This window comes from Manacus candei, unplaced genomic scaffold (assembly GCF_025592945.1).
Source record: "Manacus candei isolate 608988 ecotype Guabito, Panama unplaced genomic scaffold, ASM2559294v1 h1tg000034l, whole genome shotgun sequence".
Lineage (NCBI taxonomy): Eukaryota > Metazoa > Chordata > Aves > Passeriformes > Pipridae > Manacus > Manacus candei.
The window spans coordinates 7,973,182-8,090,637 of NW_026138082.1; the positions used below are offsets into that span (position 1 = coordinate 7,973,182).

Consider the following 117,456-nt stretch of genomic DNA (forward strand, 5'->3'; position numbering starts at 1 on the left):
AGGATATTACTCATAGGAATTATGTCTTAAAGTCAATCTCAGCTAATGACTGAATTTTAATTTATCCACACTACACTGCAGTTGCCTCTGTATTTTATTAAAGCCTTATAATTAGGCAGTTTTATCATAGTGAGATATGAGTAGGATAAATCTTAGAATGATAGAATGGCCTGGTTTGGAATGGACCTTAAAGACCATTAGTTCCAAGCCCACCTTCCACTAGACCAGGTTGCCCAGGGCCCCATCCAACCTGGCCTTGAACACTTCCAGGGATGAGGCATCCATACCTGTTACAAGTGCCTCACCACCCTCACAGTAAAGGATTTCTTCCTTACATCTAACCTAAATCTCTCCTCTTTTAGTTTAAAAATGTTCCCCCTTGTCCTATCCCTATCTGCCTGTGTAAAAACTTGTATTCCCAGCAGATATATTCCTTTTCCCATCTTTAATTCTGGAGCTTGAACACCATCACAAACTAAAGTGACTGCAAACCACACCTCTTGAAGAGACTGTGTACCTGACAGATATCTTTGCAAGCATTTTTGCAAACACTCTCTTTGGTGCTGCATCTCTGTGTCATGATCAATTTCATCTATAATTTTTTTCAAAATACACTCTGGGTCAAATGGTTTTAATGACTCTATAATGACATAAGAAGCTGTTATGGTTTAGCCTGTTTCTGCAGGGGTGCATCAACTTGATGCACCACATCGGCTAAGATCCATGGCTACATATTTTTTAAAGAGGAAAAGAAAGTCACGTGAATGAGAAATTAAATTAAGAAAGATAAGTTGTGGTGTGCCAGTTCCATGTTTCTTTTCTTTTTTTTCTCTGCAAACAAGATGCTTTGTCTTTGTTATATGAGCACTAAAATGATCTAATAACAACAATGTAAAGCCTTAATAGAAAAACAAAAATCCAGTTGATAGTATAATGCAGAGTTGTATCTCATACTTTATTCTGAGCACTTTCAGATTTCAGGGTATTTTGTTTGTAGTAGGTTGATCTGAACTGTATATGTGTGTATATGAAGTATATATGCAGGTATATGAAGTGTATATTTATTAAAGAAAAAGAAATAATTGTAAAGGTCTTGAATATATTGTTGTCATTTTCCTCTATTGTGGTTATTTAGAAACTAATTGAAAGCTTCATATTTCATATTCAAATTTTATGAATTTTTGGTTTATCCATCAAAACCTAAAAAAATAGTACCATTAAGATCAGCATTTCAACTGCTGCTTCATCGGTGCTAACCTTTATTTGGTGGTTCCAGGAATAGGATACGGTTAAGATCAGTCTGATTCTCTATTCATTGCTCATGAGGAAGAAATTACATGTCTGTTAAAAAAAAGTATGTATTTCCAGAGATTGAAATGAAAAATAATGCTATCAAATAATATGATTGTTTTGTTTAGCATTACTACTACTGGAAATAAAATTTAAACAATGATATTTCATTACTATTTTTTCATTAATATTTTTTTCTGTGAATTTGATAAGAGGCAAGGTGTCAGGGGAGGTTTAGGTTGGATATTAGAAAAAGGTTCTTCGCCCAGAGGGTGGTTGGGCACTGGAACAGGCTCCCCAGGGAGCAGCATCAAGCCTGACAGAGTTCAAGAAGCATTTGGATGATACTCTCAGGCACATGATGTGACTCTTGGGCATGGTCCTGCGCAGGGCTAAGAGTTGGACTTGATAATCCTTGTGGGTCCCTTCCAACTCAGCATATTCTATGGTTCTGTGATTCTGTTAAATTTTTCACAAAAGACAAAAGTTGGAAAGTTATATATCTGAATAGAAGTGAATGATTGTGTAACAAAAAAAATCTCTGTTTTGACCACTGTGACATATTTTTTCTACATAGGCACCTTCTTAATTGCTAATCTCCACGGTTTTCAACAGTTAACTGATGGATGATGGGAAGAAGATTTCTTGACAGTCTGGTAATCTATCCAGAGGGGAACAGATGCTGTTGGTCAGGGTTCAGGTACTGCAAGGGCTTTTGACTAGCCAACCATTTGTTTGTCTAGAAGGCCAAGGGCTATTTCCCCCCACTACCCATGAGAATGAAAACAGCACTGCCAAGATGCAGGAAGGCAATGAGAAAAAACACTTTTTTGCTACTGACCCAGAGCTTTCAGCTTTGTGAAAACTTATTATTTATATGGCGCTCCATAGACACTTAAGAGATTTATGTAAACACTGTCGGTACTATTGAAATTATTAGCACAGCTCTCAGTTTCACTATTCATTCCTGTATCCTTCACCATTACAGTGCTATTGTAGGCTGCACCAAAGCTGTGGTAGCATGATAGGTAGTTAATTCCAAAGACAAGCCTCCCACACTCCTGCACGTCCTCCTGACCATGCCACTACACCAATGGCAGTTACACTGACATTATTCTTTTGGCTGGAAGTCGTGTATGAACTCCTGCCTGTACAGAAACACTGGTGCCTGGCAGCAAGGGCTTGCTCTGTTCACCATCAGGGAGCAAAAAGCATTCCTCTCCCTACATACCTACTTTTATGGTACTACATGTATAAACTGTCTGTATAGCCCTTGTGTAGGTCCCTATTGCTTCCCAGTTCCCTCAGGACAAAGGCAGGTCTGGTACTCTTTCCCCCATCCTCCAGCCCAAAGCCTAGTCTCATCTGGTAGGAACTGAAGGTGCAGGAGTCACATGTGAACTGCAGGATGCTCCAGCCAGCTCCATATCAGGGCCAGGCAAGCTGAGCACGTCACAAGGTGCTGGCACATGTCAACACAGATGCAAGCTTTGAGGCCTCTGTCTTTTCCATGAAGAAAGCTGACATTAGTGAAAGGGGTCCAAGATGGGAGGTGGGGTGAGACAAGCAGTCATACACACATACACAGGCACGTACACATGTACATACTGGGATCACACTGTTTTCAGGGAAAAGCAGCCTGGTAACATACAAATGGATAGTGGTTATAACTCGAATATTGTAGGGATCTCAAAGGAAGCAGAGAGCTGTATTGACATCTATCTTTTTATAGCTGTAATGATGAATGTACCCTTGTGCAGCAATGGCTTATATACTGTGTACAACAACACAACATCTGGGAGATGAAGGACTAGATAAGATACCATTGATATTTTTTCAACATGTCGATTGGAAAATTTGTACTTCTTTGGAAACTATACCTTGCAGTGTTGGTCTTAGAAATGCATCTGCATATACCACTGAGATTATGTGTAAAACAGGAAGCTACTGCAGCTTAATCTGTGTAAACTAAAGTTATGTAAAATGTACAGAAGATGTAAATAAGTGTCCTTGTGTCTAAAGTAAGGCATACTACAAAAAAGACATTAAAGAAGCACATTAACACGACTATCATTTACTGGGTCTCTCCCTCCCATGAAAAAAACAAAATCTGGAATGAAATATGATTATTCTGCAGATACCCCTTCAATGTCACATAGTCTGTTCTGTCCTACTCTGGTTATTCTCTCCTGAGAACAGAAATGTTTTCCTGAAGAAAGGGACATCTCTGTGCAGAGCTAATATCACTTCTCCCTTATTTGGCATCAAAAGAAAAGTCAATAAGCATGAGATGATGCTAAGGAACACAGTAAAGAAGAAGTTAAGAGGTAGGAGATTAGGAAATATCTTTGAGGGGGAAACGAGCCTTTCTTGTGTTGCATATCTGCATGATCTTCATCCGAGAGATCACTTCCAAGAAGTGAAAGTTCACAACAGTACTGTAAATGTGAAATCTGTTAGCTCTCTAAAACTTACTGCTGGGTGAAAAGAGACACTATTCAGGGTTACTAGACTTACATGCTGACATACCACTCAGTTATTTTTCTTTCAATGCCTTGATAAAAATCAAGTGCAGTTCATCGAAGTAAAATGTCTTCCATATATATATGAGCACAAGGAAGCCACACAAACACTCTCATGTACAAACACAAAAATATATATGTATTTTAATTTTCATTTGGTCATATTTTATTTAACAGGATGTCATTCTTCCTCAATAACCAATGATGATTTAAAGTAGTAGTACTCTCCAAAGCAGCCTATTGATCACAGAGAACTGATGATATTTAAATACACAATATAAAGAGTGACATGTTTCACAAAGTTGCTTTATCTTCAGATTTTAGGTTGGAACACAACAGACCAAAAGTAACCATTTCACTAGGTCCAAGAATAAAATTCAAACTGACAACAATTTGTGAAAAGAGAGTAGTTATTGAAACTTTACAGAGAAAGAAAATGATTAATAAACTTGTCCTGGCTTTACAAATCTCAGACCCCCTGAGTCCTAACAATACTAAACTGAGAAACAAACAAACGAATTTTATCCTGAGGATACAAGCACTGTTTGCAAACTACTCCTGTTATTTAGTTTTGAATTTTGATTTGGTGCTATAGTATTTTCCATAAGGCTCCAGAGCAGATTGTTGCATGCAAAACAGACAAACAACCCCAAAAAATTATTCAGTCATTACTTTTATGCAAGTACTACAGATCACAAGAGCCTTAAGGCACAGATTGCCAATTTAGCAATTTTAAATGTCGCCATGACTATCTATTAATCATTATTCTCATAACAGAGTTGTATTAATAGATTATGTGAATGCTTTTGCACTTGCATGAGTGTAGAATCAACAGTTAGCATGATTTGTGCACAGTCTTCATTGGGATAGGTATACTTCTATAATCTGCTATTGCTTAAATTTTGGGGCAGTAGGATCTACCTGAAGAGTGACAACTAACAGTCTGGGGAAGGTAACATCTTACATCACAAGAGCTATCTCAGAGGACTGTCTATCTACACCTGTGCAGATCCCTAGCCAGACTCTTTATATTCCTCTGTGATGAAATCGGCCTTCGCTCTCATTTTCCATTTCATGCTGTTACCAGAGATTTGTACAAGGGAAATATTTAAAATACTGGTCCTCAAGATCTAGTCTGCAGATTATAAATGTGTTGGGGTTTTTCTTATAGTTTTCTTCAGTTATTCATAGAATAAAGTACATACAGCAGACAGCATGTTGTTGAGGGTAGGAGAAGGGACGAAGAGCTGGAAATGTTTTGTAGAACACATTTCACACAACAGTCCACAGGGTGAAAGAGCTAGAGAATCAAATGATTTAGAAGAGCCATTATTCTCAAGTTGAACACTAGTTAACTGCAAACAATTTTTTAAATAATGTCAGGTATTCTATATGTGCCCCTCTGAATATATTTGTAGTTTTAGAATCACATTTTCTACTATTTAATTCCTTCTGCTATTGATGCATCAAAGATGCACATAAACATCAGGGAAAATCATATTTAAGGAAGAGTGATTATACACTAAATCCGAACCAAACCCAAAACCCTTTAAGTTATCATAATCTTAGGTATTATTTGTAACAATCACCAATTTAATATTCTTAGGCATTAAGTGTAATGCTTAAAGTTGTCAGTTTCCTTTAAATCATCTCCACTCTGAGTGACTAATGGTTACAATTAACATCACCAGCAGCACTGTTTAAAGACACAGGACACAGATCACCAGCTATAGCTTGAAGGCTGCATAATTAGCACGAGACACCAAGGTTTGTGGGGGAGATTCCCACACCACTTACAGCTTTCCACACAGAGTAGGCGCTGATACTGATGTCAAGGCAAGACAGGCTTTAACTCAAGCAAGTGCTGAATTCTCCCACAAAATCTTCTCTGCAGCAGGGACTTGCAGAATATATCCCTCCCTTCTGTTCCTATGGACAGGTTGATGAACACTAGCTTTCCAGCTTCTGCATGCTACATGATACCCATATCCTGGCAGTCACTGTGGAATCGGCAGCAGCAGAGGCAGTTCAGGTCTACCATATGCATCAGGTTTAAAAATATCGAAACTGGGCTTGTGTGGGAGAGAAATATGTTCTCTCTCCTTTCTGCTGACAGATGTGTCATGGGATTTCTAAGTCCTCTCATATTACTGAGCAGGTGAAGGCCTCCCTTACCATTAAAATGGTCAATCAGTTCACTCCCAATTCCACAATCTTATTTTCTCCATAGGCCTGCCACCTTTCCTTACAGCCACAGGGTTCCTTTCCTTCTCTCCCTCCACGATTTCTTCAGCCAAGCAGGGTACAGCATTTCATATATTCCTGAGGCCCATCTCCAAGTGAGGCTCTGGTGGTGTGCACTGATTCATTAAACCATGTTCATAAGCTCAGCTATAGCACCTGCCATTTCACACAGTAACTCAAAAATTTTTTAAAGATTCAAGGAACTCCATCATAGTCACACATGGTGGACTATGTGAGAAACTGAAACTCTGCTCATAATGTAGAGGCTGGACACACAATAGGCTACTGATTCATTTCTTGGAAGTGTTAATACAAGTTCTATCACACTATCTTTCCCATTCATACACCTTTTCACTGCTGGCTTGCTTCTTTTTTTTTTTTATTTTAATTATTGTGTTTTATCATCCTCTATTGTCTCTTCCCTTGCTTTTTTCTCCCCTTAAATCTTTATTAACCAAGGAATCTGATTTGAGATACCTGCCTTTAGGCACTGCTGTGTGTTGATGATGTGACAGACTCTTTAAGGAATCACAGTAGCATTTCCATATCAAATACAAATCCTAATTAACCCCTGCCATTTGTCTGCTTCAAATTGTCAGATATGTCAATTCTCTGGAAGTGAATTCTCTGCTAACACCAAAAGGAAGTTTTGTCACATCTACAATAGAGAAGATTCCCTGTAAATGACTGATGTTAACTGATGCAGAAAGAACAGTCCTGGTTGACCACCGACCCTTGTAGACAAAATACTTTGGCCATGTTTTAACAAAACGTGTACCATAAGGAATTATCAGCATCTTTCCTTGGAGAGATCTTCATTTTGCCTATGTACAATGCTCCCACTCCTTTTGGATTCCACAGTGATACCACCAATTCAGATTTTGAACTCACTGCAGAAACTTCTCTGTTTTCTCTCTTTTTAAATTTACATAATGCAAGAGCTAACACACATCAATCAGAGCAGTTTACACATGCACAAAACACTGAAGAAGGAGTGACAAAGTACTGGGAGCTCGTGACCCATGTTTGAACTTCACCACTGCCCAGCATTGCACAAGTTGTTATTTCTTAACAGCAAAATCACTTTGCAAATTGTGCAATCCAACAGGGCCAGTTTGTGCCAACAGACCCACATGAAGGAAACAAATTAAGATCCCAAAACCTGATAGGAAAAAAATTCCCACACAACTGAAAGCTGAAATGCAGACTGAAAGGAATGTCCAAGTCAATCTACTAAATACAGACCCTTGACACAGGATCATTCAAAGTTACAAGGCAATAGAGGATGTGGGAGTCCTATCTACCTGGCTTGTACTTTCATTTGTGGTCACTTGAGCATGCCTCTAAATAAAATGCTGATGTTCCCTGTATAGTCAATTAGAAACAAGTATCCTGTTTCATCCCTGGCCAAGTTCAGAATTCTTTACCGAGGAGCCACGATTTCCTTTGGGTAGTCTTCAGACAAAATTACTTTCCCCCCCAACAATTAAAAAGAGAAGAAAGGCATTTAATGTGGGGGACATGCTCCCTTTTTGCCATTTCCTCAGCAAAATGTTAATTCAGATTTAACTCCACAGGAAAGAAGATCATCATCCCCAGTTTGCAAAGGTCTCATGGTAAAGCGTTCTAAATGATCTAGGCATGAATGAATCAACAACCAGACATTCTTACACAAAATTGGGACACATTATTTCCTCTCCTGCAGTTAAAACCAGACTGAGTTTGAAGTGTCATTGAAGTGTCATCTTTGCCATAGAGAAAAACAATGGGAACGTCTTCCACTGAGAAAAGTCTCTAACTTGCTGTGTTTCTGTTTTGCTACCTGAGAAAGTGGGATAACTATTATTTTCTCAATTTCTTAGTGTGCTTTGAAGTTTGTGGACAAAAGTAGTATTCTCAGCACCATGCTTGTAAGCTACTTGCAAAATACCTTCCTTTAGAAGAACCTCATACAGACAGTCATTTGATTGTTCTTTCAGTACAGTTCCTTTGAGTCCTTTGCTCTTGTCTTTCACAATGATATTTATCTTCCAAATTTGTCCTGGTACCCAATGCTGTTGATAGCTCAGCAGAACTTTCTCCATAAGCAATTAAAAATTATCAAAACCAATATCAACATCCCCCCAAAATCACATTTTAATATTCTAAACAAAATTCTGAAGCCTGATTGATTTTTTCCTCTCTTGTATCCTCTTTCAAACATAACTTTATCAAAAAATTTGACAAATACATACATCAATAATAACAGAAACAATATAATAACAGGGATATGATCAAAGCTTATTGCAAAGTGTTTTCCAAGTAATTCTAAATGGTAGTTCTTATGATGTTTGACAAACTTTAATTTCCAAAACAGAACAGGAAAATAATAAAAGGCATGAATACTGTCAGGTTTCAATTTTGTCAGGTGATGTGCGTAGGCTTTGCTGTGGCTGTGATTAAATAATACAAAGAGCATTCCGTGAAAGGTACTGAGCTAAAACAATTCTTTGAGAGTGACATTTAAGTGAATCTACTCCTCCACAGATCAATGACCTCTTGAGGTCCCTTTTATGCCTATTTTCTTTAATTCTGTGTTCAATTTACATATGTCTCTACAAATATCTTTTGTGACTAGGCATAGCATGTTTGTAGAGTGCAAAACATCTTTTTAAATACGCTATACAGTAAATTTACATTTCTGTAAAGACACCTCAAACTATTTTACAATGAATAGCTATTGGGACTCTGTGTAGTTGTTGGAGCTTAGTGGGTCTGATTACCTGTCTCTATAAAGCCAAGAGACTACTGACATCTCTTTACAAGAGGAAAGCTTTGGGCATGGAAGTTTCCATAACTTTTCCATATATTTTTTAACATTTGTTTCTTGGAAAAGACATCATGTAAGGTGATACTTTTAGATCTTATCAAAGGCCCAAAACTATCAATTTTTACACTTTTTTTTCTCCCTTCCTTTTTTTTTTTGGCATAGTTACTTGGACAAGTGTACCCAGTTTTTCCACTAAGTTCCTCATATTGCAGGATATTTTTTTATATGCATATCAGCATGCATAATTACAAAAAGGTTTTATTCTACCCAATACACAACAAAGGTAAGAAATTAAGAGGAATACTCCCAAGCATTTGAATTCTATTTTTAGCACTTCAATTCTGCTATAAAAATTAGACAGCAACTTCTATGATAACAAAGATTGGAAAAAGTTTTCAGTCCAAATTTAATCTAATAAAAATTGACCTACCTATAAAGATTTTCTACAAGAAAATCTACCCTTTATGTACCCTGATGTGTAAAAGAGAAATGCCTTCAAAGAATACTGACAACGGGTAAAGTATATTTATTTTTCTTACCCATTTTCATATTCTTATCCAAAGTCACAACTGCAATTACCACTGTCAGAATTTGCTTCAGTGAAATAAAAGCTGCAGCCAAGAAGACCTGTAGCCCAACTCTTTAACAGAGAGAACCTCACTGAAAAAGGGATTTTGTTCATGGTGAAAGATAAGGTCCCAGTTACACAAAATTATAATATATCCTACTTGTATTTTCTGGAAAGAATGTAATAATGCTCATTAACTTAAAGTTGAAATCAGGCATGAGAAAATATTATATAAATTACATTTAAGTGCATAAATAAAGGATTCACAAAGAAAACAAATTTACAAGCTTCAAAACAAATTTTAAGCTCCATACAGTGGAGAAGATTTGCAATTTCTGACCAAACAGCTGCTGTACTCTGAAACCAGCATTCTGCTGTCTCACACCAAAGTCTAGCCCATGTTTCTAAAAGGATTCATGAAGATATTGATCACCACTGAGTCACAGTTTGCATACATGTGGAATACTGACTAAATCCTGAAGCCCTTAAAAGGATAAAACTCCTACTGATGTTATAGTTTTATCTGATAAGGATTTAAAAATCAGATCAATGACAATATGCTATTCTACTAACCAGAAGTGTGGGCATATACAACATACATTCAAATATGGCACTTTTGCAAATCCTGGACACACATCTCACTTATCCAGCATGATGTTAAAAGGAATGAGAAAAACAGGACTGAACAAAATAGTATATAAGAATTGATCATTTTTTCAAGTCTCTCAAGCCATAGAAGTAGTATTACAACACTTTCTACTACTGACAACTTGTAGGACAGACTGATAAGACGTTCAGGTTTCATATCTTTTCTCTTTGCATTTCATAACACGTATCATGAAAATAGAATTAGGAGAGCAGAAAGCAGAAAGGCAATAACCTGTTCAGACAAGTTCCTGCAATGTGATGGCATGTTAGGGCATACAATATTTATCAGCGTTGCTAACGAACTGCAAAGTAGGAAAGCTTTATCTGTGTGTTGTCTGGGCTAATCAAGGGTGATGCTGGAAGAATCAGGGCTGTCTCAGCCCTGAGAAATGCAAAGCTGCCACCACAGGAGTTACAGCTAAACTCTAGATGACACCCTGTCAAGATTTCACTCTGTTCTTAACTCATCTCAGCCTACTAAATCTCACAGTTTTAATCATCCTGGGCAAGGAGAGGTGACCTACAACCAGTGACTTTGAAACTTCAGTGATCACTGAAGTAATGGAAGAAATTCTTTAAACTCCGGTGCTTGGGAGGTAGGGTTGCTGTGAGCTACCACCTCCACTGTCACTGTTTCCTTGCACTGCCTGAACATGCTCTTATAATACCTCTAACTATTCAGATGTCTTGCTGGGCACCCTGTGTGTCTTCCCACTCTGACTGCAAAGTCCTAATAAGAAACTACATTCTTGCCTCAGCTTACCATGGGCTACATACACATTAACCAGTACACAAAGATGACACAGTCCATACATTTCAGCTGATTTACCCAATCCCTAGTGAAACCTGTTGCCCTTTTGAGGTAAAATGTATTTCTCTATTATGGCACATGTTCAATATATACAGTTACACTACAACAAAAACAAAGGTGTCCTAAACACATAGGCTGAGATGTTTGACTACAACTTATTCATATTAATCCTTGCTTGGAGTGGGATGCTGTTGTTCTATGGTAAGTTTTACTATATTAATAATGACATTGTCTCAATATACAATCTATAATATATCTAAGTACATTGAATAGGTATTTCTTGTATAAACCTTCAATGAAATATACTTATCTAACAATGTCACCTTGTATGCTTGTCAGAGATTGGTAAAAATATATATATGTATCCAGTCTCCCTGTACACAGGATTCAGTGATTAACTTTTAACCTCTGCTACCAGGCTTTACTTTCAGATACTGGTTATCACACTGTATTTAGAGGACTAATGTCTCATTCCAAGGCAGAACAGAGTTCTAGAAAAATTGTTGACATGCACCCAAAATGCAAGAGAAGTAACTCCAATGTGTCCCATATTACAACACCCAGATTACGGCAACAAACCAGGTTACTTGCGAAAATGAAAAGTTAAGGAAGAAACCTCAGAAATCCATACAGCTAAACAACAAAGCTGTCAAAGCGTTGGTTCCAGTTCATCTGTTATCTTTTTCATAATGTTACATGGTTTTTGCTGTATCACAATCCTAAATCACAACATTATTTGGGAAACCAATTCCTAGAATTAGGAAACATTCAACAGAATCTCCCAAGTTCTTATATTCCCTCTTTATCTTTGCACAGTTACACGAGCATGGCAGAAAAAGAAAACAGTAGTCAATGTGCTCATTGGCTTCCTATTAGAAGGACAACATTTAATTGGTTTTGATATTTTTCTTTGTCCAGTATGAATTTCTGTGTGTGTGTGTGTGTGTGTGTGTGTGTGTGTGTGTAAGAGAGAACACATGTTTTCTTCTCTTTTTTTATGGTGCACTTCACTGACATATTTAATAGTCACTCATTTCCATAGCACTTGTTTGCCATAACTTACGAAGTCAAATTTGAGGATTATATTGTATTTACAAACAAGTTGGCACTTACAGAATAAATTATTGTTTCCTCTTTTTTTTTTCCTTTCATTTTATTTTCTTTTTTTCTCCTCTTCCGTTTCACCCAAGGGCATCCAGAATTCAGGCAGAATAGTAAAACCTGCTGCCATTATGCTACATTAACATAAGTAAATAGGATTCCAGCTGTTACACTTCCAATGGTTTGCTTGTTGCTGAGAGGCAGTGCCTTCCACCTCAGTTCACGCCCCGATGCTCAAAAACTGTTAGTCAAGTGAAAGCAAAGGCTGCATGTTTTCTTCCTCATTCTTATCCATGCGTTTCAGCACCCCAGGATCCACAACTGACTGAGACCTGCAGAGGGACAACATGTTTATTTGACATTTCTAGATCACGACAAATGAGGGTAAACCTCAGCTTTCTTTTGTTTATTCTAATGTCTGTCAGGGTTTAAAAATAATGGTATAGCATTACCCAAGCATCTAATCACTGCAAATGGTCAGGAAATACGCTCATGGAGGGATAACATGACCTTAAAGGGCTCCGTGCTGATTTGTGAATATAGGAGCAAAAGGTGCAATAAAGCGGATCTTGTCTTCTTCAGTGAAATTGTGAAGCAGGGTGCATCCTCAGCACAGAAGAGCAAACTAAGCTATTCTTTGTACTGACTTAAGTACTGACCCTCTCTCCAGAAGGTTATATGGCACCGGACTGGTAAAGAAGCCACCCAGCTGGGTAATGGCACACTGCAGCTAGTGGGATGTGTTAGCTGGAAGCACAAGTTGCTCCTTTTCTGAACAGCACTTAAATTCAACAGTGCAAGATACTAAGTCATCTCTAGGAAATACTGCCATGGCTAGCAGTATTTCTGGAACAGTGGACAAATTTGTCAAACTCACCCACTCAACTAAACAGGGCAGGGAAGGATGATAAGGGCAAATTCAGTGATGATTGTAAAATTTCTCCAGGTTCTCTGATCCAGCATAGAAGCATAACTGGTACCCTGCAACAGTCATATGTGACAGACAAAGAGGAAAACCCAGCCTCCAGCAAAGTCAAAATGCTCCATTAAAAACTAAGTCTGAAGTGTTAAGATGGGGTTCTCACATCAGCTATGTCTCAGTTTGTCAAAAATCAGAATCACTTCCGGGGTACAGTAAAAGCAACTCTTGTCAAATGTTTCCTTCAGTGAGATGAATCTCATGCAGGAAATGCCCATTTCTCTTCCTTTCTGTAAAGAAGATTTGAGATGGCTAAAGAGTGTGTATACATCTCTACAATGCAGGCATCTATTTTTGATCAGTGGAAGCACACTGTGCCTGCAGCATTGCTAAAAATTTGCCCATTTGGAGAGCTACAGTGCAAAGAAAAACCTTTATAAATTCTAAACTCTCCTAAGATAAACATACGGAGTCAATCCTCCACTCTTATAAACTGGCACCATCAATGAAACCAATGAATGAGGCTGATAGCAGGAGACAATCTGACTTTCTAAAAAAACCTGAAGAAAACTTACAAAAACACAAGAAAAAACATCTAAAGCCTAGGTGAAAAGTTTAAAAACAAGGATAGTTTCTAATAATATTTATCACATTCTCCTACTAATGCCAAAATCAAGAAAATTAGTTTTAAAATATGACAGTCTCTCTTGTGATAAGGGTAATTTAAAAAATTTTAATTAAAACTGTACAATAACACTCATCCTGAACACTAGTCACTTCCTCAGGCAGAAAACGAAACCACTGAATTTAAAATGCTTTTTTTAAAATCTTCACAATGTGCCAATGCGAAGCTGATTGAAAATTTGCTGGTGGGAAGTTGCACTCATGGAAAATCCAGTTCATCATGATAAAAATTGCTGTGGAAGCATATTAATTTCAAAGGATTGCCAACTGAATATAAGTAATAAAACTGAGCCTTTTCCTCAACTGCCAATGACTGAGCAGCCAGGGTTTCCACTTGTCATCCGGGGAACTGAAGGGGAACAGGAATGGCTGCAAACCTGGTCTCAAATTCCCAGTAAGGGAGCTTTGGCCATAAATTTCCAGGGACTCCAAAATCCCCAATGCCAAGGCAGGTGTGAAAATTGAACTACACAAATCCTGATCTATGGTTTGTAAGTGCCTAAATGCCTTGAAGGAGATATAGTTTTCATTCGGTTTTAAATAGAAACTTACTGAAGTTTCATTCCATTCAGTAGCAATTCACAAATGAATGTATGTAAAAGGAAAAAACATTTGTGTAAGTCTATAGTACCCCTATTCTATCTATAGCTCCCAAATAACTTTAAAAACATTACTGAATAAATTCTAGGAAAACACAGCAGGGCAGAGTTATACTACAAAGATCCATTGCAGAGGTGAGGAACCAAACCACAGATACTCTGCAAAGTTTATCAACAGAGACATTTTCCTTGTAGGGTTAGGTGAGAAGAGGATGCAGTTTCCAGCTGGGTGCATCAGCCATGACAGCCACAGGTAAGCACAGCCACATGCTAAACCTGACTGCTGAAACAGCTGTAATGGTGCCACTTGATATCAGCATGTTCTCCCCAGAGGTCTGTTCTACAGATGGGATTCATTCCTCATCTCCACCACCCTCCTGTTACCAAACAAGTTATATTTTTTAAGAAAGGAGTCTATGCAGCAGTGGGGGAAGATGTTGGAAAATCCTTTTAACTTTAGTAAACAATGTTTGATCTCTACATCTGTGACTAATAGTCTTATGCCAGCTACTGCTTCCTTATTTACCCACATCATTGATTAATATATACTAGCAGATGTCTTAGTTTTGAGAACAAGGATGGTGTGTTAGAGCAAAGAATGATAAGAGAAGTACATTATGACCTGTCCACATATTTGAGATACTCTTAAGGAGAAAAGATTCACCAGAAGATCTGAAACCATAGCCAAGTAAGTCCACAGAAATAATTAGCATATATGCATTTATTCAGGAAATGTAATGAATATGCAATAAAAATGTGACTAATATATATTAGTTGCATGAATATACCCATGTCTGTTAGGTTGCTACAGATGCATGCTTTGAGGAGCAATCCCCGTGCACCCAGCACTGTTTATAAAGTAATATCAGCTTTCTAATCTAGAAAATTGGTTGGAGAGCTTTTTTCCTGGTTTTCAGTGACACTCCCCACAATCAACTTTCCTTTCAAGGTGAGGTCATCCAATTCACCAAAACTTCAAGCAGATCTGGAGTAATGTTAGTGGGGTAAAAAATATATTATGGGGTAAAAATGAGTAAGAAGGAAATGAATTCTCAGTACAATTTTGGTTTAAGAAGAACATTGTTTCAGAGTAGTAAACTAATTTTAAAATGGCAAACCAAATTAAACAAGGTGATTGTTGGAGATCTGCCAGACACTTATGAAATTTGCTCTAAGTTCAGCACTTTTCACTGACTTACTGTCATGGTTTTTATATGTTAAAAATCTTATTCTGCACTAACATACCATAGTGACTGTGGTTTCAAACTGAGAGAGACAACACATCAGGTGCTGAACTCAAGTTAAGTTTAATTGTTAATGAAATTATCTATTTTATCTTAATTTTTCTATTAGTATTTTACACAATCTGTGCATTTAATACACCAAAGTTCTGGGACTTTCTGTCCATCTTACTACTTGGCACTAGCGCAGTAAGTCTACTTAGTATTTTTTATATGCAACGCCAGGGAATGAGGATTCCAGCAGGTGCTGGAGGCATGCTAACTGAGAAAGAATGCAAAGAAGGTGAAGAAACTTCAGCTTAATATTATGTAGATACAGATTTCAACATTCTTATTTTTCTGCAGTAGGTAACCTACTGTGTCAGCTCATCCAGACTGAAAGAATGTCAGTTTGAAGGTTACACTGAAGTGTAATTCTGTATGAAAGGCTTTTCAAGCACAAGTTAAATGAGAATAAAAATTATTTCAGAAAGAATGAAGAATCTGGTCAACTCACTGATTTTCTGTTTAGTAATGTGCTTGCCCAGAATAATCTGAAAAACTCTGCTCCAAAGGGTCTTCTCCAAAGGAACTTGTGACAGGCCTTCTCATTTTTTTTTTTGTTGCACCCTTGGATGAAGTTATTTACTCTTGTGACTTCATTTTAAAACAGTAAAACTTCTGCATTTCAGTTCTTTAATTCCACCCTTCTGTCAAAGACAGTTTCTCTATTGTCTCATAATTCTTGTATTACAAGCAAATCATATCTAAGTGTATTAGTCACCTTTCCCCTTCCCCTGGCTCTTTTCCTCTGTCCCATTTTCTCCATTAATTATGTTAATTACATCTTTGTCATACAGCTTCAGAACCTTTCTTAACTTCTCCTTATCCTAGCTCATTCCTACCTCCCATTTTCAATGCACCGTGGGTTTTTTCCACACAAAATCCTTAAACTTCACTGATTTTTTTCCTTTTTTTTATTCCTATGGTAATCTCATGTTATCTTCTCTCTGTTTCCACAAAAATATCCCCCTTTAAAATCACACTGTTCTTCCCAGTCTATGTAACATTTTCCATGTAAAATCATCTTCCTGGCTGAGGAATTTCAAAATTATCCTGTTTGATCTGCTTCCAGAATTTCTTTCCCTTTTGCATCACATGCCATCTCCCAAAACTGGGTTCCCAGTGTAGCATATTCTGACTTAATTTTAATGACTTTCTATATTGTTTTCTGCCCTGTTTGCTCTCTTCTGATCCATTGCTGGGCCTACTCCTTATGAGTTGCACTCTGACTTTTGCTTCCCTGCTCAACCTTTTCTATCACAATTGTAATATCACCTTTTCTCTTCTACTGCTCTGGCAAGGTTGGATCAGGTTCACCCCTCTAAAGTGAATAACCTCACTGCTTCCATAGTTACTGGAGAGGTAACTAACCTCTTCCTATACTTTATCTTGAATGGTAAAATGCAGCAAGCAATTATACTGTACTTTCTCAAAGAGAAGAATACCAGAATGCCAGAATGTTTACCAGACTTGAGTATAACAATTGGCACTGATTTTTGTCCTAGTTCTCCTTAGTACATTTTCTCATGTTGTGTGCAGTCACTGTGATTGACAGTTAAGATGCTGTAAATGTCCTGGCACCTACAGGTTGGTGGATACAAGGCACTGGGCTATGAGATGGAGGAAGATAAGAGCTATTTTCACCTCCCACATGGATAATTGGCCCCAATTTACCCTCCTCACCAAGGCTCACTTCAGCTAGCACTGTTTCTCTAATAAGTACTGTAGGCTGGGACAGGGGGTTGAGCTTATTCTAAACTCAGTACTGCATATACGACCTATATGGCACCACAAAATAATCAGCTGCACTGAGTTCACAACTCACATGGGTAATAGTCAAGGCCATGGTCTCTAATCAACACTGATCTTCTTAAAAAAGGGAAAAAAAAGAACAGACCTGGTATATAATAGCCTGAGGGAACAACATGCAGCTTCATAAAAGAGGAAGGCAAATGTTAACCTTATAGCAAAACTAGAAGACCACAGTACCTTTAACTCACCTTTTCATGGATTTAGGAGAGAGGTCCTTTTCTGTATCCTTTGCAGGAGTGTTGTAGGAGTCTGCATTGCATTCACTGTCATCATCGTATTCATGGTCAAGCAGTGTTCTTGCCCATGTCCCCATGTCATAGGGGGGCAACATTCCTCCAAACTCTGAAGGCAGGATCTCAGGGTGTATTAGCTGATGCAGGCTGTTGAGGTTATTACCATGTAGGAATATCTGTATGTATACATGCAGGTAAAAAACAAAGGGGTATCACAAAAAATCATCCAAGCCCAAATGACATCATCATTATTAGAGGATACTGTACGGTTTCAATATGCTGGTTGTGTTGGGCCAACAGAGGGGGGGAGGAAGGCACATATCATCTCTGCCTTAAGCATGGCCATACCATGTTCATAAATCTTCAAAGTGATTAAAGCATAAATGACTTAAAACGTTTGCAGGGCAAGGGACTTAAGGAGGGTAGCTAGATGGATAGATTAGACAGACAGACTGCCTATCTCTTGTAATTTGCTCTCCCTAATTCTGTGAATTAATTCAAGTGAATAATTAAGAACATAAATAATTAATAAAAACAATATTCACCATATACATCAAGGAATACATATTGACTTTCAGCATCCAGCCATGAGTTCTATAAATATGATAAAGCATGCAGTGTAATGATAACACTACTGGAAAGATTTTCTTCCTTAATCTAGTCATACTAGTAACTGTCATTTATACTTGACAATACATGAAGTAATAACAGTAAAATAATTCCTGTGACAACAATGAGGGAATAGTTGATGGACTATTTGATATTTTCCATCAATGTTTTGGTAGACTGATATTCAGATGTACTTTACATTTGTATATCTGTATATCAATATGAAATATATGTATATGAATACTTATGTTTATTGTTACTCCTCAGAGATCTGGAATGTGTGACCTACGAGCTCTAGCAACAGAGTATTTCTGGATTTGAGCAGCCTTCTGCCACAGACACTAGAAACCTGCAGACTTTCCACTGGAAAGAAATGCCTGCTTTTGGGTATGGCTACACAGACAGCTCACAGCAACTATTTCTGGACTAATGCGTAAGTCAGACCAAGATTCACCCTTTGGGACTAAGAGCAAGTGCCATGGCACAGTTCACATCCATATGGCTGAATTCCTTTCATGTCCAGAATAAGCTCACCTCATTTGTTCTGCTCACTGGTCCATGCCATCCCCAAATTTTTCCTGGACAATGCCTAAGAAAGTCCCAGCTGGCACTCATCAGTGCCCTGCCAAAAAGTGATCATACAAATGAACAGCAGGAAAGGCAGTGCTGGACCCTTTTTAAATGACTAACAGAAGCAGCCAAGAAGGGAAAGTAGGATGTTGCTTCCTAACAGCTGTCCCCTGCCTCTTGGTCCCCCCTGGGCAGGCAGGGATGTGCACACGACATCAACTGCTACCAATTCACATTTCACTTCACCTTGCAAGGACTTCTCTGGACAGCTATATCCTTAGCACAATTTATCAAGAGTTAAATTCAAAAGGTAGAAAGTCAAAGACCAAATATATGTTTTTCTTGTATTGCTTAGTGCAGCCCATCTTCCAGTCAGCTGTGGACACAGGAAAATTAATATGACCATGCAAACCGAGTAATTTTCTCCCATCTCAGAAAGGAATTTAATCTTTCTGTGAAAGTACATATATGAATGGTGAAAGTAATTTATTTTATGGTGTCTTTTCAGCTGAATGCTTCATCTCTTAGCAATTGTTTTTATACATGCCTAGTACAGCATTTATCTGAATATAGCTATCAGTTGCAAATCTACCAGATGTTAAGAAAATACCATATAATTCAAGATAAAGACAACAGATAAATAATGAGCCTGATTTAAAAAATCTAAAGACAATTCTCTTGGGTTTGGGGTTTTTTTCACAATCATTTGTTCTGGATCTAATAATATTTTTTTTTAAAGCTGATTTTAAATTTTATGTGCTGGTCATAACTTTCACATTTTGACACTAAATTTTGAACTGTAAATCAATATCTAATCATCTGACTACTTTTTATAGGTATTCAGTATTGACAAAAAACAGTTGTAAAAAATCAGCGTTTCTGAAGATATATGCCATTGATTCAGGTGTCTAAATAAAAATATAGATGCTAACTGATAAGTACCCATGTCCAACTGCCTTGTCACTTAATATTAATGTTGTAACACACCCAAAAAGCTGCACTTTACTCCCTAGTTATGCATACATAGCACTTGAGTTAAAAAGGCCTCAAACATATCTGGCACTACAGTGTTCTTTGCTGAAGCTGTAGTCAACAGAGTGCAACTGAATCCTTCAAAATGGGGTTTCATTTGCATATTTATAACAGATATTACATAAAAGGCTTTGTGATCTATAGTTCAAAACCTGTGAATACCAGAGGCCTCTCAAGCATAATCTGTTAACAAGAAACAGCTAAACACTAAGGATGATTGTGGCCTTGTAGATTGTGTTTGAGGACAGAAAATACAGAGCTGCTTAGAGAGCTGATTCCATAAAAAAACCCAAAAATATCATATTCTTTGTAGTGGCTTTGTACATGATGTTGATTGTGTTTTTCTGAATGACAAATTTCCTGTTACAGAAATAATATCATATGCTATCACCACCAACTCTAACTTAATTGCACTGATGCAAATGCTGCAAATTCAGCAACGTCTCAGAGACTGCTCATGCTTATGCACAGACGCATGCACACAAATTTCCTTTTATTGCTTTCATCCAAATTAGTATTTGCAAGCTACTATATACCAGCTGGGTATTTTAGCTCATGCGAATGTCAAGGAAATCACACAAGGAAAGGATTCTCTAGCCACTATCTCTGTTTTTAAAAGAAAGACACAAATAATTTTAACAGAAATTAAATATAATGGAATTGAATACAATCTTAATAGAATCTCTAATGTTGGCAATAATTTTATATAACACCCGGGAGAAAGCATGTGCTTGCATTTTAAAATATGTTTAAGTGCACTGTGTGACTGTGTCCTTAAAGGACAATGCTGTATAAGTTTCTAAAACAGCTGAAGGTACTCTTTACAACACAGAACAGCAAGCTGATATCTCCTGTATATCTACATTGTTAGAGTATGATGTGTCTGCTGATGACAACTGCCAGGAAATGGACAATTAAACAGAGGAATACCCTTTTTCGTGTCTTCTCCTTTAGAAAAGGTCGTATAACTGTGTAGAGGGCATGGATATACCACGGCTGATTGACGAAATGTATTCCTCCAAATCGAGCTGGAAAGCTGTCCTGTAAATCACAAAACAAATACATACAAGTCAGCTGACTCTTAACATATGTTGCACATGCATCGATGTCAAGTATCTTTCTGTTTTTTTCCAAATGCTTTCATTTTAATAATAAAACTTTAACAAGAAGAAGGATTATTCAAAATTGTATCCTCTAAACTGAGTTCCAGCCTTCCAGCCAAGAAGCAAAACACCCTGGACAGAGTAGTGAGGAAGTGTGCTGAGATAGTTATGGTATTCAAATAAAGGCATAGCATTTCTAACCTCCAGAAATGCTTTAAACATTTATGATTTGCCCAAAATCCATCTATGCAATATATTTTTCTCTTTTCCACTTCTATGGGTTTTATTCATTTTAAATAGTAACAATCTCAACTCTTCTATGTCATTGAAAAGCACTAAAAATGTCCCCTGTTTCCACCTTAAAAGAAAGCGTAAATCAAAGCTACTATCCAAAATGTCTCCAATATTATTCATATTTCATAAAACTGAGATTGCATTAAACATTATGCATAAACCATTATGCAATATCCATGACAGTAATTCTTGTCACATAGTCAGGGGCCTTCTGGGAACTTAAATGTAAGGATAGCATATCTGTATTGAAGCAATGATTTTTCTTTTTTCTTGCAGAAAATCACAAGTAGCAGATAACTCCCTGATATGCATTTTCAATTTCTAAGTCAAGAGAATATGCCAGAGAAGGTTTGGCAGTTTAAGGAGGGCAACCACTCTGTCCTGGAATACTACTGCCAAATTCATTGCGTGTCCTCATTTTGTCTTTGCCTGCTTGATCATATGCACAAACAATGCAATAAACTGCTGCCGTCTCCTATGTTGCCTGGAGCTACACCACTGAAGAAGGAGAAAAGAAGTGTAAACAGGAGAAGCTGATGCATGTCTCCCTTTCATGGGCTATGTCAGAACCTTCTCAGTGAGGAACCTTCTCTTAGGTATACTGACTTACTAAATTAATGGCTTTCATTTGAACCCTAATTCAACAGATGGCCCACTATAGGCAGCCATGGTAGTCAGATCAAAAACAGGTTCCTCACAGCAGCAGCAACTCCCATTTGACAATACAGGTATAAAAAAAGGACATGCTTCCCAGCCACACCTCTTCCTGCTCCTCCTCTTGTGTGGATGCAGTAAAGGCAGCTTCAGGTCAGTGGGATCAGAGGCTCAAAAGGAGGCAATCAAACAGTCAGACAAGGCCCTTTGTGCCAATAGACCTATTTTGCCTTCTCTGGAGACAAGAGAGTAGGCCATACAGAAGCCTCCAGCAGCCAAGATACAAACCGCAAAGCACCATTTGAAGCATACCGTTTTAGGATCATAACAGCACACACCAACAATATGGCCAAGAAAAATATTACCACCTAAAGAGCCAATCAAGAACTGTCAGATAAAGAAGGCAGAACCTGCAGAAAGGAAATCGTAGGGGTCAGTAACTAATCGATCCCAATTTAGAGGTAGAAACAGGAATATTTATTGAACATGCGTCTCACAATTTAAGGGTCTTGGGGGTAGGACATGTTAATGAGGAGGATGGGTTATGCTAACTAGGGGATGGATTATGCTGACTAGAGGATTACACAATTTTCTGCTACAGTTACACAAGTGGTTAACATTTTCCCTTAGCTAGGACCACATGGGGGAAAGAGAACAAAGGGGTTTCTACATGGTCTGACAACACCATCACAAAGTCTTTCCATATCTTGCTGAAGAGACAGGACAATCAAACATAGCTAAATATTAACAAGTCTTGTAATGAAGCTCCTCAGAGTAAGGAGTTTCTCCCAGCTCCTGCTGTCCACAGCCTGCTACATAATCATTTTCACATACTGTCAGGGACACCTAACCCAGAGGCTCTTTACATCAGGATGCCACTTGCCTTCAAATTGCAATAACTTGCTGGATTTTCCATCAAGGAGGTAATGTCTTGACAATAATTTACAGGGAGGATAACAACTATAACACACACCACTCACATCTGGCTGGCCATAACACAACAGTCAATGCAATCAACAGTCTATGTTGTGGTTTTTCTCCAGAAATGTTTGATTAACAACAGCCTTGAAATAAAACAATCTTATTGAAAGACTGCTGTAGAAGCCTCATTTTGCTAAATGCCCAATTCCTGTCAGCACTGACTAAATGTCAAACAGGATGGTTGATAATTGGACACGTAATTCATCCTGTTCAGTATTGTAAATCCCCAAATACCATTTTGAGAACACAACCTATGATGTACAATACGTAGTAAATTATGTCCCTATCACAGTGATCCAACAAATCCATTAAGAAGGATAAATCACTAGATGACACCTTAACCTTTAGTTACAGGAGATACAATTCACCTACAGAAGGTTGTGTTTATTTGGATTACCATGGCTGCTGCTCCAGCAAGGAAGTCTGTTGCTCCGTGCTGTGTACCATGCACAAAAGAGCACACACTAGAGGTACAGAAGTCTCAGCAGAGCTGAGAGTCACAAAGAAACTGCAGATAATTTGTGAATAAGAAGATCTCAGTAGGCAGACATGTACATACACAGATTCAGAGCAGAATGCCAAAGGTATTTGTATTGTAATGTGGGCTCAGAATGCTCTGCATCTTTATAAAGATATAAAATTTCCAGCAGACAAAAGGACTATCTTTAGAAAGGACCACTTTGACACTTCTACTTTTTTTTTCCTGCATCTTGGAAACCATTTACATGGGGGATCATGAATATATGTGGAATGATTCTCAAACAGAAGATGTCACTTGATTTTAAAAGCCAGTTTGAGTGTTTTTCAGAAATTCTTAAGGCATTTTCTGGAACTAAAGAAGTTGGGTATTTATCAGCTCCCGTGACTGAATTGAGGTGCCCAGATTCAGGAGCACTTCCTAAGGTGTAATTAGGAACCCCCAAAATTTGTGCCAAAAAAAAGAAAGGGTGATTTCGTCAGAATGATCCTCCATTGTACACTGTGCCAGGACTAGAATGCAAAGCTGCTGAAAGTAGATCTAAAGGTCAATCTCAAAAGCACCTGATGAGAAAATAAAAAAGCAGAGTAAGCAACTACATCTGCTGGAGAAACAGGTGTCAGAAGGTTTTCTGTTTCTCCTCAGATGCATCTGACTTCCACATGGGGATTTGCCAGACAGATGGCCATCCTACACCAACAGCAGGTAGGAATTTCTTTCAGATCATTGATTCTTGTGGGGTTTTATGTAGATTAGGTTACAAGCATGGTGGCAGTCACAACTGCCTCTGCAGACATACTGTATTTCAACAGAAGAGCCTGTAACCCATGAATCACATGAATTCTAAATAAAAGGAATCCCTTGCCAGAAAACAGTAAGAAATGGAGATCAGCCATGAAGTAAGCTGTGCTTCTGACTAGAAAAGTAATAAATCTGATGGATTATTACCAATCCACTAAAAAGAACTAATTATATATACACAGTGAGTGGATTTTTCTTAGTGTTCACTGTAATCTCTGTTTAAGCAGCAGAACACAACTTTCCTGGGTCTCTGATGAGCACAGTTTGGGACATGGCCATGCCATAGACACAGGCAAGCAAGTAGCTCCTATTAGGGACCACAGCTCTTGGGATATGAGGCTTACAAGTGACAATTAATAGCTGCCAAGAAAGAGGCAGACCTCCCCACTACTGTCCGCGTGACTGGGTGACTACCAGTGCATGGCCACCACTGGAGAATGATTCCAAGGAAACTGCCTCACCAGGTTTCCATCTCTTATGATATGATTCTACAGACTCACAGCACAGCCAAACCATTTATACAACCTGCTTCCTCTCCAAGGATCCAGCTGCTGTTGCTTGCTACCAGCCTTGGCACGTACTAATAAGCCAGGTTCCTACTTGCCGGGCACCACATTGCATCCTGTGCTAGGCTTGGCCATCACCTGAGCCAGCTCTCAGGGTTTCACAGAAGGTCCCATACTCCACTGTGGCCAGCAGAAACTCTTACAGCACATGTAGTAACAGCAAAACCAGTATATGACATTTTCAACAGTACCTAAGAGATGAAAGTGCCAAATTCCTACCAAAACCCACTGTAGGTCTTCTTAGTGGTCTCAGAACTATTATCATAGGGATAATAAACATGACCCACCTTTTTCATCTTTACCAAATGCAAAAAATTAAATTACTTCTTAAAGCCCGCAGCACTCTACTCCTTGGGTATCATGTCTACATTTAAATTTCTGAAGTCTACTTTTAATGAAGTAGCCCTCCTAGCTGAAGTCAGTATTGTAGTCAAATTTGTTTGCACAGCTCTTAGAAGTTAGTCTCAGAAACTGCTGGGACCACTGAAGGTGCCTTGGGAGCCCAGGCACATCAGAGCCTTACAAGAATGCTGCATATCTCCTCCAAACAGACCATCTGGAACCACCTTGCCACTTACTAACACTGCAAGAGTGCCTGGGCATATATGCTCTGGGGTTATTTTTGAGGCTGGTTGACAGCCTAGAGACATCTTTCAAAGGACAGTCTGAACAAATATAATGAACACACACACTTTACTTAAGGCTACACTTGAGTGCTGTGACAAATTCAGGCCCCAGCACCTGTAGATGACAAGGGGTTACAAAGTCAAAACTGCAGAAACTGTATCCTTGTAACAAAAAATGCAAGTACAAATATCTTAAATGTGACTTAAGAATTATTCCTTAAGATACTACATTACTTCTCCTTCATCTATTCCAAAAAGTCAAGCACTTCATGGAGAAAAAAAAAAAAAGTCATTATGATGAAATAAAATAGTATCTTTATAATAGAAAGATCCATTAGAAAGAAACTGAAACATTATGTCTGCTGCAAAATGCAGCATGACTAAACTTAGTTTTTAGCACGTTAATACGGAAAAGCACGGAAAGAAAAGGCACTGATTAGAAGGAGTATTTCACTTCCTTAGTATTCCAAGAGTACTAAGAGGAATCAAGAGTCACTGCTGTCCACATCAGGAAAGGACACCTGTCTTGCTCCCAAGCTGTAACTTTCACTGAACATATGAAAGAACAAGTCATTCCTAATACTAAACTTCCTGTCAGCATCCGTCCACGACATGCATAATTGCAATGTCTTAAAACAAAATAACTTGTGTGTCAAGACTGATCACCTGTGCCCAAGACATCACTGGGACCCTATCCAGTGGTGAGGATAGGATTATTAAGAGACTGGAAAGTGAATCTGTGGAGTTTAAAAGAATTTGGATTGTTTTGTTTATGAAAACAAACTCTGGAAGACAGATGCTATCTATAAACACACTAGGGAGAATAAACAACAGGTGAGGAAAGACCTTTCAAAATAAAGGACAATGTTGACACCCACACAGCTGACAGAAAACTCACCATGAACACAGCTAGACTGGAAAGTGGTAGACAGCTTTGAATCATCTAACATTCAACAAGCCTGGCTGGGGACCTTAACTCATTTTGAGCCAATTAGTAAATTATGAGGTATCTAAGCTTCAGGTTGTCTAACAACAGAAAACTTTTCCTCTGTCCGTCTCTGCTAAGGCTCTTTAAGGTTCAGATCCAAAGAGAAATCTAAGGTTTCGATGGTGGTGAAATTCTGCTTGATCCCTGGAACAGCTGCACTAGTGATTTCCATCTACAAGACTATGATGTTGTTCTCTCCTAGTCTGAGCTTTTCATTTTTATTAGACAATGTTGAACCATTTCTAAGACAAACATAAAGTGCCCAAGTAAATTTTTGTTACTGTGTTCAACCAAAAGTGCACTACCTAAAGGCAAATTAACATCATTCACTGACATTCCTACAAAATAAGATGTAATTATCTAGAACTGGATGTTGTCATTTTACTAAGAAGCTTTCAGTGAAGCAATTTGACTTTTGGCAGTCCTCTTCATTTCTGTTAGTCATTTTCTCTTACAGCTCATATAGAAATGTTAAATTAAATGGGATGAGAAGAAGGATGATATCCATCCAGTGATGATACTGCTCTTTTTACTAAAGTATCTGTTTTAATTTCAAACAATCTTCCATCTTTCATTTCAATACACTACTCATAAAAATCATATATTGTTTAAATTAATTAGGTGGGATTTAAAAGCCATCTGACCATATGTGTCTGCATATTTATATATAAATATAATAAAATTTAAAATCTATGGAGATTTTGTGCTTCCACTATTTGATTAAAGGGTTGATATCTCTCTCAATTTTTTAATTAGATGGGCTTGATAAAAAAATATTTTGCATAAAACCTCTCATTTTAATTTGAAATTATTTTATCACTTTGCAAATTAACTTCAATAGGTTTTGATCTGATTTTTTTTTAAGTTCTAATCAGAAATTGTGAAATTATTTTAGCAATTTTTGCTCATTTTGAAAGGGACTTGGAGTTTTGGGCATTGGTCCTTGGCTCATTTGTTTAGTTTGAACATTGAAAAATGAAGGCTTTAATTTTGAAGAGGAAATGAAAAATGCTGTTTTCCAAGGACAATTCTGTTTTCAACTATCAACACTGTCTCTTTCTAATTCTAAGTAACACTTCACTTGGAGTGTGAAGTATTAAAAAAGGGGAAAAAACCCAAAACTATGCACAGCTTGATGCTATTTTCCAAATCAGCAAAGCCATAAAAACAGTAAGAAAGATGGTAGAAGTAGATTCATCTATACTGTTTTCTATCCTGTGATGAAAATCATTCTTTACAATAGGCAACTATCAGAAGGTGATTTCTTCTACAGAAATGCCCATAGGGAAAAAAAAAAAAAAGGAGTCTGTTTTCCAGGCAGTTTTTGAATGTTTTATTAGATTAAGATTACAGACAAATTGAAAAAAAACCACTATACTGCTAACTGCTGTGCATAAATACTTTCTTAAACTGGTGGAATAAAAATAATGTGGAAAATTACTGTTCATAAAGGATTACATACTCAAATTCCTCAAGGCAGAAGTCTTTGGCCAGGGACTGTATAGCAGGAGCTGAAACGCCACACTAGCCTCTCAGCTTATACCACCCTCATCCTGAAGTCACCCTCTTTTAGTCAGTGAGACTGTCCTGATGCCCAAACAGCCCTTGGTCTCTGTCGCAACTGCTGACCACAGGATTACTGTCATAATGCTTTTCATCACACAGAAAGCCCCCCATGGGCCTGAGGTCGTTTCAAAGAGGAACATCAGTAGTTATCAGATACCACCCCTCCTCCTTGTGCCTGACCATTTGCAAACATGAGTAGGCTAAACAGCATCTTATCTAGAATTGCCTTAGGGGAGCTACAGTTATTTGTTCTGTTTTATTCAACCTAAATGTGATCTCTTGTGTTACCTCACATTTTCTCCATAGCAGAAGGAAGAAAGGGAAACTCTAGGATAGTGTAAAGACAAGGACTGAAGGAAACAGTGAACAAGCCAGAAACCACAGAAATAAGATAAAAGTGAGGAGCAGTAGAGATTAAATTAAAAAGTAATTCAGGGAGAGATATCAAGAAATTACTATGATGTACAAGGGAAAAACATAAACATCTTGTTCCTTCTCTAGTCCCTCTTCAAAATTTGCACAAGAGGGCAAAGAAAGAGAACTATAAAGTATTCCTACATGGAGGGCTCAGGTTTTACAGTCACATGTCTAGACAGATTTTGCAGATCTAAACTCAAATAGGGTAAATAAATATCAAATCTTATGCCTTGCATGTAATTTGAGTATATCATCCCAAGTGACAATGTCCCAGAAGAACCAGAGCCAGCCTAAGGATCTTCAGTTCAGGATTGGCTTCTGTCAAAATTTGCAAGAAGCTGTATCTGAACCTGTCACAACAATGGGGTGCACAGGTCTGCAGATGGACAGGGTGAACAGAGATACTGCACAGAGGCAAAAATGCACATTTTCAGATAACATTGCATAGCTTTGCATTGCCAACAAGTTACTGACTTAAAAGATACCAATTCTTCTACCAGAATATTCACTTTTTTCCCCTGGAAATGGAGAAATTCTAAACTGTTCCCTACAATTTTATTTTCCAAGGCTCCTCCAAAAATGCAGACAGGATGCATCAAAATTGGACTACCCTTTTATAAATTTCAATTTACAATAATACAATAAACTGAAAACTAGTGTTTCAAGAGTTATTTCATGAGCCATATGTTTCCTCATACTAGGAGGAATCAATCTCCATCACTGCAGTAGGCACTAAGAGCAGTAATCATTTTAGCCATCCAATTTTAATCTGTCACTCCATGCAAATGAGAGTCCTGAGAATTGAACTGAACCGTAAAATTGGAGGATAGTGATTTAAGAAAAATCAGCTGAGGATAGTCACTGAGATCCAGAATGCGGCATAATTAAGTTTTAAATTACTGGGAAAACTGAATAACTGACTTGAGATCCATTAATAAGTATTATATTTTATTAAAAGCAGAGGTATCATGAACTATGCAGCATACATAGTTTCAAGAGGTCAGTTCCCCACAGTACAAAACTATTTCCAGTTCCAAAAAGCATTCAAATGTCTTTATCATAGTACAGAATGAAGCCTTTCAGCTTCAAGAAAGCCTCAGTCTGAACTGCTCAGCTACACTTTATCTTTACAAAGGTGCTTGAAAAGATATGGTTTCCTACATACTAACTCCACTTCAGCTTCCCTTTCTGCACTCCTGAACCACTGTTAGTGGTACACAGACATAAAATGCACCTGGGAGTCTGGGGAATTTCAATATCGTTTGAGGGAGAACTGTCATTCAAGTTAGTACTCTAGAGGACCATAAATCACTGTTGTTCAAGTCTAACTTCAGACATTAACCCCTTGTCTTTGTAAAGCCATACAAACATAGTTGTCTCTGTGTTAGCTGCTACAGAGGAAATTCTATTAGTAAAAACAGACATTCACAGCAACTGGACAAATAAATAGTTACATGGTTTATCATGAATATCTAGGACAAGGTTAATATGATTACTGTGCTATCAGGATACGCCAGTAACAAAGAAATGTGATGGCAGGCTCTCTCCTAAAATCACACTTTTGAAACTCCTGAAAATTCATATCCAAGGAGTTCGAAGCTCAAAATCAGAAATGCAGATCTCTTCTTGCTAAGGTAAAAGTGGAAAACCCAAGTGAATCTCTTCTCAGTAAGACAAATTAATAGTAGCCTCAGTTCACATTACATGCATACCCACAGAGGAAAGAACTGAACTCTGAAACTGTCCAGAATGCTGAGTCCAGTGCTGGGCTCCCCAGGACAAAACAGACAGCAACATGCTGGAGAGAGTCCAGCAAAAGGCCACAAAGATGACTAAGGAATTGGAGCATCTCTCATATGGGCAGAGACTGAGAGAGCTGGGAATGTCCAGCATGGAGGAGAGAAAACTCAAGGGAATCTCAGCAATGTATATAAACACCTGAAGGGCAGGTGTAAGAAGCTGGAGCCAGGTTCTTTTCAGTGGTGCTCAGTGATAGGACCAAAGGCCAGGGGAACAAACTCAAACATAGAAGGTCCTTCTCGACATAAGGAAACCACGTAAGACCACATAGTTCTGAAAAAGTCAGACACTGATGAAAAATATAAAATCACTGAGGTTAAATGGGGTCTTTTTAGCTGGTATTTTCCAAATAACCTCACTTCCCAAAGTTGTGCTATTTTTGAAGCTCATCACCAGCCAAAGTAACCAGGGTGATGATAGACTTCTCTAGGTAAATAAAAAACTGATTTGCAGATAGATGTTAATATTTACCCTATGTAATGTACTCAAGCTTCTTGGCTTGCCTGAGGTCACTCGTCTTCTCATCACAAGTGGCTTACAAAAATGTGCATGGCTTACTCCACCTAAACAAAGGTTTGCCTTTCCTGAAAACCCTGACACTTCATGCATCACACTCTCTGAACCAAGATTTACAAAACTTAGCCATTGCCAAGTTGTCTGCACGGCAATGAACAGGTCCAGTTTACAAAGGCTGGGAATGAGCTGCTCCCCCATTTCTGGCTCAACACACACCCGTGAGCCCAGATTTTCAGTGATATCAGACAATACAGGTATCTCACAGATCAGGAAAACTCAGCAACATTCATATTAACTTCACTCATTAACGAAACCTCTAGGAAAGAAGAACGAAGTTCAATTTCCATTTTCAAACTGACAGTTTACTGCTATGCTCTTATCCCTACCAACCTTATAAAGGGCAGTTGCATCTGAAAGTACGTCTTTTTCCAAATAGAGTATTATTAACAAAAGATACTGCTTTTGCATATGTACCATCTTCAGATGTTTGCAACTAGAGTTTGTAAAATGTTTATTGCTCTACTCTTAAAACATTATTCAAATTGTAGCATCTTAAGTCCAATGCAATATACTAAAACAATGTAACCTGTTTTTTTACAGACAGCATAAGTATGTGCTCAAAAAGATCCTTCTTCCCTCTCCTTCCATTCTACTTTGCTGATTTGGCCACATTCTGATTTGCAGCCCTCTTCTACAGCATGGGTTAAATTTTCTGCTTTCCTATATTATTGTCGCTGCAGTGCTAGTGGTTGGCACTAACCAGAGAATTAAATCTCCAGTAGAGGAATGATGACATATGGTATGTGTGAATGGACTTAATGGAAGGCAGAGACACCCTGTTGGCTGCCTCTTACTTCCCATCCATTAGCACCATACAATGCATTGTGCCATGCCGTCCAGCACATTCTCACAACTGTGAAACTGTCATCCACCTGTCATTCATGCTACAGCTGTAAACACCTCTGCCCTGACCACCATGTGTACCTCAAAAGGAGCCTGAAAATACGAAACTCCTCACTTCAGTGAGAATATTACACATTATTAGCATTAAACATTAACATTAAACCTTAAACCCTTCTACTTCTGCTTAACTGAACAGTCAAGAGTCATTCCTCAGTAACTAAGAAAAGCGACATATGACGAGCTGAAGCAAAATCAGTGCCTATGTTAATGTAAGCAGACATGGCTTTTTACAGCCTGTCCATTCACAAAGGGATGCTGTTGTTGAGGGTATCTGGAGGCAATGTCTCAAAGCTCTTGCACCTGTAGAAATAGTTTAAGCAACCAAAATCTTCTGTTAAGTACTAACAGATGCTGGGTCACAGAAAGAGACAAATACAGACCCAAAATATACATTTGCTAGACATAGGATATTTTCAATTGCCCACGAACAGAACTGCATCAAAATCTAAAAGGAACATGTCAAATAGAGTGTATGTGTGTCTGTGTCTAAAAATCATTATGCCTCTAACATCAAATTCATCTCTTAAATAATTTATTAACATGGATAATTTGTTAGTTTCCAGTAGCTTATTTACTTTAAATTAAAACAGATTTAAAAGCTCAGACTATCAGCATAGGACAAAAAAAAAAAAAGGAAGGCATTTTCTATCTAGGAACCAGAATCAGTTCTTTGTGCCCTACTGGTAGATCAATTATGTATTAGAGCTGCTGCTGCTTGACTTTTAATCCGCATTAGTTCACAGACCTTGAGCAAATTTGATGTTACCATATTAAAAAGGGAAAGCACTAGAATTAGCTATACATAAACAAAAAAGGAAAACAGATCAAGCAAGGGACCAATTAGTGTGTCAGATGCTGGCAATGGAGAGAGGGGCTGCCTACTGCCAGCACACAGGGAAATAAGAAATACACAGATAATTCATTTAAATTCCTTTAAATGTAATAAATCCCACCTGGAATAACCATGATATCATTTTTAACATGTTTCTTTGTTACCCTAATTTTTGGCAAATCAGGCAAAGAAATCTGCTGATGTGTATATATGTGTCAAATGCAGTACTCTATATCTAGAATACCTGTTCTCATTCTGAATAAACAACACTTCAAGCCCCATTCTAGATATCAGAAACCAGCTGTATGCTTAGCCATTCAAAGATCCTGGCTGTGTATTTACTGAAATAAATCATTTAAAGCAGTACTCCAGTCAGCTTTGCTGATTTTGGAGTCCGGCTGATAAATCTTGACACATAGCCGAAACATTAAAAAGTCTTCCATTTTCTGAACCCAAATTCCTGCATCATCATATCCACTACAGTCTTTCAGCACTAAAATTAAAAGCATCATGAATATTTAAGTGTTCTGTGACAAGAATGCAACAGCTAAATCTGCCAGTATACAAAATGCAAAGGCTACACCTTAGAATTTAAGTTCACTGGATGGAGGAGAAGAAGGTACCTTCTGGAGGAGGAGGGGGGAAATTATCTCAAAATGCTTGCTAGCTATTGCTGCTGACCTAGAAGCTGTAGTTTGAGTGCTCTAAGGTTTCATTTCCTTACAAAGACAATGTTATTTGGCTGAAATATTTTTTTCCTACAGTGCACACTAGTCTTTCCTGGAGATAGGAACAGATACAGCCTAGAGGTAAATGGGGACATAAAGTGTCTGAATGCTCCACTCAATACTTGCAGCTTTGCCAAAGTGAAACATTTCAGTTTTGACTCATTTGATACTTTTCTATGGAAATAAAAAAAAAAAAATCTAAAAAGTAGACATTTTACATAAATATTTTAATTTAGTCTTTATGGAAAATCTGTGATTCTTCCTAGAAAGGCTGTTGGGTCAAAAGGTTATAATGTTTCTGTTTAAATTTTTAAAAGAACTACAGTGGCCTTGTTTTTGCGCATAGGAATGCAGCATCTTGAGCCTATACTAATGGATTCCATTCTGTTATTTGCTGTGATCACACAAAATGCAAGCTTATACCAGGATCAGAAATTGAATTTCATGCAGATCTGATATGAAGAGTTATGTAATGAAATAAATATCAGACAAGCACTATCTTGTGTGTCCAAAGACACCCTCAGCATTCAAACAGATTGCTTTGTTATTTTGAGCTGCCACAGTGTTGCATACTTCATCGCCCAATCCTGTGACTGTGACAGACCTCACCCACAAAACGAGGCCATGCAGGTTTAACCTTCTGGTGGACACAACAGAGCTGTCCAGTGGTTGTTGGCACTTCAGTAAATGGTTCCTCTCCTCTGGCTCAACTCTGCCCATCAGTTCCAGCACAACTGAACAGTTGGTGTGCTCACTGAAGCTGCCAGCTTTCAGCAGAAAAAATCAACTAAGAGTCCTGACCACTTCTGTTGTATAAAGTCCCATGGTGCCACTGTAGAAGTAGATGCATTAACCTCAATGTCTTAGTCAAACAACAACTTGAAGAATCTCATTCTGCCTATCTAAATTCTGTATATACTTTCAGCTGACATAAGCATTTTTACAGCAGCATTCAACTGCCTCAAAGCGTCATCAAGAACTGAAAAACACGACCACTTATCTGCTGCCAGATGTGATTGTGTCAATACTACGAATGTTTAACACTGAGAAGATAAGTAAGAGTTAATAGCAAGTAGGTCTGATGAGCTCAACTAACTCCGTGACATTCCAGTCCTGCAACACCAGCCCGCAAGGGTGAGTGCAAAGATCTCCAAAGCAATGTTCTTCACATACAGCTCACTCATTGGGACTCACTGTGGACTTGCACTACGTTATCGTATCAGTTATACTCCATCATCTCTGACTACAGAGACAGGCCTTTCCCTAGTAAAACATACCATCAAAAACACCAAGATACACGAAATAATATTCTACAAAATCCCAAGCAGCATCTATACTGCACAATTAGAAACCCAGAAATCAGCACCCAGAAACATCTATGGAGGAGAAACTCAATTATCTATACCGTGAAACTGCCAGAGTAAGTCATAGCCAGCTATCCCTCTCCCAAACCATTAGGAAGGCAAACACAAATCAAGCATTGTTTCCAAGATGCTCTCTGGACGTAGCAATCTGTTTAGGTTAACAAAAATATTAATAGTCAGGACATAGCCACTACAGCAGGAGGGAGCAGCCCTGGGCATGTCTATTTTTTTAGTAAATAGTTACACTCTCTTAGACAGTTCTCCACTGGCAGTTTCCCATTATAAAACAGCAAGAAACTCAGGAAAACATGAAGTAATTTTAAATTATTATGCCTCATACAAAAGAAATATATTCACTTTCAAATGTAGGCTTTACACAGAATAAACCTTTTAAATACCATTAATTAAACAGAGTGGCTACTCAAGCACTATGAGGTCTGTTGCATAAATACATATTAAGGAGTCCTGAGAGTTGTTTTCATCCACTGCAGTGTCTTCTACAGAGTAGCCTTTTTTACAAAAATTAGTGTCATGCAAATGCTTCTGTTCATATCCTATCTGTTGAAACTTCTGTTGTCCATATTCCGTACAGTTTGAAATGGTGATTAGAAATGGCTGCAAGATATAAATAATTCTCCAAGTAAAATATGTGTAATTATTACTTTCTTAGCCATCAGGTCTTCAGCATCGCAGTTCCTTTTCAATGGCACTGAGCAATGTACCATCATTTGTTTTTAAGGTAACTGTTATGTAATTGAGTAAGTTCTGCCATATTCCCATACCTATTACTCAGCAGGTAACTCGAGGGTTTAAACCTTAAAAGACTGGGATCAATAACAACCTTGGTACATGGGAAAAGTGAGGGAGAAGAGCCCAGATCTGAATATCACTCACAAGTGACGGACACCAGTGCTCACTGACCAGCAGACTGGGTGAGAGCACGCAGGGGTTTTGGAGAACCTCAGCTACAGTAACTCAACTCACTGCCCCTGAGGAATTGGACTCTGCATCAGATGAGAATCAAGCCCACTCTGAGTACTACAACTCCAAAGTAAATAATAATCCACATACGGGGTTGTAAATGTTGATGATAATAGCTATTTCTGATGGTTTTTCAGAGTAACGCATCTGGGCTATGAGATATTCCATTTTCAAACAATGTACCTGTCTGGAAACAGTTCTCTACTACTGTCTACTGAATGCTCTTCTGTAAAAGAGGCTTCATAAGAATATAATAAAAATAACTTATTCTCTATCATCAGCAGCGTAAACAGCACTGTCTCAATGGGAATAGGAGCTAGGCTAACAGAGAAGCTGAATTCATAGTAAATAAATAATGTGATCAAGACCTTTGCATGGTTTTGCATTTCACAGAAAAAAAAATCAATTTCCAAGTATTTTATACCTTTGGAATAAAGCTCTTCCTCTTTGTGTTGGGTTTTTTTGACAATAAAGTAAATACAGATGTAGATGAGTTCACACAAAAATAAATTATCTTTTCTACAACACTGTCGTTAAACAAGTTCACAGATTAATACAACCCAGCATCAGTGCAAAAACCTTGCAATGTGCATTCCATTAGAGAATGAAGTTTACAAAATAGAAGCACTGTTACATGATTAGCAGGCTGTATATAGTTTTATACAGTGCACACAAGACACGGTTCTTCCCTGATCCATATCTATCATACTACTGCCATGTGTTTTTCAGCACATGCACAAAGCAATAACAAGTACAGATACTATTTAGTATCAGAGCATGTGCACAACTACATGCATTATCTACCACTGCTGCAGATGAAAAGTATTCCCAGTGAGGACTATACTGCACTGCCCTGGACATGGCTCCCAGCCAGGTAGAGATGATATTTTCTCTTCAAATGAGAGATCTGAAATAATGCCTGAAGCAAGAATCAAACCAGAAGTCAAAATTTTGAAATTCAAGCAAGTAACTCTCTGTCCAACCTAGCAGACCTAGCTTTGTTTAAATCCACATCAAATTGACACCAACTCTGATGATCTCCATGGGCAGGCGACCGCTGCCAGCTCTCCAAAGCTGCAGGGCTCTGGAAGCGCAGGAGGCTGCACTAGAGCTTGCAAGAGCCTGCAGATGGGCATAAGGGAAGAGAAAATATAAAGACACAGAAAGACACCAGCCTCATGGATGGGAAAATTTGGACCTCCTGCACTGGAGCACCCTGTGTACCTCAAGAGGAAATGTGGTTTGGATCAGTTTTGATGAAAGTCACCTGCACACTCACTGCAGGCAACCTCTGAACATTTTCTGCAAGGATAGAGGGCGGTGTTCATCACCTTAAATGTCTTAACTAGAAATCTGATTGTTAAACCTAATTAAAGATGTTTAAAAGCTGGGTTTGACTCACTGTTATGTAACATTAAGGGAAATTAGATCTATTTTAGGACTCTGAAAATGAGGGCAAAACAAATGGCACACACAAACATGAACCACTACTGCCAAGTCCAACTCCACAGTCTGGACCTCTCCCACCATCAACACACTCGCTTGTTACCTGGGAAACAACATGGAAATTTGACTTCCAGCACAAACTCCTCTAATTCTATTCCTGATGACATTTTCTTGCAGTGACAGATCCTATTTTCACCCTTCCTGCTCCTTTTCTTTAGCATATAAATGCATTACAGTACATTTCACTCTAAAATAACTTGCTGTTCATCCCACCTCTATTTTACAGTTAATACTGAAGAAACAGAATGCCCTCAGTTGCTGCATTAACCATCTTCTCTGCCTTCTCTAGTCTCGCTGTTCCATGCAAACTGTCCTCTCCAGGTTCCAATGCTATGGGTCACCTTTCACCATCCCACAGACTTCAGCTCTTACTCCTTGCTCACTTCACACTGAACATCAACCCTCAAGAATTCCCTTTTCATATGTGCATTTCAGTGTCATTCCTGAGGCGAAATGCACATAACTTCAACTTGTGTCATCCACTGCCAAGCTTCATCCGACATTACTACTTGTCTGAAAGCTCACTAACAGCACTAAAAAATATACTCAGTTTTTATTTTCTCGAGTGTTGCAGTGATCCTCGCAAAGCACTCAGCTAATAAACTCACAGCCTTGGGTTTATCTGTAAAGTCCTGTTCTCCTCTAACGCCATGGCTTCCACTGTAAGATCAACACTTACCATGTCTTTCCACATACTATGTTGTGGGGAACCCAACCCCTTTATTTTTAATAGCCTACTGCCATGCTTTGTGTTGCCTAAAAGTTATTTTATCTAAGGGTTTAGGGTTTTTTAATCAATATGGGTTTGATGAGCTCAGGGCTGTGAATTTCAGTCCATATTGAGAGGATGAAACCCAAGAGAGAAAGGACAGGAGCATGTTGTCCACCAAATAAAAGCAGAGAGAAGGAAACCAGGTTGACACTATTTGGGTGACCAGAATTGTGCTCTATGTGAATCCTGACTGAATTCCTTCTAAGTTTTTATTGTGTGTTGAAAAGAAAATCAAAGTTCTGAACAAGGAGGGGTGAGAAGCAAGCAGCACCTGGCCCAAAACAGTGCACTAATAGCAAAAACATTCATTTTGAAACCATCTACTTTGCAGCAAAACGTGTCTCCTGCAATGCAATATGTGAATCAAAGCAGATTATGCCTGGGGTTCACTGCAGAACATGGAACAAAACAAGTTATCCTACACCAACCTTCCCATCAGACCATGACTGATGTAAGTTCAGGAATGCCAAATAAAAGTGCTGAACAGCATGCCAGGGCTCCACTCACTCCATCCGGCCTTACCTCAGGAAGAGGGACAGATGGTGCCAGTGACTCAGAAGAACGCCAAAAGGCTTTCATCTCACAGCAATAACCTATGTCCCAGCCTTGTGACAGTCTGTCATCCACACAAATGGTATTTTTCAAGGGCATAAGTGTGAACTTGGTGCTAGCAGGAAAACATGACAGGGTGCTTTCACAGACAACTTCTCTTTTTGTGACCTGAGCAAAGATAATTCTATTCTGCAGTTTCACCAGTGTGCTCCTCTGTGTGAGAAGGCAGGGCTTTGGGAAATAATGCTTGGCAACATAAATTACAGCTTAGTGTACTTCTTCTGGCTAACTTAAAATTGTCAAAAACCTTTCCAAGAATAAAAAGCCTCAGGGAAAGCATAAGAGATTTGGGAGTAAGACTTCATAACTTTAAAGGAAATCAATCCCAACCTTAAAATCTGTTAAAAAAACCCCAACAAATCAGATCCCCCAGATTCTGCTTTTCTGTTTTTTCAATTAATGCAAAACAGAACAAAGCAGTTGTGATTCTGTTCTCTACTGCCTGTTTAATTTTTTTTTCCATTTCCAAAGTGTAAAATTCTGATTTCCCATTTCTACTCTAGGGAAAAAAATATTAAATTGCAATTGTACTTCTTTTCCCCAAAACAATCATTGAGTGAACAAACACAGAGAAGCATTGGCTCCCCATATAGCAGCCAGGACTGATTTAGGACAAAGAAAGAGGGGAAAGAGCTTTGCATTGGTAGACCAAGACCCGGGCAGAAACAAACTGCTGAGAAGGTGTGTGCCAACAACCGCTACTATGATGATTCTTAGAGATACAGCGATATCATGACGTAAGCACGTTAAGCTTCTTGGGGAAGAAGCATTTTCTCTTATTAGACAAAATAGCACAGAATGAGACAGTTACATATTGACCCAAAATGCTATTTTGAGGAGTTGTTCAACAATGAAAGTTTTATATTCTACCTGTATGTCCCTTAATAGTGACACAGATACTTCTACTTCTCCAATCTCAGCCCAGTACACTAAACATTTGAGAGCTTGTCAGTCAGTTTCTATTTGCCCTCCCAACCCCGAGTTGTTTCTCAGAAGACCCACCCTGCTTCACATGGGCCCCAAAGTACTCTACCCTCTGTCCCATTCTTTTTGTCCCCATGTGTCAGCCTGAGTGTGAGTTTAAACATCAACTCTGTGCTGGTAGCTTACATGGAGTTTTCTTCAGTGCCCTCCTGTACAACAACTTAAAATTGCAGCCTGTTGCTCTGAAAAATGTCCAGCTAAAGCCCAGTGCAGCTAGAAGAAGAGATGCTAAACTTGCTATCCTTACCTCCATCCTCAAACCCTATGGATGACAGAGCTGAGTCATTCATCATATTCAGGCCCTAGTGTCAGATTCAATTTCAGCTGCTCTTAAGCCCAACACATCTCATCTCTGTTTACATTCTGCAAATTCTTTTTTCATGGTGTTGCTTAGACAATACAAGTGGCTGAGAATGTGCTCACCAATGCAGCAAATTATCTTTTTTTTTTTTTTTTCAAAAAACACAGATGCATGCCTTTTCTATTTTTCAGGGAAGACATCAGTGCGGCAGATGCACGTTTTTTCATCTAAGTCCTCATGTCTGCTTTCCTAGCCTGTGATTTAATGAAAGATTAAAGACTAGCTTATGAAAGTTCACCACGGCAACTGCTGATGTCACTGGGAACTGGATTCCCAGTTGGGGCTTAAAGAAAGATGAAGACCATATTGATAATTGACAATATTTCTGACATTATTCATCTAGCTAATTAAGCCACAACTCCATGCCACTACATATGCTCAAAACTGAATGAACAAAAAATGTAGCACCATTAATATGCTTAGCTATTGGTGTTACATAAATTTAGCCCACAGAAACTAACAGTTCATATTTACTCCTTTTCCATTCAGCAGCATCTACTTCATGATGCCATGCCTTTAATTATCCTACTGAAAAAAAAGTACATACATTCTTCCCCAGAAAGTGAACCTAAGTGCTGCATTTCACATGCTGTAAAATGAAGCAAGATTTTTATTCAATTGCAAGCACATTTAAGCACTGAAGGAAAGGAGACACACATTATCACCTTGGACAGCTTTGTCTGTAACCCTTGGCGTGTTTGCCATCCTTTTGAGAAGAGGCAAGTAAAACTTTTGTGTATGTACAAACACAAGAACAAAAAGCATATTCAAAATCACCAAAGTGTACACTTCATGTACGTCTGTTCTCCTTTCAGCTTTTTCTGAGGTAAATTACTGCTAAAATGCCTTTATGGTAGTTTGTTGCAACCCAAAAACAGTGTACTGGTGGGTAGTCAACCCATAGCACAGAGACACCTCCATTAAAGAGAATATCTGCCACAAAACCATAACACTCAGGGATAGAAAATGAGGGGTTGTTCAGGACTTTAGCAGATTTCATGAGGAAAAAATGCAATTAGAGGAAGAAGTAAAGGTCCATTACACAGCTTTAAGAAACACTTGCAATGAGTACGCATAGTTATGCTTTATGTACCTACTAAGATTACAAGTATCTGGATGACAGGAATGAGAATGGAGGTAGACAGACCATCTTCTCCCTGTATTTAAGTGAAAGCCGTGAGACCTGGAACTGTGCCTGAGTCCTGGACACACAGTCAACGGGCTCTGCAGTTCTGGTACAGAGCGTGGCTGCCATCCTCAGGGAGGGGCATCAGAGATCATTACAGAAAAAGGGTAAGGTCGTCAAAGGGAAGCTCCTAAAAGAAGATGTTTACAGTCACCATATGAAAGGAAAACAATTCATCAATAAGATCTAATGGGACAGAATAACAACAGGATGAAGAAGAAAAAATATAGTAAGGCTTTCCTTGCATTTTGGAATGCTGCTTAGTTTGATTTCATTCCTACAACTTAAAGTAAGAACACACATGGTCCAAGATGTAACCATGGATCTTCAAATGGCTTCATTTGTAACTGGCTTTCATGCAGCTCTCTTTAAAGGCTTATGTGCTTCTTTCATTTGATACTGCATTGATTTTCTCTGGTTTCCTCCTATTGTGGCTACCCTCATCAATTAGTGTGCTATAAATAGAGCAGTCAGATTCCTTTCACTGGTCTCATTAAATTGTACTCCTGCTGAATTTCTGTGGAGAACAGAACTGGATCATACTGATAGAAATAGTATGAAGATGTCCTCAGGTTTTCCTGGGAAAATCAATTGCTCAATATTCCTAACAAAATGCTTTGAAAAGCATGACTCAATGGATCTCAATTAATGCCCAAAACATATGTAAAACCTTGCTTGCAATTCTGCATCTCTAAAACCCCAAAAGATAAAGGGTGAGAAAATATGTGGTTAAGAGGCTCAGTCAGCTCCTCACTAATACATAAGCCCTCATCAATCATAACTATTCTACTGCATCCCCTGAAAAGGAATCATTGCAGGAGGTATGCAGCTAACCCACATAGTTCTTCTGGAAAGCGAAGTAAGGATTCAAGAACACAGTCCCAAGGCATACCTGGTGCCTGTCAAAGACACCATGTAATGGTAGTGTGCTCACTGACTAAAACTAGAGGGTAATGATAAAATCTGGTGCTATCATAGAGGTTAATTATTGTAGACATGTGACAGCTATGATATTAAAAATGTTAATCTTTATTTTCTAATGGTATGCCAGTATAGCTTTTAAAAAATTTGTTTTAGAGATGATATTTTACTCAATTACATTGATAACAGCCATAAAACAGGAAATGGAATTATCTACTTTGAAACATTTCAAAATCCAATGCAAAGGGCAACTTTTAGGTCCTTCTTCTGCCTTTTCATAACTATGTTGTCTTCTTTTAACATGCTTTGTGTCCTCTTTTCTCCTCTGTTAAGCAGTATCCTTCAAAATCTTTTCTGTCTTCCTCCCAAAATGAAGCTACATTTTCACCACAGGTTCTTCTGCAGGTTGAAAATCCCTGCTGCAAAAGCTGAGTTTATAACTACTGCACTTGAATTACTGAACATATCCAGTGTTACTAAATGGACTCACTGGCGTCTGGAGAATAATCTATAGGGATCTTGTGTGAAGATCTGAAAGATTCATTGCAGACTTCATAGGACTGGCTGTACCTTGCAAAGACCTTCTGAAAAGACTGCTGGAGGACTACCAGTACTTGATGATTTGCCCTGTATTCTTTACTTTGCATGGTGGTTTTCAGCCAGAAGATGCAGTGCTCTAAATTATACTTTCAGTCAAATAGATTAGCTTGAGATTTGGGTTAGCTTGAGATGTGGGTATGTCCCAACAAAATCAGAAGCTTTTACAGGTAATAAGGTACGTTCAGTGCAATATCAGGTAAGAATTAATGAAAACTGCAGTTTAAACATATCTTTATGGATGCCCTCTCCTGAATCACAGCAGAACCACTTTCTCCTTCCAGAAAATGTTTACAATGGTGGAAGTGGTAAAGGGTTGAAAACCAGTTCTTCTCAGAAAGAAAGCCCTACCCCAAAAGATTCTTATAGCTATACCAGATCGTTAAGAACCAACTAAAAAGAGCGAGAAAATAACAAACACATTTGAAAACTCAATCTTTAATCACTGGTTAAAGATTGCATTTTCCAATGGCACTGTGTGTTATTGGAGTTAGTCCTATAAAATAAGGGAGCTGAATACATATTTTATAGCTGAAGCCTAATCCGTGAGGGACAACATAAAAGGTAACCCACAAAAACAAGCAAGCACCTCAGCATAGCCAGAACTGTTCTGGGGGAGATGCTAACATGAGACTTACTCAGTGTCAGGTGCTGGAGTGATATTAATTTCTTTTGATTGAATGCAAACCCAATTTTTCACAAATAGGACAATATGTTTAGCCACCTCAGATTTCAGTCCATATTCGTGTTTGGATATTCATTATGTGTAAACAAAACATTAGTGCTCAATCCTTTTTATTACAGAAGACACTGGAAAAGATTGCAAGCACTATTTTCATATTCCACATAATAAGAAGAGATGTTTTTTAAGAACTCATTCTGATCTTTGCAAAATAGGAAGGTAATGACTGCAGAAATGCTTTTTGAGAGGTACTCTGGTTTTTTTTAATATGTTATCCACATTGAACTACGATGTTTTAGAAAGAGTTCATAATTAATTTTTTCTTAAGAAATATAATTTTCTTTATTTGTTATAAATCTGAACTTCCAGTTCCTGAACTACTTTAAATCACCAGCCATGCAGCACTTATTTAAACAGTTATGCCTACTAAAACACATAAGAAAAAAAAAAGATGACACTGTATTGTTTTGGGAAATGAGCACAGAAGGCTTAGCTGGTATCACAGGCACTATGTGCACGGGCAGTATGTGCTGAAGACACCAATATAAAGTCAACTGTGCACAGCCTAATAAGATCACAGAGGATTTAATAGCATCATGGAAAACAAAGGCTAGACTGGTTTCAGAAAATCATTCGAAAAATGATCCAGCGTATCCTTATGAGGGAAACATGAAAGATGTATATACAAAATGGATTGACAACATAGGTAATTTGGACACTATTAAAAAAACCTAAATTTAGGCTCTCCAAATAAAGAGGATCCCACCAATTTTCACATCTCACCATTGCCAGTGCCAAACACAAGAAGAACATCTCTAGGTCCTGATTTCAAATCACTGCTGTTGCAGAAAGTACTCCATCAAACAATTCCTTTCTATGGGTTACTGAGAGTCACACACCAATTCCTGCTTTGGACCCAACAGCACACGGTGAAATAGCAAAGGGTTTTATAGGAGTTGACATTTTGAAATAGAAAAATTAGGATTAATGCCAAGAAATCTGAAGAGCAAGAAGTTGTAGAAAGGTTTCCGAAAAATGTGCCAGGCCTGCTTTCAAGCTTTTAAATTAAACTGTGCAAAGCTCTAGAAAATATAATGCACAGGATAATCTTGCATTAGCAGGAAGGTGAACTACGATCTTAAAACATGTCTTCTGTCTCAAGCATTACAATTTACAACAAATTAGCTTTATTTCTGAGTGACCTTACAAGGAAGACTAGTATTTATTCCCTTCACGACCTTAAAATACTGAAGGAATATTTAGATCTTGGTTGAGAAAAATCACTTCCAAAAAAAAAATAGATATTTTGAAGCTGAGGAATGGTCATAACCTTATAATTGTTGAACTGTGGTCTACCAGAGACAACAGGAAGTCAATCACAGTGAGTTAATTGAGTTTGTGCTACAAGTCCGTCTTTTCTCATGTTGGTACCACCTTAGTATCATTTTAGTTCTTCAGCTTAATCAGAGCAATTTAGTCACTATCTTTATTTAATACAGACAGATTCAGTTTCCTGATAAAAAGAAATAAAACAGAAAAGTGGTTAGCATTTGGCAAAAGCTCAAGAAAGTAGCAGTCTGCACACACAAGAAGAATCTTCTCTGTCTTCTTTCTCTTAAGATGCAATAATTTCATTTGGATGTTTTTCACTGTTGACAGAACCGATGGAAAATGTCAACTATGAGCATTTTCATTGTTTTCTACACTAAGTATGTCTACTTTGTTGAGTAGAAGAAAACTTCAGATACAAAAAAATTCTTATTTTTCCAGATCATGCCATGTAATTTCACTACATCCTTGGAAGCTCCCAATTTCTCCTACCTGGCCCCATGAGCACTGAGTTATGTACGGCAACTAGACCAGCTCCAGTCCGAGGAACTAAAAGGACAGTTTCCTTAACAGTCTCGTGGCTATAAGACTTACTCGGTATGTGAATAGATCAGGCTGCACTCTCCAATGCTGCTTTCCTGAATGATACAAAGAGTAATGGGACCACTGGTTAAAAAGAGATTTGAAGCTGATTAGACACCAGATGTGGAGAGCACTTGGCCAGTGAGACCAAAAAAGGCTGAGGTCTCCTAAGGAGCCTAAGATGAACTCAACATGCCATGCAGTCATCTACGGTGATTGAGGTTTCGGAGGATGCCATCAGAACAGTGAGACAAAAAAAATCACATCGGTGAAGACTAGTACAAAGTAAGGCAAGGTTAGTAGGAGTGGAATGAGGAACCGGGGAAGCAGTAGAACAGTGGCAAATGCTGCTCAGAGCAAAAATGGGAGAAGGAACCAGCAGAAGAGCCTGTGCCAGTTAGATCAAAGTGCCTGATCAAAAGCCAAGCTCCCCACAACTAATTACGCCTTGCTTACAGCAAATATCTGTAAAACACTGGCAAAGTGCCCTCTGTCTTTCTTGTGTGGGTTCACACAGAGGATGACAACCTACTGCAGGCAGATACTCCGCTAGCTCCAGTGGCAGTGTTCAGAGGGTGGATATTTAACTCCATTAAGCTTCCTTGCAGTTTGCACTAAGCAGAATTTCTGAGGATAAAAGAAGAGTTTGGTTTACTGCTTTTTATCATTTGTTTGAGAGGCAGCAGCCTACATGGCATTATCTACATTCAAAGAGCATGTAATGAGAAGCTCCTAATTTAGCCATGCTAAAATTCAGACTCCTGGCTTGGGGGCTCAGGATGAAGCCTTCTAAAGCCTTGAATCCTCCTGATCAAAAATTAATGGCAGCTGGACTCTAAATGTATAAAAAGTGACTGAAAATCAGACCATGACCTGTCACAGTGGGCACACCAAGTCAGAAGACATTTTTAATAGTAATCTTTTAGTGGAATAGCTCTCAGCTGAGGGAAAAAAAAAGGAAAAAGAAAAAAAAAGGATGGTACCCTCTTGTCTTAAAAATGTGTTTGTGAGAATAAATATATTAACATTCCAAAGGCATTCAACTTTTTTTTTTTATAAGCATCATAAAAGAATCTAGCAAGGAAACTGATTCTTCTGTCTTCAGGTAACAGGTTAATAGCTGGGACCACAGTGACTAACGGTTATGTCTATACAAACATGCCTGTTTGTAGCTGAATTTGAGCTATGGTCATCAAGTTCTTTCTTACCTGGCAGGTTAAGCCAATCCAGACAGCAGGTGAGAAGTTAGAAATATCACCTCCGGTTCAGCCTGTTTCTACAGTAAATTGATGGTAAACCTTTTTGATGGCCATTTTACAAGTAGAGAAGACCAAATGTAAGCAAGCTCTTGCAAACTAACAAGTTCCTAGGAAAAATATCCCATTCTGCTGCTGTTGCTACAGAACACGAGTTGCACTGGTATGAAATTGCGCTGTTTACAAGCACATCCTTCGGTTCTCTGGGAGGTCTGGGCTCAGCGGACTCTAGCATTTACAAACAACTTAATCCTTTAATGAAAAAAAATGAATGAAAGCAGCTACATGATTTACTAGACCTCCTGAAAGCAGAAGATACTCCCATCAAAGGCTTGAGTCTGCTACTTTTTAATATTCTCCCAAGCACTGTGTGAAATGTCAGGACTCTGTTCTCAAAAACTGGTGGAAAACTCAAGCACTGAATGAGTGGGCTTTATGGTTTAAAGTTTGGATGCAAAAACATCCAAAGTTCTGTTCTGTGACTTGCTGCTCAATGATGCTCATTGCTAGTACTAACTGTTCCTTAAGCTCATTATTAACAATCATGCACAGCACAGAGCATGTGAACATGAAATTATATGAAGTCAAAATACCATTTTCAGAAGTATCCTTAGTTTTAGACATTCCTGTCTTAGGATCTTGACACTGCAACCTGCTGGTTGCATAGATGTTGTCCAGAACTAGGAGGTGAAATTTAAGCACTCTCTGCGCTTGTTTAACTAACCCTGATGTTCAGGCAAGATTCCCAGTAAGATACCGATGGAGTTCACGCTTAGAGAAAAAGGGAGTAGGACGTCCCGTCACTTTCATCACCAGACTGTGCATGGTCTGGTGTTTGGTACTTCCACCTTACCCTGCTGCAGCAAATCTGGTTGGGGATACTCACACTAATGGTTGTGTAAAAGATGTTTTCGACAGTAATAGTAGCTGCAAGCATGCTGTCTTCATTTACTGTCTGGTTTCCTTTCATGTTTGCAGTAGTGAGTTTGTTTTAGCCTATGAAGCCTTCCTCTGTTACAAAACAAAAAGACACAGTCAAAGACCTGCCTTGTCCCCCACAATACTATCGCTGTTTCTTCCTGTAAACACCCTCACCCCAGAAGAAAAAGTCTTCTGTCTTCTGCAACAATGCTGACTATCCACATATGTTCAGCTGCCAGTTTAAATGTGTATCATCTCTTTTTCACCAGCTTTTTAACTAGAGGAAAAGCATTCACATTCAGCTACCAATAGCTACACACTTTTGCAAAGCATTTCGAGGTACAGCCTGCCCAAGTGACAACCTGAAAAAAAAAAATCTGTCATGCCTGCAACTACTATTATGCACTAATAGAAATCAAGTCTTTAAGAAGCAGTTAGTGGTCCAGGTTTTAAAATACTAAATATTAGAGAATCAGTTGAAGTGCCTCATGAATACTCACAATGTCTCATTTTGCAAAACTCACTTATAATTACCCCAAAGCTGTCTGTCAGAGTTAATAATAGCCCCAACTTTCAATATCATTTCAAATTGAATTTTCTGTCTTTGAAACTGTTTTTACCTGCTTTCTGAAAACAACACTTGTCCTGATACTTGGGTGGGCGGGGGTGGCAGGGAGAAGCCCAGATAAGGCTTATATAAAAAAAAATATTATCAGAAAGAAAATAATCATAGCCACAACCTCCTCCCTCCTTCTGCCCAAGTGTTCTCACCTTGGTGATTTGGCAGAAGGGGCCATGGGAGTGCCAGGAGCAGTAAAATGAAGGTTTTAAAAAGGGAGAAGGGGTGAAATATACTCTTGATTTAATTATGTCACACTAAAAGTCCTCCCAGCCCTTAACAGAGGCCAAAAATAAGAGCCTAGAGTAGCTACAACTTGGATAGCATATGCGATTATTTCCACTCAGCATTCACCTCATTTCCAGCTATGTGCAGCCCAAGGAATTCTGAACTTTGATGCTGTTTTTACATATTTAGTAATCCTCAGTTCATTTCTCTTTCACAAACTTAAGCATTTTCTCTAAACACGACTAAACTTTAAGCACCCAGAATTTCCCAATGCATAGAGTACCACAAATTACCCAGCTATTGTACAAAGAATTACCATGTCTTAGAAAGAGACAATCCTCTTCCTAGTATGTCCTGATGATGCCAATTTCTTAAAATGGAGATAACAAATAACATCTACAGTCCACCCATGATCTTGTTTGTGTCCTGATCTCACCTCATTAGGGACCCTGCTTTAACCAGGAAGTAGGATTTGTTGATCTCCTGAGGTCTTCTCCAACCTGAATTATCCTGTGACTCTATGGTTTGCTTTATAGATTCCTGTACTTTCCCTCTACAGTTTTTCTTTTTCCACCTAGATGAATCCCAGCCAACTTATTTGTTCCTCATACAGAAACCAGCCCACACTTTTTGGGGGGTTTTTGTCCTTCTTCATTTCTACAATAGTCTTTCTGAGACATAAAAATAGAAGCCACCCCAACATTCAAGATGGAAGCGATGGCATAGATTTTTGTAGTGACTTCACTGTGTTCCCTGCTCTCTATTCAATTCTTTACAATTCTTTGCATTTCATCTGCTTTTTTGAACAACATCCTGTATTGAGATGATATTTTTATACAGCTATTTATCAGACCATAACATCAAGTTGTCAATTTTGTGTGGTAAGAGCTCAGAGTTCATCACTGTCTATGTAAAGTTAGGACTGGTTTTCTTCTGAGCTCTCAAGAGTTCACTTTCTGTGGGAAATGTAGCTGAGGCACAGAGACTGCAACCTCTTGCTGGTTAAAGAGGCAAAATTTTGTTAAGTTTTTGAAAGGCACATATTCAGGGCACTTGGGTATTGAAACACACAGTGCTGTAACACTCCCTGCTTTCAGAACCCATTTGCTGAGCAAAATGAGCTTCTTCACGAGCCCGACATTAGTGCTTGGCTACAGAAACCAATGAATGGGGAGAAGTGGGCACCTAAAGACTGGAATTCACAAACATCCACACACTGAGCATGCTGGGGAGAGCCAACACAAAGTGCTAAAGTCAAGGCATGGGTTTCAGTCTCAGCTCTCAAAAACTTTTCCTTCTGCTCAGGGTTCACAGCTCTAAGCAATTAGATACTCCTAGGCACCTAATGTAGACAGATCCTTCTCAGAAAATAGAGAGTATTACACATTGCACTTGTTTCTTATTCTTCACTAGGGAAGGTGTAGGAGTTCTAAGTGCAAATCCTCCTTCTCGCTGATGAGAAGTAACATAAATGCTGTAGCCACAAGCATCTGCAGGGAAGAGTATTGTTCCTTTTCTCCCAAAGCACACAGCCAGTGTATGAGCTAGGACTGGAGCATCAAGAGTCCCAGCCAAGTGCCTCAACCTCCACATCAAGTTTTTTCTCCTTGGCTAGCAAAACCATTTCATCTAAAAATCAGCACTGACCTACACTGAACCAATTATTTGGTACAACACTGTTGCGATGGATATGCTGTAAATTCACATCAGATTACAGATAATCATTGTCCTTTAACATAAAAAATTCCATGGCCAAACATCTCTTTTTCCTGAAGACAACTATGTAATGTCTTTGGTACATAATATATTGAGTATTCTCCTCACCATGGAAGCTAAACAAATATAATGCAAATTTAGTAGATTTCATTCAGGAGGCAAACAGATTTGATTAACATCAAATTCAGCCGTCACTAATCCCACTTTCACTGTCCCTTTTTACCCAAGCAACACAAATATTTAAATTCTCCAAATGGTAAAGTTCAGCATCTTGAGCCCTGTTAAATCTTATAAGCCAAAGTAAATTTTATTTCTCTGATTAAACAAAGAGTATTTATGAAGGTCATAAATAAATAGTGTGTGTGAGTTGTTCTTATACTTTTTCATACTGCCTGATTTTACTTTGACATCATTCAGAATGATGTTTTCTGCTACGCATTTTTCTCCAAAATAAAAGAAAAGGCAGTCCCTGTTGAAGGTAAAGGAATATAACATTTGAGGGAAGGAAACTTGCAAGAATGTGCAAACAGACCCATACCTTGCCCAGGGTCTCTCTGTACCACCTTTCCACCATGCTTTCCTCTTAATTCCTTCCTGATCACAGGTTTTTTTGAAGTGCGGTTCTCCCTTCAAGATGCTCAGTACAATTGTCTTTAGGCCTTCCCATTGATTCTAATATATCTTTACACAGAAAAATGTGTAAGAGAAAAGAAAAGAAAAAGGAAAGGGAAAGGAAAGAAGGGGGAGGGGAAGGGAAGGGGGGAGGGGAGGGTCAGAGAGGAGAGGAACCTAAATATAAACAATCCCTCAAGTAGTATAACTACTGGGAAGGGATCACTAGAGAGTCAATCAATTTTGATACCCTAAGAACGGTAGCCCTCATTCCTCCAGTGGTTCTCCACAGAAAATTGATCACTGCATTATGAGAGCCCAACTAATCGATTTCTTCAAAATACTTGTTGCAAAAGGCCCTGTAAAAGTACTTTTACTTTGTAACAGTACATGTCCTAATCTATGACAGGTAACAATACTTGTCATAGATTAGGATAGATTCCTCGAGTATTAGAACAGTTTAATTCTCATTTACATCTCTGGAGTCAACAGAACTGAAGACAGTGGGCACAAACTGTTGCTGTGGGTGCTGGCCACCATCAGACTTGGGATACTTGAACATACAGAGCTGGGGGCATGGGTAAACTAAGTAAGCCAATGGACTCCTCCCCAGTTCAGTCATGAACCAATCAACAGTAAGAGAATGCAGAGCCCACCTGAAGTTTGGTAGGTCATCCGTCATATTTTCACATGCAGTTATCCACTGCAACTCTCTACAAAATAACCATCTCCGAGTAATGCCCAAGAAGAAACACCATCATTTGAAAACAAAGACTCCTAAAGCATTTATTCATGTTCTATACCAGAAAACAATGACTAACTTTGAAAAAAAAAGCACAAAAAAGAAAACAATTTTGAAAGCAATAAAAGGAAATGCAGCAGTACTAGAACACAGATCTCACTGCTGCCTTCTAATGTAGTTAGACATTAGAATCATACTCTTGCATAAGAAAACACAACAAAATGAAAATTGACATCTCTGTCTCATGACTGCCACTGCCCTTCTGGTGCAACAGCAGGCTGAATACTGGTTAAGCCATTTCATCAGTTAGATCAAAACTCTATACTACTGCTATGCAAGCTTCTTCAAAAAGAAAAGTTCAAAAATAAGGCTGTTATTTTGCTTTGTGAGTAATAAAAACGTATAAATGATAGAAAAATCATAGAAAAGGAATATTTGTCCTTGTAGAAGTGAGGCACACTGCCACGGGAGCGAATTACAGGTATTTTTAACACAGCAACTCAAGCTTGCGCAGAAAACTACCACCTTGACAATGTTAGTTTTTCATTTTAATAAGCATAAAATATCTTAGGAGATAGACGAGAGTTATGTAGTATCCTTTCCACCAATGTGCCTGCGCTATATAAAGTGCATTTGCAAAGAGCTGAAAGAAATTTAAATCACTGTATACTCAGTCCCAGAAGCTGCTTCTCAGATTAATTTTGACCCAGAAAAAGAGTCGAGCACATGCCGAACTTTGAGTAAATAAATAGTCCCAGCTAACTGTCTGATCACAGGGCTCCACACTTTTCTTGACAAATTATGTAGCGCCTGTCTCCAAAGGAACCAATGAAATAAATACAACCTGGTGTGGCAGCAGCAACCCATATTTCATTAGCGCTGTGCTAATGAATAACTGATTACTTCTAACTTGCTGCTGCAGAAGGTACTGTCTGAATTTACAGGAAGCCAGTCACTTCGGAATAAAGACCAAAAAGTTTCCTCTTATTTATAGGAAAGAGGGAGCCTACACATCAGGAGTTACTGCAGTTAGCTGACTGAGTTCATTCTTTACCTTGTGTCACAGTAGCTTGCCTGTTCACCCATACCTTAAGGTGTTAATAGCCTTGCTATTCAGTTCTTGGATTTTCGGGTTTTTTAGCCACCTAGATTTGTAATGAACTGCAAAATGAAGGAGAATTATGAAAAGAAAAGAATAATGTTACCTGAAGGCCCTCTATGGCTAATCTAAGCATGCTTGGTGTGAGTTTGGAGGCCTGCTTGAAGGTGAAGTTGCTCCAGTCTATAATCAAAACAAATCCATTCACTTGAAGCTCGGGGTCTTCTATCATGGCTTCTAAAGAAAGAAGTATGGCGCGCAAAATATCCACCAGCGTGTACCTGAGAATGTGAAGGGGAGATTCTGTTAGGAAAGGAGCAACAACCACAGAGGTGGAGAAGTTCTGAGCATTCTCCCCTTGTCAAAAGTTTAAATCAAAGGAGAGCAAATGTATCCTCAGAAGTCATTGGTACATAAAGCTCAGAAAGCCTCAAAAGCTTAATTAGTTGAGCTCATCTTCTGGAGCAGGATTATGTAGATCTAGACCATCAGCCAGCCAGAACAAACTACAAGAATATAACACATCAAAAGCAAATTTGAACTTTTCTGTAGTCTCCTAAGCTGTTTTAGTATATTTACATTTTATTACACCTGTACAAGCATTTCTATGCAAATTGTATTTTTGTAAAATCATAATGATACCAAAACCTGATTCTAATACCAGAAGCCTAGACCCCAAAGATTCCTCCTATATCTTTCCAAGTGAATAACAGCTACTACAAAATCATCAGCTAAAAAAGGGATTTCCACATGTTCCCCTTATCCCTCTCTCTGTGTAATGTTTTATCTTAAATCCACAACTACAGAAGGCTAATTTTTCAAGGATCTTGAAAGCAGAAAGTAACACACTAGGGTTTTGAGGTGTTTCTGGGTAAGGGCAACAGCAACCTTTTAAGAGTCACTTAACTGCTTCCAGAGTACTAAGTACTTCGTATACCCAAATTTTGTGGTTACAGAAGAAAGTTTGGAACATGGTATTCGTCAGTTCCAGCATTGTCTGTATTAAACTTGGGTTTAAAAGATGCCCCCTACAGTATGTTTTACATATATAAACTTTTACATACATAAACTTTTTTTAGATCAATGACTTTATAAAAGAAGATATAACTATATATTGCTAAGCCCTGCTGAGTGTAATCTTTCTTTTTGGAAGCTAAGCCACCTAACAGAGTCGTTGAATAGCTTAAATATATGCAAGTAATGTCATCTTTAGACTGCCATATAACAGAGTTATTAATCAACTGGTAGTTTAGCTTATTGGATTTTTTTTAAAATAAGGCGAAACAATAGAATTATCTGGGCTTTTTAATGATATATTAAAGTTGTAGTTTAACTTTTGATTTTTTTTTCCTGGGCTAACTATGTTTTATACGTAAGTATTTTTTTAATTAACATTTTTTACAAGGGCATGTAGTAATAAAACAAGGGAGAATGGCTTTAAGCGGAAAAAAGTATGTTTAGACCAGATATTAGAAAGAAATTCTTTACTGTGAAAGTGGTGAGACCCTGGAACAGTTGCCCAGAGAAGCTGTGGATGCCCCACTCCCGGCAGTGTTCGAGGCCAGGTTGGATGGGACTTTGAGCAACCTGGTCTAGTGAAAGGTGCCCCTACCCATTGCATGGGGGTTGGAACTTGATAATCTTTAAGGTCCTTCCAACCCAAACCATTCTATAATTCTCAGATTTTATAAACAGTTACTGAAACAGACATAAATTTTCCGGTCCCAACACAGTATCAAATGAGGCATAAGAAATTTAAACCAGAAAAATATCAGATAAACAAATATTCCAGAAACAAAAGAGTGAAATCTTCAGCATTTGTGAAGATATTTTTAAACAAGGCTCTTTAAATGTCTCTCATGATGGCATCAAACAGAGTTTTCAAAATTGTGAGTCCCCAGAGAATTCTTTATTATACTGCATATGTAGCAAAGAGCATGTGTGCCTACTTAGAAATTACATTAAATTATACTGAATTCTGCTTGTTTTAATACAATTAGTACGCTGTTCTGCTGTGGGCATAGCTGTACTTTGAAAGTATCTGCAAAAAGGAAATAATACAAATGAAATTAATTTGTTGTAGATGACTCCTCACATCTTTCCATCTTTGTTTTTTTTAGCCAACTAAAACTCAGTGAACTTCCCAACTATGCATTCACAGGAAAGGAACTAAAAAAGGACTCTCCCAATGTCAGAACACAAGAAAGTGTGTTTTCCCCAGAAATCATTAACAGTAGCACTGTTTTAAAAAATTCTCCTCTTCATTTTGGAGACCCTTATTTTGTTTTGAATTTGGTTTAATTAACTGGGATAAAATTTTTCATAATCTCTCCTTCACACTATTCTGAGATTTAACTTTTTTCTAATGCTTTACTTTTCTGAGATCTAAGGTTTAGAGGAAGTTTGGCATTCTCCCTCTTTTTTGTTCAGTTTTTTTTCAACTAAGAGAAGAAACAGCACAAAAAAATTATCTGTAATTTCCCAATAGAAATCATCAAAACACTAAAATTCTCTATTTCCTTCTGGCAGGGGGAAAAAAAAAGAAGGAAAAAGTAAAAAAATAAAGACCATTTCTGCAAATGAAATTTTATTCAAGGAGAAAAAAGGACATGCCTTACAACCAATTTCAAAGAAATCTTTAAAACTTTCGATCTTTAACCCTGTTAGTGCAATTTGATCATCAAGGAACTGCTGGGTCAGTTTTTGCAGCAGGCACAGTGCTACACACCTAGGGAGCTCAGCCTGCCCCGGGCAAACCTGCACAAGGGCACAGGGGCTGGCGTGGGAGGGCCAACAATTCAGGCATGGCATTGCTGATGCTCCCCTTCTCCCCAGGCAGAGCAGCTCCCCCCCAGCCCAACTGCTGGGGAAAATGCCACCACCACTGCAAAGGCCTCTGAATAAGCCAACAACCCCCCCCCAGTTACACAGTGCGAAGAGCAACCTGAAATAATTCTTATGGACTCTTTCCCAAACTAGTTTGCACATGTACAAAGGGACATGTAGGGAGTGTTTGGCAACATGAAAAACTACAGATAGTTGTAGTGGCACTAAAAGCCCTTAGCTTGCCTAGTGCATCTGCAGACCAGTCTACCTATCCAGTACAACACTGGTGAACGGACAGTGGAGGGCACCTAATCAACGTGGGTACTAAAAATTCCCTCTGTGACATGCACTTTGTACAACTGCCAGCATCAGGATTAAAACACACAGCCTGAAGGAAGGAGGTTTACAGAGTCATGTTTGGAGTTGGAGCTGGATTCCGTGTGGCAAACTGCCTTTAAACTCCTGGCTACTTCCACGAGGCGGTGTAAGTCTCAGAAATATATATTTTTTTTAATGCTTCACAAAATTAGAAAGAGTTACATCATGTAAGAGGCCTTCCTAGAGGAAATGTTGAACTGAGAAGGAAATTACAGTGAATGAAACACCGAGAGAGCAGCTAATGCCTCAATCCAAGGAAGATCTCCAATGAGAACTCATACAAGAAACAGACATTAGAAATGTTCAAATCCTAAAATTTGCCTCAACCCTACTTGACATTTATGTTGCCTCATTCAAAAGATCTCGTTCTCCAGAAGAGCTCTGCAAAGCAGAAGGCTGCTACAAGAGCCCTACATTCAGTCCAGGAAGAAGGGTCCCAAGGTCCTCATGTGTGTCTCTAATGTTTTCCCTAAGGAGTTCAAGAAGACATCACATACCTTGGATTAATGGCTTCCTAGTGGCACAAGGCTGCTAGAAATCTGGTGCATCAGACATAATGATTCTTTGTTTATGAAACAAATCAGGTCTCTAAGACTGGTCATAAAATGCTTTTCTTATGTGTACATAGTATACATGTAAACAAAAACACACCTAATTATGTCTTGAATTAATTCAAGACAGTGGAAAAACTGTCAGGCATCAATGGGACCAGGATTTCAGCCACCACAGAGAGTAAATAACAGTCACAGGGCTGGGTCTCCACAAATCTATGGCACATTCACCATCACTGTAACTCCTATTGCAGGTTTGTTTAGTGTAAAAAATACAGTTCACAACGAGGACAATATTTGTGTTTAGTCACTGAAAACTGACATTAGTTCTGAAGAAAACAGGTCTAGCTAAAAGCAAGTAAGAACGCTTCCTGCCAGAGGGAGGTATCTAAAGTACTCTTTAAGTCTAAAAAGCCACATCAGGAGTATACAGGGACATGTCACTAACAATCTAGCTCCCCACCTTAAATACCCTTCAGGGCAAGCAGTTGAAGATTGGAGCTATTCTTCATTCTATAATGGATATCTTGTACTGGTTTCAATACCTTACGTAAGTACAGTACAGAACACCAGAAAGACAGACAAAGCCATTAGTGGGTATTTAAAGCAGGTTTTACTGTGGACATATGCTGAGACAAGCCAGAAATGTAAAGCTGGTGCGATAGATGAAATCTTAATGGTGCAAATGGCAAGCAGAGTATTGAAAATATCAGCTGAACATCCCAAGCAAACAAAACATGATTGAAGAAACTGCATGGAAGCTTTCACACAGCACAGAGTTATCTGCACACAGACACATCTTTAATGCACTCCATTCCCACATCGTCCAGCATTTCACTTCACTGCTACTACTGTTCATGTCAGCACTAGAATGCATAGGCTCTGCCTTAAAATACACTCCACCTTTGGCTGGACTTTTGGGAAATTAAAATTCTACGTAGAGAGATACTGGGAAAATTACTTCGGATTGTGTTGCCGAAACTTTTATTCCACACTGAAATTACATTCAGATATAGAAATGTGATGAAAACAGGATAAGCTAGTGAGTGTGAAATAAATTTGGTCCAAGACAGCTTTGACTGCCTTTCTACTTCGAAGGAAAAAAAAAGAAAAAAAAAATCAACCTATTAGCCTTAAATATGAAGAAACTATAGTGCACAGTCTGAGGGGAATATGGTATTGTTTTATTCTTACCAATCCATGTTAAATAACAGCAAGGGAACAGTTAGCCACTCATTTTACCCTGGCCTCAGTTTTACAACCACTGCTCCAGTGCTGTCAGGTATGTAGGGTGTGCTGGGCCTGATCGGCTGCAGTACATGCTCTGTACTAGCCTGAAGTTAGACAGTGAAGAAATGAATCCTTATTTATTTATGGCTAAATCTATTTGCATTCACTTGTTTAAACAGACTTTTATGGGACATTTTGTAGTTAGCAAGGTATTACTAATTCCTAGGATAATCAGGAACTCACAGTTAATTTAAATATATTTAATGCTGTCTATTTATAAAACCATGCTTAATTTGATGGGGAACTTAGACATATTTTTTAGCCCAATTATTAATGTGAATAAAACATGCTGGAAATATGTTATCACATATATAATGCACTCTTAATGTTCCTTTTTTATGTGAGTCCCAGTTCGAGTTCAAGTGAAGTAGGGAGTGGTGTACAAGACACAGTCTGCTACTTCTTGAAATTTTTCATTCAGGTTGACTTTAAAGCAATGGAACCTGGGAAGGCTGACCAGTTAATAGTGATACTGACAATGATTCTTTCAAATGCTTTGGGATGGCTACCATTTCTACCAAAACAGCGACAGAGCTTCCTAAGGAAATGCCTCACTGGGGTCTTTATTTGTCAAGAACAGAAGAGCTCAAACAATTAACTGAGCATCCCATTTTCTCATAATTCCCAAAATAACTTAAAAATGGTGGTGGTAATTTACCCTTTACAGAAAAGAAAAGTTATTTGAGAATTTTTTGTGGGACATGAACAAAGTGCTTCCAAGGATTTCCGGGGGAAACAGTCTGGCAGACGCTGCTATCAACTCTTGATAGTACTTCACTATGATCTTTCACCTTTACCTTCCAGTTATATGATCTATGCATCCTCTTCCATGCATTCTCTGTGGTCTCCACCAGGCCAACATAAAGAGACAGGCAGAATGCAGGGTACAGATGTCTCATGTCAAATTCAGCTGTGTCAGCTCTTTTCAATACTTTACATTCTTGATGATGAGTGGCATCAACCATATCATCTGTTTAACCAGATTCTGGTTCCAGTCAGTTCACTTTTGCACTGAATAACAGATAATCTGATTTAGCAGAGACGCCTACTGTCTCTTGCTGTTTGTCGTCTTCTCCATGATAGAAAGAAATTTTTAAGTTATTTTGGGAATTAAAACTGAATAACATGAATCTGCTTCTCAGGATGCAAACTTAACTAGTAGAAATGGATAGTAAGTCTTCTTCAGTTAAATTTGAGTCATGTGTCTCTTGAAGGTCCCAAACAAATAAAGAATACACAATCTGTATTTTAAGCTCATCATCATTTGGAAAAGAAGTTTCTGTCAAATGAGCTCTTGTGCCACTGTGACTTAAAAGAGAAAGCTGGTCAAGTCTCTGAGCCATCATCTCATTTCTAACCTACTGCTCTGGCTTAATATTTTTAGCATTTCATCAAAACAAGAGCCCTCAAAATACACAAAGGAATATCTAAAAATGATGCCTCACATCTCCTGGGTTTGTCAGTCTGGATCCACATTGAATGCTGAAAAGAGATGGGGGATTGAAAGTTCTCTTACAGCTATTCTGCTTAAATAGGGGCAGCATGCCCTGGAAGCCCTTATTTTAAAAACAAAAAGCATCACCAGTGTTACAAAAATGCATAGAGAAATAGAATTTTTTTCAAATATTTTACCACATTAGCTTTTAGATTCAGATTTAATACCATTCACTATGCCTTATGTCAGCCAAGTGTCTAACAGTCACAGCCACAGATGAAGATTCAGCTGATCTAAATTTTACATTAGCATTGATCAAAAAGATCCCCAGCCAAAACACCTACAGCCTAAATACAAGTGAAAATAGGCAGATACAGATACCTGAGGGAAAACTAGGAAACAATAAGACAGCATCAGTCAGCAGGAGCAACTGTAGAAAAAATGACAGTGCTTGCACTAGTTAGTAATTATCATTTTAAAGATATAAGTTCCAAACAAAAACTGACTGTGGTAAACAGCTATTTTGTTACTGTTAATATGTTACTATTGTTAGCATTGCTATTTATTTTGTCACACTGCCTCTGTCAGAGCTTGAAAAATACCTTGCCAATTCACCTGCGGTCTACTGTGAGCTGAGGAGCAGACTGGCCTTCTAATAGCTACAGAACTTAAATTTTCATTTAACAGGAGAAAAAGAAAAGCTTCTAGCACTTCTGCACATAAAAACATAGTTTTAAAAGCAAACCAGTGGACTCCGTCTTTGCCCTGCTGTAAATCATCTGATGCAAGAGCAGAGCCCATGGTAATGGGTGCAGAGGATTTCCATATTCACTGAGGATGGTGTGAGCTGACTGGGTCACTGTGACACTCAGGAACTAGGTATCATTGCACTCTTCTAATGCACTTTCTAGGAAAAATACTGAGATAATTCATGCCGGAAAGATTACAAATACATAGCATCGAAGTAGACTGCTTTTCCTGGGGAATGGGTGCACAGGTGCCATGAAACATACAGAAGACCATGCATGACAACAGATCCCTTGTAGCTGAAGGCTGAAGTTAATTGAACCATTAACTCAAAAAAACTTCACCAGCTGGACGCATTAAGAAAAGGGGAGTCTTCAAATGCATGTAGACACCTACAAGCCAAATGTAGTTATGAATGAACAACCTGGAAGCTAATAGGGAAAGCTGATCCCTCCCAGAGTGTCACCCATCTTCATTTTCCCCATAGTACAGACAGGGTGGAGAGTTAGGCTGGGTCCTGCTGCAAAGCTGCTGGGCTACTCAGTTCATTATCTTTCACCTTCCTTTTTTTGTGTTTTTTTTTTGTTTGTTTGTTTTAAATACATGTCAGATTTGGTTGTTCAGATGGTAGGACATCTGGTACAGTTTTCAGGCCCTGCTTTAATTTAATGATTTAACATCTAGTACACAGGCTTGTTTTACCACAGGAATTTTTTGCCTCCCACGCTTTTCTTTCTAATTGGAACTATATAAACCATAGGCTGCCGGTGCTATATAAATCATCCATCGTACGTCTGCTATTCATTTAAATAACAAATTGGAACTTTTTAATAATAAGCTGCACACATGATAAATGTGCTGTGATCTATTAATTTAGTTTATGAAGCATACAAAGAGGGCCTAACAAGACAGGTTTCAATAAGTAATCCTCCCATTGTTCCTGTAAGAAGAACACTGGGTTATGTACTGCAAGATCTCAAGTCAGTTAAGGCATAAGCATGAGACATACTGCATATCAGCCCTGGTATAAGTTCCATACACAGTGCTCCCCCAGTTCAGCCACTGAACATCACATAATGGAAGACACTAAATTAATTAGAAAAGAAAATGACCTAGCTCCATTCCCAGATGTGTCACTGACTTGTCATGTGCCTTGAAGCAAGCCACTCCCCGCAGCTGGCCTTCAGCTCTCCCTGCTTTGTCTGAGTGGTCTATCTGAAAACAAATCCCTTATTCTGGAGGAGAGGCGTGCCATGGGCATGCAGTGCTGAAAAGCAATAGGCACCCAATTGCAAACATGGCCATTACATACTCTGGTGTGCCCCAGCCACTTCACTGTCATAGCATAAAGAATATTAATTGTACCACTAAGACTTCATGAAAAAATCACAATAAATGTATTGTTCTGTCAGCTGATCTCATGTACCTTAAATATCAGCACATTCAACATCATTCTTTTCAAATGACAATTATTATTTCAAATGCCACTTAATCTCTGCACTTGAATTCTTGGTGTTCTTTTGACTAGGATCAAGTCAAGTGACGATATGACAAGTGCCACATAAAGCTTTAGGATTTTTTTTCATTAACAAGAAACAACACTACCTTTAAGAAGGGAACTTCTTCATCACAGATATATAACTTCATAAAAGTCCTAACCATCTGTTTCTTTACTAATTCTTCCTTCAAGGATTTTTAAGAGTTTGTGGAGTTGTTTTTAATATTAAGAGTTGACCTGATCCTTATGCGGGAAACGAAGACTGCTCAGCAAGTCCTTAGCCTCATCACCACTGCTCCTCACTCAGCTTTTTTGCTCCATCTGCTAGAAAACCAAAGCAGAAAAAAAAACGCAGGCCTCAGCTCTGCATATGTTCATCCACCTTTTCTAGTTGTTAGCCTAGCTGTGGGCAGTTTTGATTTGTGCCAAACAGCTTTCTCCTAGTCCCTAGACTTGATTCATGGATGAGCAAGGGCTAGGAAACTTCCCCCATATGCAGTGTGGATGTGACTGCCACATTTGGAGAGGAGGAAAGCCAAGGTGAGCCAGCAGCCCTCCGGGCAGAGACCCGTCCCTAACTGTAAAACCAACTGGCGCAGGGAGCTGTGGGAATGCTCCCTGCAATGGCTATCCACGCAGCCTGCAAGAGGACAGCTAAAGAAACACCTAAAGGGCAAGCTTAGGCATGCCTATCCCCCAAATTTTGTTCTTTCTATCCACTCTTCTAGCTGCTTGTGTCCTCCCCACGTTTCAAAGTAGCTGAGCTTAGGATACCATCACTGTGTTGACCATACAAAAGATGGCAACTAGCAAGATTTTAATTTTTTTCATGAAGAAACGCTTCAGATTCTAAAGTTGCCCTCAGGTTGGGAGCTGAGAGAAACAATGCAGTGCTCACAGGAACAGGTTTTAGAGAGCTCACTCTTAATGGATTCCTTCATTTACATGTACTGAAATCAAGCAGGTTTTGTGAATATAATTTTAGACCGCAGAAGAAACTGAGCATGATACCCAATTAGGTATTTAGAATAAACAAATAGTGTCACATAGTATCAAGCTGACAGCTTAAAAGGGCCTTGATGGGAATCAGCTCTTGGGTCAGCCTACTAAGTCATCTTCAGGCTACAGCAGTCCCAAAAAGGATCAGAAAGTGTTCTAGGGACTCCACTAGTCACTTTGAATTTGCTACCAAAGCTTTGTGGGCTTGGATCTTATTATGCAGGGAATGGACACTTGGAGCAGCATGAGTGGGAAATGAAGTAGTTACAGCAACTTCCATCCTGGCATTTCCAGGAGGCTTAGGAAGAGCTTTCTTTAGCTGAGGGTAAGGACTTGGAGCCTCAGCTTCCTGCACAGGCAAACTTTTCAGCTCATGATGGATACTCCTGTTTTACACACAGCCAGCATCGCCCACTTTCTCCTATGGCTCCTAAGCAACTCTGTGAGTGATGAAACAGAAAGACCAACCCAGAGAGTGCAATTAGCCTTTGTCTGGAGGATAAGCACATCGTCTACAATGCCAGCTCACTTCAACTAAAGGGAGGCAGAAGGATGTAAACCTCCTATCAGACAGCTGAGAAGAGCATCCAAGCAGTTTCTACTTCCCTCCCAAAATTTACACCCCAAAGGATGACCTGGTTGAAAAGGCCCTAAGCCACAAGACACATTTCTCCTTTCTTCTCTCTCTCTGCCTTCCAGGCTGCTCCCCATCCCAATGTGGGCAGCACCGGGTGTATCCCTGCTGCCCAATCTCTCTCCCTCTGCTCTGGCACGGCTTTCCCATGCATTTCCCGGCGGAAGATGGGGTTAAGGCAGGCGGGTGGCTCTGCTTTTACCTGCTCTGGTCCCAGTTGGCTGCAAAAAGGACGAGGATCTTCCTGCCGTAGTGGTCCAGGTTGGCCAGCCCACCGGGGAAACCATCCTTCAGTGCCTGCTTGATGCCCGGGTCTGTGGCCTTGAAGCTCTTGAACATGTCCAGGTTCTGCTGGCGATATTCAAAGTACTGGGCCAGGAGCCGAAACGCCTCGAAGTGCTGAAACTTCCTGGCCCGCAGGAACCGCAGGATGAAGGCATCGTCGGTGCGCAGAAAGCCGATGTCCGGCCGGGTGATGACCATGTCCCGCACCTCCTGGATGTCCTGGTGCAGGGTGTCGGGGTTCTCGTTCAGCTCCAGCCGGGCTTTCTCCAGAGTCTCCGGGGAGAGACCTGCCTGCAAATGAGTCATGGCGCTGCCCTCCTCCTCCTCCCTGGCTGTGCTGCCTGCGCTCCTCAGCCTCCCGGGCGCTTGCCCCCCGGAGGCGAGGTGCCCCGGCACGGCCGGCCGCCGCTCGCCCGCCCCGCCGGGCCTCGCCCCGTCTCTCCCCGGCCCCGCCGCCGCTGCCAGTCCGACCGCTGAGCTGCGAGCGGCTCCCAGGCAGCCGGGTCCCGGGGGGACCTGGCACCGACACTGCCCCCGGGCTGCTGGCGGAGGCGCGTTATCTCTCTGACATAGCGCCCTCCCCGCCGCGGGGTCCGACGCGCCGCATCATCCCCGCAGCCGGTCCGCGGAGGCGGCGAAACCCGCCGAGGACGGGGCTGCGGGCTGCCGGCTGCTGCTCACCGCCCGCCCCCGCCGGTGCCGGTGCGGATCGCAGGCGGGGCTGCGGCGACGGCGGCGAGGAGCCCGGCCGCTAGGCAGGGCGAGCGGCGCCCGGGGACGCTCCCCTGACCCGGGGCTCGCAGGGGGGATGCCCTCCCCGGAGCAGCACCATTTACGTAAGGTCGGCGCTCACCCCGCTTCAGAAGCGTCTCCCTGGATTTGAGGGAGGGCTAAGAAAAAAAAAAAAAACCCCCCACACACAAAAAAAAAAAACAAAAAAAAAACTACCACCACCACAAAACTGGAAAAAGCCAGCGAGGAGGAGGAAAGCCGATCCGCAGGTACTTCGCCGGTAGCGGTGCCGAAGCGCCTCCCGCTCGCCGGCGCGGAGCCCGGAGAAACAAACAGAACCTCGGCCTGGAGGATGCTCGTCCCCCCACTCCCTTCCGCGCCCTCCTCCGCTCCACGCCCCGGCTCCCAGACGGCACCAGCAGGCACAGGGCTGCCTGCTGCGCGGCCCCGCCTTGTGCGCGCTCACGCACAGGCGCGCACCCGCCGCGGCGCGCAGAGACACCTGCCCCGCGGCCGCGCCCCGGCCCTGTGCCGCAGAGGAGCCGGGGAGGGAAAGGGAGGGGGCCGCTGCGCTTCGCTCGGCCCCGCGCAGCGCAGCGCCCCAGGGGTGGGGGGAGTCCGCGGCCGAGGAGGGGTCCCTGCGCCGCTGGCGCCGAGGGTGCGCGGAGGGAGATGGTGGGTGCCTGGCGCGGGGCGGTGGCCGGGAGACTGTGGGGTCAGTGGGGCCACGCGTGAGCCCCCCAGAGCATCCCGTGGGAGTCAGACCAGGCGTCCTTATAGATCTCGGTGTCGTGACAGTAGCGAGGTGGTGTTCGTCAAGCGGTGGCTTTCAGAGCAATCCCCTTTTTTGACTGAATTTCCTAACATGAAACGTTGTGAGCTTAAAAACCTGGGAATAAAAGAAAGAAGCCCTTTTTTTGTGGCCTTATGTGGGAGGCAGCATGTCTTAAGTTGCATTATATTGCAAAGGGCAAAAATATTTTGCTTTTGTGTATTGAATATGCCAGTGAGGAAAGATGTCTTTTTTCATGCAGGAAAGTTTGATGCTGCAGTCTGCTTTCAGGAAAAGTTTCCACTGAAGAGCATTTGACCTTTGTGGAACTGGACCTTCCCAAGGCAAATACACCTGTGAAAATCAAGCTTACACAAAAGATATGGTAAACATGGGAAAGCCTGTAACATGTACCTCCTGCTCCTTCCTATGAGAAGCACAGCTCTTTGGTACTGCTCCTTTCCCAAGATGACATAGCCAGAGCACACAGGCTGAATTATTGAAAAGGCACTGTGATAACTGAGCCATACAGGGAGTATATATGGGGAATACACCAGCATGAAGTATAGTATGGGTTCTCAGACAAATAACGGTACTTGTAGAAACAATTAAACCATACCCTCCATTTTCTGCAGGCCATCACCAGAGGAAACAGATGACCTTGACAGCAGGAGGCAGCCTTCTGCAATGAGCAACTTCTGAGCGCAAGTCTATGCAGTGAGCAGTACTTAGGTGGCAAAATCGTCCTTTTTCTGAGGGCTAAAGAGAGTTTTGGGGGGTTTACTGGGTTTTATAGAGTTTTGCAGCTCCTCATTGGATCCTGTCTTAGTGCCAGTTAAGGGTCAAGTTTTACGTATTTCTTCATAGGTGCCTGATCTCAAAATATCTGCAGTGTGGGTGGCTGGAATGACGAAGAGAAACCCCAGCCCTTCTGGAGCTGGGAGCAGACTTCCAGTGGCCTAGCTTAAGGCAGAAACTGTAGGAAAGACCAGTCTAATGGTGCCCAGTCATCATGTCCCAGCTCTATTCCATCTGAATTTCACAATGTGGTTTGAGATGTCTCTCAAGAGAGAAAGATATGCTGTCTACCTAAAGACTGAATCATTCTCTAGAAATGCTTATTTCTCTTTGTCTGATAAAATACCTTTAAATTAGTGCCCTTATATAGACATGATTCATCTGGCTTGATACCTTTTTTTAGAGCAGTTATTGCTCTAGAAATAGTTTGCGCTTTAGTATTGTTATTTTCTATTATTCTGAAATCTTCATTTTCTTTTGCTCTTGCTATCTTCCTCCACATTACTTCTATGTTCCTCAGCAGAGATCCTTTGAGAATAGCTGTTTCCACCACCCCTATGGAACAAATTTTCCTGCCATCGTTTTCCACTTCTGATGCAACTGCTCTGCCTTTTCCATTGCAACTAAGCTAATAAAAGAGTAGGTCATGTGACAACTCCCTTAAATTCACCCGGTGCAAAGCGAGCCGCAGGCATTCAGTGTCTTGCAAAATCAAGTCCATAATACATCCTGTCTATGACCTCTAGTAACAAAAGCCTTAATTTGCTTTATTTTTCTTTTGCAAATGGAAACATAACACATATATTAGATTTTCTCATTTATTCCAGCGTAGATGCACTGAACAGAGAAAAGAAGCAAGCTGGCCAAAAAAAATTATTAACAATTTTGACAGAAAAGGCTATTTCTAGAGATTCTTAATATTTTAAAAAATTAAGAAAATACATGGAAATTATCTGAAAAATTTCATTTTTGTTCTATTTTTTGGTTTTCCCCATTTTTGACCATATTTAAGCCATTCTTCTTATCCTTTTTCAAATGAAAAAAAAGCACAGAAAAACACAGGGAAAAATATGGAGGAAGAGGATAAAAAAGTCTGGAAGCTAAATATACTAATTAACTTCATCAAAAACATTCCAGTTCTATAAACTTCCATTTTAAACAAGGTTCAGTCTCCATAAAAATGGATTTAATAATTGAACTATTTCTGACCAGTACTTTGACACATTAAAATGAGATTCACCAAATGTGAACAGCATTTGAAGAAAATAATTTCAGCAATGAATTCTTGAAAGATAGATCAAAACACCCTCATGGAGGGCAGTGTGGAGGTGGATGGAGATGGTTTGCACAGCTCTTTCCTGAACTGAGTAGATTTAGAAGGTGGACACTATGAAAAGTGCACATGGCAAGGCAGCCTGAAGGCAGAGTAGGTGAAAAAACAAGATATTGGTCTTGTTCTACCTGAGTCACAGATAGGTCTTATTATGACAATAATAATATTTCTTTCAATATTTTTATATCTTGCATGTAGACACATGAAGAATTTGGTTTAAATATAAATAACTTAGTAGGAGCAATAAAAAACTCTTTCTGTCATCTATAAGCAGATTTATCAAGCCATCTAAATAGTATAATGAAGAAATATATGCTTTCCGATATGTTACCCCACCTAAGTCATGAGGGGAAAAATGGAACCACTAATGCAGTTAGATGCAACATATTGATGGCACAGTGTAATTTATTTATTGTGCACATGCACTTTTCCCTCTATAAAACAGTAGGGGTGTCTGACTAAATCCATTATGTAAATCTCAGCATCTTTTCACTTGCACTTAGAAACTATTATTTTTCTTTGATGCTTTTATAGTCATTTTTGCCTGAACTTGATACAATTAAAATCCAAGTGCCCTACAATTCTATAAGCACTACATTTAGGCAGCTGATTTGAAATAAAAATAAAGCACAAATAAGGCACAACGGTGTTTCTGTAAGTGTTTGGTATCAGAGATCTTAATTCACATTCAAAATTAAATTGTTTGTAATCAGCAATAGACCAGTGTATTCAGGAATAAAAATAGAATACAGAAATACAATAGAAATACAGAATACAAAATAAAAATAAAAAATACTGTTGGTGGATAAGAAAATAACTGTGTTGGTGCCTCACTTTCTCTGAAGAGGTTTAAGACTCTAGACAGCTCTTGCTATTGTCTTTGACTTAGTTACATTGTCCTCAGCATCCTGCTCTGGCTATTCCCTCAGGGCAGTTGTGCATAGAGGATCAAATTTCCAAGACAGTTTGTCTTACGTAGCTGTGATATAGCTAAAGAGCTGAGAAATAGATTTGAAAGTACATGTAACTAGGAACATATATCCTTTCCTCTTCAGCAGCGTTTTTGTTGGTACATATAGCTAAGTGTGTCCTTGAAGCTTTTGAAAAGTGCTAAATACACCTTCATCAAAAGCACCTTAACAACTAAATCAGAACCAGCTAAATTTAAAGTCTAGGTCCCAATTTCAGAATCAATTTAGAAACTTCATTCAAACATTTTAAGAGCATAAACACAACTATAGGTGGTCAGAACAAGCATCTTTGTCGGTTCTTAGTATGCCTCTAGAGTGGCTTAATGTGGAAGCCTAAGGAACAGTATCAGCTAGTGTTAGGCTCCTTGACTCCTGAAATATTTTCTTCAGTGTAAGTTAATCTTTCAAATAATTAATTAATCACAGTGCCGTGACTTAACAAGTTCCCATATGATCATTGAAACTTAGTAACTGATCATAGAATCATAGAGTGGCTTGAGTCAGAAGAGATCTTAAAGATCATCTGGTTCCAACTTCCCTGCCATGGACAGGAATGCCACCCACTAGATTAGGTTGGTCAGGGCCCCATTACTATTACTTTTGAACACTTCCACGGATGGGCCATCCACAACTTCTCTGGTCAATCTGTTCCAGTGTCTCATCATCTTCACAAGAGAGAATTTCTTCATAATATGTAATCTAAACCTACCCTCTTTCAGTGTAAAGCCATTACCCATTGTTCAATCACTTGTAAAAAGTGATCCTTAATCCTTGTATAAAGTCCCTCTCCAGCTCTCTTGTAGACCCCTTTAGGTACTGGAAAGCTGCTATAAGGTCTCCACAGAACTTTAATGATCTCATACATGATCTTGTCTCACTGAAGGCGACTAATAAAACTTCATGGTTTAAATCTCAGTGGAAGCCACATGAGGTTGAGGATTAGCCTCAGATCTCATTCTGTAACTAGGTGAGTTACAAGAATGCAGTCCTATGCCTGAGAATGATGGGGATCTTTACTTAAGCATATTTGTAGAAAATGTCAGGATGCTTGACCTAGAAAGTCCCATTATATCTGAAACAAAGGAACTTCTACAACTGAGCTCTGCTGGAAATCTGTCTGCAACTTCAGATGCCAACTAGCTGAAAAACCAGCTTCTGATAGCAAACTAGGCATCTGTCTTTTATTCATCTCAGAGGTCTCTAACAACATAAGGATAAATAGCTTTACAGCAGACAAGGCATAGCATTGCTCTAATCAGAGAAATATTTCAGTATGAGAAGCCTACTCACAGAATCATAAAAAAAAATAAAACTGGAAGGTATTTTAAGAGATTGCCTAGTTTATCTATCCCGCATCCTGATGGATGTTTGTCTGGATGGTATTTAAAACCTCCAGCAGCAGATACTCTGCAGCTTCTCTAGACAGTCTGTCCCAGAGCTTCACTATCTATTGAGTGCATTTTTCCCAAAGTTTAGCCTATCTATCACTTGCTGCAATTTAACCCTTTTTTTTTAATCTTATCTACTGTAGACTGACAGAATAATTTATTTCTTTATTTGGAGAATGGTATAAAATCTAAGGTAAAATCTCCGTTCTCCTTTTTTTAGCTGCACAGCCTCTGTTCTGGCATTTAAAACACTAAGATGTACAGTGTGAAGGGATGGGTGTTAGCAGAGCATTAACGTCATGGGAACAGCATTTTGATGGCTTATTTATATGAGGTCCTTACATGCAATTCTTACTGTTGGAGCAGATAGTCTTCCAGAGGTGAAATTATAAGTAGAAATAATTAATCTATGATTTAGAAAATCCAGCATCTCACAAATAGATGATACATAAAAGTAGAAGTTCCACCTGGCATTATTGCCAACACAAATATCTTAACAGCTGTATCAATTTGGAAAAAAAAATAAACCCAAACTTCGGTAACTGCAGGTTGCGTATCAAGCAAGTTCAAACATTAATTTAATGTGGTAAAAAAGGTATCTGGAAATGTAATGAACTTCATTGTTATATTAATATTACATTAACTGAGAGCAAAGCAGTCAGACGTTTCACTGCTATAGAAATTTGCATGTCAGAGATATGTAGATAATAAAAGATAATTCATAACTGAGCCAATAGTCTCAGTAAGCTTAGTCAAATGATGAGTTAGGACACTAAACATTCCATAGTTTCAGTACATAATTAATACAGAATGCTGAAGAATACTAAGTTTGGACTAAATGTTCATTTTATTAAAAATGGATGAATGCAGTCATGGAACAAAATTATTCATTAAATCATTTTTTAATGCAGGTATGAGAATGACATATAAATCTGAAAAGCTCTCAGTGATGAGCTGTGCCTTGGATTCCTTTAAGTGAATATCCAGACTTGCATACCAAAGTAGAGGGTGATCAGTTTTGTCCTTGAACACATACAAGCACATGCATCAGATGGATGAAAACCCCATTTGGATGCAATGTAGAATGACAAATCTTAGCTCTTTCATGGTACTGGCATTACCCATGCCAGAATAACTGCAAACTTAATGGCATTGGAAACCAGGGAACGTTTGGTTTGGCTGCACAAAGTAAGGGTGCTTGTGATTTCCCTAAGCCTTGTTTAGTTTACAGCTCAGGAATCTGAGTACCTTCCAAGCTACTATCAGCTATTTCCTTCAGATCCTGATGGAAGAGATACTGCAGGATGGACTCAGTGCTGTGAAGGTATTAGAAAATTCCTTTGCCAAATCTGGGGATGTGTTTTCATCTTTTTAAGTGTGGTTATGGGAAACCTCAGTATCTCCAGTATCACCAATCTCTTGGTGGATTTTGCTTTAAAAATAAGTTGCATCTTTCATCTGACTGGAAAGACTATATTGCTTTTTTTCATAAAGAAGAGTCTTCTGTTGAAAATCCAGCCTTTGAAAAGTTTTCAGTGACTTATTACTCTCCTTAACTTATCTGTGTATCTTTCTAACTATTTGTCATGTTTAGAGCTCATTTTGTACCAAGCAAGAAAGCATTTCCTTTTTGAACTATTACATCCCGTCTTCAAGCTCTCATTTCCTGATATTTCTTCGTAATTTTTTTTTAATACTTTGTCCACATGGTCAGGTAACTCCATATTTCTTCACTGGAAGTCTGTTTTACTTGCTGTGTGACAAGGATACCTGCTGGCACACACATCACACAATTTTGTGGTGCTTTGTACCACATCATATTTCTTGATAAGACATACTGGAATTTTCTCCTCTTTAACATACCGTCTCCTGAAGGATACTTTTCCCATGATACGTGATTTCATAAACAGTTTCATAGGTAATTTTTGGTACAGTATTATTCTTAGTGTTCTCTGAGCAAGCTTCATTCAAGTCATACCTACTATGATAATGATAAATATGACTCTGCCCATTGCAAGTTGGATGCAATGTCTGATATTAATCCTATAGTATCACCACACCATTTCTGGCAGTGTTTGATCCCCACATCTAGACGCAATAACAAATCTGTCATTGGTGACTTGGTTACCACCACTGATCATATTACTTGATACAACCTGCAGGTGAACTCTTAGGAACATTCATGTCACCTTTCACACACAGCAGCCTTAAACCACCTGCTTTCTGTAGAAATCGATCATTTTCATCTGCCATAACTATACAATATGGATTGAAACATTCATTCTGATCTTGAAGGTCATAATTTATACCCTTTTGAATGACTGAGTTTGTGAATTTTGCTTGATTCTGTCAGTTACTTTGAAATATCAGAAACCACTTGAAAGCAAAGCAATTGAATAAAGCTGAAGTCAGCCTGTTCTCCTGTGGCAGCATTTTCAGCTTGTTCAGCAAAATGTACTTGCACTCCATCACAGCACAAATACTTCAGTGGCAATATAATGTAACTACCATGGGTTCTGTTTAGTGTTATAATTTCATTAGGATTTTTCAGTTTTTTCCTTTCTTTGAAAACTTGGCACATCATCCATATATTTTGTGATTTTCTATTTTCTTTTTGGAAAATAATATGAAGCTTGAAGAAGCTTGCTGCCTGTTAAATTTGTCTCTGCCTTTTTTTTTTTTTTTAGTTAAAGAAATCAGGCTGTCTGAGAGCTTCATCTATTTACTAAGTCAAAAACAAATTGCACCCAAAAGCTATTGAGTAGCAAAATTGCCTTATGCTGTAACTTGTTTCAAAATAAATGGAGCCATTGAAAGTCATTAAACCGGAATGGGCAGAAAGGTGGCCTTATTTTTCTAAACTTACACATATGGAGAGCTTGTTGTCATGGTATTTTACAGACATTAATGGTATCAGGCAACAGAAATTCAGTTTTCTTTGAAAACAGTGATGGAAACAGCTCAATGCTAAAAAATGTAGACACATTTGGGTTTGGAAATGAAGTTCATTCTGCCACTGTTGCAGGTGATTTGATTTAAGTACCTTAAAAATGTCACTTAGGATTCAATTCAGTTGCAAAACCACAAGCATTTAAAGTCTTTTGAGATGCCTTCCATAATGGCACCAGAGCTGCTGTTCTGGAAGGCATGGCTCACCTGTAGCTCTTATGTTCCACTTGCCAGCCCTATGCAGGTGTCACCTGTATCTCAGGGAATCTCACTTGGTTCTGGACACCTGCCTTTTGAAAAGCAAATAAAGCCCTATTAAATAGCAACAGTGTAGGATGACATATTTACTTGCAGTTCAGCTTGAACATTTAGCTCTTTTGGCTCTTAGTTTGTGGAGGTACCATGGAATGGTAGGAGATGGAAAGGACACCTGCACCTGATCTGTTAACTAGAGAGGCAAGCAACTACTTTTCATTTTGCCTGTCTTACGTCCCTTTATCACTGAGAAACTCGAAGAAGAAAAAGTGCAAAATAAGATGGCTGTTGAACACTTTTTGTAAACTCCTGGGATCTTTCCAGGCACTGTTTGATTCACACAAGAGGCTGAACAACCATAGAAGAATCAGTTTGCACAGGTAACCTTTTTTCTCTTCAGCTGCACAGAAGATGGAAGCTGAGGCACACACTGATGCACACAGACATGTGTGCAGCAACAAAGGGAACCCTTTTTGTTGAACTTAGACAACTCAGTGAGAAACCCCAACATCTTCTACAGTTGTTCTTGATGACTGAGAGCCCACTGGGCAAAAAGCTGTTCTTCAAACAGCTGAGATTATCAGAGGCCTGAGCATGTTCTGGACTAAAGAGAAGAAATTGTGAGCTCATTTCTCTGTCACCAGGTTGGAATTGTAGGAAGATAAATGGAATCAAGAGGTAACACCATGTTGTGGCCAGGGCTCAGCAGGGTTTGCTCTCACCAAGCCTTTTTACACTAGCAATAGTGGAGGCAAGGTACCTTGCTATCTTCTCTTTCACTTTCACCAAGTGTACCTAAGAACCTAAAAAGAACCTGCACCCTAACCCAGTAGGTCCTGTAAATAAAAATAAAATATGATCTGCATTTTACCAGTCTCTTGTATAGCCAAAAACTGACCTCAAACCCTTTTCCACCTCTGTAAGTTCTTTTAAACACAGGAATTCTTTTCTTACCTTTAGCTCTCAGCTTGTTTTAGTGAATTATCTTAGTGAGGTGCTAGCAACAAACCTAGAATTTAGGTACTTGTTTTCACACATCAGTGCAAGGAAAATGTCATGCAGACATGAAGTTTTGATCCACAAAGTCAGAGGGACTTTTCATACTGCCCTTGAGAAGCTGGGGAATTCACTCAATTCTCAAACTTGTGTAGGAATACTTGCAACACGAGTAGTCACCTAAGACTAACACAGCAGTCCTCCCAATCTTAAAAATATATGGTTCGATAAAGCATAATTTTCATGAAAAAGTTAATGGCCTTACTGTTAATAGTGAAATAAAAAGAATCAATTGCATACCACAGTGCTGACTAAGAAACCTACTGCCAAGGAATTGGTAAAATTCAGACAAGGGCAGAACCTGAATTATCAGATTATATAATGTGTTCCCAAAGTCTGAAAAAATTGTCAGAAGTTTATCAAAAATGCAGCTGAATGAACAGGAAATGCTACTGATGAAGCAGTGTGTGTATGTCTACAGGTTCTTTGCCTTTCAAGGCATTTTATTTATTGGACAAAAGGCATTTGATATTCCAGCACCATAGAAGTGTTAAGTAAATCTTTGAAAATATCAAGTCAAAATACCATCAGGTTTTAAATTATCAGGAGTACATGTAATAAATCCAGGATATCGCTATGCCTGTTGTAAAAAACTTTCCAAAGTGAGTTCTGAAAGGACATTTGGCATTAGCAGCTCCTCTGACTTCCATCATACGGTTTCATAGTCTGTGGCATAGAGGTAAATTTCAGTTTAGCAGAAAAGGTATCAGCTTCTTAACTGCCACAAATGTTAATGAGAATCTTTTGGCTAAACCTCTTCCCGCAAATTGGAAAGTTTACATTTAAAGGTCAGAGGCTTTCCATGGCATTTGAAGACAATGAAATTTATTCCCAGGGCACTATTTATTTTACCACAGAAAATCAAGTTGTTGAGACTCAAAAGGCCTCCCAGTTGCAATTATAATGATTTATAAAGAACAGAAAACTACACTGGCTGTTAAAATAGCAAAAATCCAGCCAGATTCTCCTGCACTCTACTCTGGAAATAACCACAAAGTAAACTGACACTGTATAAAAAGTGAGTGATTCAGAAGTATTTCTAAGCTTCCAAGTTTGGGTGAGGTAAACATGTGGATGGACATGCTTCAAGAAGCAAGTCTTGAATGCATAGGAGCAGGCTGTCCCAGAGTACCAAAAGGCAAGCTGGCAGGGAAGACATCCAGCCTAACTGAACAGGGAGATTTTAAAGGAAATTAGGGGGAAAAGGAGAGCTTACCAACTATGGAAAAAAGAGCTGGCTACTCATGAAGAGTTTAAGAATATAGTTAGGTCATGTAGAAAGAAAATTAGAGAGACAAAGGCACACTTTGAGCTCAATCTAGCCACTTCTGTTAGGGATAACAAGAAGTGCTTCTACAAATACATCAATAGCAAAAGGAGAGGTAAGGAAAACCTCCATTCTTTGCTGGACATGGGGGGGAACATAATCACCAAAGATGAGGAAAAGCCTGATATTTAACACCTTCTTTGCCTCAGTTTTCAACAGTAAGACAGGTTGTCCTCAGGACAACTGGCTTCTGGAACTGGCGGACAGAGACAGGAAGCTGAATAGCCCCCCTGTAATCCAGGAGGAAACAGTGACTTGCTGAGCCACTTGGATCCTCACAAGTCTATGGGACCAGATGGGATCCATCCTAGGGTGATGAGGGAGCTGGTGGAAGAGCTCGCCAAGCCTCTCTCCATCATTTACCAACAGTCCTGGCTCACTGGGGAGGTCCCAGATGATTGGAAGTTGGCAAATGTCACACCGATCCACAAAAATGGCTGCAAGGAGGACCTGGGAAACTACAGGCATGGCAAGTGACCTCAGTGCCTGGCAAGGTTATGGAGCAGATCATCCTCAGGCCCAGAGAGTGGTGGTGAACGATGCTGCATCCAGTTGGTGTTTGGTCACTAGTGGTGTCCCCCAGGGATCAGTGTTGGGCCCAATTCTGTTTAATATCTTTATTGATGATCTAGATGAGGGGATTGAGTATACCATTAGCAAACGTGCTAATGTTGTGATGACACCAAGTTGGGAAGGAGTGTTGATCTGCTGGAAGGCAGGAGGGCTCTGCAGAGGGACCTGGACAAGCTGGAGAGATGGTCTGATTCCAACGGGATGAGGTTCAACAAGGCCAAGTGCCGGGTCTTGCACTTTGGCCACAACAACCCCCTGCAGCGCTACAGGCTGGGCACAGAGTGGCTGGAGAGCAGCCAGGCAGAAAGGGATGTGGGAATTTGGATTGACAGGAAGCTGAACATGAGCCAACAGTGTGCCTAGGTGGCCAAGAAGACCAGTGGCATCCTGGCCTGTATCAGGAACAGTGTGGCCACCAGGACCAGGGAAGTGATTCTTCCCCTGTACTCAGCACTGGTGAGGCCACACCTGGAGTGCTGTGTCCAGCTCTGGGCCCCTCAGTTCAGGAAGGACATTGAGGTCCTGGAGCAGGTCCAGAGAAGAGCAGCAAGGGTGGTGAAGGGACTTGAGCACAAGTCCTATGAAGAGCAGCTGAGGGAGCTGGGGCTGTTCAGCCTGGAGAAGAGGAGGCTCAGGGGAGACCTCATCACTCTCTACAACTATCTGAAAGGAGGTTGTAGCCAGGTGGGGGTTGGTCTCTTCTCCCAGGCAACCAGCAGTAAGACAAGAGAGCATGGTCTTAAACTGTGCCAGGGGAAGTTTAGGTTGGATATTAGGGAGAAATTTTTTACGGAGAGAGTAATCAGACATTGAAATGGGCTGCCCAAGGAGGTGGTGGATTCACTGTCCCTGGAGGGTTTTAAGATGAGACTGGATGTGGCACTTAGTGCCATGGTCTAGTAACCACAGCAGTGTTGGATCAAGGATTGGACTTAATGATCTCGGAGGGCTTTTCCAACCTGATGGATTCAATGTGGTTTTGAACAAGTTTCTACCTGCCAAGTTTGTTTCTAGCATGAAGCAACGGCAAAACCAGCAAAAAAAGTCTAGAACCTCATGCACACTCTAATGGTGTGACACACCTATAAGCCAAATAATAAAGCTAATGTGGGCACCAAGTGGGTTTGAGATTTTTGGATACAGTTTTATGAAAAAGACTGTTTTGTCCTCCAAAACAGCAAGGCAGACTGTTGTAGAGAAAAGGGTGACACACAAGTCTCTCTGCTCTCAGGAGCTGAATGTGTCCAATAATTTGAAACTCTATGGCCATCTACCTGGTTCTAAAGGACTTTTGACAATTGGCTTTAGAAGAGTTGTGAAAGGTATGTAATAGTTTCCTCTTCAGAGAAACAATTATTTTATGACAGGCAGCTCTCATTTGATGTCAATCAATTCACAACAACCCTCCTAAGATGAGCTGTCTGGTCCAAAAGGATTGGGACAAGAAATGCAATAGCATCTTTTCTATGACTTTCTCACAACATTATCTCACAGAGTCTGTCCAGGCAGATTTAATGTTGTTTTCTTCAGACAGCTGAAGGATTGATTCTGTCTTTCACAATTGTTATGAAAAAGAGTTACAAAAATATAATTCTTTTAAAGGCACCCTGCCAACATCTGTATTATATGGCCACATGCTGTATTATTTTAAAATGGTAACAGTTCCTGAAGAAGCAAGAAAGAAAAGTAGATAATTGGATTTTCTTCTTCTTATTAGGAACGTACCACTCAAGATCAGGCGCTGAATGGAAGAGATACCACTGCTTAGTAAGTCATGGTAATTCAACAGCTGACCTAAAAGGCCATTTGACTGTGAACAACAGGTATTTGTTAAGGATTTATCACTACTCCTGATTATAGTACCAAAGCCTTGCTTAGAAAGCTTAAGAGGTGCAAACACTTCCCTCTGTTATCTGGATTTACATTCATGTAACAACACTAACCTTAGAGGAATTATCCATGATTTATTGTAGCAAGAGATAAGAATCAAGGCAAAGATTTCTTCTTTAAATTAGATATTTGTCCCATCTATCATGGCGCTATTTCAAACTGAATGTAAGAAAACCTGATATGTTCTGTTTGGATATAAATACAGATTAAAGACAAACAAACACCAGTTCTTGTTGAAAACTGGCACAAGGGAAGATGAACTGCATAAACTGAAGGTCTAAGGTTATAAATGGTGGACAGTGCTGAAAATTATTCCTTCATTAGTGAGACAAATCACGAGTGTAAGAAATCTTGTTCTATCCAGTAGCATTCTTAGACAGATCCTTTTGTTAAAATTTGGATACTGAAACAAATTGCCTTGATAAAAAGCAGAGTGCATTCTCAAATAACTTTGTACTAATGATGGAGATGAAGAACTTCAAAAAGAAATTTTTTTTTATTCTTTTAATTTGCATTCTGTTGATTTAAAATCAGGCAAATTTTAAATTTATTTGTAATAGTTTCCCTTGTGCCTTTTATTGAAGAGTGTTGATTTTGAAATGTGCTGCCTTCTTGTTTCATATTTTCTCTTATTCTTTCCTATCATTTTATCCCATACTTCTTTCTTTTCTGTGTCCCTAATTCTCACCCATTCATCCCTTTTCTATTTTGCCCCTTAGACTGGTGGCTTGCACTGGAAAAGAAGGAATGAAGTGAAAGGAAATGAAAAGAATGAGAAAGGGAAAATTGAAAAGAAAGCAAAAGATAATGCATGCATGCAATGAGTCAATATTATAGTGCAAGTTAAGCTAGGGAAAAAATATCTTCTTAAAAAGAATACCTATTCTCCTGGAAAGATTAGTCAGCTGTATTTTCAAAAGTCCCTTAACTCCAGTTTCTTTGCTCTGTATATCACTATAATAAGTACCATAACTGTGAACTCCAAAAGGCAGTAAATGCTGAGTTAGGAAAACAGAGCAGACCTGTCATTCACTGCTGCTGGCTAGGCTACAGGCCCCATTCCCTTCTTGGCAGCACATCCCACACTGAACCCACTACAACATGTAAGAGGACTGCCAGCTTTTGACAATTGTCATGACTGTGATGGCTCTACTGACATCAGCAGCCGCAAGGAAGTCTCCCAGAGTTCCTGATCATCATCCTGAGTGGTTTGCACCATTTGCATTCAGAGTTCACAAAAACCTAGTGCTCCAAACCTCTCCTTTCTAAAGTAATCAGTTACTCAGTGAGATCCCATAACAAAATTTTTGCATGGAATCTGATTCCCTGCACTCTTTCCTCCCTTGTGCAGTTCCCTGTACAAATGTTATTAGGGACTAAATATTAAACTACTGAATAACATTAGGCTGAATAAATAGCATTATTCCCACTAAAAATGTGCCTGCTCTTGGGTACTTAGAAAAGCTCCCATTTAAGAATGCTGTGGCCACTCAAGCCAGCTGCTTCTGACTTCCATGGTATGTTAGCTTTTTTTAACCAGTAAGGACTATGATTTCCCCAATTTTACTCTGAATTTATATCTTCAGTACTGTGAGTTATTTATATGACAAGTTTGTTCAAGTGAATTTGATTTGCCATTGAAGTGTTGAAAATAAATTTCCAGATGCATGGAAAGTTAAACTTGACCTTTCAAACCTGTGGAACATCTTACTTTATACTACAACTCCTTGCCATGTAAGCTTCAGCTACTGATGATGTGTAAGCAGAGATAACATCAACTATTTTAACACAACACTCACAGAAACATCGTAGTTTCTTTATTGACATCTACCATTATTTCAGTTGTTTTTTTCTCTATGACATATCTGCATAGGCAGCTGACATATCCACATCAACGTTAGTGATAAATGGCAGTGAAGGTAAGTAGCCATGATAGGAACATCAGATGGAGTGGACACAAATGCAGAATGTCAGCTTTCCTGTTCAGAAGTGAACAGTTCCTGTTTTAAAATAAAAAATATTCAGAATGACAAAAATTCAAAGGGATATTAACTAAATGCCTGGATTTGATTTAGTTTTATCACAGTGGTTTATCTTTGCATAGTTACCCTTTTTCACAGTGTGCTTATTTATATTTCCTTTGAGCATTACAATTGGACTTAATTGGAATTAATGATCAGGGTTAGTGATGACAGTGAACATTGTGTTCAGAAGAATAACATAAAGCCCTTGGATGAGTAACAATAGAAATTACATCATCAGTAACTACAAAAAAAGCTTCTTTTATTGCTTTATAAGAGCATATATATGAGCTCTTATACTTCTACTGAGCTTGTGTTACTAATGCAAAACTTCAGAATGTCCCTTGTTGCCTCTGTTTTTATGTGCTAGTGGAATGAGGGTTTTTATATCGATCCTTTAAAAACACGCCTCAGAGGTTGTTTTATACAGAACTCTCATGATGGAAACCAGTCAATCTTCAGCCCACTGAAGTCAGTATAAAGAGACCGATTTCAGTGGACACTGCATTGTATCCTAAACACACATATCGCTCCAGCATAGCTACGAAAACACTTGGAAAACAATTAAACCTATCAAGGCTTAAGGACCTAACAGGCCACTTTCCTGCAATTTCTGTTTTCAGTTTTTATGTAGTAGTGGGAGGTCATGGGATAGACTTGACACTTGGGACTTTCTTCTCCTTCTCCGTGTCTTTGCAGAATTATGCCTGACACCCTCAGGCTGTGGCTGAGGTGTCTGCAGAGAGCAAAGCAGAAGAAATGCACACAGGGAAAATGAAAGGTGATTCCGGCAGACAACAGACTCCTGTTAGGCTGTCAAAAGAATTTGTGCTTTAGGTATTTTTGCCACCATTCTTGTCAGCTTCAGGTTGGCATCTTGGGAGTTTACAGAAGTCCTTGTCAGAATAATACAAGCAGAATTATAGAAAGAGAAATGAAGGAGACAACGTGAAAAGAGAGACTTGCGTTTAATTGTGAAACTGCAGTTTTCCATTTCAATGTTTTCTCTGCTAGCTGGTCTTAAGCTGACACTTGACTCTTGTAGGTGTCCTTTAGCACAGCTAGATTACAGAAGTAGATGGAAAACTGAGGGAGGAGAATTTTTTGGGCACAATGACGAGCTGAGCTCTTCCTCTGTGCAGAAAAATTAACTTTCCTTGGAAAATCCTCTCCAAAAGGATATAGGCTAGTTAGGAGGGGGGTTTTTTAGTACTTCTATACTTCTAGATTATCTATCTGGCTCACGTTCCATAATATGCTTGAAATCTTTCTCTCTTAGAATTGGTACAGGTAATTACTTTACAAGTCCCAGTAGGCAAACTGTGTAGGTTATCTCAAGCTCCAGAACATTCGGCAGGAAGCAACTGTTACATCCTTTATTTGATGTGATTCTTGGGATTTTCTCAGCATGCACTGTGTTAAAGGCAGTACCTCTTGCAAGGGCCAGGGGCTGACAGAGTCCATAATCAAGATTCTTAACTCTGTACTTAAGGTAAATGGGAGACAGTAAGCTCTCATGTAACCAGAGGAGGATGAATGCAGAGTGTAGAAGTGACTGTAGCAATGCTTCCCCATGTTCTTCCAGAGTTTTTGCCTCAAAGTAGTCAATGAAGCTTTAAATTTGGTTTACTTCAACCTTTTGCAGATTATATTTGGAACACATTCTATGATTTTGATCAATCTAGGACATATTTATCCATTTGTGCTTGTAATACCTGAGGGTTTGTACCATGATATTTTACATTTTATATGCTCAAAGTGACTCAAGGATACCACACTAGACTGCAATGCAGTTCAAGAACATTGAGAAAATAACTTGTATGAAAGGACATACAAGTGGGTTTTTTTATCAGGACACATTATCATTTCATCTGGAATCAAAACCTTCTGGTGGCAGAGTCTTGAGGTCTGCTCTTGCTTACTTCTTGCCAATATGGGTCAGTTTGCCAACATCGGGATACTGGTGTCTCTGAAATACCACTGTAGGGCAAGAAGAAGGAAATATATTGACATTTTACCAGAAATGAATTAGTAAACAATGTCTCTGTCTACATTCCCATTTCCAATGCCTGTGACTTGGTAGGAAAAGAGGTGTACACAGGCCATTAGCTGTCTCTTCCTCCAGAAAGGGTAGGAAATGTTACATCACATTACGAGGTTACACATATTATGCAGCTAACTTTATATTAAAACACTTGTCATTTCTAGGAAACAAAAACTTCTGTTTGGGAGAGTTTTACTGTATTTGCCAGAACAGGAGTCTGGCAGACATAAGAGGGCAGCTACCAAGGTGCCTTATCATCTGTAAAAAGAAATGGAGCACTGTATTTCACTTATGCATTATGGAAATAAATGGTAATAGAGTCAGGAAAGTTAAAGTGCAATGAGTAAGTGTATAAAACAGATATGACAAAGATAATATTGAAAGTTTTTTCAAGAGGGGTTGAGTTTTGTCTTTTCAGTCAACAGCATAGTACAGTAGTATAGCCAACAGAAGGATGTGAAGGGCAAAAAGAAGGGCTTCTACAGGTATATCATTAGCAAAAGTAAGAGTAGGGAAAATATGGGCCCACTGTTGAATGATGCAGGAAATAGGGTGTTAAAGGATATGAAAAAGATGGAGATTTCCAAGACATTCTTTGCCTTGATCTTTACAAGGAAGACCTTCAGGATCCCAGGTTCATGAGAGCAGTGGGAAACTCTAGAGCAAGGCAGAATTGCACTTGATGGAAGAGGATTGAGTTAGGGAACATTTAAACAAACTGAACATGCACAAATCCATGAGCACTGAGGGAGCTGGCAGTTGTCACCAAGAAGCCACTCTGAAACTCATAGCAACTGGGAGAGGCTTCCTGAGAACTGGAAGAAAGCAAATGTCACTTCTGTCTTCAAGTAGAGCAAGAAGGAGGATTAGGGGAACTAAAGGCTTTCAGCATCTCCGCAACCCCTGGGAAGGTGCTGGAGCAACTAATCCTTTTTAAAATGTATTGAGGACAAGAAGGTGACTGGGCATAGTCAACCTGTATTTATGAAGGGGCCCTGAACAATGTGGTCTGGCTGGCCCTGTTCTGAGACAAGAGGCTAGGGCAGATGATATCCAGAGGTCCCTTCCAATCTCAGTTATTCTGTGATTCTGTGATCTTTGCCCTAGGATAATATTAATTCCCATGAATTCTCCTTCCTAAAGAGAATCATAACATTTACTGTTCCAGTCTTGTCTTGAAAATTGAAGAGATAATCCTCAGGGGTTATTTTACCTGAGTAAAATTTAGTTAAATTTTTCAAAGAAAGTGTATGTCATAGCTCTGTCAAAAGAGATATACTCAAATAAATATATTGTCCTAACAACTTCAATACAGAACCTCCACAAAACTAAATATAAACAGGGAAGAAAATCAAACAATAATCAGCAGTTCCACAGAATTCAAGGAAATAAAGATATCCTCTAAGCCAGTCAAAAATCTCACTATGTTAGGAAATCTCAGAAGATCATCAAATGTTATTAAGAGTGACACAGCTTGCTGAAATCTGCAGGTCATGTTCTCTCAGGCACGATTTTTATTCTTCTTCATGTGATTCTAGGAGGGAAGTGTAATTTCTACCTATGATTATTCTCACATTGCCCAGAGACACTATTTTAGTGAGCACAATATTGGAGACATTCTTTACATACTACTGAGAGAGCAAACTTTCATTAACTCAATCTTATTTCCCTCTAGGTTGCCCTTGGTCTGCATCCATCTCTCCACACAGTGAGATTTAATATTCCAACTTTTGCAACAATGTCTAGAATTACATGGTGATGACTCCACGCTCTTAAAGTTACCTAGCTCATTCCATTCTATCTTGTCCTACTCCTCTGAACTGATATTTGTCTCTAGAGGAAATGAAACTTGAACATTACTTTCCTGAAGGCAAGTGGGGTTTTTATACATTTTTAAACTGATCACAACAGGTTTTTTATTACTTAAACATTCCAAGAATGTAATCACTCTTGCCCTCTGAGAGTCATAGCTACTGTTTCAAAGAGAAATAAAATATTTGCAGAGGCACCACTGCTGACCCTTTTCTCCCCAGTCTTCCTGCTATTAAGTAAAAGGTACTCCAGGCACTTCAAAGTTAGTGGAACATGGATTCTTGGATAAGTTGGATGCTTATAAAAAGTCACATCTGAGAGAGCTCACAAGACTGGAGAGCAATAGCGTGTAGTGGTTATGGCCCTCAGCCTGGACCTTCAGAAGTCCAGGACTACACAGATTTCTATGGAGCATAGATGCTTCCAGTTCAGGTGTAGCTTCTACCTCACCACTTCCCTTTTCAAATCTGTACCATGGCTATGGCACTACTGAAGTCATCAGAGGTGCTCTTGGAAGTATCAATCACTGGATTAAGCTACGGATCTATAAAATATTTTATCAATTGTATGATGTGATATGATAGGGTTGAGCATCAACTTTAAACCCTTTACCACACTGCTGTCAAGACATCCAGAGACACAGGTGGCCCGGGACCCCACTCCTTAGTGGATCAACCATAGTGCCTGGCTGTGGGCTCTCAGGACAGACACTTCCCCTGTGGCCTCTGAGAGCTGGGAACCCCAGCCAAATGCCCGTACCATCTTGTTGGAGTCCAGCCATAGCTTATTCACTCCCCAAATATCCTCTCCGTGGCAGACTGCCTGCTTACACCTGGACTCTTTAGAAGGCATAAAACCCACAAAAGTTTAATCAGGCCTTGCAGAATCTCCTTCGGTCTTTAATTTTTATTGCTTCTTTATTAATTTACCTTACCAGTTGCTGGTTATCATTCCCAACCATGACCCCATCCATCTAACAGCTATATAGCACACTTTCTTCTCTCCCACTTCCGAATCCAGCTATGCATCACTCGCCTCTTTACCTGACTGTGTCTGCCAGCACATGAGAGTGGAAAGTAAATTTGATTTCACAAGGTTGCCTCCCACATTGGGCTGCCTGCAACAAAACACTGTGTCTTATTGTAGTTCATGGCAAAAGCCACTCTGAGTACAACACAGTCAGCCTAAGGGGGGATCACACCTATTTAAAAAAGAAACAGATGGGCTTTGTTGAGGGGAAAAAAAATGGGAACACTGTTGCTGTAATGCTTTGTATTCTTTGTATTGCTTGCAAAATGCCTGAAGGCTTCCAGAGATCTTGCAATTATTAGAGTAGATGACAGGATATATTTATGTGTTGCTTAGAAAAAGCAATGTTTTCTTTACTTTTATAAATAAATCTTCTGTATCTTTTGACACCTGCAAGTATAATTTGCTTGGTTCCACACATCACAATATTTCTTCCTTCCTGTTAAGCCTTTATCTGCATGAAAACACACTACATAATACAGCTAAGAAGATTTTTAAAAAGTTAACTATCAATATTATTATTTTATTTCCTATCATTTTAATTGAACGAAGTGCAAGAGTGGTTTTTAAATATTGTATAAGCAATAATACAGCCAAAATCATAGAATCATTTAGGTTGGAAAATACCTCTAAGATATTCAAATCCAACCATTAATGGAGCCCTGCCAAGGGCTTTAGGGACTAAACCATGTCCCTAAGCACTACATCTATGCAACTTTTAAATACCTCCAGCGCTGGTGACTCAACCACTTCCCTGGGTAGCTTGTTCCAATGCTTGACAACCCTTTCTGTGAAGAAATTTTTCCTAATATCCAACTAAACCCTCCCTAGCAGAACTTGAGGCTATTTCCTCTCATCCCACTGTTTGTTACTGGAGTTCTGTGGCTGGCCCTCACCTTGCTACAACCTCCTTTCAGGTAGCTGTAGAGAGTGAATGATACGAGAAGTTGTATATGTATGTGGTACAAGAAGTTGTTATGCATGCATAACTAGACAATAGCAAAATATGTACTGCTGTTTAGATGAATAGCATGGGGTTGGATTTACCTAATTTTAGCCAATCAGAAATTAAACATCTTGCCTAGAATAGCAATCTAATCACTGGGAAAAAAAGAGAGGCAGCTCCGGCCAACTTACCTACTGCATCCTGAGACAGATGGCTAAGGTATGGAGGATAGATCACCTTCTGGAGAACATTCTCTCTCACTGCCTTTCCTCCTGATAAGGAGACTAGACAATGATCTTAGGTGAGATGTTGATCTTTTAGATTAGCTAGCATTAGGTGAAATTAATCTTTCCTACACAAAGTCTCATCCTTCCTGGGGTTTTCACATTATTCCGTGTGACAGTCATTGTGCATGTAAATACAATATGAAGGCCAAATGTTAACAGGTTTTTACGTGGGATTCCTCCCAGATATTGACTGGGATTTCCATCAGAGTCAGTGGAAAAGAGGCCACTGACTCTGAAACTACACTCATTGTAGTTCTATTCATTACTCAGATGCCCTAAGAGCAGCCGCCTCAGATTCTGAACCCCACCACTGTGTATCCATCCCAGTTCACTTTGTGTCCTTGGTCTTCCATGACTACCAAAACTTTTCACTCCAAGTTATGAACATTGCACACTTTTTCAACAGCAGTCAGACAAAAATATTCAAAATCCAAATCCTTACTAATTCTTTTAGATATTGTGAACACTAATGATTTTTGTTTGTAGCAAGTGCTTCTTTGAAAAGAAGTTTCATAAAAAATTGTTGTGTACTTATATACGGACAAGTAAGTTCCCTTTACTTGAGAAAAACTGCATCTCTGTATTTTGGAAAAAGGGAGCTGAATGAGCTGCTTTTATGGCAGAAAAACTAATTATTGTTCTCTGAGCCAAAGTGAATCTGTCCAGCCTTGCTTGGGTTAAAGCTTGACACTGAAAACAGTGCTCAGTCTTTAAGTGCTTGTCTTTAAGCATGAGAAAGAAGGTCCTGGAAAGAACAAACCCCTTTTATTAGAGACGTGCTTTTTGTCCTAGATAGTGCTTGTTAGTCCTGTAAGTTATTAAATGAGACCCTGCGAGCTTGAGGGTGTTTTGGCTCAGCCAGCCTGTAGGTCAGTATGCTGACAGGATGTTCTCCTTTGAATTCCCCAGATTTCACTGAAAGCTTAACACACCCAACAACTTGGCCTTAAAAGCAAACACCCGAGGTGCTACCCCTGGGCTCTTTCAGTCTAATCCAATACATTCACCAGCACTTGTTTGTACTGCAATTTTGTGTTTCATTCATAAAGAAAGAGAGTCACTTTGCTCTGATTCTAATTTTTGTTTGCAATCGTCAGTCAGGCTGAAGTTTTGAGCTCCACAGAGATATTCAACATTTCCATGCAAAGGTCAATGTAAAAAGCTGGACCCTCAAACTGGCAGTGGCCTAAATATTTTTGTAGGCTTTGGACAAGACTGAAAAAGAACAATGAAGGTGCTTTGCACACAGATCTGGAAAAAATAATTTTAAAAATTCTAATGTATTCTAAATACCTCAAAATTGTATTATTCCAAGGAAGAGCGCAGCATAAGATACTTATCAGTAAATTTAAAATACAGGTTAATGGAGGCTATAACTGTGGGGTTAGTACAAGCAGGTTTTTATATGATCGGTGCAAATGAGAGATGACAAATAGGTTGCACTTTTAAATGAGCAGCTGTAAAGATGAGTAATGTAAAGTTGATGCACAAGAAAAGTAGTACTGTGCATGATTTTGTTTAGAGCAAAAATTAAATACATAAAATACTGTGATAATACAGTGGAGAATTGATTCCTTCGACCTCATTTATTGGCTGATATTCTGTCATGCAGAAAAGAATTTGCAAGAACACTAAACAAACCCAGAAAAGTTAAAAAGTTAAGCAATTCTTGGATATGGCATACACAAATCTATCCCAATATCACTTGTATTTCAACATTTCTTGTAGTTTCAGTAACATGAAAAACATTAAGTAGAAGGCAGCTTCACTATTCTTCCTTCTGAAGCATTGTATATAAGTACAAGTGATTTTAAAATAGAAGTTACAAATTAATATTTATGGTGGGGTTTTTTCTTGGTCATGAAGTCCACAAATCCTAAAAATGAGAGACGCCTCAAACAACATACTGCAAAAGGAAACCATTTGCATTCAGTATTTGAACTGTCTTTTTTCACAATGTTGTGTATGAACCAGGAGAGCTCAGAATTGCTCCTACAGAGCAAAACAGAAAAATAGCTCATGCATCTTTTCTTTAATCTAAAAAAGGTTACAAGGTTACACGTTCATCAGTGTCTTAATTCAGCATTCCAAATCAAAATCATAATACTAAAGACATCCAGGTCTGTAGAGATAAACTTCCTTCTAAAATAAAGAATAAATTTGGAAATGGTGTTACCCTTCTCTTTTTACTCGCCAGGTTAGTTAGTGGAATAAAGCACAGAAATTAAGAGCATATCAAATTACAGTGGCTCTCTCTGAATCCAATGACATATTATGAAAAAATATGGCTTCCATCTGTAATTTGATTACAGGAAAACAGAGACTTAGAGAAAGCAGTTTGTTATAAGTGGCCAGTGATACACTGCAATTAAACATTTGGTAGGTTGATTTGTTTTAGGTTATAAATGTCTGTTTTACACTGGGGGGGAGTGTCATTAAAAATAGATGCAAAAATGTTTAGATAAAATCCATATTCATAACGTATTTCAAGGTGCACTTCTATTAATTTTTACAAAAAATTACCCGGAGTAACATTTTGAAAATGTTACATGAAATGTCCACCATAGTACTATCGATGTAAGTGCATTATTTTGACTGTGTGAGTGTTTATAGTCATCATGATTTTGTTGAAAATCATAATTTATCATTAGGATTTCATTTGAAATGAGCTTTTCATGAACAATTTTACACACTATTACACTAGGCAGTGTTTTGTATTCACTTAGGGAAATGTTTTTCACCCAGATATGGCTTTTCAGCTCACAATGATAACAATGGGAGAGATTATTTTACATACATAAGTATCAAAATACAGGTATTTGAGTTTTTTTCTGGAAAGCCTCTGGAAGATTATAAAGTGAAATGAGTACTGTGACATATTCAAGTTGCATTCTCTTGTTGCATTTCCTAAGGAACAGTGAGTGCTTGACATTTTCTTATCTTTATTGTGTCTCAGCCATCAAGCTTCAGTTAAATTATAGTTTGAGATGTTAGCATTAATATGTTAATTGCTTGAACATCAGTTTTTACATATAGTATGACAGCTACTGAATAGCACAAACTGTGTATGTATACTAATGCACTTTTTCTTAGATTCCTGTATTCTTCTAATCTTGTGAATATCTTTGAACAGAAACTATTTTTAGCAAGAACATGTTCTTTTACAGGTTCTGCTTGTTTAAGAAGGTACTGATGTAAATGGAACTTGGAGTCCTTTCAGCTTCAAAAAGGTTTTAGCAGAGAGATATTAGAAATCATACAATACTTATTAGGTTAAAGTTATATTTATTACAAAATAAAGGTTTGTGCACTTATTGACAAATCTCTTTTCAAACTCAGGCAACTTGTACATGGGTGTAATTGAACTTTGCTTTTATATCTGTGCTGAATAGCTTCTAACCCTATCAATGCCCTGTGTATCCTACACAGTCTAAAATAACCCATGGGTATTTTGCCAAAAGCATTGCTGCAGTGAACTGACTTGCCTTTTCTCTGTTGTCATCTTCCTCTGTGTAAATTTACTCCTTTTCTCCCTCTTTTCCACCCATACAAATCCTCCATTCTTCATCTTTCTCACATTACAACTGCTCCTGAATCCAGCAAGCTGTTGCACTGAGAGAAGGAACATTGAAAATAAGAATTCTTGCCTGTCCAGTAATCCCATGGCTCTGGCTTTTGGATCAATGCAAGAATTACCCTTTTGAAACCCACCATCTCCATGTAAGCTTAACTTTGGAGGAGGAAAGAAAACATCTTTTTTGTTGTATTTGGTGACAGAGAAGTAAAAGAGTTATCTCTCCCTGCTGCACATCTACAAATATTAGACTGGGAGAGAAAATAACCCATTTTCAACATCCAGCGCTTCAAAGTAAGACACCTGGGACAAAACAACATGCTGACACAAATACAATATGATTTATTACCACCATGTAGGAAAGAGATGCTGGGTCACAGTATAGGACTGTGGATGTCATCCCTGCTCAGCAGCAGTCAAAAAATTGACAAACAAAAGGACCATAATTTATGACAACCTCATATCTTGAGTACTGGGTGCACCCCAGATTTATTATATAATATCATGAAAATACGTAGTTGATTTGAAAAGGGGTATCCTAAAAAAAGGCAGCAAAGGTAATGGGAAATGTGGAATAGCTATTTAGGGGAAGAATTTAAGAGAAGAGACCACATAGACCATGATCACACAGCCTAGAAAAGAGGCAGGTGAAATAAAGCCAAAACTGAGAAAATCGCTCCTGATGTCAAAATTAATAATGGGCTTAAAAGTAGATAAATAACGGAGGGAGGGTTAACTTGTAGTTGTTAAATGTAACAGTCTTAATAAAACCTCAAGAAAACCCTATGCCACAAACTGCTGGGAACCAGGCAAAGATGAAGGGAAGGAACACTGCACATTTGCTCAGCTCCAGAGCATCTGTTTCATGGAATTGCAGGAGGCAGGATTTGCAGCTGAATGGAGCTTTGATGTAAAGGAGCAGGGCAAATATTGCACTCTTGTGAAAACCCATAACTGACTAAGTGCTTCTGCTGAGACTTGTTTAAATTCAAAACAGTATGTAAAGCAGCCACCTGCTTCCCTTTTCACCATAATGGTTCTGGTGACAATTGGAAGACTCAAAATGAGCCAGATTATATTTTATGCCTTTCCCAGAGGCCCTTCCTTCTCAGTGCAATAGTACTCTTCAGCCTATTATGATGTTCCCATCTGTCTTAGGCGTCGTGCAGCCAAGCTATTTGTATTTAGCTCCTTAACCTTTCCTCGTGAATCAATTTCTCTAACTCGGTAATCAACACTGTCTGACAGAGAATGAAAGTAAATCTTGGATTAGAAATAGGGCTTCAGACAGCAACTCCTGCAACAAGAGATGCAGAAATTCTCTACATCCCTTGTACTACTTTTGTTTGGATAAACTTGAATACTTACGGGGGGAAACAATGAAGCAAAAAGGATTGACCATGTTTGAAAAAAAATTGGGCACTGGATAGGAAAGACCATTGAAAAGTCTAAGAGCAAAAGGCAGGATTATGATGCGTTTTATTCTTTCATGGTGGACTATGAAAAAGCATCCATCCATCTATCCATCCATCCATCTTTCTGTTCTGGTTCCTAGCATCCTGTTACCAACTTTGATTTGGACTTTGATCTAACCAAAAGTATAGTTGGGATGTTCAGTTTAATGGACATGTACAGTCTAGTCAGTCATAAGGGTTATCCCGTACAGTCTCTTGTTTATCACTATGCTGCCAAAAATGAGTGGCCAAAGACATGCAAATGAACTAGCAAGTATCTGTCACTGCCCAGTAGTGTGACTAGTCATTTTTGAAGAATTAATGAAGCTCAGTTGTTCTGACTTTCCCAAGCTTTACCTTTCCGTATTCTTGTTCTTAGTAATTCTGTGCTTGAGGGCTGCTTTTATAAAACTTAAGCAAAAAAACCTCACCCTATTAAGTTCCAAACTGAGCTAAGGAAATGGCATAAAATTGCTCAGAAGAAATTCCTTGTGTTTGAAGCAAGACCTCCTCATGTTTGCCTTTCCATGGACTCTTTGCCTAGGTTATGTTCATAGTTCTAAACAGTTAATATAAGAAGACTCAGGGTTAGACCTTATGAAAGGAGAAGTGATAGTCTGTCACAGATGGCACCTGCTCATCTTCTCAAGCTGAAACACTCACAAGAAGCAAGAGGCATGTATCCAAGCTGTCTGTTCAGGATTTCTTGTGTGTAGACCAGGGAGGAAGAAATAAGAGTTACTGTGAGTCCTCACAGTGTCCTTTGGCTTCCTCTTGCATGGCAGTAACTGGTTGGTGTTCGTACATGCCTTTCAAGGCTCCCTCCACAAGCCTAACAATTATTACTGTGGGGTCTTTCATCACATTACTTATTCTCCATAAATCTTAGACGAGGTTGCCAGGCACTGCCTTTGGTTGCTTCTTCTGTGGACCTCTTTGGCTACCATCTGCCTTTTGGTTTGGAAGACGGAAGCATGTGCAATGTGACTTACAGCCTGAGCGTAAAACTTGTTCACTGAACAAGTTCAGCTGAAAATTGTTACACAAACATCTTGTCAGAATGAGGACTAAAGAGCACAAACTTATGAGTGGGGTCTTCTCAGCTTCTATAAATTGATCATCACATTACTAGGACTGTGAGACTCTAGAGAACAACTCACAAGGTATCAAGCTATGTTCATTACCCCCAAATGGAACAGGAATGTAAAAAACTTCATGCTGTGTTTTACTGTCTCTCAGATGCCCTCACTGAGAAACTGATGACATTTAATATACATATATGAAATAAAAAAATTTGACCCAATAGGAATCCATCCTTAATTATGGACTCTCTCACCTCCCTCAGAATAGAAATAAGGATTTGATCCCACCTCATACAGATTTCTTATCCTTTTGGAATAAGCAAAATTTCTAGCATTCTGAAATGAAAGAAAATTTTATTCTTAAATCTTTTATTCTCCAAGAAAATCAAAAGGGTGTCTTGAATGACCAAGATATAAAAAGCATTTCAGTGACGGAATTGACTGGGTTTGGGGATGTGAAAACTAGCTTTTCTTCACAACATGCTATGCTGAAGAGAAAGCTGGTATCTGCACATAAATCAATGTGGCTAACACTACTGGTCTGTACTGCCTCCCTCTCTTTTAACAGCATGATCACTGTCATAATCTTGGCAATTTTACCTGGATATTACTGGCATAATTAGCTCTTCTCTAATGCACAGAATGAATTTGAAAATTAGTATATATTAGTAGGAACCATACTGTGGACTGGGGTGATTTAGTTTATTGCAGCATTCCTGAGATGTGTTTTCTGGTCATTTCATGTGACATAAACTGCTCAATAGCTGAAACTCTGTTTATTTCAATATTAGGAAATTTCCCCATTATTAATGACTATGTCTGATAAGAAGAAAAGGTGATTATATGAAGGCCAGAAAGGAAAGAAAACAATAATTTCTTGATGATAAAAACAAAATTTAAATAGTAATAAACGTTGATGAAATTTTGTGCATAACAAAGGAGGAGAAAATGTGTTTTATAGAACAATACACCAGGAGGTTGGAGGGAATTTTAATAAATATGGCTTTATAGAGTAAAAGTTTAGTAATTCAACGTGTGACAAATTACAGCTTTTAAAATCTCTCAATATGCTGCCTCACTTGCATTATTTGAACTTTCATTTGCCACTGAGCAAACAATAATGTACTAATGGAGACATAAGTCTTTTTTTCAGAATTATTTCAAGACACATGGATTAGAAAAATCATTAAATATTTGATGACAGTTGCAATATCTGCCTGATTTAGAAGCAGATCTATTCCCTGGAAAATATAGAGAGAATGATAAAAACAAGATCAATAAAACTGTTTATAGTTATCGTGTGAAGGAAATAAAATGACGGTAAACTAGATTCAATGGATTCATAGATGAAACTGCAGATGTAATATAATTTGTTTGTTTCCCTCACATTTTTTTTCCATTGAAAGAACAAAATCAAACCAAATTAATTAAAAATATTCTAAAGTAAAAATTTTACTCCACTAAAGTCTAAGGACGTTTTATCACTACCTTCAGCTGGGATAGATCATCATCATAGTTCTTGCTACAATTGGATCTTTATCTTTGCGGGTGCAAAAAAATTGTTGACATAATACAATTTACCTACAGATCTCTCAACAGTTTTCAGTCATTTAGCCCACGTTCAGAATAGAAGGTGCTGTATCATTCTTCACCTGTTTTGCAGTGGCATAGCTGCAGACAATGAAAGTTGCACTATGGGTAGGATGACATATCTGTTGTTGTTTCATCTCATTCTGCTGACATAGCTATATGAGATTAAAATTATTTTAGGCAGAGAAGCATGTGTTTCAAATCTGTTAACATTAGGCCTTACACTTTATTTATTCCAGTTGTACTTAGGGTAAAACCTGAGGAAGGAAAGCGGTGTGCCACAGAGCAAATCACAGCTGGGAAGGAATCAGAATTTGTTTTCCTCCTCTATGGTAAACCCAGACTTCACAGCTCTTTCAAACATCACTGCCCCAAGATACCATTTTCAGAGTGCTGCTGGTTCATTGTTTTGGGTTGGGGCTTTTTTTGCATAAAGAAACATGCTTGTAGTACATGGCTTGAAATGTTTTCTTCCTCTCTGTTTCCATTTCTCTTTATTTAACTGACCCTTCTTCAACATGATATCTGAGCATCTTCTTATGAATAACCCAAGCCACAAAATAAATTTGTTTCCTACCTCTCAAAAATAGCAAGAGTCTCTTCTTTCTTGAGCATACAGGCACTTTAATTTCTTTTTCAAGTTTAGGGCAATTTCATTTGGCTGCTTTGGTTCTCAGATAATTCATAATTGATTTGGAAAAAAGTCAAATTCAGCTTGGATCTAATCCATATCACAAGAAGCAAAATCACAGCTGACACTCTTGTTAGCACAACCAGCAGAGAAACCCAGAGCCTGCTCCTATAAACGTTATTCAAGCAGAACTCCTGTTCTGAGGAATTTATTGTTAAGAATTTTGGTAGCATGAGGACACTAGAAAGTGAGACATTGCTCCTTTGAATGAGACCCTGTCTGTTCCCAAAATTACACCAGTTTAACAAAAAAAAAAAAAAAAAGTGCTTTTTTTAAGCAATTTTTGTTCAGTGCTTATGTAGGAGTTGAGGGGTTTTTTTGGTTGAAGTATGATTTCTTTAATTAGAAATAAACATAAATTAAATATTTGAAATAATCTGCTTTCCATCTGACTAACAATGCTCACAGTGGTTCTTGTACTGACTTTAGTTTAGTTGTAAATAAAAGCAACCCACTTAGGTAAGCTAAGACAGGACCACTTCCTCAGTAGAAAGGTTAATTTTGCCAGGAAAAGGAGGCTTGGCCTTGTATCTAATCAAGGCACTGGTAAGCTCTCATTATTTTTGCTTAACCTGTAGGAGAAACTGGAAAGCCAGAGTCCGTGGTGTGCCCAGCTGATAAAGTGATTGCTTTCCTTTCCCTGTCCATTGCCTGTGTCTACTGCGCAGTTACACAAGCTCAGCTACATCAGATGTCACAGGAGCGTATGTGCAGCACCAGCTGGTGCAATGCAACAGGCATAAGCTCCTTATCTCCGTTCAATCCCTAACCTTAAATCCATGCTGGATTTTTTATCATTCATGTTTATTCCTTTGGAAAACTAGGATAAAAAGCATTTCTTTTCACTAATATTTCTTCTTTCCTTCCCTCTTCTGGTTTTAGTACTGTGTTCTTTAATTGTTGTCTTTCACTGAAGGTTTCCAGGCTTTCTCATGTCAGTAAATAAACTATTTTCATCATTTATAACTCCAAATAGTCTGTTCATAGCTGTCAGCAACTAATATATTCATTTGACTCCTGAAAGGGCCCAAGACCAAAACCTAAGCAATACTTACTAAGCAGCAGAAAATTGTATGAAAGAAGCATTTCTCTATACTTGTTCATTCTACCTTTCCTGTTTCTCTGTCCTTTACCCATATTTGAATGGATTTGTCATAACTCCCTTTCCTTTAGGCATGGTACAGACCCCTATTCCCCTGTAGATGCCACTGAGTAGGCATTCTCCTGAGAGCAGTGAGTATACTAGTGGCATGGGAAAGCCTCCCACAGGTCTCAAAGTTCATTGTGAGCAGACATGTAGAGCCATGGCCCAAGCCACAACCTGCTGATACCACGGTCTTATGTTTGGGGGGTATATTTAGTACACTAAACTTAGTAGTTAAAATTATGATCTCATATAGTAGAAGAGGAAACCATTCTCTGGTGGTTCAGACCATTTAAAACTGTGTTAATTCCATTCTGGGGGGCATCCCTCTCACTCTACTGAAAAAGGTATTTTTTATTCCCTGGCAGTGGACAGTAAATAACCTAACATCTTATCCTAAACATAACAGGGATGCAGGTTAAGTGTACTGCATCCCATGGTGTAAATGCATCTATCACAAATCAATATGTCCCCTACCACTCAGCTGAGACCTTCCCCACCTGCACAGTTTCTCTGCTTGGGCCCTGGCAGCTAGAAACTTGGCCTGTCCATGCTCCCACCTCCCTAAATCTAATCCTAACAAGACAAATTCTCTTAGCATTCAATATGGGAACAATGCAGCTGAGTCTTCAGTAATTTGGCACTAATTTGATACCAGCTCTCTTTGTTGGAGTGGCCTGGACTTTCTGTTGTGAGAAAAGCTTTCCCAGACTGAACTTTGTTCTCCTGCCAGGTTTTTTGTTTGTATTTCATTTTTGAGAGTTGCTTACCCAGAAGAATTGATATGTACATACACCCACTTTGCTCTTCCACAGGCAGAATTTGTCCACATGAGTGTGAGAATATTCAGTGATCTCTATTCAGTTTCCAACATCTCGGCTGAACTTTGAGCCAAGAGACTACAGGAGAACTTTCTCACTGTCCAGGGAGACCTTAGTGCAGCCTTTCAGTACCTAAGGGGTCTACAAGAGAGCTGGAGAGAGACTTTTTACAAGGGCATGTAGTGACAGGACAAAGGGGAATGGCCTTGAAAGACGGTGGGTCTAGATTAGATATTAGGAAGAAATTCCTTACTGTGAGGGTGGTGAGGCACTGGAACAGGTTGTCCAGAGAAGTGGTGCGTTCGAGGCCAGGTTGTATAGGGTTTTGAACAACCTGGTCTAATACAAGGTGTCCCTGACCATGGCAGGGGAGTTGGAATCAGATGATCTCTAAAGTCCCTTCCAAGCCAAATCATTCTGTGATTCTATGAAATTAAGCTTTTTCTGTGAGTTTCAAAGCTGAAATTGGTCTGCACAAGAGAGAGCAAATATTTTTACTGAAGCAAGTTAATGCCTTTTTCCATTGAAATAAGTTAATTATGATATACTTTTAATTCTGATAAAAGGTCCTATACTAATAGGATCAAAAGAATTTATTGATTGTTTTGTCATTTAAACAGATCATCATCTTGTCTTGCTTAAGTGGGAAGGGCACAATCCATATGACAGCAAACAGCAGATAAAAAGTTCTATCTTGCTTTTGAGATTGATCATTGAGTTGTCATAAATCTGTGAAGTTCAGCTCTACTTTCTTTATGAACCTTGGACGTACTGTTTCGTGTGGTACAATTATTATTTAGCTTTTTATTTACATATAAAAATGTAAATAGAAAAATGCAATGTAATAAAAAAGAAAAATGTAATAAAACTTCTTGCAGCTGAATTTTGTCATTCAAAGGTCTAATCCCAGAGTGATTCTCCTTGTAAATGTTTAGAAATTAACTACTTAGCTATTTTTAAGATGCAAGAGTAAAGAAAGAAACTACTATTTCTTTAACTGAAAATATTTTGTCAGATTTTTTCTTTCTAAAATAATATAAAACCAAATGTTATAGACAGGGTTTTTTTATTATTGATTTTACTACTGTAATGTAGTGAAAGGGGTTCTTTCAAACAGATAACTTATTAAAAAAATGTATTTCCCATGCTGCATCTAAATATAGACACCTCAGGCCTGAATCATCAGTCAAGATGCAACAGTGCTGGTAATCAGGTGTACCTCATCTCTGTGGGACTGTTGTAACAGGTGTTATTCAGTTTTCTGTTGTAAATTGCTGGTTTAATTTGTAAGCTTGAACACCCTTCCCTTAATAGCACCTACGTATAAAAAGAGCAGAAATGCACTCTCTCATAGAAACAGGGCGATACCCCAATACCCTAGAAACAAAAGTTGAGTATGAAGCATTGTGAAGTCAACAGCAAAATTATTATAAAATTAATTATTTTAAAGTGGATGTTTACAGTAACAGTTTACATATTTTCTTGAAGACTTAAATTTTAATAGCACTTAAGTAGAGAAAATGGTATCAAAGGATACTAGGGAGGAGGAGAAGGTACTGAGGCAGAAGGGAATAAGACACTTGGGAAAACTCTGGTCAATCTGATAAAAGCTGGGATTCATTTTACCTACTTGTAAGGTACTAACCAAACTGGTTGTCTAGAATCCCCATGTATGGGAAGAATTACCAGAGGGCAATTCATCTCAATTAACTATAGGGTAACTGAAACATCTAGTTCAAACTAAATGTAGAGCTCTTAGACAGCAAAGTTAGGTGAGATGTATGGCTTTTAATGTTGGATGTTGGAGCAACATCAACAGCTGAGAAATAAAAGGAAAGTAAACTGAAAAGGGCTTTTGGGGTAACAGGAAAGAATATGGAAGATGGGAAATAACATTATTAGGCAATCAAGTGGGGTCACACAAAGGATTTGAGGAGCAGGACAAAATGATTTTGCAGCAACCAGGTAAATCTGACTGGGTTGTCATACAGTATAGAAGAAAATATACAAAGTGGCTAGGCGAAAGGTTTATCTGCGGTATCTTCAAAAGATAAGGATGGCATTGAAGGTGAAAATAGGTTGTATTTTTACTGTACTGGAGATGAAAGGTATGATATACAAAATGTAGTAAGAAAAGATTTTTTTTTTCTTTGAACCGGATCTAGACTTCACAATGAGAAATAGTTTATTGCATGTTAGTATAGATTTTTTTCTGGTTGCCTATTGTGGCAGAATTGCTGATTGAGATACTAGATGTACTATAACATTTACGTGGGAAATCTTTATTTGTATACTATCTATCAAAGGGAATCTATTTTATTGAAAGAATAAATAAAATCTACATTATTAAATAAAGAAATCTGCTCTCTGGTTATGCATTATACCACCTAGTCTTAGCAGTCTGATTATACATTAAATATTCTCAGTCTGTAATATAACAATAAATATTACATAGTCCAGACTAAGAAAGAGTAGATATTTGATTCAACCATAAATCAGAATTATGAACTGATAAATATAGTATGAGTGCAAAATGGCTTCCAAGTCTGTCTTGTTTGGATGTTTTTGGAAATTGTGCTAAGGTACTATAAAAGCCTGGTGAGACTTGTATTATCTGAAATCAGTCACAGGGTAATTGAAGGTACTGTTATAGCAAATCACTGCTTTATGACTCCTATTTAACTAAAATATTTTTGTATTTTTCTTGTCCATTTTCCCAGCTCAAAATCTGAGCTGTACTTCTTTATGTTTTTCTAGGAATTCATCTAGGATTCCTATTTTTCTCTGTGATATTTTTTGACTATATTTTAAGCATAAATATTATGAATCCTTTCCTGTCAACTTTTGATTTACCAAACATTTGGCCAAGTCGATGAACACATTAAGATCACTGCATAATACCAGATGGCTTTACGAGCTTGTGTCCTCTCCTGGGCAAGTCCTGCTGTCATCTCTGAGCATCTGCACAAAGCCACAAGGGATGTGTGCACTTTTCATTCATTCAGCTGGGTCACTCGTCATTAATATTCGGAGGAGGAAAGGAGGTGTCAGACAATAGAATTGGTTCTGGCTTCTGTTACACACTGACATGTCAATCATTCACCCTAGAGGCTGCCAGGCCCAATTTAGAACAAAAGTAACTGCTGGGCTGAGCATATCACAAAAGGAGATGAGATTTCTTTGTGTTAACCAGTCCCTTCACAGGGTAGAAATGTAATTAGCATCTTCCTCACAACCAATAATACATGAAACCCAGTCATCAGCGGGACATACTTTGAGGTAAAATCTCTGACCTCAATCACGTTATGAATGATTCTACTGCAATCGTAGGGTGCTCTCAAAATGAAATTGTATTTAAAGTGTCTCTTTTAGGAAAGCAGTCTGACCCAGCACAGTGATAACTTGAATATGTTAAGTTTCCTGCAATTTCTTACATGGCAGCTTTGATCATTCATAAAAGGTACTGTTGTTTTCCAGATTAATATAGTCACTTTTAAAAGGAAAAACAGCAGAAACAAATTAATCCTCAAGCTGTTTGATCTCAGTGCAATTCCCCAGCAGCTGCACGTGCAATAGCCTCCTAGTGCTCTCTACTGGAGTCCCTCCAGAATGCCTCCTGCTTCCACGGGCAGCTTTAAGGGAAAAAGGTGAATATGGTGGCAAAACCCACATGGGCTGAGCTGCTCAGACTAGGAAACAAGAATTCTTGTTCCATAAACCCTTCAGCTTTGTCTTGCAATATTTTGATCTTTTTTCGAAACGTTGAGATAATCAAAACAAATATAAGCATCATCAATAAGAGCATTTGCTATCACAGTTCATACCTGTTTACCATCAAGGTGCTAAAAGTTTCATTTTGCTCTGGTAGGCAGCTCCTCTTTCAGCAGATGGGCTGACATAGGACAGCTTTCAAGTTACTGCCTTTATAATAGCATATTCAAACCCCTCAGACACTAGGATCTGAATGGTAAAGCTAGCTTCTTCTCTGGCACAAGTTGAGCCAACGTGCAGGCTGCAAATATTCTGAGAAAGGTTAAATATTTATTGTATTGATCAGCTCCATCTCTGTGTGTAAAATCTCCTACCACTCAGTGATAATCAAAGAAACATATATTCTGGACAAGCCACATGTAACAGAGTAAATCTCTATCAGAATCAATAAACAGACACCCTTCCATACCAGCTGAAGAACTGGTTTATTTAGTTTTAATATAAAGTTGTAAAATACATGTTTTCTTCTGCTATGCTTGCAGCCATCTGCTGTTTACTACATGTTACACAAGCAATCCACCCTGAACTTCTGTCTGGGTCGGAACGTGGGAAACTTTTCATCTCGAGCATTTCTCATAACAGATAGCCGTTGTTTCATACACTTAAATTGTGTCCTCAGGAAAAGAAAGAAAAAAATTATTTTAATGTCTTTAATTCGTTAATCTTCTTTAGCTCCACTGTCTGTATCCGACTGCATCATGAAAAGTGTATTCTAACTGTGGCCTGGTTTTGCAGTGAAACTTTACAGCCAGCCAAATTTAACCCAAATGATGAACCCCACGTCTCTATTTCAGATCCTATAGAACAAACATATCTTCAGGCAAAGGTTGTAGCTAAACTGCAGAAGTAGCAAACAACGACAGTGGGAAACAATAAATCACTTCTCTTTAGCTCTCATAGATATTTATTATTATGCTGTTTAGTGATAAATGTATTGAAAATGGCTGCAACTCACAGGCAGGTGAGAAGAAAGCCTGATCTCCCTGGTCACATAGCCAACCTAGGTACAAGGAATGAAATATCACAAAATATTTGGCTTTGGCTCTGATATATACTGCTACTTTATCCATACAGTTATTTTGCTATTCAAGTACCTACAGATTGATTTTATGGCTGACTACACCAATTCTGCATCTCAAAAATCTATCACCATGCCCACAGAAAAGAAGACTACAAAGACAGTGGTTTGATGAACTTTTAAGGGTGCGTTTTGATTATTAGCATAAGACCATTTCCCTGCTATAGTCTAAGAGACTAAATAGGGAATACAGTGGCACTTTAATAAGTGCTACTATTATGTAAATTCCATTATTCCTACTAATAATATCACCTTCAAATAAAATGCCTATTTTATGTACTGTTGTAGTTAACAGATGTAGTTTACTGAAACGATACAGCATGCAAAGTCTGGCCAAAATATCTGGCAACATAAGTGAAGCATATGTCATGGCTAAAGAAAGAGATGCAGAGGAGCTTTTGTGCTTTCTCACAAATGGCCAAAAGCCACTGTATGTTAGTCCAGCGTCCCTTCTGAAGCTATGTCCTCTAAGTGATGTGAGGGGCCAAAAGGCTAATGCTTACCATTTTGTTAAAGGTATTTCTTCAGCAAAATGCTGTTCTTTCAACATTTCAGACAAAAATATTGTGCAAAGAAAATATGTGCATCTTAAGTCATCCTTAAGCCCAATTCACAACATAAAGAAACGAAGGCTGAGTAGAATTCTGAATAAGCACCATCACTGATAATGTAATAGTTTTCTGTATGGTAAGTAACTCCAAGAGCAGTTATGTCAATATATGTCAAAAATATGTTACAAATACACACATTTAGACAGTATATCAGAGAGGAAGAGCACATCAGTGGTAACCTGTCAGAAAAGACATTTTCAATTGTTTGCTCAACAGAGATTTGCCATGTTCTCATTTGTCCTCTTCTGTTCCTCATCTCTAAAACTGTGTTGACTGTATTTTTTTTTACACATTACAGAGATGTGTGAGGTCCTTAGAAACAATATTAATAGCATTGGTATTAATATCTCTGATAGATTGGTTTTTGGGGGTATTTTAATCGAAATTGTTTTTCCACAAGCAATGCTGTTGTTTCAGGATAAAGATGCTCTGATTTTCAACATGCTGACATTTTGATTAGCAGCATTGTATTTTCTTGCCCTTGTTTCCATCAGCATGAGTTTTACATAAGACACAACTGGTCCCTCTGTAATTCATCTCCATACATAGCATTTCGACACATAATTTTATGAATTCAGAGATAAATAGTTTGAGAAGGCTGTCTGCTTTCATTTGCATTATTCTCTGTGTACTCTCTGTTCTAAGGTTAAGTTTAGCAGCTGCCTAAATACTACAGTCCCAAGACTGAATTATTTCTGTTACTTGTAAGGAGGACAAGAACTCTTTCTATTATGAAACATTCTATCTGTCCCAAGAGAGTGACAGATATACACAAAACTGGGAGATGAGCTCGCATTATTGTTCACTCATGGTTTTAGGGAGTTATTTTCACATTTAAAGAAACTGCATGTGCAAAGGAACTGTATCAGAGTGATGAAATAATCGAGATTTCTGAGTCAAATTTTAAAGAATGGAGTATTACCTAAGAAAACTCAGACCAAAGCTTCCAAGAAAGTATACAGTATTTATTTAATGTTGAAGACAAGTTTAAGAACATGTCCAACAGAGACTCCTCAGCCACCAAACAAAGCTTATGTTTAGAAAGCAAGGAAATAAAGTTAATAAATTGAGGAAAATTTATACAATACATTGATTTTCAGAGGACTAAAAACTGACTAAAACTCCTATATGACAACAATATTTAAAATAAAGTGTTTCCTGTTGCTAAAATCAGTTAAAAGTCATCTATGGGACTAACAAGAACACATCTTATTTCAGTGGCGGGTTAAGGGAAAACTGTCTCTGAGAAGGCTATACCTCTCGATTTTTGATTAAAGACATAGTCACAGCAATCTTCATAATATCCAGGGTGGATTAATAGTCCTCATTGTACTGCTTAATGCACATGCTGAGATTAAAAAGAGCTTCAGATTATGTAAATCCCAGCAATCTCTTTTAATGGTACTAGCCATGAAGAACAACACGACCCACTAGCACTGTGCTCCATAGCATGACTCCAAAGCAAACAAAGAAGCCAATTAGCCTTCTGTGGTGAGCTTTCTTAGCAGATGATCCAAGAGCTCCTTGCTGGAAGCACTGTTCACCACACTGGCAGAATTACAGGCTATATTCACAAGGGATTTCAGGTTGGAAATTCCCCTTTAGGTCTTTAAGTTATTGGTCTTAAGCATCACTTACATTCACAGTTCTGGCTACCACTGGGTCTGAGCCCACAAAAGCCCAAAGAACATTCTCATGTAACACTATAGATGGACTCCTTGGATTGTTTGCTGTAAAACAAAACTCACCTCAACTGACATTTCTGAAACATTTGTGCTGTATTAAGGTTGTCCTTAGTCCCAACTATGCTTAGTATAGGATGGCCCTTACTACCCTAAATAACTTATTTTCTTCAACCCCACTCTTTTCTTTTTAAAAAGGGAAGGCAAGAGATGGGCTGTAGCACTAGTAAAACACTGTAGATCTTACAGCAGCGGTCCTGTGAAATGCCAACAGTGAAATGCCAACCTGTGGCAAAAGCCATTCAGGGGACTCAATCCAGCCATCCCACCTCCCACCATGAGGTGCATCCCATGGGGCTGGGGGCCAGCTCAGACAGTATCTGCCTCCTCAAGAGATGGGGCAGAGGGCAGAGTGGAGTGTTCCCTTGTGCCTACCACTGCAAGGGCCGCAGCACTCCTCCGCCATGAGGATCTTGACTTCACTGACTATGCCCCTGGTTCTGGGTGAGGCTCTTGTGGTCCTTCCCATGCAGGTGCAGCTGCAGGCCTCTAGGGTTTGGGGTACAGGGAGAAGACAGGATAAGAAATTCAAATCCTGAGTGGAGAAGAAAGGTGGCAGCTGGTGGCAGACAGGCCAGAGCAGTAGCCTGAAAGGAAGGGCACAAGGAGTCTGGACAAGGAGTGACTTTCTGTAGGCCAGGCTGAAAGAAATGGCTTTACGAGAGATGAGATGGCAAAGACTGGCACAGGAGAAAGAAACCAAGCACAAGGCAAAACTTGAAAAATCAAAGTTCTAGGGTGAGTACAGGAAACGTTTTCATGAAAAACATCTGAGAAAGAAGCAGATCATGGAGAAGGATACTACAAACTTGAACCGTAAGCTGCTCAAGATTTCACAGGTTTTTGAGAAAAGGTCTTTGAAAGAAACTGAAGGGAAGAAGAAGAGACACAAGTTGATCCAGCACAAAAAGACAAGACACAGGCACCTGAAGTGAGTTAATCACCAGGCCAAAGCTAATGAGCTTTAGCAAAAGACTTGTTGTGGAACAAAATCTTCAAAGATCTCAAGACATCCTGAATCAGTTGATGGAGGAAGGGATTAGGGAATCAAAAGAAAAAGCTCTAAAGGAAGAAAAATGAAATTTTATGGCTAAACTTAGAGCAAAAGAGAATGAGGATAAGAAGACGTATAAGTATTTTGCTAAATATAACTGATGGGAAAATTCAGCAAGCCCCAGAAATTCTAGCCAAAACTATCCAACAGAAACTAGCACACATCCAGGAAACTGAAAGAAACCACTGGTCTCAGAGACAAAACCTGCTGGTGGTTAAAAATGTCAGCTACATGAAATAGAAGAAACAATCAGAAGAAGAGATCAGAGAAGTGATTTAGTGTTAAGAGATTTGGAATCTGTCAGAGAAAAAGTTAGAAAAAATACTGAGAGCATCATATGGCCTGAGTCAAAAAGAGAAAAAAAACTAGTGAATAGCTAAGCCAATGACTAGATGGCTTCAAATACATCTTACAGTGCAGATATTCTTAAGACTTAAAGAAAGATTATAGCTATTTTTGTGTCCAAAAGATAGAGCTTGCAATTTATTTTTTTTTGAGATTTGGCAAGAGCTCTGGGTTGTATTGAACTACAATGGTTTCATTTTAACCTTGTTGCATTCAATGAACATGGCAATCACCATCACTCCTGGCAGCCTGGCCTACCTTCTTGCTATTCTGATGTCCCTCAATGGCACAACACTTGAAATATATGCTACATATATCTAATTAAAATAAATTTCAAAGACAGTTAATTAAATTTTACTAGATAACCTGATTTATGTATATAATAAATAGAGATCTCTTCACAAGAAATTGTTATCCTTCATTAACTTTTGAAGCTTTGAGGAGAAAGAATTGCTTATATCTGTTTTGCAGGTGTTTTTGCCTCAGCAATGCAACATACAATACAGAAATATGCTCAGGTTAATTCTCAAACTAGAAGAATTAGTGGTCCTAAAACAAGAACACAATTATATTTAATCTACCGTAAATGGCTTATGCACAATCTGAAGTGAAATTCAGTTTATTATAAACTGTCCAGTCAGTGAATTAGATGACTCACTGTAGAAGCATTTTCTTATTATATGATTGATATTGAGTGTCAGTAAATTATTTTTGCAGTATGTGTAATTTTAATTTTGAAAAGTTGAATTACTGCATCGTTCAGGGTATGCTAGGTATAAAACCAGCCCTCAATTTTTGAGAAAAAAGCAATCCCATGGTATGGGACTTTAAACAATTAATGATAAATACAATGGATAGAGTGAATTCTGTTAATTTCACCAAGTAATATATACTCCATTTCAAAGGTTCCAATGTAGACCTGTTTGCTTGAACTCTTTTTTTAATTTGTGTTTTATGTTGTTGAATATACCATTAGCCAATAACCTAGGACAAGAAACAGTGCCTTCTGAAAAATTGAAGACCTTTCTTTCCTAGAAAAGGATAGCTGAAACAAAGTTAGCAGCATTAGGCTCTATGCCTTTGTGAGGAAGAGGAGCTTAGCATCCCAAAGAGCTGGCAGTTTCAGCTGATGGCAACTATGCAAATAATAAGTGATGAATGGGAAATGGACCAAATTTGAGGGCAAGTCTTGATCTGGATGTCATCAAAGACCTTTAGGGTCTTCTGTCTTGTGAAACCAAGATTGGGGTTTCCCAAATACATGGTTCAAAAATAATGTCTCTGTTCTAGAAAAGCAAAATTCTGAGTAAAGCAGAGAAATTTACAACTGATAGAGCCTAACTATCTCACAACTACTGCTGGAACATTATTATATTAGTTTTGTTTAAGCTCCTGTGTGAAATTTCCTAGCTTCAGGCTGCAGCCCAACAAGTCAAAAGCACTTCTTGACAGGAAAGAAAGTAAAGTTGCATTTTTCCAGTATAAATCAACTACAATTTGAAAACTTGTTCCTGTAAAAAATTCAAAGAGATTGTAGAAGCACGATAACTTGTCTAAGAATCCTACAGTTGGAAATATGCTTGGTTCTGGTAGAATTGAGGATTCCAATTTTTAAATCATAACAGCAAGATACTTGCACACTTAGAAATCTACAATATTACCTACACTGCTTTGAAATGCATTGTAGTCATCACCTGAGAGATTTTGCTTAGTCTTTCCTCCTTTCAGCTGGAATTGGAAAGGATAATAGCCTTGATTCTGATTTGTGTGCTGAGTCTCTAGTGAGGCACAGGCAATGAAGTAGTTTGCTGCTTGCCACCCACTTATCCTGAAGTATAGAAACTCATTCCAGCTTGGTAAGGAACACTCTAATACTACAGATTTCATATTATTTTATGATAAATGTAGCATTGCAAACAAAGAAAAGATGATGTTACCTTTTTCTGGCCTGAGCAGAGAGCCAAGAATCTGGGGTCTTGTGAATTATTTAAAATGGAGGAGAAACTGGCAGAGTTCAGTTTACCATAGATACAAATTAGTTTATTACAAAAAGTGTTCAAAGTCACCTTTCCTGAATGCAAGAGAAAATAAAAAACAAGGGCAGGTTTCTCAGCACACAGGTCAACGTCCCTTTTGAACAACACTTAGACCAAAAATTCTCTCTCTGTTTTAACCCATGCCTGTTTATAAATGTCTTTTGCAGGCTTTTCTCTCAGCTATTTCTGTCATTCTGCATTCCACAGATTTGAAAAACGTCATTTTGCAAAACCCATTCGTGCTGTGTCTTTATTTTAGATGGAAACTGTTTTTGTTTCAGCTCTCTGGATACCTACAGAAGCATAATCATTTTTTACCTTTATCCCTCACAAAGACCTATTGTTAAACCTAAAAGCATTTAGTGACATTTAGCCTGCTATGACATCCTGGTTTTGAACACTTAGCAACAGCTACAAAATTTCTCATTGCTGTGAACCGCATCCATACACAGCCTTGTGTCCCAGCATCTATCTTCAGCAAAAGACAGATAAAGATAAATTATCCTGGTCTTTGGAGATAAGGAAACGGCAGAATAATAGTTCTCATATGTTTTAGTGCTTCAGTTTCATAGTGGTGCAGTCACAGGAAAGGAGTCAACTCAGAGTGACTGCAGATGGACAGCACAACGGGACAAGCTGGGTGCTAGAGGAGGGAGAGCTCACAGTAGTGCTGTCTCTGGAAATCCTGTCAGTGGGTGAATGCTGTGAAATGTACAACAAACAATAGTATGGATTCATGTGTAGCAAAATCTTGAACTGTGATCTTACTTGTCTTTCATACCGCATTTCTGGAATAATACTTTTCTTTCTTCTGTAATTAAAAAAAAACCCAACCTTTTCCTAATTAGCCTTATTTGAGAAGAGAACCCACTTCTCCTTCTACTTTTGAACCACTATGGGCAGACACCCATCTAGATGTCTATAAGTATGTCTGCAGTGCATGTGAAGGTCTTGAAGCCTTGATCCTAAAGTGAATTTTACACTGCCAACAAACAAGCTTTTTCTTGGGTTTCTTTTTTAACTGAGACACACAATATTTACAAAAACAATTACCAAAATATTTTGAAATATAAAATAAAATCCATGAGCGATTTCAAAGCAATATTTATAATTGATTTTGATAAGCTCAGCTTTTAGGATTACTTTCTACTACTTTTTAAAATAACTGGATTAGCTACAGGATGAAGAAATCTTTGACCTATATATTCTAGTTACTGTCTCTTTCTTTCATTTACTTGGCTTTAAAGCATATTAAGACAAGCTAACCCATATAAATGTCTTGCGGGACATAGGATCCAATTTTAGTCATGCCAAAAGTACCTGTGTACCAAAAGAAGACAGATGGACAGGCTCTTATTTTAGCACACATTGCATGGCAGAAGGAAACCAGTGGAAAGCAGGATTTAAATTTCTCTCTACCCCAGAAAATTATAATCACAGAATTATAATGAAATAAGATACAAATAAAACCCAAAAAACCCCCCCAAACAAACAAAACCCCTACAAAACAAACACCCTCATGCTGCCTGTATTGATACTTTTCAGTGTTGGTTACAATGCTCATCAAAGCTACAGTTAACACATCATCAAGGAGAAAGGACAGACTAGAGCGTGGCAGCTTAATTTATCAGTGAATTCCAGTTCCTACAGTGAGGATGTGACAGGAAGAGCAGAAGGTAACACATGGGGAAATTTTTCTTTACAAGGAAGGAAATGAGATAGGCATTGTGTAAGAAAATATCATTGAAGCACTGATCCAAGGATGTGAAGCAACAATCCTTTTGCAAGCAAGGACTACTTCAGATAATATCTCCCAAAAGTCTAAGGAAATCTGAGTTTCTTGACTGCGCATAAAAACTTCTTGCTCTTGCATGGGACTGGCATGTAGTGGTGTACAGTGAGGCTGAAGGGATGGGGTCTCAGGGCAGACAGGCAGTGGAGATGCTGTCCTGGTTATCCACAGTGCCAGTAAAACCATCTTAAAGTATGGATGAGGTGTCTCCTGCATCTGCAAACACAATAAGACATTTTACTTCATTCTTCTATATATTCACAGAATCACAGAAAATGCCAGGTTGGAAGGAACTCACATGGATCATCGAGTCTAACCCTTAGCCCTGCACAGGACGATCCCCAAGAGTCACACTATGTACCAAGAGTGTTATCCAAACGCTTCTTGAAATCCTTCAGGTTTGGTGCTGTGACCACTTCCCTAGGGAGCCTGTTCCAGTGCCCAACCACCCTTTGGGTGAAGAATCTTTTCCTAATATCTAACCTCAGCATCACTGATAGAACTTCAGGCCATTCCCTTGGGTCCTGTCACTGGTCACCACAGAGAAGAGATCAGTGCCTGACCCTCCTCTTCCCCTCACAAGGAAGTTGTACACTGCAATGAGGCCTCCCCTCAGTCTCCTCCAGGCTGAACAGACCAAGTGCCCTCAGCCGCTCCTCATATGGCTTTCCCTCAAGGCCTTTCCCCATCTTTGTTGTTCTCCTTTGGCTTAATTTCTTTCTTATATTGTGGTGCCTGAAACTACACAATATTCAAGGTGAGGCAGCACCAGTGCAGAGCAGAGATGGACAATCACCTCCCTGGACCGGCTGGTGATGCTTTGCCTGATGCCCCCCAGGACAGAGTTGGCCCTCCTGGCTGCCAGGGCACTGCTGAGTCATGTCCAATTGGCCATTGACCAGGACTCTCAGGTCCCTTTCCACGGCACTGCTTTCCAGCATCTCCTTCCCCAGTCTATACATGCATCCAAGGCTGCCCCATCCGAGGTGCAGAATCCAGCAATTCCCCTTGTTCAATCTCCTATGGTTAGTGATTGTCCAGTCCCCTAATTTGTTGAGGCCTCCTGCCTTCGAGGGAGTCAACAGCTCCTCCGAGTTTTGTGCCACCTGCAAACTTGCTTATTATCATTTCCAGCCTCCACCACCCTTACACTCCTTCTTTCTTTGATTACTGTGTTGATTTAGATAGCACACGTCCTCTCTCTCATGCAAGAGAAATGCAACTACGTTCAATGCTAAATGACCCAGATGAAATAATATCTGACTGACCTAGGGAGTGGTGAGGTTTAACTGTTCATTTATTTTTTTTACACTTGCCTCTCTGACATACTTCACTGAGAAGTCACTATCATTATGACCCCTAGAAAACAATGTAAAACAGAAAGATGGTACACACACGCTCCTTTGTGTGTACTTTGATTTCTTTTTCTCTAAATAAATTAAATGCCCCCTTCCCCACTTTTAAGATAAACAGATTGATTCTGAAGAGAAAACAGGCAACAGTAATATTTAATTTTAGTATTAAAGTTACAATATTATTTTTTAACCATATTTAAAGTTTCCCTATCAGACTCAGGCATTTCCAAATTGGGACAGGGGAGGGCACTAAAGAGTTACACATGGATCTGAAAGCTGAAGCAATGCTTTGTCCAACATGTAAATTGGCTCCACAATGATTTCAGGCTCAGCATGAACAGTTCTTGAATGAAAATGAAGCTTTGATACAGCCTATTTTAGTTGCTTGGACCACGTCCTTAATCTTTTGGAAAAGCTGCTGAAGCCAAGCCCTGCTTTTGTGTTTAATCATCTCTCAGCCAAGCAAGGAAAAATACATCCTTATCAATAGTTTTCTAAAAACACGTTGGTCTCAGAGAGAAATACAGACATGGTGTGAACCAGACTAGTGTGTTTAGGCATTAGTTTTATTTTGTCTCTAGTCAGTCAAATTAAATTTTAGGGTTAAAAAATATGGTCATAAGGTCCTTGTTCTAACTGGGCTAATACCACTAAAAACTGACAGGTTTGGACAATGGACTGCAACCATCATCACTTCCAAGAAATCTGCTGCAAGGTTATTTGAAAATTTACTACACTTTTCCAGAATTTGGCTTCTATGGGAAGCAATGATTCATTTTCATGTGCAAAAGGAGCGTGTTTTGTTGACAGAAATGAACAACGCACATTTATTTACATAATTAATTACCATCAAGCTCACAGTAGCGTATTAAGCTGAGACAATTCTTCCCATTTTCTGCCTGTCAGAGTGCGCTATACCAACTGAGATCATGAACTGAGATCCTTCTTTGTAAAAGCAGATCTGAATGAAGACTCTTTTAATTATAGAAACTTTTTTTTAATTAGTGGATAATGCTGTAACCAGTGGTAACATTTGTAATGGTGCAAGGCTATAATCAGATCTCATGCATTAGTGGACAAATTTATCATTGCAGAGCTCAGGAAGGCTTTATAAACAGCCTTCAATAGTTCAACAAAGGTACAAGTTCTGTGTTTTTCTAGAGCCCTTTTATGCTATCTTTCATACCACACAACATATAATAAAGCAGTAGTAAACCTGGGTGTGTTGGTCAGTCTCAGGATAGTTATGAGGACATGGTATGCAGCACACATGAGGAAAAGAAACTCTAACAGAGACGGAGAGGTATGAATGCCACTTTACAGGTCACTGATACAGTTCTGGTCCACTGTTCTGATCAACCCTGGTCAAAAACATGAGATAAAAATGGAGCAGATCACAGGATGACTGTCAAGGAGCACTGAAAGACTCGAGCTACTGGATCTCTTGTATGTGATGAACACATATATAACACATTCTAAGACTTGATCTTGATATACATCCAACTCTACATCATAGTTTTCTCTAAAAGGAAACCCACATGCGTAGGCTAGACAAAAACCACATTACGCGGTAGTTTATTTTGGATGTCTTCAAGAGAAGCTGGGGAAGGAATGATTGCCTCCTATATATAAAATAAAAAGCTAAACACTGGAAAAAGGTCAGACTACTTTAACTTAGGTTAACTAAGTAACTTAGGTTACTTAGCAAAAACATATGGTAAAAGACTGATGATAACAAAAACACGGTTACAAATCTGAAGGCATCTTCTAATAATTCTCAGAGATATGCAGCACGAGATCTCAGTTCCCAAATATATGTTTACCATGTCACTGTCACTTGCACAACTGCTTAACAGTAACAACAGATGTTCCAGGGTACATGGGGTTCCTCCTAGCCACCCAGATGACATCCTCCTTCTTGACATTTTAGAAGGAATATCATATGCAGCAGAAATGGAACCAGGGAACAAAGTGAGGCATGGAGGACAATGCTTGCCTGGGGAGTTCTAGAAGACCCTGACCCATGCAGAGGTGTGGTGGAAGAGTCCAACATCAGATGAGTACAAGTTTGCTGCATGCCCCTTTCTACAGAAAGACAAGTCCCCTAATGGCTTACAAAACTTGTTTTTCTCTCTATGATTGCAGTTTCCCATGACAACCGTGTTTCTCCATAGGGACACTACGCCTGGCTGCCAAGAGATGGATTTTTGTGAGAAACAAAAATTTTCACAGGAGCTGGACCTGCCCCCAGCAGATGGAAATGGTTTGGGTGCTCACGGTGTTCAAAGTAAATACAAAGTCAATCCATTTTTCTACCTTTGAAAGAAGCAGCAACCAAAACATATTGCAAACAGAAAAATGAAGCTTCTTTTGCATTTCAAAACAGAGCAAAGAAGGAATCACTTTCTCTTAAGATAATATCAGGAGCTTGCAAAAACAAGGACGAGCTGTGCATATGTACCCATCTTGACTTTGTGGGTGTAACAGAAAACTGGAATCACAAATGCACACCATGTGTTACAATATTTTTTTTAAAAAAGATCTGGCTGCTGTGCTACCATACTGACACAGACTCTCCAAATCAATTGAAGGCCGTTGCCATGAAAAACAGGATCAAGGGAAGTGCTTGGCCTTCCCAGGAGCTGCAGCGGGCTCTGCGCTGGGGGTTACTGTGGGTTATTTCCTCCCCACACTGTTCTGCCCTCACCCAATCCTTCCGATTACACACCCCGCTTTTGTGTGTCCCGGCTTAGCAGGGGGAGAGAGCTGTGTGTGTTTGTGGTTTTGTTTCCCTCATTATCATGCAGACAATATTCGGCTGTTCTCAAGGAAGGTCTGGGTTCCCTGCTCTTTTCCCAGGCTTTCTTCTTGTCCATGAAAAGAGGAAAAACAACGAGGACCCTGTTTGGCTCCGTCTCGCCAAGCCATGGGCTGACGATGATGTAACAGCGGGCCCGGCCCTGAGTGGCTGCGGCCAAACTGGTCATGCTCTGTCCAGGCATGGCGCGGCCCTCCGCTGGCAGCCGCCTCACACCTCGGCCCCGCCGCTGCACAAAGGCTCCGGGCAGGGAGCATTCAACCGCAAACAAAGTGCCAGCCGAGCATGAAGTTGAAGGGGATCTCCCCCTCCGCACCGAGATGGCTCCCAGCCCTAACCCGAATGCCTGCCCAGAGCTCGCACGCTTCCTGGCTCACACCCCGGGCTGCGGATATGATGATGATGGTGATTATTATTAGCTGGTGGAACGGGATTTTCTGAAATTGGGGCTGACTGGGGAAGTAAGCAACGAAGGAGGAAAACTAAATTTGTTTTTCTTGCACTGATCTCAACTGATGTAAATCGGCATAACCTCATTGCCTCCAGCAGAGATACATTCAAAGACACATCAGCACAGAAGTTGGTCCATGATGTCAGATAACCGAGGGCAGTTTATCTCTACAACTGTTGCACAGTTCCTTGTTGGACAATTAGTAAGCTAAATGTCTACCAACATGCATTTAAACAGAAACATTAAGACAGTGGGTCTAAACCAGTTTGTGATTTTTATCATCTTATGAAATTTCATTTTGCCTAAAAAAGCATTCATTATTCTCAAGGGGAAAAAAAATCCTTTGCCGGTCCTTTGGTGATTGCTGACTCCTGGGGTGACACATTCAAACATTTTGTGGCTCACTGTACTCTTGACAGATCCAGGGGAATGAAAAGCAATGGAAGTTTGCAGATTGTTTTCAAAGGCAAGACGCTGAAAGTACATGACCAGATTTTTCTGAAAAAATATTAGACTTAAGTGAAAGGGGAGGAGGATGAGGGGGAGAGATTAAGCACTACCTGTTGTCTGAAACATCTCCCACCTTAAAACTGAATCAACTTCGAAAGTACCAACCAATTTACTTTTCAGATGCAAATTTCCAAGACATTGTGCTATCATATAAACTTGCATGAGGTGTCTGAGAGCATGCAGTTTCATCCTTTTAAAAGCCTTCCAAACCCCTGAGTTTGAAACTTGCTTTGTTTAAATTTAGTTTAATTAAAGGTTGTAAAGTAATTCATTAATTGTTAATTATAATGAAAATAAGTATCCAGATACTTGAGCTGCATGGCTTTATACTTGTTAAAACACAGAGTCAAAGCACAAACAGTAAGGTCATGCTTATCATCCAGCAACACAAATATTCATTAAAAAAAGCCCTCCCCTCAAGTTTGTCATCAGCCTTTTTAAGAGCTTCACAATACATTTGCTGTCTTCTTTCCACTACAGTCCATTTGTCGAGTATGCAGGTGCTGCCTATTTCTGCAGCTCAATGACATATAATGTATGCACATAAAGGGTAATGAATATTTTCATTCAGGAGATCAGAAGTTGTCTCACAGGCAGTTCAGTCTGCAGTCTCTCATTTCCAGGTATTGGCATTTGGAGATTGACACATAAAAATGATGGAGCCTAAACTGAGAAATTACAACAAGCCCATACACCCACCAGGACATTCAGAGTCTGTCTCTCTCTACCTTGCTGTATCTCATACATGCACACATACACATTTTCAGGACAGCAGGAAATGTATGCAGTAGAGGGGCACTAGTAAAATCGGAAATTAGAAGTGCTTGGAAACTGGAAAGGATTTATGTATGAAAAAGTGAAATTAAAAATAGCTGGTGAATTCCTTGAGTCTACCAATTTATGTTTTCACACAAAACAGAGTTGGGGAGAAGAATGTTTGGGGCTGATTTGTTGCTGAAAGAAAAATAAACAAAACAACTCACAACCTAGAAAATTCGAAAGTGTTCCTCCAAGCAGTTTTCTCTGCTAATTAATTTGTCTTCATCATTAGGCTTTTTCTCTTCCTGTAATAACAAGCTGTGTTATATGACCTCTCCTTTTTTCTTCATGGTACTTCTAATATCAGTGCTCTACTCTTCACTGCTGCTGGCTAGCAAAGATTACAATTAACACAAGGTGTTACTTGCAGTCCTGTTCTTAGAATTGTCATTATAATCTGGCAATTCATAGTTCAACCTGATTGTGTAGAAGTTTTGGATGCCCTATCCCTAGAAGTATTCAAGGCCAGATTGGATGGGGCTTTGAGCAACCTGGTCTAGTGGAAGGTGTCCCAGCCTGTGGCAAGAGAGTGGAACTAGATGACCTTTAAGGTTCCTTCCAACCCAAACCATTCTGTGATTCTATGATCTCTTGTATTTCTTCAACCACTCCCAGTTTTTCTCTGGGTCCTCTGTGCAAAGTCAAGAATTGCTTGAGCTATAATTTTTAACATCTAAACACTTTGAGCAACATACAGAAAATGTGTCTAGAGATGTGAGCTGGCAGGTGGCTTTGTTTTTATCTACTTTGTTATTGTGGTTACGATTATCTTCTGTATTGTAGCAATATTTCCCAGGCAAAAACTACCAGTTTTGATACTGATGGTGACTGAAGAACAGCAGAACAGACAGAAGGTCATGAAAACATTCAAACAAACCACAAAAGAGAAATAGGTCACTATGCCACTTGTGAATCCCGTATTGCTTTGGTAAAATTTGTAAACTATGTTTTGAAAAAAAAAAAAAGAGAGAAAACATAAGTAAAACCTACATAGGCTTCCAGAAAAAAAAGGAAGGTGTCTATTTGTACTTATATGAGTGTGTATGGTTGTTTTTGACAACAGTGAACTCTACTGTGGGAAATAAACATTCTCAGTTCCAGAAGGGAAACCTTCACACTTTAGAAAGGCAGAAAGAAGAGGCTTTTCATTATGCTGTGAGATGCTGGATTTTGTACTTGTTTTGTGTATGGGGACCCAAGGTTTCATGCTAATGGGGAAGTAAAATAGTTCTTTATGGAGTATTTTATAAAGGACTATCAATCATTCCAGTATGAGTCTGAAGCAGAAGGGAAGCAAAGGAGAGGTCATGCACAAAAATGGTTGTGTTTCAAGCCATGGAACGAAAGGAGATTTGACTGTGGGAAAACAGATTCACATTCATGCAAACCCTGAACTTGGCCTTACAGAGCAGATAAGTGCTGCTTGTACCCTCAGTATCCTCTCGCTGAGGTCTACCACCTATAAAATAAATCCTGTAATGAAAGCAGATTACCTCATAATGCAGTCCTGGAAGGGGCTGATTCATCTAATATCTCTTGCTTACAAATGTACTGTGGGGTTACCATAGTTCAGGCAGCCTCATTAAAAGCAGTGCAAAACACGCAGAGCCTGAATGGAGATGAAATAAAAGCCCTATAGATGGCTGTTACACATAATCCATTTGTTACTATGCTTCGGGCAAACAAAGAAGCACATTGTTTATAGAGCTGCTTTCTGCCAGCAGCAGGACAAATTCTTATATGATTCTAGTGAATATTTTACAACATTCAGCAAAACAAAGAGTGTGCCTCCTTCATCATGCTAGTAATTCATAACTGGGAGAGATGAAGGCAGAATAGAGAGAGTGAGAGTAAAATACTGATATCAGGTAATTTGAAACAGCTGTACAGGGAAAACAAAATTATTACTGATACTGTGCACCCGGAGACCTGGGGGGAGGGGAGATTGGAAAAGAGAAGGAATTTTTCATGATTTTACGTGCATTGCATACAGTATACATAATGGTTAGAATCCATTCCCTAACGACTAAAGTCAGTGGTTTATAGTTTTGCATACCAATAGGTAAAAAGGCCTCACTAAATTTGGAAAGCCAAAAATAAAAGATATTCTTGAAATAAAAGTTGGCCAGACACTAAAAAACAAAATTGAAGGTAGTGAATGAAGCAATGAATTTAACAAGTCAAGGACCTATCTAGTTACACAACAGGAAAGTTTAAAGTAGAATTGCTATTTCTAGTTCTGCATTTGGCATGTATGTTGAAGGCTTTTTTTCACCAAACAAATGGAAAACATAGTTTGCAGTCTACATATTATTTGCTTTCTCATATTCTGGGTTAAATGATGTAGATGATGTAGATGTAGACTTCATCCTGACCTCAGTGGATTTGCACTAGATTCTAAGCATGCCAACCTAGGTGTCAGCCCAACCAATTAGCACTGGTTAATTCACATCTTTCACCACACCTTGCTTTTTTTAACAGGAACTATGTCTTTAAGAGTACACTCTCATTGTTCATATATGTGAGCAAACCAAAATTCCCAAAGTTGGATTTCTAAAAAGAGACTAAACGCTCCTTACACTGGCATAAGCTGAGAGATGGGGCTTGTACTCAGATAAAGGAAATGTGTGAAGATTATTCTTCAAGCTGAACATGCAATGCACTATACAGAACTAAACCCTTTGCAATTTAAGCATAGGACACTGGTCTTTTACCCCACCTACACACAAAGTGTTGAGAAATATTTATCACCTGAAAACAAACCTAAGAAAAGGAGTTTCAGAGACAGAGCCAAAAAAACCCAACTGTGAGGTTTTGTTTAACAGAAATATAATAACAGTTGTTCAACTGCAGCCTGGTCATGATATGACTTACCCCGACTCAGAGGCAAAGGGGCAGGTCTCTCTCAAATGGCCTTAGCTCTCCTTCAGGAGGGAAAGCAAAGCAAAGAGACCCTGAATGCAGCTAGGGGCCTCAAAAGGGAATCAACATATCTGCGAGGAAATGGCACACCATGAGGCCCCAACTGTTAATACTATCTTTGTTCAATGAAGAGAAGTGGTGGCAAAACATGGCCTGGTGAAAAGAGAGCACTAAGGCAGATATGCAAATTTCTGTGGGAAAACATCCCCTCCGAGGCATTGAGAAGCACTGACATGTTTTCACATAAATCATTAGGCAAGACAGGATCCTATTTTCCATCCAAAATCACTCCAGAAGATGTGGGGAGCTGAGGGCTATTCCTCTTCCATGTACAAACCACTTTTGCCTCTATCCACGCAGCTCTTTTGCTCACACTGCAATTGCATTTCTGTATAATTGTATGAAAGTAGCAAATATGAATAAGGTTGTAAGGAATGTATTGTTCGTCTATGTGGGGTAAATACTGATGACTGGGATACAGGAAGAGCCATGTTCAGATTTCCCAATTGCTGATTTTCTGGATTCAAAGTTCCCAAAGTCATTTGAGGCACTGTGACATTGTTTGTGTCAATGCAGCTAATCTATTCAAGAATACAAACTCCAGTGGGATGGATTTCTGCTGCAGCTGGAAGGTCTTATGGACTAACTAAGCAAGTAAATGAAGTGAGTGAATGGGAATTTTTTTGACTGTTTTAATGCATCAAACCTTAATTGCAGGCATATTCTGAAGGATGGACTCCACTGAAAACTTAAACTGGTATTATGCAAAATACTAACAATTAATAGCTGACATTTAGCAATTAAATAAAAGAGGAAGTATGATTGGGTGACAGACACAATTGCCCAGAGAAGC

The 117,456-nt window shown here is 39.0% G+C and overlaps 1 protein-coding gene across 1 annotated transcript; it reads right to left on the bottom strand.

Moving 5' to 3' along the window:
- Positions 1–3,930: 3,930 nt before the first annotated feature.
- On the bottom strand, positions 3,931–63,852 carry CLVS2 (clavesin 2). The gene is made up of 5 exons (XM_051792269.1): positions 62,678–63,852; positions 52,224–52,398; positions 20,665–20,775; positions 17,479–17,699; positions 3,931–12,325 (listed from the first exon to the last, which is right to left on the bottom strand). The coding sequence occupies exons 1-5, from the start codon at positions 63,064–63,066 to the stop codon at positions 12,238–12,240; spliced, it is 984 nt and encodes a 327-aa protein (XP_051648229.1). The 5' UTR covers positions 63,067–63,852; the 3' UTR covers positions 3,931–12,237.
- Between the last annotated feature and the right edge of the window lie 53,604 nt (positions 63,853–117,456).

Bases quoted from the DNA above. Each gene is read 5' to 3' on its own strand.
- CLVS2 (XM_051792269.1), bottom strand. From the start codon at position 63,066: ATGACTCATTTGCAGGCAGGTCTCTCCCCGGAGACTCTGGAGAAAGCC. The intron at 52,399-62,677 runs GTAAAAGCAGAG...TCACATTCTCAG, and splicing joins GCCAACTGGGACCAGAGCAG to GTACACGCTGGTGGATATTT. The intron at 12,326-17,478 runs GTGAGTTAAAGG...GTCCCTCTGCAG, and splicing joins TCTCCTAAATCCATGAAAAG to GTCTCAGTCAGTTGTGGATC.